Below are 139,693 nucleotides of genomic sequence, written 5' to 3' on the forward strand. Positions count from 1 at the left end.
TCCCGTTGTCTTATGTCTTTCCCTCCTCTGTGTTTATGTGTATCTGTTCAGAAAGCCGCCTTTTATCCAAAGCAGCTTTCACTGAAGGTAATGTACACATATTATGAGTATATGGGCTTCCTGGGAACAAGCGCCATGGCCTTGGTGTGGCACAATGCTCTTTGAGCTATGAGAACACACTCAGTGCTCTCAATAAATGGAATACTTACTCTGGGAGATCCTTTATAAAGCTGTGTGGTATTTTTTTTTTGTTTACATGAAACTGGTATTCATCTTGCAAAAGAATCCAAGCAATATATAGAGAACAGAAATATTATATTATATTATATTATATTATATTATATTTATATTATATTATATTATATTATATTTTATATTATATTATATTATATTATATTATTATATTATATTATATTATATTATTACATTACATTACATTACATTACATTACATTACATTATATTATATTATATATCCCTTCCTGAAGAGATTTGCACAGGAATCAAATATATATTTCTATATATCAAATCCTATATATAGAAACCTCGGTTGAGGTAAGCCTGATGCATAAAATAAACTAAGCCTTCAATGGATCAACTGACACAGAAATATATCAAGTTTCAAGTTTTGTCTGTCTAGTGGAATTTATTTACTTTTTTTCTAAGTACCCTCTTTTTCAGTCAGACTGGCAGGAAAAGAGGCCACTAGGCTGATGCAGGTGGCTGAGAGATTCATGCTGGCGTTCAAAACAAGACTTTCTGGCAGTTGGAATGAATTAATGTAATGTAGAAGTACCTATGATGAAATCTTCTGCCAAATATTATAAGGAAATTGACACTCCAACCTGGGACACTGTATTCTACACACTGATCAGTTTATGTCATCAATCCACACACTTAAACCCTAGAACCCTCTCTGGTAAAACTAGGTCAAAGGCAGTCTTCTGCTCTCTCTCTCTCTCTCTCTCAGTGTGTGTGTGTGTGTGTGTGTGTGTGTGTGTGTGTGTGTGTGTGTGTGTGCACGTGTGCATGTGCGTGTGTATGTGCGTGCGTGTGCGTGTGTGTTACCTTAAGGAATAAAATGACACTCACAGACACTCTTAAGTTCCCCAGAGGTAAGTAGAAAGACTAGTACCGACTGTTTAACACTTGCACACTCTCACAAAGTAACACACACACACACACACACACACACACATATGAGCGAGAGAGAGGCATCAAGTTGAAACACCTTGGATATCAAACCAGCAAATTTGACCGGACCATATCATAATGTCCCTCACGAGGCTGGAACGCAGGTGTTCTTGGAAACGCGCAAGATATTCCTCCAGGGCACTCTGGCTGGCGCACCTCTGACCAACGCAGTGTGATGCACGCATGGTAATAAGGGCAGCTCAGACATCTGGATTTTAATTTGGTGTTCGTTTGATATTTTGGGGGCTAGGGTCGTTTTTTCGCAGTCTGTGACAGAACTGTTTCCAAGAACGGCAGCGTCGACCTTCCTTAAGTCAGCAGTTATGACACCTTTGAATTACGTCCTCTGTTTTGGGAAAGTGTGAGGTAGCCCAGGCTACAAATTCGATTGTATTCAACCACTTTGTTCAGATAAACTGTACGCCACTTGGGAATTCTGAGCATGACCATAGTTCATAGTAAGCTATCACGAGAAGCTCGCTGTAGCCTAATTATTTAATAATTTCTTATAAACATCAATTACCGTTGTAAAAAAAAACAAACAATAGGGTGGTTTTGTGAATGGACATGACTCAGTGTGAAATAATCTTTGAAGTAGCCTACCAAAGTGTAAACCCTACACTGTATCAGAATTGTAAAACTGTGAAACAGATGGTGGTCCTCCTGCCGTTAAGTCGTTGATGAGGAGACGACACAGGGATAGCTTGTCAATATCTGTCCCAACACCAATATCTGTCTCCAAACTGCAGGTGTCTAACGAAAGTTTCTGCGGTTTCTAAGCGACACGACTGTTCAAGAGCAGCTAACCAGAACTTGAATATATTTGGCAGATACTGAAGCTTGAGTCTGTGTAGCGAGCGACACCGGCGTCGAGACGAAGACCTACGATGGGTGATGAATAGCTCATTCATAAATTTTGACATGTTTCGGTTGCCCATTATAACTTACCACTTATATGTACTATGATGGAACGTTTAGAAATGTTCAGCTTTGAAGTAAACATAGGAAAGTATAGGCTAGAAATTGTAATATTAATTTGTACAGAACTTGAAGCGTGGTGTGTCAAAAGACAATGACTCCGAGAACAGGGGACTGAACAAACGGACATTTTGAACATGGTATCTTGTCAAAACGTCATACAATCATCATCCTATTCATGTAAACCAGTGTAATAATGATTTTTAGACTTACCAATACGAAATACTGTCCCAGAGGAGTTCCTAAATAGCTCCCCACCAGTCCTGTCGCGTCCTTGCGTTGTCTCGTTCACGGTGTCTCGTGCTCTCTTCTCCTACAGACCCAATGAATTAACAATGCGATCCGGGTGTAGCGTCTTCCCAGCTAATTTTTGCGTATGGCACAGCACAATTGAACTGGACGCGGTTTAAAGCGGGCTGCTTTAAGTGTCTGAGTTATCCGCCTACAGAGCACCTCCTCCATCCAATCATGGATACTATTGTGTATCCAGAGCTATGGCGCAAGAGGACTTGATGCACGCACATCTCTCGAGCAGTTTACTTATCATGTCATGTTATACTTCTCAAGGGTTAATTCAGATTTGAAATCAAATTATTATAAGCCATATAGATAGCATGGATTCTAAATGAGTTGAGTTCAAATAACATGCTGTAGGTTACAAATATGCCGATCTGTTTTATGTGCCTATTTTGCCATCCACCAATGCTTTTAATAATAAAACAGTATATCCTTGCCGTTTAATTCACATTTTGTTGGCTATGGGGACAGATTGGGGGACTTGACCATTCCTGATTGGAGCGGAATCAGCTGCCACAAGCAGTGACCCGCTTAGAGGGAAACTGCCGCGAAGATGCCAAGCAGAGGCATGTTTTAGTTCGTGCAGTCAGTGCTTGCGCGCGTCAACGTTTCTGGGTCATGTAGAGCCGTATTCATGAGAAAGCCCTATAGTGGTGTCACACTACTGGAGGTGTAATGTCGCCTCTTCGGCGTCTCCTCTTCCTCTTCCTTGTATTTGTTGACTCCACTACCCCACTCTTACTAGTCCTAGCAACTAGTGGCAACACTAATGCCATGATATATTTCATTCAAGTTACAGACTGGTCAGAAATTATATAATGCCCTTGAATGAACTCGAACATGCAGCAGTCTATATCCAGACCTAGACTATACAAAAGATGAATTTGATGCATTATGTGAGTAACTGTTCCCAAATTGATTTTGTCACATATAGATCATGTCAGGGTGGTAAAACAGTATGGCGGTGCATAGCCTATGTCATGCTGTCCCTGCCTTTCACTTATGATGACCTATGCCAGAGCTGGTTGATGATGGAACCAAACTTCATTCTTAAATATGCTAAAGAGTCTTCAAATGAGTTCATATGAATGCAAATGGTTTGTAGCCTAGCCTACTAGATTCCTTACTGTTACACATTAAAAATCCATATGCAGCCCCTTATAGTTTCTGGAGACCATTACCCATTAATTAGGCCTAATGCAGGCAATGCTCATAATTGCCACTAGTTGCTAGGTATATAAGTATATAATATATATACTCTTTTGATCCCGTGAGGGAAATTTGGTCTCTGCATTTATCCCAATCCGTGAATTAGTGAAACACACTCAGCACACAGTGAAGTGAAGCACACACTAATCCCGGTGCAGTGAGCTGCCTGCTACAACAGCGGCGCTCGGGGTTAGGTGCCTTGCTCAAGGGCACTTCAGCCATTCCTACTGGTCGGGGTTCGAACCGGCAACCCTCCAGTTACAAGTCCTAAGCGCTAACCAGTAGGCCACAGCTGCCCCCTAATTAAACTTCACTACAAGAGACAAACCCACCAGTACTTTATTGTTATGTGTTATGGTTATGGCTACAGTTACCTTTCATGTTACAGATTTTTAGTCCAGTGTTACTTGTTTATGCTCACATAGCTTAAAAATGTGTATGAAAATGCAAGATATATCTTGCAGCCGTGGCCTACTGGTTAGTGCTTCGGACTTGTAACCTGAGGGTTGCTGGTTCGAACCCCGACCAGTAGGAAGCAGCTGAAGTGCCCTTGAACAAGGCACCTCACTGCTCCCCGAGCGCCGCTGTTGTAGGCAGCTCACTGCGTCGGGATTAGTGTGTGCTTCACCTCAGTGTGTGTTTCACTAATTCACGGATTGGGATAAATGCAGAGACCAAATTTCCCTCACGGGATCAAAAAAGTATATATACTTACACTAAAGGCCCCTCACTGAAAATCCAAATATTGAAAGTCTAATTTCATGTTTCCTCACACTCTCCCCTCCTTTTTTGCACTCCCTTCATGAAGTTGGTCATTGTTTGTTTTTCCTCTCTGGCTTTCTTATTCCCAGAAAAATTTCAACAATGAACAGCGATAATAAAACCCACTTTAGTCACAGAGGCGGTAATTTGCCTTATATAAGCCATACAATTTCCTTTGAAGCAGGTAGGGAGCGAGGGGACCAGCCAAGTCGGGAGCCTGGGGAATGAAGGTCAGCCCAAGCAGGGGGTGGGGGTGTATGGACATTTCTTTTGTCCCAAGCCCCAAGCCAGGCAGCAGCTGGTTTGAGAAAGCAAGAGTACGAGAGGGTATGAGAGGCCTAGGGAGAGAGGCATGTGGGGGAGAACCAGCACGACTTTGCCTTGAAAGGTCATCATAGGCACTTAAGAGTGTGGTGTATCCACCTCTAATGAGAGGCATTCTCACATCCTCGCTGCTCTTACCTATAGGATACAAGGATACAAGGAAGCTTATTGTCACATGCATATAGTTACTGGATGTAAGAAATGCAGTGAAATTATGTCTGGTGTCAGCCAGTGCATTTATGGGGGGATAGTAGAAGTGCAGTAGAAGAGGGGTTTAGTAGATTAAGTGGCAAGGGCTGCATAAGAAAGGTGGAGGAGGATGGGATTGGGGGGGCACCAACAAGGTGGATGTGGATGCACTTTAGAACCAGTTGAAGTCTGTTCGCTTTTCCTGAAGGTTTACCAGTGTTCATCAGTGCTGTCTTTCTCCGATTACCTTACAGTACAGTATTTATGGTATGTAGCTGAAGTAGTTTCAGAGGAGTCTAAAGTCTCATGTTGAAGGTGGATGCGGTCATGTTATGTTATTCCCCAGGGGGAGACTGGTGTTTGAAGCCACTGGCATTTCTCCTTCAAATGTCTCCAGCTGTTGAGGTTCACCAGTGTGTCTTCACAGCTGCGTCCTCACAGCGTAGGCACCAGTAAGGCATGTGGCGCACTGACTTGTGGGTAATAGCCTCCTTGGAATTAAATCTGACTAGGGACATCCTGCTTTGAACCTTTGGATATTGTAGATGTTAGGAAGACAGATAAAGGGAGTATCACTTTGTTCTGATAATGATTTCTACATGCACAGAACTTTAGAAAGAAATGTTGGAGACAATATTGACATTAATGAAATGGGATGGCTACAAAATCTGAGGTGCAGTAGTAAATAAATGTTTCTCCAGCATCAACTCAGAATGACTCTGAAGCACTAGAACATAAGAGAGCGAGGAGCAATGTGATGTTTAGTATAAATGACACAATTGCCACTAAGCCTTTTCCAGGTCTCCAGAGGACATACATACAACATTCAAAAAATGAACTACACATTTCCTACAGAACAAGAATGTCATGATCATGTACAGCACAGGACTGTTAGAGACCACCAAGGCAGTAATGAAGGCAGGCTGCATATTGGCTCAACTAATCAGCTCCTGTTTATGATAGAAAATTCCCTGCGAACGCCTCAGTGGTCAACCACAATGCCAGAGTGCTGCTGCTGACGTAACCAGCCCTGTGTGTGTGCATCCTTTCGATCGCTTTAAATCAAGCATGTTTTCTTTTCTCAAGTGCAGCATGTCAGTGCGTGGCCAATGGCCATCATAACAGACAGTGGACGGTTAAAGGTTGCACAGATGATTTGCATCCGTAGAGGCTTGTCATCAAAAACTAGTGAGCACAATCAGGAGCGCTCGCACACAAGTGGCAATTGTTTGTGACATGAATGGGTCGAATACTTCACGCTCAGGGGAAGACTGCACGACTCATGCGGGCCTGCTCAGAACTGGCATGGGCCGGTTCTCCAAAGGGGGCCAATGTACCACTAAAGAGTAGGGCTCTCCACACGCACTCTCTCTCTCTCTCTCTCTCTCTCTCCACTCACCTAAGAGAGTTGAGGGGCACGACAACGAGTGCATGTGGGACCTGCTGCATCTTCAGCCCTGGCTGTCAGCGTAATGAGAGGATGGAGCGGGGAGATTATTTCACAGATAATTGCGTCCATTGAAAACAATTTTTTTATGCCAAATTGTTGTGAGGAAGACCTATCAAACGGAATTACAGTCAATTTCAATCAGACTTGAGGCACTGCAAAGTGGGGGGTCGGAGTTGCTACTTGCTTGTTGACATTTACAAATTGTTAAAAATATATACTGTATATTTAGGGTTCAGGAATATTTTTGTGTAATTATTGTGTTGTATACTCGTGTACGTTAAATGTGAGTTTGGCATAAATAGTTCAAAGTGATAGTGGACACTGAATTGTTGTCCCACGGTGGGTCGCCAAAATGTTTATCTTGATGTGCGTCACATCTTACGTTCTTACCATAGCATTCATTTTACTGGTTTATTGTTGTGCGATGCTCTGAGTGTGTTGTCATTGAAAATAGCAGGAAAGTCCTGAGTTCCTTTCTAACTACATGTTGTGCAGAATGGACAGTGGCCACACTGTAAAAAACACTGCAAATTACCGGTTGCAAATAAGGCGCAACAGCACGTGACAATAGATACACATTTAAAATGTGTTTTTGTGCAAAGGTCTACTGCAGGCCAGTTAAATACTTTGAATGGGTGAGGAGATAACTATTTAATCTTCTTTTTACAAAAACGAAGAATTACATAATTGGCCACTTATTGGTCATAAGACCAATTCACTGTGATTCACTGTTGCTTGGTAGAACATGTAATACCAAAGAAGAAAAGGCCGTTGTATGAAAAGTGCGGCCTTTTCTTCTTTGGTATTACTTATACATTTGGCCAAGCACTCTCAAAAATAAATAAGAAACTGAGTGAAGCCTGCTCCTACCACACAATTCTGTGGTAGGACATGTCACATTTACCAAAGTTTAGTGATGTAGTAATGTTCTACCAATGTTAATCACAGTTTCACAGCTTTTCAATCGCAATTGAGAGGAACAGCAGAGCAACCTCAGTTATTTGACAGTGTATTCTGAGATGTCAGAATGTATTTGTCATATCTATGTGTGTGTTCAGTTGAACATGGGCGAGGCCTACAGGTTTGTTACCTGTGGATATCAGTGTTCTGAAAAGGAAGAGATGATGCCATCGCAGCTACGTGTGCTTGAGGGTGGTCCAGATTTAACAACCTCTCTCCAGTAAGTGTTTACGTCATGTTGAACAACTCAGTAAGCGTTTTATGGGGTGAATTAGCTCAATTAAACATCACAAAAGTAAACCAACAGCGTTGACACTCAGCATGCTATCCTAAAATGATGTGTTATGCTCTCTTGTTCACCAAATCTCATCCCAAAACCGTGGAGGCCTGTCACAGATAATGCAGTGATGGGTAAATAGTCTCGGAGTAGCTTACCTACGTCATTATTCTCAATAAGCAATGCTTTTATTTAGCGTCTGGGTGCCTGGGAAAAGCAACTTGCAGTTGCAGATTCTTTAATTACAAAGTTGCGTGATAGTTTCTCCAGCTTCAACCCACAGAGCGCCTCTGAGTCACAGAGAACAAAAGTGCGTGCGAGGGAGGGATGGAAGAAAGGAGGGATGGAGGGGGAGAAGGAGGGATGGAGGGGGAGAAGGAGGGATGGAGGGAGCGCAACACAGCTGCAGTGGAGCCACAGCTGAGGAAAGGAGCCCACCGGCCACCTCAGGGACAGACGATGGCTCCTACCGGTGGCGCCCTCTCTTGCTCTTCTGAGTTACCCGGCTTGAACACATTCCATCCAGCCAGGTGTCAAAATGCAAGACTCAGAAGAACCCCTTTGGTTCCCTTTTTAAAAGGAACGATGGTGCGTAGTAGCATGCTTGGAGAGGTAGTGTTATCTCATGTAAATAAATGATGGGGTTGAGTGTTCTTGTTGAGATCCACCAGTGTTTTTTTGTAAATGAATATGATATTTAAAGGGAAGCACCAGCAGACTGGAGAAAAACTGGGGACAGGCCTACTGCCAGCATTCTGGTGAACTGGGGCAAAAGTGAAACCTTTAGGTCCCGCTGACAGCAATAGCAGTAATAGTATACTCCAGAGAATCGGCCTTTCAAACTGCTCACTGGACACTGAATGGTCTTTGATTGGCCGAGTTAAAGAAAACTTCCTATTTTCAGTAGATGTTGTTACAATTCAGCATCTGCTTGTATTGAATGGTTTGCCAATATAATCAATAATCTATCAAAACAAACAAACAAACACACAAGCAAAAAAAGTCGTTCGGTGACCCATTTTTAGCAATCAGCAAAGCTGAGGAAAAGGCTGTGGTGTTCCAACAGAATCAACATTGGCCTTTGAACCGTTTATCAACACTAGACATCTGTCACTAGGAGTATGGTGTGTTTGTTGACTTTCTCCTCCAGAGTCCGTGAGCATCACAGGAATTCTCTGCCCAGAACAAGTTCAGAGGGCCTCCTGCTCTCCCTGCCTCTTTCCCTGTCCACCCCGTACTCACACTTAAACTCACTCTCAAGTGCCTTCATGTACTTCTGCTTGCAGACGTTCTGAGAAGCGCGGTGGTGCACAAACACTTTACGGGGGAACAAAGAACCCTGCATTGTTCCTTCACTGCGAGAGGTATTCCGGAAAAAGAGAGAGAGAGACAGACAACAAAACATAACCAGGTGCGTTGCTGTTGGAGTTCAGACACCAGGAGGAAAAGAGGCCCCAGAGGTTGAAAGCAGGATGGACTGAAATTTGAATGAAATGACAACAAGAACCAAAAAAGAATATGAGGAGGGACATGAAAGACCACGACATAAAAAGTAAATTTAGAAAATCTTCGAAGTGCCCCCCCCTTCAAAGTCTACATCAAATCAAAGGACCGGAAGTTGTGAATGAACAGGAAGTTGTAAATGTTTTTGTTTGCGTTGTATTCTAAGTAAAGCATCACCAATATTTTCATCCTGAGACATTGTTGTTATCACTCTTTGTGTTTTTGTTTTGCATTGTTTGTCACTGAACTGGAAGAGCAGTGAATGAATCCTGTAGGTTTCAAAAGCTATAACTTTCCTTCCAGGTCAACGTGGTCATGTTTTCATCTCCCCCCCAGTGAATTTACCTGCACTGAAGTCAAAGTACTGTGTGATCGTGAACATTGGTTGCTGCCTATCCATTAGTTCCAGGGATTTGTACCGAATGGGGTGAAAGGGGAAGGGAACTGTAGAGAAACCCAAACAATGGTCTACTCCAGGACCTCTGATCTCCCTGAACTCGATGAACGCATCTCCGAAAGGGTTCTCTTCGCTCTCCTACAGAGAGATTTTTTTCTGCGTGCAGCAGGATTTAGATGAGTGGAGTTTCTTTTTTTCTTCTTTTCTTTCTTCTTCTGTCTTTGCAAAGCTTCTCATTTCGTCTTGTGGCTGCCAACAACAACTGACAGGGGCAGAGCAAGGAATGGGTAAGCATGAGATTGAGCATAGTCCCCTACAGCAATGGAACCAATGACTGACTGATTTTCAACATGCTGAGATTCTGAAATGCTCTACCCTCCCCACCCCAACCCACCTCAATCTTACTTTCTCCAAAACCTATTCTTACCTTCATCCCTGTAGCTTACTCCACACAGTGCAAAAAAGAGTTGAAGGTTTTATAGTATTACTGGATTTACAGAGCCATTGCCACCCTTGTAGAAGCATGTGGGAAAAAATGTGCAATAAGCAGAGGGATGTCTTCCTGAACAATGAGGCTTTGTGGGATTGAGAAGGTAGACGTCCTGGTTTCTCTTGCATCCTGACCTGTGATCCTGACAGACGACTCTGGCCTGAGGCAAAGCGTGATAACTCCAAAAGTACAGTTTTCCAAATGAGATGTTACATAACTGCTCATTAATTGCACCTCTGCAGGTCCTGGATTTTTTCAACGAATCCTGCATGCTAATGATGCAGAATGAATAATTTTGCATGTTAGCTGTTGTGACATCGACAGCATGCTTTTCATCTCAATTAGAGTTGGAGCTTATGTATTACACACTCTAACACATTGGTTATGAACATGTTCCCAAATCCTATACAGAGTTGGCTGTCACGCCCCTCCAAGAAACTGCTAACGACTTATTTTGTGATTCACATATTATCTACAACCATGTTGTCCAGTGATATGTTTCACAGGAATCCGCCTCAAGTCCTCATCAATGAACAGATTGTACTTATGCTGATACCGTTTTTCATCGGATTTATCATCTGAAATGCATGTTAGGGGTTGTTTATTACAAACATAAGACCATTGTAATAATGAACACCACTAAATGTATAGTGTACACTTGCTATTACCACTGCCTGTATCAAATAAAACATATTATTTGAAACCATATAAATTAGTAATACATAATGCAGACATGCAATCCAGCCCAGAATGATGCCATGTCCACATATGAACATCAACACGGGCGGAGACAGAGTACAGGTACAAGGAATGGAACTGAGGAATAAGAAATATTTTCACTCACTTTGTCTCTTTACTCAAAATTTTCCCCATTTCAGCTAATACGAATCTCACTTAAATAACAAAACAAAAACAACATAGATAGTTTTCGCCTGTATGTGTTTTCCAAATTTCAGTTATCGCCTATGTGGTGTGTATAATGTTTCATGAAAGAAATCAGAATTAGGTCTTATTACTCCCCTTGTGCCATATTGCTGACAGAAAAATAAAAACTTTACCAAAAAGGCAATGCATATGGGTCATTCTACTCCTTATGTCACATTGTGGTCCCTCTCTACTCATAAAAACTGCCCTGTCACACATGTCCTGGCATCCACTGGACTGTTTACCTTCATGAATGTAGCCTTCACCAACACTGAAAACTGGTGTGCCTCTTTCTCCATACCAACCTCAACTAATATGTAACATTTCCATCAGCGTCAGTAAACACGCTCAGAGGGTGGATGGCTCGAATGTTTTAATACTTTGTAAGCCTCTAGATGTGTCTTCTTTTGTTTCTGAAGGCTGAGTCAGTGGTGTTGTTAGGCTTGGTGGAAGATTAGTTTTGCAGGGCCTCATGGAATCTCCATTCTGTTCATATGAGTACTGGTGCAAAGACTGTAAATGTGTGACTTGAGTTCATAAAAGAAAAAAAATATTTCATAAAATATTGTAAAGTTTCTTATGTCTTTTCATCGCACCATATACTCAAAGTGGTATTTCCTAAAGGCTTTGTTAAAAATCTATTGCTGTCATTGTTTGGGGTGAAAAGCATCAAATTTGTTTTTCTAGGGCACTTGCCAAAGAGGAACATGAATCTACAATGAATTAATTTCTGTTTAGTTTTTACATCATCTATCATGGGTTCAGTGTCATTTACGCATTTGGTATGGACGTGCTCTTGGAAAGACATTATTGGCTTACATTAATAATATACTATGTGAGACCGCTGCATAAATTTGCTTTGGTTGTTTATAAACTTAATTCAGACAGGCCAGTTGGAACAGGAACAACAAACAGTCTCCCACGAAGGTATTCACAGTGACATTAATGTCAATTAGACTAGAATTTCAATATAAATATAAACATGTGAAGAGCAGTGCAGTTGAAATACTTAAAGAAGCATATCACAAATTATATTTTACAGCAAATTATATTTTATGGTTGCCAGGCAATGGAGCTAGGAAGCATACAGTATAACGCTTAGATAGGAGATACTCTACTGAGCGACTGTGGCAGGATGCCCAGCACCACAAAACTCCAGCTCCAACCCAGCCATGTCTTTTAGCCACTTGAAAAAGAAAGAGAGATGGAGGGTGAGAGAGAGAGAGACAGAGGCAGAGGAACAAGAGAAAGAGGGAGAGAGGTGGGGGAAGAGAGAGACAAGGAGAAAGGGAGGAGAGAGAGAGAGAATGAAAGAGAGGAGTCAGGCAAGGACAAGTCTGCAGAGGTCAGCAGGGGACAGTCAGGATGTGGACATACACAGAGCTACTCCATCCCCATCAGGGCCAGATAGTTCAGCACATCGTGGTCAGACTTAGTAACAGATGCAGCACATTGCTGTGGTGCTAGGATGTGGGTTTGGATATCGTTTCACACGGCTTCAGACTGCATTAGATCAGACCTAATAGGAGGCTTAGTTTTGCACAGTACTGTTTTGAAAATGACACATTACTTTAAAATATAATCCATCCGTTTTTGGTTATTGGATCTTATGCCACATAATGAAAGGGATTCCTCCAGGAGAATTGCATTTCACCCCTAAGTCAGTTCCAAATACATCAACACTGTTTAAAATGCTTCCACTGAGTCATTAAGAGGTTTTCTTTGGCACCAGGTTTTTGATAGAACCATCCCTGCACCATCCACATAACAGCTCACTGTATAAGTGGTCTGGATCTGATCTGGCCCAGACGTGCTGCTGGATGTGTGTAGTATCAGGGCTAGATTGATTCCAGACTCACATGAAATCCAGTAACGTATGGACAGACTTGTCATATCAGAAAACTAATTTTTTGACTAAAAAAAATATTCTGTGTCCAGCACTCATCCAATAAATTTCCCCAAAAATGTGTGTGTGTGTGTGTGTGTGTGTGTGGTGTGTGTCATTTTGTCCCTATTTATAAACAAAGACACATGCATCCACAGACACGTTCAACTCTCCAGTTGGCTTGGAAGACATGAATATTCATCTGTTGCCATGTTTGTGGTCTATCCTAGTTCCCACCACTGGCCCTGAAGGCAGGTCCAGAGTGCCATGGCCTCAATCAGATCTGTGAGCGTGAAGATGCCGGAAACAGCAGATTAGACACGCAGCGCCACAGTTCACTTTAGCCATCAAAAGGAGCGGAAAAGGAAATTGCACTTTGGACTGCGGTGGGTGCTGGAGAGGAGAGAGTGACGGGGACTCGTGTGAACCCTGCCCTCCGCTGACCTTGAGGAAGCCATGGTAACCAGAAAAGAGTCTTCCGCAAGTGCAGAGTATAGCTTACACGGAAAGTTGAAGAAGAATGAACATGAAGACAGAATAAACAACAGAATACAAATTGTTATCAGTGACAGCCAGGAGAACAGTTTTTGCATTGTGACTTTACGAATTTACGACAATAGCTTTTCTGTGTGTCTGTGATATAGGACATTTTTTCACTGTAAATACAACTTTAGAGGTGCTGCTACTACAAGCCTCAAAAGCTCATGTGTAAGCCTACATAACTGTAAATTTGCATGTTGTTCAGCCACCACTGTGTGGTCATGAGTGACCAAGCCTCTCATGAAAGGCCTCTCATGTTCCAATGCATCGTTGGCCTCGTTACTGCTCCAATTAATGCACAATGGTAATGAATCCAGTGTTCATGCAAAAAAACATAAAGCCCCTTTCACAGGGGACTATGCCTATTATGTAACAGGTCACTGAGATTTATGCCGAACTCAACAACGTACCCCCCATCATCCTGCCATGTCAAGCCCTGTTGACTGTTGGCTCTGAAGGAATTTGCCATCATCCGCTTTAAGTGAAGAATCATTAATCAACACGAAGATAGAGAGAGAGAGAGAGAGAGAGAGAGAGAGAGACATCAAAGCCTGCCGACGATTGTTAATCTCAGGGAGCTTGAGCTGTCACTCTGTCTATCAGAGACACGTAGAAAAGGGACTGGAGAGAGCTTAGGCGGCGTGCCAAGCTTGTCACATGGCCGCTACAACCTGATGTGATGACTGCTGTGCAAAAAAAAAGGATTTGTGCTAGCACTGTTTTAATCCCTTACTTTCTCTCTCTCTCTCTCTCTCTCTCTCTCTCTCAATTTTTCAATTCAATTCAAAGGAGCTTTATTAGCATGACAGTGTTGCCAAAGCCAGTGTTACAGATAACACAGTAGAATAACAAAAGAAAGAAAATAGACATACAGCATATTATAGGTATAACACTCTCTCTCTCTCTCTCTCTCTCTCTCTCTCTCTCTCTCTCTCTCTCTCTCTCTCTCTCTCTCTCTCTCTCTCTCTCTCTCTCTCTCTCTCTCTCTCTCTCTCTGTCTTAAATAAATAAATAAATGAGCAGAATGTGCTGGGAGTGTTTGAGCTGCTGGCATGTCTCGGTAAAGCCACGAGAGTGTGGGGACATAATAGTGATGGCACGGACCTCCACCGCCTAACACTAATCCAGCACAGGTTCCTGCCACCACAGCCACAGCAGGAAGCCAGATCCAGGCCATGGATGCAGCAAGTGGGCAGAGAGAGGGGGTTGGGAGGGAGGGAGAGGTGAGGGATGAACGACAGAGTGTTTGTGTTTAATTTCATTTCTCTCTCATGGGTGAGGTAGGCTGAGGTAGAATAATATAGTAGCCTATTCTATAGATATTTTTTTTATGGATGGTGTTTTTTTCATTGTGTTCAGTAATCTTAATCTATACATAGTCATTATTGCACTTGCCATTGTCATTTTGTCTTTTACAAGAAACTACTGTATATCCTGACTGGGAACATGAGATTCATGATTAAATGATATTCAGCAAAATCTCCTAAATGGTCATTTTAACAAGATAACAAACTAAAGGTCTCTGGCCTTCGATGTGTGAATAACACCAATTAATTGTAGAATGGGCTTGAGGATAAGTGACTGAAAACCATCCCAGGTAAGGGGTAGATTAACATAATTACCAACGATTGCCAGACCCGTATGCAACAGAAGCCTAATTAATTTACATTTAGAGTGTAGGAGGTACTTTGAAACAGCATACATGGCTAGAATGTGAGATTCTGGCTGCTCACTGCTGAATCTGGAGCATGTTAAACATGCTGCTTTTTACTGAAATAAAGACCGAATGCTGCATCAACCAAAGGAAACTTGGTTGTGCTATTGACGCATAGGAATTTCATTGCATTGTGATTCACTTGCATTATGATGTTTTTACATATACATGCCTTCACATAATCAATACATTTGGTGTTTTTATTGAGTAATGAACAAGATTGAGAAACCAGTGTAACTCAAAATTATTTGAAATGTATGCTAAACATCCATGGTCCTATCCCATAAGCTCCCTAATACTGAATGGGAACTGACAGGGAAGCGACTATACATGAGAAACCAGTGTGGATCATAAAAAGATTCCAAAACGTATATAGGCCTACTAAACATTCATGGTTTTGCTGAGTGAAGTTCTTCCTATACTGCTGGGAGCTGACAGGTGAGCTCATTCCTGTGAGAGCTCAGTGCTGGTTGGGCTGTCCAGAGTGTGAGTTCAGCTTACAGCTGATATGCTGTTGCACGCTGGCTGGCTGCTAACCATGAGACAGATTTGCACACGGTACTGTGTTCACAAGGCAGCCTGTCACACTGACTTCACATGACAAACTCCAGGGAAGGGAACGCTCTCGCCGCATACATCTAGTCTCGTTGCCAGTGTTTCATAGCTATTCATGAAAATGTACTGTTTAGACATTATTGAATTTAGGCTTTTTTCTCCTTGATGACTGTTGCATAAAATATTTTGCCATCTTTTGATTAAGACATCGAGCACAAAGACAGTTGCATTTTTATGCATTTATTTTTGGTTTGGAAAGGTGTGCTGTAACAAGAGGTGAAAGTGTGTTTGCTCAGTGTATTTGTATTCTTTGGTTTAATACACATGATACAAATACTGTCCTCTAGTGGAGAATAGGAAGCCCTAAACTCAGTTGTATTTTTACTTTGGGCCATGCCCCAATACAAGTCCTCTGCAATCCAATTAAAGAAATCACATCATTTCTTTGCAAGCTATCCATATTAAACACCATTAATACAAATGTCTGGGTTGCTTCAGTGAGTCGCTGTTCAGAGTGAAATGCATACATCACAAACCACCATAGTATCTAAAAAAAATAGAAATGGTCAAGTGTTTACGGACCAAAATCACAAAAGCCCCCACACACTTGGGTAAATTCTATATTGTTTTGTTTACTGGCACCTCAGGTATCCACAGCCCGAACACACAAATTATACTGGAGAGACCAAACAGTCCCAGTGCTTTTTAGCACATCATAATCATAGGTGCTGCATGGGGTAAACATCCACCGTTGCACAACCATCTTCTGAGAGGAGCACTGTGTTCTATAAACAGACCACACTCAGGGAGACACAAAAGAAGGAAAATTAGAGGTTTAGAAAGTAAAGAAAGAAAGTAAACACACTGATATGTCGTGTGAACCACTGTGTCTGTGGGTGTGTGAGAAAACTTTAGGTCTTTCATATGAATGTGATTAGCTAAGATACAGTAGACTGACTCAAAATACACAGAGCCTCCAATTCATCCAATCAGGAGACCTGATGCATGATGCTTAAAACACTTCACTGTTAGGTCTGTGTGAATAAGTCAACTATATCATATCTATATGGAGATGTATACAGTTTGATGGGTCGAGTGGGGATGTTCAGACATAGACGGACACAGCCACCCGGCTGGACCCGGTGGGCACCAGCAGGGGCTGGGCGACCCCTTCCTCTGCCCCCGCGCCGCTGGAGGAGAAGAGGGATGTGGAGGTGGAAGTGTCGGTGAGAGATATGGGCACTGGCTCCTTCTTCCCGCTGACCCTCCACCACCACACACCGCGGCGCAGGTCCCAGGCACCGCCGCGCAGCACCACCTCCACCAGCCAGCGCCTCAACAGGTGGACGTTCCACAGCAGGAAGTGGAAGAGGGGCAGGCAGACCAGCGTGAAGCCCAGCACGGAGAGCGAGGCCGTGAGCGGACACGCGCCGAAGTCCAGCACCTTGTAGATGAACGGCTCGCCGGCCAGGTTGGTGAAGCCGGACAGCCAGTAGAGGACGGCAAAGGTGGCGTACGCGCAGCCGACCAGCAGCAGGTAGACGTAGTGGAAGAAGTGGATGGGCGTGGCCGAGAGGAAGAGGTCCAGCAACGACTGCAGGGAGTTGCCCACATGCATGTTGACGTTGAAGGCGGACAGCTTGTGGTCCTCCACGGGGAAGACGGCCAGCCAATAGAGGAAGGACACGGTAAGTGAGTAGGTGCTCACGAATGTGAGGAGGAACCACTGGAGACTCAGCGATTTGATGAGGGGGGAGGGGAGAGGGAATGGGCCCAAAGAGCCTATGGAGTTAGCTGGATTGACTAAATGTATGAACAATTCGAAAAAAGAAAGAAAGAATGGATGAGCAAATGAATGAATGAATGATTGAATGAGTGAATGATACTATACATAGGACATACCTTCGCTAACAGTTCTACACTGATCCCTGCAGTGCCGTCTGACCAGCACTACGGCTCCAGTGAGGTTAGCGGAGGCCAGCAGGTAGTAGACCCCCAGGAGGCAGTAGGTGAGGTGGCTGATGTAGATGAGCCATTTGGGGGTGGAGAAGAGCAGGCCAGAGTACATGCACCAGCCCAGCGTGTAGCCCAGCATGAAGAACCTGTAGAGCAGCCAGAGCCATGGCGATATGTCCCACTGTACACAATACACAAAGGGCTAGGGGTCAAACATAGGGGAATTGGAGCTATAAGGCCATTCCATTGGACTTTCATTGCTAATATATGAACAGGGTGACTATTATTACAAACCACCTAACAGCAAAACAAAACACTTCTAACAAACAAAACACTTCTAAATATATTATATGCTATTCTAACCATACCTAACAATACAAAATACAGATCATATCATTCCATATGAAGGCCCAGGATTTAAGTTGCAAAAATAATTCTGTGCATAAGACTGTTTGAGAGGAAACACTCTCCTCTACTAAAAATGAGATGTGTCTCCATACCTGTGGGTGCAGCAGCAACTCAGGTGTGTAGGGGTGAAAGGTCAACTTCCTCCTGCTGAACTCCTTCCTCCAGCACTGAGTCCAACTCCATGTCATCTTCTTCTTCACTGGCCGGAGACAGGGAGGAAGAGCAAGAGCCTGCACATGGGCTGAAACAACCTCTGAACTCCCACAACTCTGTGGATTAGACTCACGAAGAAAAGACACACAAGATTAACTGAGGTGATGTTCTAACGTTTTGTGCGAATTTAACTACATTTTCGGACGCTCATGACTTGGCCTGTTAAACTTAAGACAACACAGAGCATTGCACAGAGCACTCACAGAGCATTCCACACCACCTTGGCTATTTCTGCACTGTAATGAAGTAACTACATTATGCTAATTTTTCACCGTGACTAATGTTTATCTCTTCTCTCAAGGCACACAACAGAAGTATCTATGGAGAGAGGTATCTGTATGTTCTATGCTTCAGTATGAAAGCCACGGATAGTCAATACAAAGAAGAATGATGGCATTAGAGAATTGTGAACCTTTGTTGTCTAACTTCAGATAGATCAGTGTCAACAATAGGCAGGCTTGTTGACCTTCGACACAGTGTCCCTTTATGTGGAGGTCGTGCAAACAAACTCCCCTGTTCATGTCATTTGCCCAGCTGTGAGGGCTGAATCGGACATCTATACAGTTAGACATTACGAAATCAAAAACTCCTGACAAACTCCAAATGGACACTGGTGTGCCTTTTAGGCCTCACTGTACCAGCTAAATCTTTGCCAAAACACACACACACACACACACACACACACACACACTCACAAACACACCCATCAAGTCAATTCCTGATAAATAAACCAAGAGAAAAACAATTACCTTCTAAGGAATGATTTCCCAAGAATTCAGTCTTTGTTCAATGGATGCAAGCTGCAGGAAAGCTCTCTCTCTCAGGAATGGGTGGTGTGTCTATATCAGGAGGTCTTCAGACACCTTTTGGATTTTATGTCTAGAAGACTCATTAAGAATGTTGTGGTCACACCTCCTTGACCAGAATAGAACCTGACTGGTTTCAACGAAAAATGCTTTCATCATGCAAAGCATCAGACAAAGACACGATTCTGCAGCGGTTCTAAAGTCACATAGCAGCCGAAGCTTACAGATCTGGACCTGGCACAGATGTAGTAGATCTGTGACTTCCACCCTAGTCAGATGCACCATGAGTAGCCATTGCAAAACATCATTGGCTTAATACGAAAAGAACATGGAAAAAAAACAATCATATACATGAGATAGCAACACATGGAAATACACATAAAATATAGATCAACTAAAATGAACAGATCACATAATGGCAAATTTATGTTTGCCAGTTTGACACCATTAAACTATCCATACCATCATTGGCAGCAGTATTGTGCTAGAGCAGATTTAGCCTGCATGGGATTCAATCTTGTAACAAAAGCCTTGTAATATGTCAGTACTGTTGCATGGGGAATGTGCACCCATGCCAGAGAAAGGCTGTGTGTATATGTGATGGATACTCTGTACATATGACATCAGTTGTGTGTCAGACATTGCAGAAACCTGCCACAGCAGAGAGGTGTTTAATCAATCTCAGTGAAACGAGCGAGCATGACCTTTTGAGCAGCTTCCTGGTATGTGCCTGCCTGGAGCTGACTGGTCCATATGAGCGTGTTGAACGTGCACCTTTATTACACCTTAATGAGCCCTTTATTCCTTAATGAGACAAGACAAAGAGAGAGGGGGAGAGAGAGAGAGCGAGAGAGAGTGACAGACAGGCTGAGAGAGATGTGGGGAGAGATTGGGAGGAAAGATAGTGGGGAGGGAGGGTTGTTATTTGAAGCACACCAGGCTAGAACACCTATTCTCCTAATTAGGATCCCATAAACACACACACACACACACACACACACACACACACACACACACACACACACACACACACACACACACACACACACACACACAGTGTACCCTTTCATGCACACACATCACAGAGAGAATGCAATACCAACTAATATTTGAAAAGGGCACCTCTGGAATCCTCTCTCTCACACACACACACACACACACACACACACACACAAATGAATACATATACAAACCACTGCCCTTCTTTAACTCATTGTCCATTGTACATGGTCCTAAGAAATAAATATGATTAATCATCTTCACCTGTTCTATTCCCATTACACTGTTCTACAAGCTTTGTCTTTTAAGGTGTGAGTGTAAATGTGCCTGTGCTGCTGAACTGGGGGAGCCACTGAAGCACATCTTCAACTGGAGTCTACGTCTCGGACAAGTTCCAACACGCCATGGCCGACCAAAGAAGTTGAGTGCACATGCTCAGCGTCATATCCAGATGTTGTCTTTGGAAAATAGACATATGAGTACTGCCAGCATTGCTGCAGAGGTTGAAGGGGTGGGGGGTCAGCCTGTCAGTGCTCAGATGATACACCGCACACTGCAAGAAATTGGTCTGCATGGCTGTCATCCCAGAAGGAAGCCTCTTCTAAAGATGATGAACAAGAAAGCCCGCAAACAGTTGGACATGGATAACTGGAACCATGTGGTCTGATGAGACCAAGATAAACTTATTTGGTTCAGATGGTTTCAAGCGTGTGTGGCGGGAACCAGGTGAGGAGTACAAAGACAAGTGTGTCTTGCCTACAGTCAAGCATGGTGGTGGGAGTGTCATGGTCTAGGGCTGCATGAGTGCTGCACTGGGGAGCTACAGTTCATTGAAGGAACCATGAATGCCAACATGTACTGTGACATACACATATCACATAGTGAAGCAGAGCATTCGGAAACTGGGCCGCAGGGCAGTATTCCAAAATGATAACGATAACCCCAAACACACCTCCAAGACGACCACTGCCTTACTAAAGAAGCTGAGGGTAAAGGTGATGGACTGGCCAAGCATGTCTTCAGACCTAAACCCTATTGAGCATCTGTGGGGCATCCTCAAATGGAAGGTAGAGGAGTGCAAGGTCTCTAATATCCACCAGCTCCATGATGAGTGGAGGAGGATTCCAGTGGCAACCTGTGAAGCTCTGGTGAATTCCATGGCCAAGAGGGTTAAGGCACTGCTGGAAAATAATAGTGGCCACACAAAATATTAACACTTTGGGCACAATTTGGACATTTTCACTTAGGGGTGTACTCACTTTTGCTACCAGCGGTTTAAACATTAATGGCTGTGTGTTGAGTTATTTTGAGGGGACAGCAAATGTACACTGTTAAACAAGCTGTACTACTGTACACTCACTACTTTACATTGTAGCAAAGTGTAATTTCTTCAGTGTTGTCCCATGAAAAGATATAATAAAATATTGAATGTGTTTGTGAGAGAGTCAATGTGCATAAATGTCAACCTCTGACCCGGGACTTTTTAAACCTCCTCGACTCATTTAGTTTAAAACAAGCTGTCACCGGCCCAACTCATGAAAAGGGTCACATTTTAGATCTTGTGCTGTCCTATGGCATTTCTGTCTCTGCTATTGAAATCTGTGCCATGTCTTTTTCAGACCACTCCCCAATTCTGTTCACTGTGTCAGTTCCATGCCCAGATAATACCCACAGTGTCTCCAAACAGGTATCCCGCACGTTAAACCCCTCTACTGCCGGGCATTTTTCTACCATGTTCAATGACTCCCCCTTGTGTAGGCCGTCATTAGACTCTGAGTACACTGCTGATGAGCTTCACTCTATGCTCTCATCATCCTGCACTGGCATTCTGGACTCCATCGCCCCTTTCAAACCCAATCGCAAAAAAACACTGTCAACTCCATGGCTCAATGACGCAACACGCGACCTCAGACGCACCTGTAGGCGGGCGGAGCGAAAGTGGCAGAAGGACCGCCTTTACGTCTCCCTCCAAATCCTCCGTAACTGCTTGTCGGACTACCACCGAGCCGTTAAAACTGCTAAAACTCAGTACATTTCCACCCTGGTCTCCAGAAACAGTCACAGACCCCAGGTTCTGTATTCTGTTCAGGCACTGAATTCTCTCTTAAATCCCCGTAATGAATCCCTTGTTGTGCCATCACCCGCCCTCTGTGAAAGTTTTAAAAAATTCTTCATTGACAAGGTTGCTGCTCTAAGGCCTTCAGATACCCCTGCCATCCCACTCCCTGCCCCTCCACCCCCTGCCAGCTGTCCTCAAGCAGTTTGAGCCCATTTCCCTATCCTCCCTCTCTGACGCAGTCAGACATCTGCGGCCCTCAAACTGCCCCTCTGACTGCCTACTGTCTACTCAAGGATGCTACTGTCCTCGACACGGTTGCCCCCTTCCTCCTGCTGCTGATAAACACCATCCTCACCTTTGGTTGCGTCCCGGCTGCCTTCAAGCATGCTGTGGTTCAACCATTACTAAAAAAGCCCAACCTTGACCCCGCTATACTCTCAAACTTCAGGCCTATCTCCAAGCTACCGTTCCTATCCAAAGTCCTTGAGCGAGCGGTTTATGTCCAGCTGCAATCCTTCCTGTCCAACAGTAACATCTATGAGAAGTTCCAGTCTGGCTTTAGAACAGCCCACAGCACAGAAACTGCGCTCTGAGAGTCCTCAATGACCTGCTCCTAGCCGCTGACTCAGGTAGCCCTGTGATCCTGTTGCTCCTAGATCTAATAGCAGCCTTCGACACGGTGGATCACAGGATCCTGCTGGCTCGGCTCGAGCATCATGTGGGCATCAAAAACTCAGCCCTGGAGTTCTTCCGGTCCTACCTGGCCGATAGGAGCTTCTCTGTCCAGCTAGGAGACTCTATCTTCTCTCCTGCCCCCCTCACCTGCGGGGTCCCTCAAGGCTCTATTTTGGGTCCCATCCTCTTTTTACTGTACATTTTACCCCTAGGGGATATCCTGGCAAAACATAACGTGTATTTCTGCTAGTTGGAACTGTCATCTTAACTCTTGCCAGAACATCAACCAGCCAGATGATAACAGGAGCGAGGGAGTGCAGGGGAGTTGAGGGATGAGTTTTGTTAAATTTTAAACTGATTAAGGAAGTTTTGTTTTGCAATTGTTCAATAAAACCACTTGTTATGAATTTTTTATGGACTTGGAGTCCTTTTTACTCGCTGGGATAGATTCAGCACCCCTACAAACCCCTAGTTAGACATCTCAAAAGCTAATATTGGTAAAAAAAAAAAAATATTCATAATTTTCACCCAGTCCCTGGTCACCCCAAACTAGATGGGCTCTCCAGGTGTTTCCCCGAGGATTTGGCCGTGGATAAATTGGGAGGTGTTACTAGACACCTATAGGAACACATAGTAAAAAAAGCTATTGGTAAGATTTTTTTTTTGCAGATTGGCAAAAAAAAGCTTAACTTTCCCTAACTAGAAGATTCCATTCAGATCTAAAAGTAGTTATTAAAAGCAGCACAGAAACTCTGCATACACAAATGCATGCATCCTGTCTCACTTTCATCATGGAAAGCTTACTTAGTTCTCTGAAGCTATACAAAGGAAATATATAGATGAGATATATGGAGATAAACTAGAGATATAATAAAAGTTCCCACTAATGCAATGTTGTATAACCTGAACAAAATTGGAGTGCATCTAAGTTCGATTGTTCCGAGGTACAATTTAACTCTTGAATCACACAAAGAATAAAACGATATCTTCTGAGTAATAACATGGTCCATAATTATTTTTTCTGTACATTCATTAAAGCACATTAGCTATCACTGCCAGCTCTTTAGGGCTAATAAATAAGCATGACACACACCAGTTACACTTGATCAGCCCATCTGTATACTGTAGATTTCAATGAATAGAAGTATGAACTGCTGTCTGTATTCATTAGGCTTCTACTATTCTACATTAACTCCAAACAGAACAATTGACAAGCTAAAATTATTTTCAACTTCCTTTTAAGCATTTTTTTAATACAAATGTGATTTCAAATTCCATTGCATACACAAACCAAATTAAAAATGACAGACAATTACCACAAGCGAACAAAGCACTTTGGCATCTCTTCTGTGGCATGACATGCTCAACAACATAAAACACTCGTGGGGGCAGACATCCATATGCAATATACGAACCACAGTATGCAAATGGAGATCGTCTCAGGACAGTCAATTAAATTTAGCCTACTATTTGTAAAGCAATGCAGTAGGGAGGGATAGGGTGATCCTAGAGATGCTTCTGTTTGATATAACTCAAATTACAAAAACTGGCAGATTTATTAAATATGGTTTCATTGCATGATTACAGTATCATAGTTTGAAGTTCAAAATTGAGCAGTAACATCAACAAAGTTCACAGGATCCAAATAAGCTGGCATTTACAGTGAAGGTGCACAAAAGGGACATTCCATCTGACAATTTGTGGATAGGCTAGGCCTATTACTTTACAAAAAAGGGTAAACAACAACTTCCAGTCAGTATTAGTAGGAAAAATGTAATGCCACTAATTGACATATTAAAAACTGTTATTGATGGAAACACATTATGTGATGTGTGTGCGTGAGGTATGGTTAACAGACTTTCAAAAAACTGACGGAATATAGGAGGATTTCAGGCAGAGGTTCTGCGGTCTGGTCATCCTGGTTTAGGTCAATGTTTCACCCTTGGTGACCTGAAAAATATGGAACATTTCCAAAATGTCAACGTGCTGAAAAAAACAAACAAAAATTTCACAACACTGCCGAAAATTGTAACGTACTCTGGCCTCTATGTACTCAATCCTCCTTTCCAAAGCAGTGAGCTTTTCATTGAGTGTGGCCAAACGAGACCGACATGACATATCTGTGAAAAAAGAAAAAGAATACCTGTATCATGAAAATAGTCTCCAACGTTAAAAACACGGATGTTACGAAATTAGGGAGGCTAGCTAGGAATTCCGGTTAGCTTAGTGAGCCAACGTCAAAGAGCTTTCAACATACATACACATACATATTTATCGTTAACAGTGCAATATCCTTCTGCAATCACTAGCTTAGTTAAGGGGCTCCATTAAATGGGCAGCACAACAAATGTGTTCTCTTTGCTTAGCTGCTAGAGAATTGATGCTAGCTAGCTTGGCAGCTAACGAGAACCGGCTAGTTAGCATTTCACTAGGCATATCCGAAACCTTGTCATATAAATATGATTGGCTTCGATGTCTGTTATTCCTTACCAAATGAGTTAAGAAAATCCGCGATTTTCTTAATGCTGCTTGTAATAACTTCGATATATTCTCGATTTGCCCAGTCTTGGTGAATCTCTCTTTGAACAGGATCTTCCTGGCCTGCCATTTTTTCCAGCTGATATTTGCTCCACCCAAAGCGGAGGAAGGTATTAGAAATTCAGCCAGCGGAGGGCGCACACAACCACTTCTCGGCAGCTCTGCTTCTCGGACGAAAATAATAATAATAATTGCAATTATATATATGTTGTTGCAATTATGTAAGTACATAATGTAATTTGAAAACTGCTGCCCTGATTAAAAAAAAACAAAACATTGCAAATGCTCTCAACTGGTATTCTGTCTATATGGAGTGGAATGGAAATTTCTAAGTGTCTCCAAAACTTTTGACCGGTAGTGTAGCCTATATATGGGGAAAGTCGTACGAGTGTGCTGTTATTAAACAATATAATGTTATATTAAGTTAAACCTGGAGATAATTAATGTGAACCTTGAAAGAAGTTACCGTGAGCCAGCTACATTTTTATCACTAGGTGGCGGTATTATTCTACGTAGCCATAACCCCTGTCGCAGTTTTCTGTCATCTGTATACGTCATATTTCTGCGTCCAACCGTGTGGGAACAGCGATACTTTTGACGGATTCCGAGGTCTTCTTTCAACTGCGAATATGGTATGCAAACATTTATGGACTATTGTAATTATATGATACAAACACTATTTTCGTCTCCAAATGACTCGTTAGCTTTAGAAACTTGTTTTCAAAGTCATTTTGTACTTATATTTCCTCTCGCCAAATGGCTAGCAAACGTTGGCTAGCATATGAAGTTGCTTTTCAGAATGCTTCTCTAAGTGTCGATTTTGCTTGTGCAAAGTTTGTAATTATGCTATCAGGATTCTCATATTACCAAGCGATGTGAACTATTTTGATTTATTTACCATCCTCTGCTCTTGAAGGGAAACCCTTTTGGCATCCGTTCAGTACTGTTATTGTTACGATGTTGCATCGTCTCAAACTTGATTTGAGTAGAAAATGCCTAGATGTGCTAACGTTAAAGAGAATACGTGTCCAAAGGTGCTCACCAGAAAAAAGTATGCAGGAGTCGAGTCAACACCTTAGCTGTTCTCAGTTCAATGTTTTTTGAAGGGAAGTTCTGTCACAATGTTAGCTATACGATTTTATTTTCCATTTGGATGATTGAAATGTTCTTTATTTTTTTGATCAGGCTCGAAATGCAGAAAAGGCCATGTGAGTATCTGTCATTTTGACTGCTTAAAGTTGTATCCTCTAGTTACTAGTAATGCTATTTCCTCTGAGTTTGATGGTGACAGAGAATGTGTAACCAATTTTCATGACTTGTGTGTAACAGGACGGCCCTGGCTCGCTTTAGGCAAGCCCAACTAGAAGAAGGCAAAGTTAGGGTAAGAAAATTGTTATAGGACTGTAGTGGATTGAACGGTTTTGATTGAGAGGTATATTTATGAATATGTGGAGAAATTGTTTGATGTAGTGTCTAAACTCACTGTTTGAAATATTACAGGAAAGAAGACCATTTCTTGCATCAGAATGTAATGAGCTACCCAAAGCAGAGAAATGGAGACGACAGGTAGGAAAACAGAGCTTTCCCTCTCCAACAGTGAAACTCTTTCCAGGTTGTGTAAAATAGCCCGATTTTGACCACTGGAATGTGCTAAAGTACTTAGTGGATACATTAGGAAGAGGTATGCTCAATTATAAGTTACAATGCAATATTATGTGCATTGTAACCTCTACTTCTGCAAATGACAAGCTAAGAAGTTTTGTTTCTTTCTAACTTGCCAATTGTGAAAAATGGCAATTCAAATTCAGCTGAATAGTGTGCTTATCATGATTCCCCACATATATAAAGGTCTGTCAGAATAAGTATGTATCTCAACATTGAAGCTCTAGGATAGAATTCTGAAAACTGATTCTGTGTTTAATCCTTATTGTAGGGATGCACGGATTGTGAAGTTTGGGCCAATACTAATACCAATGTTTAAAATAACAAATTTGCCTATAACCAAAGTAACCAAACATTACTTTGTTTTTGTTGTTAATTATACCCTTCAGTGGCAGGGAAGCAGAAATATGAATGACTGAACCATTTTCAAGTCTTTCAGCCCTACATAGCACCATCTCTGAGTGTGGCAGTCCATGTATAACACAACATTTATCTAGTGTAGTACTGATGCAACGTAACAGATCAACATCAGCCACGACCATCGGTACATGTAATGTTTTTTGCCGATAGGCCAATACGAGGGAACAGGCCAAACGGCCAATATATCAGTGCATCGTTATAGTGTTAATTTCGTCAGACGAGACAAGAGGAAATATGTTCGTCAACGACCTTTTTTTTCATGACTAAGACGAGACGATGACGAGACGGCAGTAATGTCCTGAAACACTGACTAAGACTATCTTAAGATGCATTATTGTTGACGAAAAAAGACGAAACTAAAATGTTTTGCATGAAATAAAAACTAAGATAAAATCTCCCTTCATGTTCGTCTACAAAATGAGAAGACAGAATATCTAGCTGTTATGTTTTCAAAATATTCCGAATGAGTTAATAGCAACAGCTTTCCTGTAGGCTAGTCTACGTGCTGCTGCTGCAACCCTGTGGCTGCAACACGAAACTACATGGAACAAGAACACTGGAGATTTCTGCCAGAGTTAGCAAGCTAACTACCTAAGCTTTATGCCACAATGCTACATACCCAGAAGTTGAAGCTTCTCTCATACAAATTAACATCCCCAGAATGTCCATACGAAAATGTTCAGCATGTAATGTCAACTATTCATCTAGTTAGACTGATGATGCAAAGTTTGCAAACAAGTAAGCTAATATGGAAAGTTCGCTAGCAGGTTAGCTATGGCTAAGATGGAGAGTCTGTTTGGGGAATGTGTTGTGTTTACATATAAGCCATCTAGCTTGGTAGGAGTAAAACATTAATAGTTTGGCCTACAACAGTGTTTCTCAAACTTTTTCAGTTTCAGGACCACTTAACTAACCCTAAAAAAAAAAAAAAAAAGATTAGACCTACTTCAACAGTAGCCTATAATTAGTCTACACAATAGGCATACTCACTGAACCACCTTGCTTATTGACTTTGCACTTTGCTTATTGTGTCAGAGGATTCATACTGTATGATTTAAATTGGCATATCTTACATAGACAGTGTTGCAGAACTGTTTGGATTTACATACAAGTTATATTGCAAACAACTCATCTATATTATATTTTACCGTCTGCTTTCGCGGACCACTTGGGATAGCTTGCAGACCACCAGTGATCCCCCCGACCACACGGAGAAACACTGGTCTTGAATATGACAGTGGTCCAGTCAAATCTTTTACTGTCTATGGTCAAATCCCAGCCGACTATAACTGTAGCTTGACTTACCTGTGCATGTAAACATACTGACTGACAAAAAATCAGAATGAGTAATTATAACAGACAGAGTAGCCCTCGTTGAGATGTGTGAAACACTATTTGACTCAAATGGTAATCAGAAATAATTTGTTATAAAAAAGACTAAAATGTGTTGACTAAAACTGACTAAGACTAAGATACCTTTAGTTTTCTTTTGACTAAAACTACACTAAAATGACGAGACTTTTAGTCGACTAAAACTTGACTAACAAAAATGATATTTGAATGACTAAATATGACAAAGACTAAAAAGGACATTTCGTCACAAGACTAAGACTAAATTAACAATAGGTGATAAAATTAACACTACATCGTTACTTTATTGTCTTCTAGGCTTTTTATGATGTGTTGTCACCTCTTTGATGCAGCCCTTAGAATGGAATGAAGATCAAAAAAGTTGAAAGTTTAGTGACTGTAACAAATGTGTAATTACAAGAGAGAAAAATACTATTTCCTCCGCAACACATTTGTACATTGTGCTGCATTCCACTGATTCTGAAGTTGTGCTGTGTATGCATGCAGAAGGTTAATGAGAGGTTGTTTACAATTATGATAGAGAAAGCCATTTATTAAACCCTTTATTAGTTTGAAGTCTACTATATGAGCTCATGTACTACTGAATGAGCTGAGGTTACTAAACAAACTCTTTTGTAGATCATCAGTGAAATCTCCAAGAAAGTGGCACAGATTCAGAATGGTGAGTCACTGTCATGATTGTATCAAAGATTTACACCATTTGTAGCACATGCTAGGTCAGACATAACACTTTCTCCTCTCATACTTCAGCTGGTCTGGGTGAATTTAAGATCAGAGACCTCAATGACGAAATCAACAAGCTACTCAGAGAAAAGGGCCACTGGGAGGTTCGGATCAAAGAACTCGGAGGACCTGACTATGGGGTGAGTGCTCATGAAAGACACCTAACATCAGATGCAGGTTCAACTGATGATAGTTTGTGTCTGTGGTGGAGCAGTGGAAGCCCTCTCACAATATTTATATTATTGATCTTTTTTACAATATAGGACAATAACTTTTGCAGACCTCGATATCGCCTGACTGTTGTCTTTGGTCTGACATCATATTTGTGATCTTGTGCTCATGATGTTGTAGATGTCTGTTCGACTAACGACTAACCTAACCTAAAGGCCTGCCTTATGGTTATAAAGTTGTGCATATTGGTGTCTCCAAAGTATACTCCTTTTGCTGTTGCGGATATAATCATCCAATCATTGTGTTTGAGCTGAGAACAAAAAGTACCATCGCAGGGCCCCAGCCGTGGCGCAACTGGCTGGGCCACCTGCAACGTACGCCGGTGACCTGGGTTCGATTCCCGCCCCGTGGTCCTTTCCGGATCCCACCCCGACTTTCTCTCCCACACTTCCTGTCATTTTCTATTATCCTGTCAATTAAAGGCATAATAGGCCAAAAAAATATACTTAAAAAAAAGCCTTGTAGGTGCGTTGTTGTGCAGGTACAGTCAGTAACATTAGGCAATGATAATTATTGCTTATCACAGTATTTTCTGAGGCAGGATATCGTCCAAAAAAACGTTATTATGAGAGGCCAAAACAATAGCGTCTCTGTCTGACTATTGTAAAATCAGGTTTCTCGGCCAAAAGGAATTTGGTCTCTGCATTTGTCCCATCCATGAATTAGTGAACACACAGTGAGGTGAAGCACACACTAACCCGGAGCAGTGAGCTGCCTAGCTACCGTTCCTACTGGTCAGGGATCGAATCGGCAACCCTCTGGTTACAAGCCCAAAGCCCTAACCAGTAGGCCAGGACTGTTGCCTGCTTGGGAAGCCTGGGTTTGAATCCTGAACCCACCATTGAGTCTGTGTTGCTTTGGATAAAAGCGTCCGTTAAATAGTAGTCACTTTACTTTCCATAATGTATTTGTTATTGAGCTTTTTTTCTGATTGCTCCTGTTTGTTTATCGATCAACCTAATATGAGTTTTACTCTGATGAAAAGTCTAAAATGGTAGTTTTTAACCTACACCATTCTTGGTGTTTTTATTACAGAAAGTGGGACCAAAAATGCTTGACCATGAGGGCAAAGAGGTTCCAGGAAATCGAGGATATAAGTACTTTGGTGCTGCAAAAGACCTACCCGGTGTCCGAGAGCTGTTTGAGAAAGAGCGTAAGTAGATCTCGTATCATGATGTGTGAAAGCTGTGGCAGAGCACCTTGTTCTACCCTCTCTGAACACACTTGGGCCCTGTCCAACTGTATGACCACAGTCTGTTGAAAGAGTATGTTCTTCTGTACCCTTTGACCTAGTTGTGGTGTTGTGTGCCGGTTTTGTCATAAACCTACTGCTCTAAACTAAAACGGACCTTGGTCAGTCGGTTATGTTCAGTGTAAATCTTTCTAATTTTTGTCTTATATGCATCACCATCCAACATGCGTGAATTGATCACAAAACAGCAAAATCCCTGCCGTGTTCCCTCCCTTTCAGCTGCCCCTCCACCCCGAAAGACCCGTGCCGAGCTGATGAAGGACATTGACGCTGAGTACTATGGTTACAGAGACGAGGATGACGGCGTGCTGGTACCTTTGGAGCAGGAGTATGAGAAGGAGGGTAGGCTGTGCTCCACTTCCTCGCAAGTCTTGCAGTTCGATTTCTATACTTGTATCTATATATGGACAATTCCACGCAAAACTGTCACGTCCATAAAGCCAAAACAGTGCCATGGTATGATGTGAATTTGAGCAGTCACTCTTCTTTGTTGTAGAACTTACATGTAAACTTTTCACATAATCATTCACATCATACAAATACCATGGCATTTAGTTGCCATTATGGACATGACATATGGACATGTTTTGCGTGGAATTGCCCATATACAGAATTAGTGTAGCAGCATTCAGAGTTCACCTCCAAGTAGGGTTGGGTGTCATTACAATTTTATCGGTTCTGATTCTGCTTATCAATTCCAGTTTCTATCCATTCCTTATTTTGATTGCAAAATGTAATAAAAATATATATAAATATTCACAAGTATGGTTAAAATACTAAGGCTAGGGGTGTTAAAGTACACATATATGTACCAAACCGTTTAGGTACAGGATGGTAGGTTCAATACAGATGTGTACCGAATGTACCAAATGCAGTCTTTAACAGTAATCAACAGTAGGCTTTTTTGCTTGCGGACCATGTTTCAAATTTGAGTTCCTACATCTGTTTTGAGCAAGAATTACTTGACTTCCGGAACATCCTGTTTAAAGGAAAACCCTTCTTAAAATGAAATATCACTCTGAGAATAAACTGCATTTGTCATTACATGTATATAATATAGCTTATGTCCAGCATCTGGGTAGTTGATATAAATCATTAAATTATGTGACGCTATATGCTAAACGCTGACGCTAAAAATCCCAGGCATCTTGAGTATCTCGTGCCTCTGGAATAGTAAGGAGCCACCACGAGGCTCTCAAATTTAAACGTGACTTCATTTCCAGTCTTATATACACACACACACACATTTACGCACACACACTTACGCACACACACATTTACACACACTGTCCACTCTTCATTAGGGCACAATGGGGGTCTTTGTGTCCTCCTCGCTGTACAGCTTGTGTCTGTATGCTCCTGATGCTACTAGCAGGGGCATGTGTTTCCGATTTGTACAAATGTATTAGAGCTGCTGACAGCTAGCAGCATGGAAAGCCTGAGGTTGCTCATAAGAGGCAGGTCTGGGTGCCTCTGCCATTGGCCTTTTGGCCATTTCAAGGTCATGCGGTTTCTGGTCCACCATGTGACTGACATTGCTGTGCTTTTTAAAGTTTTGTACTGTTGCCAATTCTTAATGATTATTCTTCACAGACTTCCTGTAGTTGAACGGGTAATGCAAGGTTCTTACATAGTTGAATTGCAAGGGGCTATGCATAATTTATTCCTATAAAATAAATGCCATTTGAAAAGTATGCATGTATGTACCTTGTTGTTATAAAAATGTAATGTATATAATCTGCATCGATTTATCTGTTGTTGATGGTATGTGTTTGTTATGCTTATAAAATACAATATGTATTAAGTGGTCACGTGATCATCATTATTTTTGAAGATGTGCTGGGCCTTACTGTTTGTATACCATGTTGATACATGAATGTCTTGCCTTTTAAGTTAACACTGATGCGTCTGTTGTTTGCGTCTTAGCCATAGCGGAGGCTGTGGCGAAATGGAAAGCTGACAAGGAGGCGCGTCTTGCTGGAGGTGGTGGAGGAGAAAAAGAGGAAGAGGAGGAGGAGGAGCACCTCTACGCCGTCCAAGCCGAAGAGGTAAGTGGTACTTGGTTTAGTACCAGGGCTGAGAGTAATTTCCCAAATGGGGAACAGGTCTCAGGTCAGTGATGGTGACTCAAACTCATTTATGGCTGTGTTAGTGGTGACTCAAACTCAGTGATGGCTGTGTGCTGGACATGTTGACCATATATCAGCATTGACCTGATCAGATCAACAACAGCAAATGATTATGGAACACGTTTGGGGAAACTGTCAACTCATAAATGTTTTTCCTATCTTAAGTCATGTTATGCATGTGTATAGACAATGATATGACATATGACTTCAGAATTAATTGTAGAGATGTGTGTGTTGGTTAAAAAAACAGAGTGCAGCATATATTGTGTTAGCCATCAAAACTTTAATCCAGCGTGATTTTGTAAGCTTCACATTATGCAACCACTCCTTGTTTCTGTCTTTAAGCACTCGGATGAGGAGACGCGGGATCAGATGGAGGGAGAGGAGGGCATTCAGACCTTCATTGCTCACGTTCCAGTGCCCTCACAGAAAGAGGTGCGAGACATTAGCTTCTGCTATTTCTGTTTCATTTGTGTAATGAAAATATAATAATATAAATGTGTCATTTTACCACATTTAAAAATCATACTGAATTTTTTCAGAGTAGTCAATTTTTCATTCAACATTCTGAATAAGTAATTAGAGAGAATTGGAGGGTTTTGGACAAGTGTCCAAAGCACAGAGGACAAGTTTGCATGTTTCTGAGGACACCATTGCAGGTCTGTGGCCTTAGTAGTCATTCTTTGCTTCTCCAGATTGAGGAGGCCTTGGTGAGGAGGAAAAAGATGGAGCTGCTTCAGAAATACGCCAGTGAGAACTTGATGGCACAAAGCGAGGAGGCTAAAGCACTACTTGGGCTGTAGTCATCTACTCTCGTCTACAATCTGTCCTGTGTTGTGTGTGTGTGTGTGTGTGTGTGTGTGTGTGTGTGTGTGTGTTTTGTTGGAGAGAGAGAGGGGGCGAGTGAGCAAGCGTGTGAGAGTGAAAGGGTGTGAGAGATGATGGAGAGGGTATGAAAAAGTTCAAAATGATGTAATAGCCAGAGGAGAATGGTGGTGAAAGAGGACTGTTTTAATGTGAAACATCTTTGTTACCATCTTTCTCATCCAAGTGTTAATGGTGGAATATCTCACTGTAAATATCTGTTTTGTATACATTTCTTTTGCTGAGTAAACTATTTTCTATGAAATGTAAATGTGGATTAGGTTAATTTGTAAGATTCCCAGGCAATAATTGCAGTGGTTGATAAGCCTCTTTTACTCTCTGTGCTTTTTAAACTCTAATCTATTAATATGCTCCTCTGTGCCAGAGCTCAAAATACATCCATTCCAGATAGCACAAGTTACTAGACGCAGATTCAGTTATGGCCTTGAAATGCAAGGCTGCTTGCTGCATGTGACTGCTCAAGCCATTGGCGTTTGAAGAAACCAGGGTCACACACACACGATCAGGGCTAAATGAAATCAAATCATTGCATTTACAAAATCCACCAGCGTGGTCACGTACTTCACAGCTCCTTCTGAACACCTTTCATGGAATTTCCATCATGTGTGAAGAGCTCAAATCTTGGCGGTGGAGGTCGTCAGATGTGGATCTGGCCTTCTGTTAACTTAATGTCCAAACTCTGGACAATTATATGTGGGGAACATTTTCTGTTGCTGAATATTGCAACTTACCTATTTCCCCATGCAGAAATGATTTAGGACTAAAACTTAGACGACTTAAGAAGTGGAGAGGGAGTTAACAAAACAATGGTGCATGTAGAATGTGTGATTATAGTAACCACCACAACATGAAGCCTCAGATTTGGATTAAGGGCGTACTCCTACTGGGCACGGCTCACTTGTACCATGTCGGAGTACAGTTATCTCCAGTTGTTGGTCCACACTCGCACTGAATATCAAACTGCCCAGTCTACCTCCTCAAGCAGACCCGGGAACGGATAAGCGTGCCCGGGTAGGCTACGGTACGGAGCAATCACACTGGCCAAACGAACCGGACTTTGGGGGTCAATCGTATTCGGGTATAGTACGGATGGCACAGTAAAACGTTGTTTACCTGGCCTACATTCCTCTTATTCAGCAACAAAAAAGTCCAAACATCAGGCCCTTCATGCATAGGGCTACATAAATATAAGTTAACATTAACTCTTAACCCATTAAGTAATCTAAGTCTATGATTATATTGAACACAATTTAGCCCTATTGCCACTAGGATTTCAAATGACAGCCGGTATTTCACATATGACATCACTATCCGTCGCACAGCGGTGCTGGTGGCCTTTGTTTCCTTGTTGCGCGGGCGGTGTTGAGATGCTATTGTTTTTTTTATAAGCGCAAAAAGTGGAATTGAAATTGGTTAGGTTACCCGTGGACGACGTAAGGCGTTGAAACTGCATCTATGCCTTTGTTACATTGTTATGACCGAGATAACCTCGAGAGGATGATGTTCTTTCCTTCTTCCTCAACGTCGGACCACCTCCTCATGTCGTCACATCTCAAAGCTACAAAAGCTATATGGAGGAATTAGACGAGGCTGAAATCGGACAGGAACAACAGGCGGTGTCAGGGAGGTTGCAAACCGGCGAAATACAACCAAAATGAAGGCCTTAAATTCAGTTTATCGCACGGTGAACAGCTTATGCAGCCGGCGAGGCGAGAGAGTGGCCGCGCTGGCCCGATGCGGTTTGTGTGGCACTGCAACGTCAAACAGCAAGGTAAGCTAAGCCCTTGTTTATGTACATTCCAATGGCAGTGCTGTTGGTGTGCATCTATGCTATGAGATCACTGAAATGTTAGCAGCTATTGGTTTGTCTTACTTGTATGTATGTCGTATCAAGGGGCCATGCTATTTTTTTACCAGCTGAGCTGAGTGTGAAATTCTTGTCCTAGTCTAATTCGAGACTGGGTTGTTGAAGACCTACCGGCATATTCAGCACTTCTAAAACTCGCCTTGGAGCTAACCGTTCTTGTCTTTCAATGTATCCACATACCTTAACTAAAATAAAGTTAAAATATCTGATTTGGGGGTAGCGGCATGTGTTTTGTCGCAAAAGCCATTAACTGACACTACTATCTGTATCAACTAGCATCTGCATTTAATTGCCAGGTTTTTTACACGTCTTCCAGTAATGGAGGCGTTCTGAGGCAGACGTAGCCCTGAAAATGGGATTGTTTATCAGATTGCAATACGATGGAAAAATCCCACTTTCATATTTAAAACGTCGCAGAGTGGCCCTCTGAGTGTTTATTCAAAAGCAGGGGCTGTAATATTAACATTTCCCATCTATGTTCCCCGCGGGATTAGGGGGTCAGATAAGCTGAGTGAGGGTCTTCTTAGGCACAATAAAGCCTCGTTAGTACACGCGCATTATTGCACATGCAGACCATTCTTTACATTCGTCCACAGTTTTGCTTAATTGCTGTTTAGTTGGAGCATGGAATCCTATGCATCATGTTGGTTAGCCATATACCATGAACATGTGTTAATTGACGCATATATTGCTCCTAACAAGACAGAAGGGTATACTAATTCACAGGTTGTAGCATAGGTCAGATGCAAAAATCCCTTCTTCTCTCTGTGAATAGCCTGTATGACATTATTGGAACATAACTGCTGGTGAATTGCCTAATCAGTGTATGGTTTGGAATGCATTGGAAACAGCACAATTTGGAACACTGCAACCAAACCTGAAATGGGTCCTTCTCTTGTTTCCATTTGTGTTGTTTCTAGCCACACAAGACCGGGCCTGACTTTTGGGCCTGGGTTTGACCTTGTCCCTGAAATTGGACCTTTTTGGCCAGTGAGGCATACCTCAGACTCGTGTCAATGCCTCTTAGCCATTTGATGTGATTGCAGGACTCCTCTTGAGCCACTGACTGCACTGTGCACTCTTTGGTTTGGCCTTGGAATGGGAGGTAGACTTAGTTAGTGTATGTTTAGAGTTAGTGTATGTTTTTAAAAGCAAAAATTAAGGGGGAAAAAACGACAGTGTCATAATGGACTTAACGCGTGCTCTGTGTCATTTTTAACGGAAAAGGCCAGGTGGAAGGGGAGGCCCTCTGTCCATTTATAGCCCTCAGAGCCGAATCCCCAGCACGGAGGAGGGTTCCAGTTATACTGGCAGGACACAGCCTGTCCAATGGTTCCATACAACTAAACAAGTTTTCCCAGAGGGAGGGAATACACAGATGTTGACTCTTGGCGGGCTCTGGTCGCGGCGGACATCATAATCCTCCAGTGCGTGCGAGGAGAAGCGTGCGCCTACGACAATGCTTGCAAAACGAGGGCTCCGTGTCCGAGAGCTCTGACGGGACGGGCGGGGAGGGCAGCCGCAGTTCAGCAGAATACTCTTCTCTCTGCCACTTGTGTAATCAGATTCCTCGGACAGAGCTCCTCGGCTGTCTTTACTGTCCTTCTGTTTGGTGGCGGATTTGGAGAATCTGCTGTGTCATTTTGATGTCTTAAAGGCCATGATTTCAAGCTGTGAGCACTAATAGAGGTTATGTAAATGATTTCAGAGGAGCTGTGAATGACCAGTAGGCCTAATCGTACTGGTCTTTATTTAGTGGTAGGGCAATTCCACAGAAAATGGACTTTTTGTCACATCCATAACGCCAGTGAAATGTCTTGGCATTTGTATGATGTGAATGATAACATTCATTTTTTGTGCATTTTTTCTCATGTACATTCTTCAGCCAAAAATAGCAAATGTTCAAATTTCATGTAATTATTCACATCATACCATACCATCACATTTTATTGGCGTTATGGATGTTACAAAAAATGTAACGTAAATGTGGCGTTATGGATGTTACAAAATTTTTTCCATGGAATTGCCCAGTACAATATAGACTGTGTTATTGATTCTGCAAGGATTTAAGTCATGTTGTTGGTACAGGGATTAATGCACAATAAGACATCCTGATGACTTAATGTTCTGCATCATATTGATACTGTGTGTGTGTGTATGTGTGTGTGTGCACGAATCCGAAACAGTTCCAGCCGGACTTTGGCCTGCTGTTTGACATTGATGGAGTGCTCGTCCGGGGAAAGACCCCCATCCCTGCAGCGAAGAGGGCCTTTCAGAGACTGGTGGACTCCAGTGGCCAGTTTGTTGTCCCCGTCGTGTTTGTCACCAATGCTGGGAACTGCCTTCGCCAGAAGAAGGCCGACCAGTTGTCCCATATTTTGGGAGTGCCTGTAAGCTACTTTTAGTTTCCTTGCATGTCTCATACACTGTTTCACTTCTCTGTTCTGCCCTGTCTGCATTTAAGCAAAACAGGCTCTGCTTTGTCAGCGACGTATGAAGATGCCCTTATTTGAACTTGCGTAATATTATAATCTTGTCTGTTGACATGATAATGTTGCCATGCATATAGGCGGTGTTCCGTGAAGTATGTTGTATGGGCGTTTTATTCATTATGGACTTGTTTGCACATCTTTGTTACCTCCCTACAGATCTCCCAAGACCAAGTCATGATGTCCCATAGTCCTCTGAGAATGTTCAGGAAGTACCATGACAAATGCGTCCTCGTCTCTGGACAAGGCCCCGTCCTGGACATCGCCAAGCAGTATCCTTATCTGTTGTGAAAGAAAACGTACTAACCGCGTATCACATTTCAAACCAACAAAAAATAGTGCTTCCAAAAGGCCTCTTGTCTGAAATTGAAGAGCTGCTATTCAACCCAGAAAGCAAGCAATCATGAAAACAGCTCTCCGGGATGAAAAGGCTGTGAATATAAAAAAAATCACAGGTGTTACTGAAGCGCCATGTCACAGTATTCAATTCCAACAGACTATTGGAGCAACTATTTCCATCAGAAAGCAATGTCCCTCCCCCTGCCTTGTTAGAGAAGGGAGAGAGAAGTGAGCCTTGGTTCTGTGGCATGTGTGCGTGCTTTGTGACCTGTGCTGCCTGTGTTAAAGAGGGTACTCTGTCACCTGCAGCACAAACACAAACACACACACACACACACACACACACACACACACAAGGCCACATAACGCTGCATCTGTTTCGCATGCAAGAGGGGGGACACGATGGTTTGTTTTGTAACAGCCATTTGTCTGTGCTGCATAGATTAAAGTCAACCGCTGAGGTGGTCTGTGATTATGAGGAGGAGCAGTCATCCAGGCCTCAGCCTAATAAACAGTTATGCAATGCAGACCGACCCAAATCTGGGTTAGTCTTTGAGTAATGCTGTCGTCATCAAGATTGATTGTGAGACCCATGATTGCTTTTCTTTGAATAGTGGTTAGTCGGGGGGTAAGCCCAGATAATATCCACGTCAGAGGAATGTAAACACCATTAAGGGGGTCACATAAAAGAGAATGATAATGAATTTGGTTTTGTTTTGTGTTTAAACACAACTTGAAATACTCAAAATATTGTTCCACAGCAGTAGCAGCTTAACCTATTGGGACTCTGGCTAGCAACTGTTTCTGTGTGAAAAAAAAACAGTTGTCATCAGTTGAAGGAAAAGCTAATTAAAGGTGATAGTCTGTGTGTAATGGCTCACATAGTAAATGTCTTTAAACAGCCCAGTACACATTATAGTATGTCATTATGTGATCTTGTTTATGCAAACTAAAGTATTTTGCATCAGTATTATTATCTAGTTTTTGGTGATATACTGTAGTTTTTGGTTATAGGAATTACCCTGTCTCTCAAAATAACTTTCTGCTGTGAGAAGACATTTACAACCATTCAAACATTTTACCATTAAAAATTGCAAATTATTTCACTCACCATTACAGTTTCATCCACAAAGAAGTAACTGCTGTGGGTCATATCAAGTGTAAACTCCAACCAGTGCTCAACAGCAGAGATTGTGACTTTCACTTATCCTCTAAACATGTGAATGAGTACTGTAAGTGCCATCTTAGTGCTTCAGCCTCAGAGTTGAGTATGGATCCTTATATCGGAACTTGTAGCTTGGGCTTCATGAATGTGATCAGCATAGACATGCTGCGTGAAACCTTTCCCCTGCTGGACATGGTGGATCACAACAGACGCCCCCGGCTACCGGTCAGTTTAATAACCCCTGTCTTCTCAATCTAGAGATGTCTGGCCACACTATACACTGTCCTTATTGCAGTGCACTTATTTAAATAATATGTAGTTATCATGTAACTATAACTCATTATATGTTAGTAATCCTAATTGTAACCACAATAGCATAATGTACAAACATACAAGCATTATAGCCTATTTTCAGTAATATTTAAGTGCATACTGCCTAAGGATACTTAATATGAAGCGAGGCCAGATATCCATCTCCTCTTAATAACCTGATTCTTATTTTTATACCAAATTCTTAATCTGTGTAAATAGCTGTTAAAAATACATAAGTATTACTGTGGTTTTGTTATCTTAATGGGTCTTTGTATTTAACTCCCTAGTGCCTCAGTGTTTATTTTATGTGACTTCCTGTATTGGTGAATATAAGCTTTGAGCTTGTCCACTATTTAACCCAAGTCATGATTATTAAGTGGGAGCAGTCAAACCAGGGCAAGTCAAGAAAAACAAAGCATGATTTCCTCATTTTTGAGGAAAGACATTTAAGACTTAAGCCTGTTGTAGCTGGAGCTGAGAGTGCTGTAGAAGATGTTCCTGTGTCTTACAAACAGGCTGAACAAGGTTAAGGTGACTTTGCACCTTGACTAAGCACTTTGTTGGATAGAATGCACAGTTGTTCTGAACACACTCTGTTCTGACCTGTGAGATAGGAAACCAAAGTTGTTTTTGTTTCCATCACCTGGCTACGTCCCGCTCACCCCACACCACTTAGTCGCCTTGGGCTGCATTTATTGGAATATCTGATGATCATTGATTGCACTGTGCTTCTTAGCCACAAGTAGGCAAGCCAAACAAGTAGGCTTCACCTCACTGTGTATGTTCACTGTGTGCTGTTTGTGTTTCACTAATTCACCGATTGGGTTAAATGCAGAGACCAAATTTCCCTCACGGGTAATTCAAAAAAGTATATATACTTATAAACCAAGCGTCTCCAAGATGCTTAAAATATGTCCCTTCATTTTAGTGAGTCCCTCCCCCACATGATTGATCGGCAGGCCAGTGTTCATGTTGTTTGGGATTAAGGACACTATTATTGCCCCCACCCCACAATTATCTCCTCCTCCAGAGCTTCCCAAAGGAGTGTTTAGTACCATAGTATTTCAGGAATAAGAAGGTCTTTTGATTTGTCACACACTACATTGAAATATTTCAATTTAATTTAATTCAATTTAAGTCATTCGGATGATCTAAATGTACTCAGAGAGATTATATTTTATAACACTGTTTATGTTTTACGTTGCTGTTTGTGTTTTTCCTCTGCAGTCCTCTACCATTGTGAACCTCCCCAAAATTGAAGGTGAATTTTCTCTCTAGTCATTATCCCACCTGTTGCTTTTTATAATGGGGTGAGATGTGGTTCCCTAGTGTACAGTATTTACTTTACCATGCATTGACCACTGCTGTATGTAAACACGTTACTGATTTAACAAGCATTCTTGTTAATTATTATCGAGTTTATCGATCCAGGCTTGCATTTACTTACAGGGTCGAATGTTTGACCTAGCTCCATGGTAACAGGCTATTTTACTGCAGTCACTCGCCATGCTAATGGTAAAGCCATTGGCCATTAGCCATTAAATGTGTAACCTCTCACGGCTCAGTAATAGAGCTATTTTAAGCCATTGAAATATTATTACATAACCACATGAAATGGAATAGTATACTGAAACACATTGAATGAAGGGAATGAACACAGTCCTCTCTAAAGCAACAGGAAGGGGTTTTGGTCAAACACTACCATGTTAGCTAGTGAAAAGGCATGCAAAACTCTACAAAAGATGTACAAACACCAACAATAGCACAGTTTGCCTGGCTGGCATGCTCACTCATGTCTTTAGCAATGTAGTGGATGATGTGCTGTGGGCGCTTCTTTATTACATTTTTGTGGGGTGATTGTACCCAGAGCTGCATGCTGCATAGTCTAAGCAGCTAGTTGCAACGGCAGGTGTGTTTATCCCTCCCATGACCACATACCATTAAAATGACCACATACCTCTCAGACAAGAGCTTTCACAGAGTTAAGATAGATAAGCTGTTTGTTTTCTTGGAAAGAAAGTTGGACTACATCACTGAATGATGAATCAAGTATCGCTTGCCCTCAGGCCGAGGTGGACAATTCTGTCAAGTTGTTTTCCATTTAGTCATTGACGTGCCAGTTCCTGTTTCGATTGCACAAACAGTGCAATTAAGACATGTGGATTTGCAGGTGTTGACTGAAAACTGGATTTGGCCTATATTTTTGTGATTTTAGTTGACACTGACCAAGCAATTTCTGCTCTTGCTTTCACCAACTCTGTTTCTGTTCTGTCTCTGTCTATCCATTTATCCATCCATCCATCTATCTATCCATCCACTCCTGTCTCTGTGTATCCATCTATCCATCCATCCACACACTCTGGGCTGTTCCTTCCCTCCATTGTCCTGTAGCTGTTATCCTGTTTGGCGAGCCCATCCGATGGGAGACGAACCTGCAGCTAATAGTGGACGTGCTCCTGACCAATGGGAGCCTGGGCAACCCCTATGTGAACTCCTCGCCCAATCACCTCCCTCTGCTGGCCTGCAACATGGACCTCATGTGGATGGCCGAGGCGCCGTCTCCACGGTATTAACTCAGCACGGGGCATACAAGGCCACAGGATAGCCGAGCACTGGGAACTGTACATAACCTGTAAACAAACTGGTTGGAATCCTAGCTGGAATCCACCACTGCAGTTATTTCTGGAGAGATGAATGAGTACTATAAGGACTTAAATGGATTTGGTGACTTGAAATGTTAGGCAGTATGATATCTGAAGTGTAAAATTTGTTGACATTTTTAGCTTTGATGCCATATTTGATTGCACCGCACTGTAGCATGTCAAGACAAGCTGAACCTAGAATGGCCCCCAGACTATTGCCCGAGTTTCCTTTCCACATGTAGTTAAAACGAGCCCCTTCGTCTGTTGCCCAGGTTTGGTCACGGCACCTTCCTGGTGTGTTTGGAGAACATCTACAAGAAGGTTACAGGAAAGGACCTAAAGTACGAGGCCCTGATGGGGAAGCCCAGTGAGCTGACCTACCACTTTGCCGAGTACCTGATCCGGGAGCAGGCGGCAGAGCGAGGCTGGAGGACGCCCGTCAGATCGCTCTACGCCATCGGGTAAGCGCTTGGCATGATGGGCAAATACGAGTAGTAAGTGTGGTAGTGTGGTAGCACAGAGAGACTAAAAAAGGCCTTTGTCCCTCGTGCCATTAGGCTGTACAACTCCACCTGTGGGGGAAGGGGGAGGAGGGAGGAGGAGTGAGGAGCAAAGGCCTGAACATTCACACAGTGCAAGGACTGGACAGATTGACTAATTAGTACTATAGGGTAGCCTTGTAGTATTTATTGATTGATCTTGTGATTGCCCTCTCTCATAGTGCATCTTTGAAGTAATACTATTGTTATACTAGTAATAATATTTATGCATAAACAACACTATCCTACTGTATATTCCTCAATAACTATCTATCTTTTTACAGATTATATACATATATATGTATATAATCTGTAAAAAGATAGTTAGCTATATATAGATAGATAGATTTTTTTTGTTTTTTTTAACACATGTATCTTTTGATGTGCTTTCCTACTGTTATTTGTACCATTGTGGTGCTGAGCGACTGGAAGTTTGACTTTTTGGAGATTACTAAAGTATCTATCTATCTCTATATATCTATCTGTCTATCTATCTACCTATCTATCTATCTATCCCTGTGGAGGATTTTGCTGGAAAAGTGCTGGCAATTATCCAGTCAACATTTATGAACAGAAAATATTTTGACTTGCTATGTGAAACAAATTTCATAGAATGTTCGTAAATAATTTCAATTACTACAAAGCAGTAGTCTGTAGTCAAACCTGGCAAACATTGTACGTTTTCCCTTTACGCTATGCCTATAACCTACCACATAGTAAGCATGAATAAAGACATCTGAGTTCTGTCCAAAAATCGTTATATTGGAGGTGGCACAAATACCTCCTGCTCTTCTGAAAATAATGAGCCCCCCTTAGAGATTGTTCTTCCTCCTTCCGGAACTTTAATTAGTGTGGATATCGCTGAATTTGCTTCCTGCCCAAATGAACTGCTCCTGTTTCTTTTCTCTTCCTCCACTGTGCCATCAGGGACAACCTCATGACCGACATCTACGGTGCTAACCTCTACAACCGCTACCTCGAGGAACGGGCCAGTTGCAAGAGCGCCAAAACCATGGCCAAGGCAGTGGCGGGCGCGGGCCCCTCTTCCACAACCACCACCACTGCCACCAGAGCCACCTCACAGGAAGTGGACTGTGGCTGGGAGAGTGAGCTGGCGTCACCCTCGGCCACCTCATGCAAGTCCATCCTGGTGTGCACGGGCGTCTACAATCCGCACACGGAGGTGCCACCCGACGCTGGCCAGTCCATCAAAGAGACGGTGTTCCACGGCCACCGCGACTTCCGTTTTGACCCAGCGCTCGTGGAGCCGGGACACATCGTTCAGGACGTTGAGGCAGCCGTTGAGCTCATCTTCCAGCAGGAGAAGCTTGGAACCCCCGTCTAGAGTTTAGTCTACATAGGATGATATTTAAGAAAGACAGAGAATGAAAAAACGAAAGACTGGACTGGGCATTTGGTAGGAAATAGACATCATTCTAGTCAGATAAGTTTGCTGATCAACTGTTTCATTAGATCAGTTTTTATTCATCATATACTCAGCATCAGGGTCATGCTGTCCTGGTTAACCCTGAAAAGGTACATTTATAGTGAAGTGGAACCTTCCAGAAAGTTCCCTGTGCAGGCTGTCGCCCTCACCCCAGTTGCACACTTTTACTGATAGCCTTCAGAAGGTCTGATCTGATGGTGTTGTTGATGTTAGCGGCTCAGTCTGGGTGGATCTGGTCCTGATCTGGCCTGCATCTGGGCCCAATCCACTGAGCTGCTATGAGAGGAAAGAAATGGACACATGGAATGATGATGTCACCACTTTCAGCCCCCCAGTAACCTCTCTAGAACACGCAGATTGCTAACATCTGCATCGTCAGTCTCTGTTGTTGTTGTTGTTGTTGTTGTTGTTTCTTATTTGTTTGTTTTTTTTCTTTTTGCATGTTTTTTATCAAGGTGAGGCGCTGTGTAGGAAAACAGACTTGACAAATACCCTGCGATAGAACCACATGGACACAGCTAGTGCTCTATTTCTGTTCCAACTGCCATGGAGACTGGTTAACTGCCATGGAGACTGGTTTAAAGGCTTCACAATCATACTTAGGTCGTAAGAATGGCATCAGACACGCCAGTGGGTGCATTTACAGGTGTCTTTCAGGTGGTGACCGCAACTTTGCTAATATTATCACATACCCGTAGGTCAGTACAACATAGACATCAGTGTTTTTTTTTTTTTTGGCAGGTGTACTCACGAAGAGTCTTAGTCTTATTTAAACTGTAATTTAAGTTAACAAATGATGTTGTTCTTGTCTAAATAAGTGCAAAATAATGGTTAAATGTTACATGTTCAGGTGTTGAGAGTGCGTGAGTAATTGGGAATAGCTTTGACTGCACTGACCAAGAAACTATGAGATGCACACATTTTTTAAAGATATGGTTTTAGCTTTGTGTACTGTTTTTATTGCCCATAATCTGTTCATAATGAGTTATTCTTGCTTTACCTTTTGGTCATGAACTTTGATCTTATATTTCCCCCCGTCATGTGTGCATGTGGAAATGAAATGTGAATCCATGAATCCGTCTCTTAAAAAGAGACATGAAGCTGTGTACAAAGCTCGGCATCTGAAGCTCCGCTTAAGCCATGCGTTACTGGTGGAGACCAGGATCTCTTTCAGATAAACAGACAAACATCCTGCACAGAGTCAATGGCTTAAAAGCGGTTTCAGCCACCTTCCCTCACTTTTCCACAGCTCACATTAAAACAGCAGGAAAATGTTTGTCTTTATTTGAAATAGGCATCCCATTATGCAAAGGGGCTATGGGTCAACCTTGGCTTTATGCATATTTTTCTTTTGGGTATATGAAAATAGGATATTGGGCCCGGGAGAGACTAGTCATTCTTGTTTGTTGTGCAATATGGTGTTCTATGGTGGTGTTTTTTTCTATGTAGTAAAAAACATCAATCAAGACTAGCCCACAGGCACCCAAACAACAGTTTAAGTACAACCAGCTGGATGGTAAACATTTGGGGTAAGGAACACAAATAAGCATGCTAAGGTGTCAGGGAACTGCTATGTGTGTGTTTGTGGGGGAGGGTGGGAAAGCTACAGTGGCTTCAGCATCTGCAATCATGCACAGTTTGTGTTACTTGTGCCATTGTCTCCTATCCTAAATTGCACAAAATACATTAAGGTTTAAGGTCAACAGTATTAATGCCCAAATAATCGAAGGGCACAGAGGGATGAACTGTTAATGGTCTCACTTTCTTTTTGCAGTGCCTTACCTATGGGATAAGCAGGTAAAATATTTACTTCAGACATGTTTTTCTAGGGAAACATGTAACATTATATATTGCATACAAGTTTAGATATTTTAGTTCCCCACAATAACATATTTATAAAGAAAAACATTTGTAAAATTACAAATAAATTTTTCTTTAAAGATATTTACCTTCTTTTCGAATATATAAGGTAAAGAAAAGAAAGTGCTACCATTGAAACAAAGATGCATGTAGAAGGTATTTATTTTTATTAACAACTTTAGATTTATTCTTAAAAAAAATAAACATTTCCAGATGTTAATAAAAGAGTTTATCACTCAGATGTGCGTAGTTGTTATCTGTGTTATTGGTTAGTGTGTCCACCATTTCATTTTCTCACATAAAATGACAAACATATCTGATTATGACGCAATGTATTGTATTATTCATCAGTTATTAGTCCAGTAAAGTTCCAGAATTCAGGAATTCTCAAGCATTCCACAGCATGCCGAGTGTGGTCTCATTTGTCATTGGTAGAACAGTATCCTAGGACACACCAAGTTTACAAACATGGCAATTATTTATATTATGTTTTATTCAATATGAACAGATCATTCGGAGCATCAAATTACTCAAAACATAAAAGGATTACAAACAGAATTCAAAACAATAACTTGTGTCATAGTATTATCAGATAATGCATAGTAACATGTCTTATGGCTATTGCTATCAGTAATTGTTTTCTATTGATATCAAAATTATTTTAAGGCACTCAAAACCTCTAGAACCAACCTTCATATACATTTAACCAAGGTCACATCCTAGTACATAGCATCCAAGAAACAGATCTGTCCTGGGTAACAAGAAGGCATTTTCAATCAGACAGCTTTCTCTTCCAATTTAATAAAAGTGAATACAAATCTTTGAAGGTCAATATAAAAATCCATCATTCACAAAGGCCTTCTCACTTGGAATCACTGGAAACATTCAGAAGTTGTACTGAGTCCTGAATTACAGTACCTGAATATGTGCTTTTCAAATACCAATTAGCTAGAATAGTCAACTAAAATCCAGGCTCTGGTACCATAATTAACTAAATGTAATGATGCCATGTACCTAAATAAGGTTGGTTTTCACTAACGAGTGATGAATGTACTGTGTGTGGTAATATTTTCAAGGCTGGATATGGATCACTGCAGTTCAAGTTAACACTGGAAAAAAGTGCTTCAACAATGCCTCCCGACAGAAACGACACCATAAATGCCTCCCGACAGAAACGACACCATAAATGCCTCCCGACAGAAACGACACCAAGTATGATTGAAGAGAACCCCAGCAGAATGGCTGGTCTGCAGACTTATCAGATGAGTATAAGGGAAGTTTATAACAATACACATCTGCTTATGTATCCCTCACATAGCCTACCTTCTTAAAATCCTCTAAATAACTAAGATGACAAAATTCAATAGGCTATTTTACAATGCATAACGTTGCAATCTCAATTCATGAAGTTGTTTTGTACTTTCATTAAAAAAACAAAAACTACACACACTCACAGTATGCAGTCAAATATCATTGCCTTGGAAATGTGAAACAATATCTAGCATTTCGACATACATGAACTGAAACATTGGACTGTCCGTGGAAATAAAATGGACATCTGGTCACTACTCAAACCATGCTACAGATTATTAGGAGAAAATGAGGACTAGTCCAGTGGCTCTGATACACATAATATATCCTTGTCTGTGCACAGACAAACTTCCTTACACTTTCAGATTTCAGAATACACATGCTCAGTGGCTTTGAATACATCCATACCACTCAAATCACATGATCGCCTCCTCTGAACAAATTATAGCCAACTACACATCTAAGTAATATATCATTCCACCATCTCTCTATCTCTCCCTCTCTGTATATACAGTGTGTGTGTGTGTGTGTGTGTGTGTGTGTGTGTGTGTGTTAAGAAGTGGCAGTTGACATTTACATGCCAGTTATAAATATATATATATAAAAAAACTATTTAAAAGGCTTTTTCCTTCACACACTCCAAAAACAACACAGCCCAGTAAGGGAGCTTCACAGCATTGGTTCAGAAAGCAACACCACAGTAGTGTTGTCTGTGTGGATGTCTGGTCTCCAGCTGATCCAAACACACAGCCCTCTCTCCCTCTATACTCAGGGGGGGAGGGAGGGGGGAAGAGATACACAAATACCAAAGTGCAGAGGGCTCTCTGCTCTCCTCCAGCCAAGCGACATGTGGGGCCTTTATGACATCACATCCTGGCCACAGCAGCAGAAGCCAAAAGGCCACCAATCAGAAGGCCAAAGAATCAGAGACTCAACTGCCCCCACCCCTCCCCCAGGATTACCCTCAGAATGAGGCTCACCATCGGCAGACTTTTTTGTGGCACTGATCATAAACAATAAACAATAATGTTATGTTCTTTCCTGTTTCTGTTGTTCATTCTGTGAGATGTAAAAAAATCCAGTTGGTCAATATTTCCATTATTGGTCACGCCATACCAGAATCCCCACACACACACACACACACACACACACACACACACACACACACACACACACACACACACACACACACACACACACACACACACACACACACACACACACACACACACACACACACACAACAACCCACAAAAACCTAAATGATATGCGGTAAAATAACAAATGAGAGCAATGAAGAGAAACGCTGCCCGGTTTTGTTGGAGTGTGTCAGTAATATAGTGTGTGTAAGGGTTTACCTGCGTCAGTGTTTATGAGAGACTTTAAACAACCAGAATTGTTGTCAATAGCTCTGTAAATATGCACTCAGTCTGAGATGACTACTATCTTCTATTAGTACTCCTTGCTGTGGCAATTTTGTTTTTATGGAAACAAAATGAATGCAAGAAAACTAGTTGAAAATGTAACATTTGAAAATGTTTCATTACTTTAGGCAGCAGCAGTCGCTACACTTCAGCAACTCTAACTGCCAGTACTGTGAGGGCCACATTCAATAAATGAGACATGTGAATGCATTAGCCAGACTAGTCCATTACTGGACATGTGATTCAAACTTGCTTAAGAACATTCTGAAAGACCTTTTCGTTACATGCCAAACCGTCTGCACACACAGGTCAGGGTTTGTAAGCTGAAGATCCACTACTTTCTTTCTCCTGAGCTTTTCCTGGTGAAAGAATTCCCTCTGAGGGCCGACTGTGATCAATCTGCCTCTACAGTAAAAAGTATTTATTGCTAAATTAAAAAATAACACTACTGGTCCCTGGGAGAATAGAAAAAAAAATGTCCCTTACAGGAACTCGAATGGTGTGCCTTAAAATACTGGCAAAAGAAAACGTTCCAGTCGGATAATGAAAAAGATCAACCCGGTGTCTGTCTTCAGGCATCAACAGCTGCAGCCCCAGCCTTCTGCAGTCACATCCTTGCTGTTGAGCTTGAAGCTGTCAGTCACGTTCTCATTGAACATGGGACCCCCGTGTCTGAGAATTAGTTCAGCGGCCATTTTGTTGAAGGCCTCTTCCACATTAGTAGAATCCTTGGCTGAGGTCTCAATGGCGCTGATAAAGTCCAACTGGTGAGCCATGGACTGGGCCTCCTCGAATGGGACTTCACGCACATCGCTCAAATCAGATTTGTTACCTACACCATGCAGGACAGAGTTAATGGCATGCTTTAAAAACATTGACATAGGTTTGGATATGACCAAGATAATGAATGCATGTCCTAAAGTTTCAAAAGATACCAGTCTAAATCCTTAGAGCTTAGTGTCACTTTTCTGGACAGGCTAATTATGACCTCCTTCAGAGTGTGTTCTTTCCAATGAACACTTCCCTTTGCCTTAAGTGGCAGTGTTTCTCACACAATATTCTCACACAAATCTCTTCTGGAATTATTTGACAGAAATATTAGTGAAACTGAGGACTTTCAACATAGTGTGAAATGAATAGTAATTACACACTGTGTGGCACAAGTCTCAGAGTTAGATAATTAGGGCAGCACAGACGATCCATGAAGACCAAATTAAGGCACACACTGACTTTTTGGAAATGCTGGGTTGTCGCCTCCACAGTTCATATTTAGCCTACTTTAACCCTGCCCAGGGACACTCACCGACTAGCAGTGGGACGATATTGGAGCCGCCATATTTCTTCACGTCCTCCATCCACTTGGGGACGGACAGGAAGGAGGGCCTCTTGGTGATGTCATAGGTGATGATGGCACCGTTGGTGCTGCGGTAGTAGCTTTGCGTTATGGTGCGGAATCGCTCCTGCCCTGCTGTGTCCCAGATCTGCAACTGTTGCCACAATGTTGCCTCAACATTACTTTAGGCAGGGCACACTCACACTTATGGTTTTATATCATAAGGTATGTAGAGTTCAATTATGAGCAAAGGGTCATAATGTGTTAAGCAATGGCATTGAACGTATGTGTGTGTGTGTGTGTGTATGTGTGTGTGTGTGTGTGTATATGTGTGTGTGTGTGTGTACAATTTGTAGAGTTAAAGTATGAAAATAGCCTACACCATATCAACACCACATATAACCTACGTACCAAACTTATTCACACCAATTGAAATCTACCCTGTCCACAATATATGGTAAAGCACTAGCAAGGGCATGCTGGCAGCAGAGGTACCCAGCCTGTTAACCAAGGCTAGGCCCGGTTGAGAAAAAAAAGTGCTGACATTAGCTGACTCAGCTACAGGGCTCAACGTGAACACTCGACACAATTCAACCAAGAGTGGTACCCTGCTTATGAGAACCAAAACACCAAAAACACACAGGTGCATTCAAACAAACAGACATGGCTCCAAAATGGGGTCAGATGTTTGGTAAAGTGGCATAGCTGGGGCATAAACATGTAACAATGAGTTGACATATTTGGCCAACCTATGTCACGTTAACAACTCAGTACAATTATTAGATTGTTGGAACACAGGGGGAAAACATTTTCTAAAGTCCAGTAAAAAAAAAAAACATGACACGTCAAGTGACAAAGTCTGCATCTCAAGGGTCAGACAAATAGGTTATAGGCCTACAATCGAATGACAGCTGAACATTACATTTTGATATGTTTAATACGGTCACAAATAATAAGAGGGAATAGTGTTGTCTATTTCAAGTCATACGATAAGGTTCACAGTCCAATGTCAGTGTTCTGTCTTTACTTTGGACGAATAATAATAATATAAAAAAAAAAAAAAAGTTGCAGAGCCCTGTATGTAGCTCTGTGGATTTACAAATCTAACGCCCTGACATAATAACTGCATAATATATAATTGCTGTGTAGATACAAGCTTTAGATTTAGGCTGGGTATTTACATCGCATGTCCACATTCAATGTAGCCTACTGCAGTCTGCCCCATCTAGAGCTTCCTATGTGGCTAATCTTCACATTTCAATCTGGACAGAAAGTTCGAGCGTAACACGCTAATAATAAAGATTCTAAGAAACAAAGACACATTGTTTCCAGTCGTCTCAATCATTTCTCGATCTTGCTTAGCCTACAGGTAGCATTATATTCATTCGACAACATTTTGAGCTATCAGGGGGAAGAAATTATTACTGAGATCCACAAACCTTGACTCTTTTTCCTTGAATATCCACAGTCTTCATGGTAAAGTCCACTCCAATAGTGTTGCCCTGTCTTTCGATGAAGATCCCAGTCTTGAATCGTTGCACTACACAAGTTTTGCCGACGCCAACGTCTCCGACTAAAACAATTTTGAAGACGAAGTCATAGCTGTCATCAGAATCAAGCAATGACATGTTTGCAAAAGCTTGTAAATTTCTGACTAGACGTATGTCCGACGGCTATTGCATGTGTGCCGTCTCAGTGGTCGTTAGCTCTGTGTTTATAGTTCTAAAAGCAAAACTGACGTGGATCTAAATCAGCACCTGCGGAATTGCCAACGCGGAAGGGACGAATGACAGCACAGTTTGTTAGGTATCCCAGCGCCGTGCCTGTCTGTCCCTTTTCAAAATTTGAGGCTAAGATTTTTTTCTACTCATTTATCAGTGATTTTGTTTTGTCACGGCACGAGTTCCAATCAATTAAATCTATGTTTCAAGTAAGCTCTCATAGGCCTACCTTTATGACCGTTGCATCTCGTTATGTATATTTGCCTACGCGTCCTGATAAGAAAAATGTAGCCTACTGCACTAGAAATATTCGTGTTGCATAAGCTTAATAACAACAATCGCCTCACTACAAACTTGGAAATTATGTCTGTCATAGGGTCACTGGGCGATGGTACGTTTTTGGGGGGTGGAAGTCGTCTAATCCTAAACAATGCCATTTTAATTTCGAATACTGTGAAAAATGAAAAGTTAATGAACAAAAATAGTTTTAGGCTAAATGTTTTAAAGAGTGATGCAAATGGCCTAAATTGGGAAATCTGAATAATGTACGTCCGTAGCATATGTGGTCTTCAATTGGACCTAAATAGGCTACATTACCATCACTGAATATATAAGTAGCGATATGAGTAAATATTTGTTTTGCCCAGTACACATCTCCATCGTCACATCGTCCATCTCACTACCAAACGCTAGGGGTCAGCAGTAATCATTTCACAGTGGATGCCATACCATTGGATCATTACCATCGAAGAAGAAAATGGGAAGTGACGACAGAGGCGCCAAAAATCAAAATTATTTCTTCCAGCGGATCATCGGCTGCAGGTAATGAATTGTTGTTGTTGTGGAAGCGGTCAGTGATAAATTAATTATTGTCAATTAGATTTTAGGTCTTTGGACAATGGCAAATTGTGCTGAGACTGATGGTAAGCTAAAACGTTGGTGGCAAAGAATTTCAAATGTTTTGATTGAATGCTAATCATTAGCTGGCGCAAGCTAGCATAACCGACACAAATTCTTGTTGCTCTGCGAAGTTGTTACGATACTGTTGTTCCTGTTACTGTCAACATGACACGTGCAATATAGATAACGTTACATCTACCTTCAACGGTACAGTTAAAAGATAGCTCTGTCTCCTTTCTGTGCAGAGTCGTTTTATGAATGATTTTAGGCATTTGTTTACTTGGCACGAACAATGCAAATGACTTAACGTTAGCCAAGTTACAACAAGGATGAATGCTGTGCAGTATATTTGGTACCCCATTCCCTATAGTCTCAATCAGACAAATGATCGACAGAATTAGTTTTCTTTCTCTGCATGTTGGTAACGTTAACGTTCAGTTTACCCTCAGCTCCGTGGAGTGTGCTTACTGTCACTAAACGTAGAGTGGGTGTGTGGTCATATACTAGGATGTAGAGAGCTACCCGACACATTCTTTCATACAAGCTTACGTCACAGACCACTTGGAGGTGCAAACTGAAACAATGTCGGACTTTTGGTTGATTTGATCATCAGTTAACTTCGAAACAGGGACTTTACTTTGGATATACAATAGCAATACATCATAGGAGTGATTAACGTCAAAACTCTAGACTGGAGTAACTCAACATCTGACACCTCCAATATATTTAGTTCTAAAGACGTCAAATAGCCCATTATAGTCCCCAAATTGATAGCCAAGGAGCCAGAAGTGAACACACATGGATAGCTATAAAACTGGGCTTTCATTATACAACTAAACACAACAAAATACTTTTAGAACCCTTGAGGCAGCTCCTTATTTGACCTCAATGGCGATGCAGCGTTTGTTTGCACCAGAGAATGTCTTCAAAACAGCATGGCGTACGTTGTTACCGCCTCAAAACGCCCACAAACTCCCGTATGTTTGTGTAAAAGAATAGGTTCATCAAATTAATAGATAAAAAAAAGGTCATAAACTAAAGTGTAGAGTACTCGAGAATACCAGGGGTTAACAGTGCACAAAAATCAGGTTCGGTCCGTTTCGGTTTATTTTCGGTATGGTAAGCCTGTAGGTACTGCAAGCCTAAAATTCACTGACAATATTGCTGATGCACAACGGGAATAGAATTTTGAAAAGGTTTCAAATGTTTTTTGACATTAATTGACTAACCTGACATAGGGTCCTTCACTTGATGTTTGTGTGGCAACTCGCTGTTGAAGCATACTGTTCAAGACCTCTTGGTACACATCTGTATCGAACCTAATGCCCTGTACCTAAGCGATTCAGTACGAATATGTGTACCTTTACACCCCTAGAGAATACTTGTTTGTCTTCTTTGCCTTTTTCTTTGCCTTCAGTACCTTCTTCGTTTGTCTTTGCCTATCATCTTTCATCTAAACACTATACTTTTAACCAAGCTATTACTAACTTATAATCCTACTCATCCTACTCTTCTCTGAACTGATGTGGCCTTCTTTTAAATGCGTTTCCTCACAGAGGCAATGTGTGACAGCGCAAACACGTTCCCGGTTTACAAGGCGGACGCACTAGTCCAGTTCTTTCGTGCAGAGGTACTTATTGGTCAAGAGGCCAAACATTTTGCTAAAAGTGATATCACACCAACACCCAAGGTAAGTAAAATGTTCAAACCTTCAAATACGTCTCATGGCAACAATTTGTCTCCTTTAACCAGCTTAGACTTCCCAACCTTTTTTGATGTTTGCCATCTCATTTGCATTTTTTGCTTCTCTAATTGGACTGTGATGATTTCCCCTTGTGGCTTTATTTATGATTTCTTTTGGTCAGGTAAGTAGTATAATTGTGATTATGGGTTAAACTGTCTTTGCAGCCAGATGTCATACAGCGGCTATACATGAGGGTGCTGCAACTGGTATTTCGCATCAAGCCGGAATCCCTATATCTGGTGAGTGTCTTTTAGTGGACTATGCCCGCATGACTATTTGCCTAAATGAGTTAATATAATGCCTAAATGAGTAAATAATAATGTCAAAGTTCTTGATTAAATGATTAGTGTGGATGCAAAAGAGTGAGGTGTGACACTGTCATCTTTTTGTGTTTCTTTCAAACAGGCACCTTTGTCTGAAAACATCCAGCATCCTTCACTATATGAAGGGGCTGCCCCAATCATGAATCTCTTCTTGCGCATGTGAGATATTTCTCTGATTATGTGCCTTTGTGTGTAAACACTAGGCAACACAACTGTTAATTTAGACATTCTGTTCTTTTTCTAAATTAAATTTATTTAGTTTTGGGTGACTGTTTTCATCCAGTGTTTAGCTTTATAATTTCTTTTGTCATATTGGTGCATCATTTCTCTAGTGTGTAAAAAGTTGTTTCTTTGTGTTTCAGGCGCCAGTTCTTGCCAATGTGCCATGTGTATGATTTCTCACTCAGTGACCTGCTTACTCCCAGTAAGTCGTTTAATTGTTTCACATATATCTTTATCTGTGTCGACCATTTGCATTTATTCATTTAGCAAACATTGTTGTCCAAAGTCACTTATGTCAACTATATTACAAGGGATTACATTGTCCACGGAGCAACTTGGGGTAAGGAGCTTTACACAAAAGCACGGCGGTGGAAGCTGGGACAACTTTTAGGCTACTGCACGCTATCCCAGCTCCTTAACCACTACACTACCACCACCCCAATGAATTGGTTATTTTCATTAATTACCCTGTGATTAATGTATTTCACATGTTTGCATTGCAGGGGCCAAGCAGACCATCACTGTTATGAGTGGCATCATGAATTTCCTCCACTTCCGGAAACAGAGGATGGAAGTGACTGCAGCACACCAGCAGAGCTTTGTAAGTCCTTTCTCAGTGCTTCAGTCTGCTGCACAGTGCTGCTTTATTAGGGAGCAATATATATATATATATATTGACTGACATACAGCTGACAGATGACTAAATCATCTGATCTCCATGTTTTGTCACTGTTTTAGCGGGAGAACATGGATAGGCAGAAAGCCTGCACACAGGGGATCAAGGATGCAGAGAGAAGAATAAAGGAATTGACGTAATTTTTTATTAATTAATATATTTATTTGTTTACCTATTTATCTGTTTATTTGTTTTGTTTGTTTATTATATTGTGCTATTGACAAAAAAATACCTAAATATTACTGGAGACAGCAACTATATCTATAAATAGTCACATTATATGAACATCATTATTACTGATTAGTTCATTAATTTAATGTCTTAGTACTAGCACTGTTCCTTGTATTTATTGTTGTGCACAATTAGAAATGGTGTTCTTTTTTTTATATTTTGCTGTTGTGCACAATTAGAAATGGTGTTCTTTTTTTTTTTTATATTTTGCTGTTGTGCACAATTAGAAATGGTGTTCTTTTTTAATATTTTGCTTCTCTTGACAAAGGACCATCCCTCCTGAACAGCAGGCCGAAGCTAAAGAACTGGACAAAGCTCTAGCTGAGCTACATGAGAACACAGCACAGGCGTATCAGGAAGTGGTGAGTAGGGAACTTGTATGTATGCATGCACGCATGTGTGCCATTTTTAGGTTCTATATGTAGTCTGTTCACACACCGTGCCACCATTGTCCTGCACCCTCAGACCCTGGCATAACTCTGCCAAACTGCACATGTAATACTGGCTGGAGAGTTCTCATCTACACCTCAATGTGTCAGAGACTGTCTGTATGTATTTTCCAAAAAGGGCAAACACCAATACAGACCCCAGCACTCTGGTGTGGGAGGTTAAGCTTGAGGTTGTGCAAGAATTTAAATACGGAGTGACCTTTGACTCACATCTCAGCTTCAAGCAGCAGGCAAAAAACAAAAACAAGGAACAGAAAGTTTAACCTGTCCAATTTTTTAGACATAGAAGAAACAAATTAACATTTAAAGCAGCTAGATTATATTTTATTGCAATGATCATGTCACTTATGATCTATTGCATAATGAGCTGAGTGTCGGTTTGTAAGACAAGCCAAGTTTTAGATAGAAAGCTCAAAAGATTCCACCACTGTCAGATTTTGAAAGAACTGTCAGATTTAAAACTTTTCATTGTCTGGCCCAGTGTTTCTCAAATTGTGGTCCGGGGACCACTGGTGGTCTGCAAGCTATCCCAAGTGGTCTGCGAGCAGACGTGGTGAAATATAATATAGATCAGTTGTTTGCAATATTGAACCCACTTGTATGTAAATCCAAACAGTTCTGAAACACTGTTTATTTAAGCTACGCCAGTAAATCATATGAATCCCCTGACAGCTGACACAATAAGCACGGTTGAAAGACAAGCAAGGTTGTTTAGTGAATAGGCCTATTGTGTAATATATACTTGTGCTGTCCCTTTTTTTAAATAACTAAATTACAAAAATTACAAATTTATATGTGTGGCTTGGTAAGTACTCACTCACACACATCGTACGTTCTGTTGAAAGACCAGTTGTAAATGCCTAACATCTTTCCTCTCTCTCCCCACACAAACAGAATAACCTAAAAGCTGAAGTCAGCGATGGAAAGAATGAAAATAATGAGCGGATGCAGAAACTGGTTTGTCTTTAAATACATACTGTACATACCTCTTGACGTATCAGCTGACCCTAGGTCATATCAAATGTGGATGTGGACCAGGGGCCTCTTTACAGAACAATATCCTAACCGCTTGTCTTATCTTAACTAAAGTTTCAGAATAGTTAGGGAACATGTTTCTGTAATAACAAAAAAAAAAAATCCTAAATGCTATCCTAGACTATGATGAGATGTGAATTCAGAGTTAGGACATTTCTGTAATGAGACCCCAGGTCTTTTCTCAGTTCTATCTGTACATGAGCCAGTTATCTCAATCTTAGTCCTGTACTTCACTCTACTGCACACCAATAAAAAAGGCATTGTGGTGTTGCTGTTCTCACTTGTGCCATTTTGTCATCTGTGGACAGAGTCAACTGAAGACCGATGTCAGTGCCCTCAAAGAGGCCATCAGCAAGCTCAAGTCCCAGATTGTGGAGTCGCCTGAGGACCTCAAGAACGAGATGATGAAGATGAAGGAAAACATCAAAACCATCAAAAATTCTAAAGTACGTAACTGGGACTTTTGGTGATCAGTGAACCCATTTACTCCTCAAATATCTGCTAAAAACGCCTATAGAATCCTATGGCATTCTAAACTAAATAACCTTATTTCCTGAGGGTTTTCTGAAAACATACTAAAAATTGTCAACGTCTACCAAAATTTAATATCTAGGCCTCTAGCACCTAGAAACATGAAATAAAAAGCATGCTACGCAGCATCCAGCGGGAGATTCAATGTTGCGCTATGCAGCATCAGGCGGGAGATAGAATGTTGCGTCATGCAGCATCCAGCGCGAACGGGTTAATTTGTTGTGTAAAGTGTTTGTGAGTCAAAATGTGCATATACTGTATTTACCGTATGACTGAGATTTTTTACTGTATGCACTGTTGAAATTTTCTTCAAAATATCTTTGATCTTGATGTTAGTGATTTTTAGAATGCAATTTCTCACATAAAAATTTACTGACAACTTCAAAATGTTCAGGAACTTGGTCATGTGACTTTCTTTTGCCTATTGAATATATACCGTCAGTGAAATAATGTTTCCATTACATTATTGTGTGTGTGTGTGTGTGTGTGTGTGTGTGTGTGTGTGTGTGTGTGTGTGTGTGTGTGTGTGTGTAGGAGCTGGCAGATGAGAAGCTGGTGGAGTGGCAGATCAGTGTGCAGGCGGTGGAACAGAGCAAAGTGGAGATCCAGCTGCTGTACAAACTGCTGCAGGACCTCCAGACCAGCATGACCAAGGCGCACCACCAGCAAGAGGAGGTGAGGGGGAGACCGTCTGTCTGTGGTGAATGCAGGGAGGCCTGACGTATCAACGGGGTGAATGAGTGCATACATGCACTGTGTGTACAATATAATTGCATGCTGCTAGTGTGAATAACTGATTTTGTGACTAATGCTCTCCTTACACTGAAAGACTTTGCAAAGATTAGGAAAATAATTTTGAAAGACTACAGCCTCATGCCCCTCACATCTAAAGACAAGTCATAGAGTTTTTTAGTCACAGACTGATTTTGCAACGACTAGGGATCTTGCAGGGTCACTGATTACAAGACTGCAACTAGATTCCTTTAAATTATTTCCCATCGTGCACTAGATATCAACAGGAACTCAAACGATAGCCTACTCATATCAAAGTTGTGTTTCAGCAGCACTGTTTCATGTGACATCCCTAACAGTTGTTCTGTTCTGTGGAATAGCCAACTAATAATATATAAGAAACTAAATAACAAATAATCATATAGGCTACAGCTGTCGCCTACTTTTCCCCTTCCTGTTTGGTGTTGGAGAGAGTTCACTATTGTTTTTTTATATTGTTCTTGTCACCATTTTCATGAGCCACAACTAAAAGACTTGCGATAATATCTAATGTTTGATATTGTCATAACGGCAAAACTAGCAAAAGACTGACTTCAACTGACTTAAAACCGTTAAGATTGGCACCTTACACTAAATGATCTAGTTGAAGGGAGCGCACCGCGGCTCCAGTACAACTTCCATGATTTCTGTCTGTTTAGTTGCCGACTGAAATCGCACGAAAATCGTACACAACTTGTCAACCAAATTGACTTCAAGCTGCTTTAGTGCATTGGCTTGAATCCTTTGTTGACAAGGTCGACTACCTTGTCGGAAGGTCGGCTACCTGTATTTGCCAGGGCAAACAAGAGGACATGAGACTGTGGTGCAGCAGGCTGCGTTGCCCATGGTGCCTTTGGGATCTATAATATATATTTTAGTGTGTGTGTGTGTGTGTGTGTGTGTGCGTACGTGTACAGATCCAACAGTTGGCTTCTGAGTACGAGCAGCATCTGAAAGAACTGAAGGCCGTGGGCGTGGAGGAGGCCCAGCTGAAGAGGGCGCACGCCATGAAACAAGACAAGGAGTCTAAGCAGCAAATCCGCCGGCAGAAAAAGAAAGAGATGAAGGACCACCACCTGCGCAACATCATGGGGTAAGTACTGTTGTCCTGGAAACACATACTCCATCAGCGGAGCAGAAACAACCCAGGGGCAGCAGGTATTCTTTTCCTGCACTTAGGAGGCAACTGAACAGCAAGAAGGCAGAGCCTCAAAATACAATGACTTCTGGTCCACACAGATAGGCCAGTCATACAACACAAAGTGTGTGTGTGTTCCTGCCCGCTCCCTCTGTGCTGCAGGGAGTATGACCGGGTCCATCAGAAGCGAGAGGAGGTGGTGGAGGAGATCCAGGAGCTGAGAAGAGAGACCCAGAAGCTCAAGGCCAATATGCAGAACATGAAGGACACCTGCAACAAGGAGATCCAGAAGGCACAGGTACCACGCACTACCTCCACATCTCCACTAGGTATGCAGTGTCTATTATGAGATGCCACCAAGACCCATTGACTGCTGCCAGATATAAAGATATAAATCTTTATATCTTTATATAAAGACATAAATCTTTATATCTTTATAGATAAAAGATATAAATAAAATAAAAAAAACTGATGTGATTTCGACAGTACCCTGTTAACATAATAGATTAATAAGGTTCTGACTCATGAAATTATGTTTATTATAAATGAAATTAATTATGAAATTATAAAAAAATGAAATTATGATGAGATTCAAGAAAAAAATATTTTAGTTTAATTGTTTGGAAAAGACCTAGATATGGATACGAGTGGTTTGTTTTGCAGCAAGTTGAAATGTCTCTGTCTCTCCCCTCTTTTTTTTTTTTTTTTTTTTTTCTCTTTCTCTTTAAGACCCTCTACGACCATCTGTTAAGCAACCTGGATCAGTTCCACAAGCGCATTGAAAATCACATCGTCGAAGGCAGCGCAGATATTCACAAAATAAAGTCAAATTTCTAGCTGTATTTTTCTGTTACCCTTCCTTACCGTCTTGTTATATATTCTGTCCTGTTTGTTATGTTTATGTAAGTTATCATTGATAAATGTTGTTATTAAAGACATTGAAACTGTCCTCATGATTTTGTTGCTTATTTCATAAGTTTACGTTAATACTTATGGAAGCACTGGCATATTCAATTACAAGATATTACACAGGTCTCTGGAAAACCTTGCTGATATCTAGACTTCAAGTAGCCTACTGAAGATATTTATTGTTTTTACCAATCAGTTGACGTTTAATGCTTGTTTTGATTTTGGTGTGAAACACCTGTGGTGTAACTGATTTGAGTTTTCAGAATTATACTTTAGTTCTTTTGCAAAAAAATATTTTCAAGATGCAAGTGGCTTTAAAATACTATTAGTTAAATGCGCTCAACTTGAGAGTGGATACCTGCTGATGGTGCTTGCAGAGCGGTAGACTCAAGCTTTCATTTTCGATTCTTCAAAGTCATAGCGTTTACAAACAGGTCACATGTTCACTGAATAGGTCACCATTTAGCCTACCCACAGAAGTGGTTGTCTTATTAGCCACCACTCTTTCTTTGCAATCTTTCTGTTGTTTTACAGTCAGAAACATTACAGGTTTTGGATAACTATTGAGTCGACACATGGATGAGGTGGATGAAGTACCGGTAAGTTGTGGATGGCAGAAACACGAGAAATGTCATGTAGCGATAGCGATTTCTAGAGTGAGACACGTATGCTATTTCGAAAACGCTTCATTTAGCTTAGAGAGTTATAACTAGCAGTTATGAATAAAGGTTTTGAATGTAACGCGTGTCCTCGTTCTTTAGTAACTATTATGTTTTTTTTTTTTTTCAGGATCTGTATTTGTCAGAGGATGAACTGGGAGCCGCTTCACCAACTGCGCCTCCTGACATTGGTTCGCTATATGTTAAACTCCACTGGCCTGAGGTGGACCTACCAAAAAGGTGGGCGCCTATGCTTCAGAAAGCTCTTCAGTCGTGGTTTAATACAGCACTAGTAGATGAAATGCACATCAGCTGCAATATTCATAGACTAGAGCCTTTGGAAACCCCAGGTTGTGCAATGGCAAAGATAACACCCTTCTCAGGTAAGGATGGACAGGTTTTTTCTTGTAACCTAGATAGCGTAGCCTATATTTTAATTAACTGTCAGGCCTAACACTTAAAGCCGACAGAATTATTAAATGCGATAGTAAAGTAATCAAAGACAACTAAGTATTTTTTTCATTAACTTAAAGTTAATTTGCAACTTTGTCTTAACAAGTTCCTCACATGTGCGCAGCTCTTGATGTTCTACTGAGCAAGAAATCATCCAGTCTGACTTTTAAAGACTTGAAACAGACAGCTGTTGTGCACTTTTACAGTAGTGTTCAGATGATCAACGCAGCTAAAATTTCTACACAAAACAACCCCACATATTCCTCTGGTGAGGGGTCCCTTTTTCAGGTGATGAAATATAGCAAACAATATGTTGGTTTTCATCCATGACATAATTACTCTACTTCAATTGAACTTCATCTGTTTTTTTCACTCTCTTATCTAGATCCCAATTAAGGTGAACGCAGTGGTGGATGTGCAGAAATGTAGCTCCCAGATACAGGCTGAAATAATGGAGAAGTTTGAAAAGCACAGCTCAGGGACACATTGTCTATCTATGCAGGGGACCCTTGAGGAGGTCAACATGTTCTATGCAGAACTCTGTCAAACAGTCATGCAAAAGGAACAGGGTGAGAATGATGAGTCACTTAGTGCAGCTCCTATTGAGACACAAGCCTCTGAAGAGGAAGGGTCTCAGGAAGTGAGCTGCCGTGTCCCCCTCTCCCTGTACCGGGCGGCCTGTCAAACATATAGAAAGGAGATGGACTTCATAGAGAGAGAAAACAGTGTGAGGATTCAAGCAGAAATTATTCTGAACTTCAGAAACAGAGGAACTGGCAGGGATATGAGATTGCAAGCCTGTAAGGACATGACCAGACTTCTTCAGAACTGTGTGGAGCCTCCTCGCTCTCAATTAGACCTTCCTGTAGGCACAACTATGACCAATTCAGAATTTCTTGTTCCAAAAAAAGATGCAAGCTCTCACTCGAGGGGTCTTGATTGTCCTGATAAAACTGAGCACATTTCTGAGGTAGTATGCAGAGTAAAGGGGCAAACTGAGGGAGATGTAAAGAACCACGAGAGTGGCCAGCCAGTAGGAGTAGACATGTCAACGGGGGTTTTGGAGACAGGAAAAATGAAAGAGTGCACGAGATCAGGAATGCAACAAGGAAAGAAGGCAGACTTGACTGCAGTTGGCAAGCCTGGTGTTGTAGACAAAAGAGCCACCTATCCTACAGGGAGTCTTGGAGATCAACCGAACGGCAACATGTTCATCCGCAAAGAGAACGAGAGTCTGCCAGGCTTTCTAGGTCATGACACCCTTGTGATCGATTATGATATCCCAAGTGCTGCTCAGACTGTAAGTTGACTACTGTATTTCTGTCTTTTTTCTTTATTCAGCCATGTTGGCATTCATTCTGGTATATTAAGACATGCAATGACTTATTGGAAGCGTTTAATCACAGGAATTTCACATTCAGTAAACATGGCTTTTCCACCCTCAATGCCTTTTTGCTTAGAATGATCATCCCAACCCAGGAAAGCCGTTTGATGGTCTCCAAGTGAGTGCTTACCTACCAAACAGCCCTGAGGGACGACAGGTGCTTGAACTCCTGAAAAAGGCCTTTTCACAGAGGCTTGTGTTTACTGTGGGGGTATCCAATAACACTGGAAAAGATGGATGTGTCAACTGGAATGGCATTTCTCACAAGACAAGCAAATATGGAGGACATTTGAGGTAGATGAAACCTAAATGTTCCAAATATGTAACTGATGTTTTAATTGCTTTAAAGGTAACATTGTCTAAACTTTGGCTTGAGCTCCTTTTCTGTATGTTGTGGTTGGATTTCTTACAATTCCTAATTGAGTGATATTCAGTATACATTTCCAAGGACTCCAATCTTCATTCAACAACATTTTGATCATTATGAGGTGGAAATTCAACATATTTTTTCATTTTCTCCACAGTAATGGCTACCCAGACCCAGACTACATAAAGCAGGTTAAGCGGGAGCTGAAAGCAAAGGGAATTGAATGAATGAATGAATGAATAAAGCAGCAGTGGTATGGATGGTGGACTTGTACATAGGCATGTTCATCATGTACATACATCCTGTGAGCCATGCATGACCCTCACTGTTATCTGTATATGAGATAAACTTATATGTCTATTATGTATCAATAAATTATATCAAGATATATAAAATAATGTTTTAATAAATTACAACAATTGTGCCATCAAAGTTTAGTATTGTTCAAGTGAAATTGTAGAGATGGTTGTGAAAGCAGATGTATGTTTATGATAATTAATTGGCCTAACCCAAGGAGAACATTTTTACAATGATTTCCATTATGGATTTCCATTATGGTATGTATAAGTATATATACTTTTTTGATCCCGTCAGGGAAATTTGGTCTCTGCATTTATCCCAATCCGTGAATTAGTGAAACACACTCAGCACACAGTGAACACACAGTGAGGTGAAGCACACACTAATCCCGGCGCAGTGAGCTGCCTGCAACAGCGGCGCTCGGGGAGCAGTGAGGGGTTAGGTGCCTTGCTTAAGGACACTTCAGCCGTGCCTACTGGTCGGGGTTCGAACCGGCAACCAGTTACAAGTCCGAAGCGCTAACTGGTAGGCCACGGCTGCCCCAAGAATTTTTTTCATTAGAATTTTAATTAGAATTTTATTTTTGTTTCTGTGATATTATCTTTGTCCCTGGGGTAATCATTGGTGCAAGTGACTGTTTATGATAGTCAGTGACTGTTAGTCAAGGCAGTCAGTATTCCTTTTTAGTTTCCCCAATAACAAATTTGAGTGCAGGAATAACCAAAGTGTGCTACACTCTAAAATCTTTGGGAATAACTTTCTCCACTTTGGCTGGCGAACCTACAGTCCTCTTGAACAAAATAAAGATAACTGTTTCCTAATGGCAATTGCAACTTCATAAGGAGTGACTGAGGAAGCAACTCAAGATAAAAGTCCTGAACCTATTTTGCTCTGAAACTGAAGTACTTCCTTCCAAGCCAGAAATTCCAGGGGCGAGTTGTTCAAAAGTGATCTGATCAGGTTTCAGCTATTTTGAAAATGGTTGTGCATAGAAGGGAAAGAATTCAGAACAGATCACATAATCCAATCTTGTTTTCAATCTGGATCGATTTTTTAGTATGCTTTGTTAAAAATGTTTTGGAAGGATTGGGATTCATTTGATTTATTTTTTATTTTTGGATTATCCTGATCCCATCAGAAGGATGAACAGGGTGTGTTACAGGCGCAACATGTAATAAAACATTAAAATTGGTCAAATAATATAACATTTTTGTTATGTATTTGCTTTTGATGTTGCAGTAATAAATAGGAAAAGTGTAATTGTATTTATTTATTTTTATTGTCAATTAGATGGTTGATTCTGACTGTTTAAAAAAAGAACTGGCAATGAAAGGGAATATTTGTATTGTTTTATTGTTTTCTTTCTTATTAGATAAAACAGTTAAAGCAACCCCATGCATACATAGCCACTAGTTATGTTTTGATGGAGTCCCATAGAGGCACTGGTAATCTGGATTTAATCCTGAAAATTTGTATCTGGATTAGGGTAATCTAATCCAAAATAGCAATATAAGTAAAGTGGACTACCTGATCTTGGATAAAATGTGAGTTTTCATCAACTGGGCCCTCACATAATTATTCTGCACCTGCATGTCATTTACTGTCACCAGATTGGGAAACACTGCACCAAGGATGTCAATGGGCAGTTAGCAGTACAGTGTTGGCTTATGCCTTTAGTCCTGCACTTCATAACCCACTGTGTGACTGAACACACAGCATATGTTTGTGGTGAACTTCTTGACAGTTTCACTTTCATTCAGTTTCATTTTCAAGGAATAAGAAAGGTGTACTTCCTCAGCTGGAATCAGAAGAGCTTGAAATGGAACCGTGTGGGTCAGAAGTGTAAGTAAGTCTTTTCTGATAACATAATTTCTGAGTCTTTGAGGTTTTTTTGTTGTGTAGGCTACAAATCTTTAATTTTACAGTAATATACTTGATAACTGATTATTAAAATGTAGGAGTTTGCTTCAATTCAGACAGAGGCACAATTAATGCCATATTGTGTTGGATTTATCAACCCTTTCCTTTCATCCAACAACACAACTCTCAGTTTGCTCTTTACCTCAATTTACACTTCTCAGCACTTGTGTAAGAATATCACATGAAATATAACTTTCAAATTCAAAGTAGCACTTCTGTAATGAAGATACTTAATTCAGTCATTGAAATGATCCTGCAGAAAACGGAGCAAGTACTAGGAAAATAATAATCAGAAGTAATCCCATCTTGCTTTGTGTCTATTGGTCACTGAAATCATGACCACATATTTATTTTATTTTCATAGGTCTCATCATAAAAGGTAAGGATGGATCAATTGTTGGAGCCAATGGAGATGGATCAGGCACTGGGAAGCATGAGTGGCCTTGTTTTTAAAGGCCATCATAATAATCTTGATATTTTTAGTTTTGGATTTCTGGTGAAAATGTAGAACTCAGGGACCAGTATGTACTACAGTAAGTGGGAGATTAACCATTCCCCTTGTCTTCTTAACTAATCCATGAATCATGTGCACACGAAATCTCAAGCATGGATGCCAAATGAATAAAATAAACCCACCAATTACTTGGGCCACTAGGCTGTGCTATAATAAGCTCTTTTGTACTTACAAATAGAACCTAAAAAAGGCTGTTTCTTTTGATTCCTTGAGAGGTGCTGAACCTTCATCGGGGCAGTGATCAGAGTGTTAAAGTGGGGACAGTCAGTGTATTGTTGCTACTAATCTTGCTTGTTCAGTTTTGTCTTCTCTGACACGGGTTTAGGCAGAAGTTTATACAGCCTGTCCGAAGTTCAAATATTTAGAACTCAACCATATAACAAGCAGAAGTTACAAAGTTATCAAAGTCACAGAACCTGTTTTACTGACACTTGCTGCACACTCAGTTCCCCAGAAAGAGCCGTGTTGCACATAATGACTTTATTTTTGGCTTCTCCTACTGTCTCATGCTGATCAGGATGTGGAGATGAATGAGGATGAAGGCACAACCAGTAATGCTCGCAAAGGTGAACAGGTTGGTCCACATTTTTTAAAACACATATGTTAATATCTGCTCTGATGTGAAGAGGCATACAATACACAACTCACTTTGACTTCAACTGAAATGTGAAATGCTGCCAGGAAATGAATTGCTTGAATGTAGATCTAATAAATTCAACATTCAGAATCATTCCTTCTTATCATTCAAGTTCACGTTCCCAAGGGTAAAAGCTGTTTATAGGATTTGATCCCTTTTTGATAAGTGTTTTGGTTTCTTAAGGAGCTTGCACACTGCTCCAACAAACTCCAAAATTCTAAAGTTTTACCCAATCCAACATGGGAAACAGTTTGTAAGGGTGCTGCACTCCTACAGTAAGTTTACACGAGAATGGTCATATTGTAAATGCTTTTTAGAAAAAATGGAACCACAGTACTGTAATCGCAGAAATCAGAAGAACATTCAATGATAAAATTCCTCAAGATGTCAGATAACATTTCAACTCAGTTGTTGGTTGTTGATTGAACTGCATGATATTAACCTTATTCACGGCAATGCTAATTTCGCTATTGCAGCCTCTCAGATTGACGTCATTCAGAAATGCAAATTCAGCATAAACATATCATCGGTACTGGATGGAGCCATACGTGGCTTTAAACGGCCATCTTACAACCCAAATTATAGCATCAGTGTCAGTTTTTCAGATGACATGGGGAATGAAGAAGGGTTACATGGAGTTTTCTGTGATATTTCAGAGGCTTTTTATTTTGCAAAAAAAACACACACACACACCTTGCACACATAGAACAATCCTCAATCACATAACATTTAAAGAAAAGTTGTGCTAGACTATAAAATATAGGCCTACAGTAGGCTAGTTGGTAGGGTAGGCCTACATGTAACCTTTTTTGTGTTGCAATGTAAAAATATAGTATGTTCAATGTAAAGTGTCATATAGCCTACAGTGCATTTTCCATATGGTTTAGGTGTAAGCTTTTTTCATTTGCATGTGCAAGAAAAATACAAAAAACAGTGTGCATGAGCTTTTCGTGCATTGCAGGGAAAAGTAGGCCTAGATAGTATCACGTGCCAGCTTTTTATTTGTAAGTGCGATTTTCTTGATGTAGGCTATACAGGACTCATAAAATGGTTGCGTTAGTCTTCAGGTAGCCGCATAGAGCGGTAGTACAACGTCATGTCGTCACACGGTCAGTCTTGTGTTGGTCGCAACCGCTTCCACTTTCGTTTTTGTTGTCTTACATTTTCGCGACGAAAGGCTGGCAAATTAGGTGAACATGCGTATGTCTCTTGGAAAAATCCAAATGGAGAAAATGAAAGAACCATGTTAAATCGTGATTGTCGAGTATTTGGTGTTTTAGTGGTAGCCTCTTTCACCTGCGTCACAGGTAAGGAAGACGAATTAAGTATCGTTGAAGGCTGTCAAGTGTAGGCTTACTATGGCCTATTGTGGAGATAAGCTGTATGTCACAGATGGTTGATATGCGGTTTTTTTTTTATCTTAATAGTATTTTACACTATTACTTATTTCCAAATACTTTCACATTCCCTTGGGATTGTGGGAATAGTGAGTTCAGTATGACGAGAGATGATTATGCGAGTTCCTAACACATCTCTTCTCTACCATGACTGTCAAATGTCTTTGACCCCCGCCGATCATCATTTTCAAAGATTGTGTGGAGTCTCAGGCTTTCCTGAGGACACAGTAATGAACCCAGAACAACACATGGGTGCATCAGGCTCAGAGGATGGTGTATGTATTTGATGTGGTCATTTTCCTAAGTTGTCAGTGTGTCGTTTTGTCTTGTAGTGGTAACACACAACTATTATGTATACAGTATACATTACTATTTTATATACAGTATGATTTATCTATGACATCACCTATGAACACAAACATCTTTGCATTTATTTATTCCAAGCCTTTTACAGAATTTATACAAAGTAACCTATTTGTCATCCATGACTAAGTTGTATTATACAGAATACTCACCGTATCACCTTTTGTGCAGGAGCTGTACTTGTCAGAGAATGACCTGACAGGCAAAGTACCCTCAGCCCCTCCTCTGGCTCTGGGCACAGCTGTGTTACACGCCAGGGTGAAATGGCCAGAAGGGCATATACCAAGGAAGGACTTTGCTCTAAGGAAAGCTCTTCAGACATGGCTAAGAAAGGACTTGGGCTCTGCAGTGGAAATAGAAGGCTTGCAGCTTGAGGATACTACGGAGTGGGCTACGGTTGAAATATATCCATCAACAGGTTAGGTTTGACATATCTTTTTAGGTGTCCACCAAAATGTTGTGTTCTATAACATGTTGTTAGCCTGGCCATCAGTGTTGGGAAGTAACGGCATACATATAACAGGATTACATATTTAAAATACAAAATGAGTAACTGTATTTAAATACGTATACATGTGGTGTATTTAGAATACAGTTACACTGATCATTTTAAATCATTCTAACATATAGGCCGAGGCTTTTCAAACTTAAATTCAATTTTTTTTTTTACCACTAACTATGTTGCATATATCTATCTCTCCGGTGGCTCCTGTCTCTTTCCCTCTGTGTTTATATTCATAGCTGAAATGAAAAACCTCGGGGAATGTAGAATGTGAAATTAGTTTTGTTGTAGGTCAGGGTCTATATCTAGCCAGCATATTTTAGGCCGTGTTATAATGTGACTAGTGTTTGTATTAATGTGAACTATATATGGGCAGCGTAATTATTAATGCATAAATGTATAAATACATTTTAAATTTAAACTGAAGTCAGTAAATCACTTCCACGACAAAATTTAACATAAAGACATTATTTGACAATGTTCTTGTTTTAGCTCTTGACATAGTTCTGGACCAGCAGTTTGCACAGTTAAAGTTAAAAGACTCCCGAGTCATCACTGTACAGTTTCACAGAGATAATTCACAATCAGTGACTTCAATAAAAGACCCAGAGCAGCATGCAGTAACTGAGACAGCCACCTCTACATCAGAGGAGGTAAGATGTCACAAATCACCCAGTTTGTGCAGTATGTCTCCTATGTTGCAGGCTCAATGCTTTTATCACTGCAAATAGTATAATCCCATCCATTTAGGCTAATAGAAATTATATATACTATCAATAAGATCCTTAATTTTATCATATTGTTTCAAACTTTGAACAGACATACAGGAGACGCAAAACAGGAGATGTTTCATTTGTCTGATGTATTCTTTCCCAGATCACTCTCCCAGTGGCCCTGACCATGGCAATTGATGTGCAGAAGTTGGCGCCTGACATTCAGGAACATTTAGTTGAAAAATTCAGCAAATTCAACTCAGGTGCCAACACTTTCACAATGTCAGGAAGTTTACCAGACGTGGATGAATTCTTTACAGAATTCTGCAGCACTATAAACCCCAAGACAAATGGAAGGGGCAGTGCTTTACAGAGCACACTATCCAAGGCGAACAGTCACATGACAGTCCCCCTTGCTCATTATTGGTACCTGAATCAAGTGCACAGAAATGAGATGGAAAGGCTACAGCAAAAATATAGAGTCAGAATCCACAGTGACGTCTCTATGCATGTTGAAGCTGACAAGGGTGCCACCAGTGACTCACTAGCAAATGCTTGTCAGGAATTTGCTGAACTTTTCCAAAGGTGCTCTGATAATCTTGAGACAATTTCCCTACCAAGTGTGCACCAAGATCCTACAGTCATGATTGATTTCATGAAGGACATTTTGAGAGAGGAGAGAAAGTTAATGCTCAATGTGTCCGCTCAGAACTGGAGCCTCTTTGGGCCAGAAGAAAACATTTCCACAGTACAGAAAATAATGGATGTAAAAGCCAACATGGATGATCTCAGAGTGAAGACCAAAGGAGGCAATCCCAAAAGTACAGCCTCAAAGGAGCTACACAAAGAATCTGAGAGGAATAAACAAAGAGAAGTCCAAATGCCTCATGCATCTGTCCAGAACGTCGAAGAGCGTGTAAAGGTCAGTTATCCTACTGCAGAGAAGCCCCCCAAGAAAGTGTTGCTTAAAGAAGTTAAATCGGATGCTCTCATTGACCCTCTTTTGACCGATGGGATTCTCATGAATGACATCCACTGGGAGATAATGACGAATACTTTCAAGATGCAAATAGAAAGCATTAAGACTAGATTTGGAGTGGCTCTGATGGAGAACAGGTTAAAGGACAGTGTTACAGTCAGAGCTGTAGGGAATCGTGCGAGTCTGGAGGTGAATGCTCTCAGGGCATTGATGTCTCTTTATCAAAAGGTTGTCACGAGAGCTATGTGCTGCCCTTTGCAAAATGTATCCCTCCTTCAAACAGAGAAGGTAAAAATGCATCTAAGTGACGTCCATGAACAGAACCCATCTCTTGCTGTCAAGGAAGGCTCTGGTAGCAATGGAGTCTGGATGCTGATTGGCCTTCCAGATCATCTATGTTTCGCAGTAAGAGAAATCGAGAAGAAGCTTGGTGGACCTGTCTTTGACGAAAAACACAAGGACATGATTGGATTTGACCGACATACTGAATTCCTGAGACCGTTTTCTGATTTACCAGCATGGAATGGATCAGAGGGTTATGAAGAAGTGCAGTGGGGAAAGGGAGCAGCCTCTGGGGAGGCAATTTATGAAGATGTTGAAGAGCCAAGGGGAGCAGATAGAGGCGTTTTAGAAGGGGTAGGGAGTCCATTTCTGGGAAAAGAAATATTGAAAGGAGGAAATGGATCAAAGTGGGACAAAGAAGATGTGTGTAAAAAGGTGTTTCAAAAAGTTGAAAGAGACCAGCCAGATGGAACAATGACACACTTAATCAAGAAATCCACACTTCCTGGGTTTAAAAGATGTGACACCATCGTAATTACCTATCATATTCCCAGCGGCATTCAGTCGGTAAGATTTTTAAGAAGTGTCTTATGCACTGTGGCATAGATTTGCTTGTATCTTACAAAGTAACCTTGAGAGATCTTGGGAGATTCTTTTAGATACAGAAACAAAAACCCTAAGGGCAGCTAATTAATTGCAGTCATCTGGCACAGTATAAAAAGTCATACCGTTTAAAATAGTGTCACTTGACAAAGTGGTTTCATTGTAAAGGGCTTGGGTGTTTATGCCTATTTAATTTTATCACTTATTAATTCTTGAAATATCACTTCAATTGAGAAATAATTTCAATGGTGTGATAAATGGTGTTATATGAATGATTTACATTACATTACAATAACATTCCCTTATTTGTATTTAGAGAAATCATCCCAACCCAGGCAGACGTTTCAAAGGGGCTCACCTAACAGCATACTTACCTGCCATTAGAGAAGGACGGGAAGTGCTTGAACTGCTAAGGAAGGCCTTCAAACAGAAATTGGTCTTTACTGTTGGGACCTCACAAACAGGAGGGGGTGATTATGTGATCTGGAATGGCATCCATCACAAGATCAACACTCATGGTGGACCAGAAAGGTAGGTGATCATTAAAGAGCATGTTGATACTTCATTCATTTTTTCTTGGCAGGATTTCAGTGAAAGCAAACCCAGGGAAAGTTAGGCTTTTTTTCCACCAATCTGCAAAAACATTTCTTACCAATAGCTTTTTTAACATGTGTCTGTAGACTACCTTCTGTAGACTACCTTCTGAAGTTTGTCAGCTGCAACTGTGCAGGCGTCTGTGACACTCTCAGGTGCTGCTGTAAAAAGCAAGGAGTCAAGTGTATTTCTGCTTGTTGGAACTGTCATGGTAACTCTTGCCAGAACATCAACCAGCCAGAAGATAACAGGCGTGAGGAAGTGCAGGGGAGTTGAGGGATGAGGTTTGTTAAATTTTAAACTGATTAAGAAAGTTTTGTTTTGTAATTGTTCAGTAAAACCACTTGTTATGGATTTTTTATGGACTTGGAGTCATTTTTACTCAAAACTAATGGCTGGGATAGATTCAGCACCCCTAAAAACCCCTAGTTAGACATCTCAAAAGCTAATATTGGTCAACAAAATGTTTTCATTATTTTCGCCCAGTCCCTCTGGGCACCCCAAACTTGATGGGCTCTCCAGGTTAGTGTTAATTTCGTCAGACGAGACGAGAGGAAATATGTTCGTCAACAACCTTTTTTTTCCATGACTAAGACGAGACGACGACGAGACGGCACTAATGTCCTGAAACACTAACTAAGATTATCTTAAGATGCATTATTGTTGACGAAAAAAGGACGAGACTAAAATGTTTTGCATTAAATAAAAACTAAGATAAAATCTCTCTTCATTTTCGTCTACAAAATGAGAAGACAGAATATCTAGCTGTTACGTTTTCAAAATATTCCGAATGAGTTCATGCTCCTGTAGGCTATTCTACGCTGTTGCTGCAACCCTGTGGCTGCAACACGAAACTACATGGAACAAGAACACTGGAGATTTCTGCCAGAGTTAAGCTAACTACCTAGTTTTATGACACAATGCTACATACCCAGAAGTTGAAGCTTCTCTCATACAAACTAACATCCCCCAGAATGTCCATACGAAAATGTTTAGCATGTAATGTCAACTATTTGACTAGTTACACTGATGATGCAAAGTTTGCTAGCAAGTAAGCTAATATGGAAAGTTCACTAGCAAATTAGCTATGGATAAGATGGAGAGTTTGTTTGAGGAATGTGTTGCCTTTGGGCGCATATCGCCATCTAGCGTGGCGGAGTAAAACATTAATACTTGGGTCTACGACAGTGTTTCTCAAACTGTTTCAGACGAAGGACCACTTAACTAACCCTAGCAAAAAAAAAAGAAAGATTAGACCTACTTCACCAGTATATTAGTCTACCCAATAGGCCTACTCTCTGAACCACCTTGCTTATTGTCTTTGCACTTTGCTTATTGTGTCAGAGGATTCATATGATTTAAACTGGCATATCTTACATAGACAGTGTTGCAGAACTGTTTGGATTTACATACAAGTTGGTTCAATATTGCAAACAACTCATCTATATTATATTTTGCCACGTCTGCTCGCGGACCACTTGGGATAGCTTGCGGACCACCACACTTTGAGAAACACTGGTCTACGAATATCATGACAGTGGTCCTTACCTGTGCATGTAAACATACTGACTGACAAAAAATCAGAATGAGTAATTATAACAGACGAGTAGCTCTATGGACACACAATATTGTTGGAAAATTGAAATGTGTGAAACACTATTTGACTCAAATGGTAATCAGAAATAATTTGTTATAAAAAAAAAGACTAAACTGTTTTGACTAAAACTGACTAAGACTAAGATACCTTTAGTTTTCATTTGACTAAAACTATACTAAAATGACGAGACTTTTAGTCGACTAAAACTTGACTTGACTTGACAAAAATCATATTTGAATGACTAAATATGACAGACTAAAAAGGACATTTCGTCACAAGACTAAGACTAAATTAAAAATAGGTGACAAAATGAACACTACTCCAGGTGTTTCCCCGAGGATTTGGCCGTGGATAAATTGGGAGGTGTTACTAGACACCTATAGGAACACATGGTAAAAAAAGCTATTGGTAAGAAATTTTTTTGCAGATTGGCGAAAAAAGCCTAACTTTCCCTAACTAATATAATCTGATAATGACTAATTAGCCTAAAACCAAAAGGAAAAATGTAAACGGATGAATCCTAACCCAAACCCTGAAAATAATTACTATTACAGACATCAGTGTGATTGTTAATTTGATCCTGAATCCTTCATTTTTTTCTTTCCTAGTGGCGGCTACCCAGATGATAACTACTTAATAAGAGTAAGGGAAGAACTCCGAGCGAAAGGCATTGAGTGAAGAATCCCACGGCTCAACTCATAACCCAGAAGAATTCATTCAAATGCATACTTTTTCATGTAATGTACCAGAATCTGTAATGTGGAATTTAAGCTAAAATTTTGGCAGGACTCATCTAGACAGTCTAGAGGACGCATGTCATTCTTCACAGAGATGTGACCTCTAGACTGTCACCTCCACAACACTAGGTTAAATCATAATAGTAATATAATCAGATTCAGAGTATATTTTGTTAATATTAGGGCTGTCAAAATAACTGATTAATTTCGATTAATTAATTTGAGAAAAAATAACTGATTAAAAAAAATAATGCGGATTAATCGATTCCGTATGACCTTTGACCCCGAGCCGTTCTAGTCAGTAACCATTAGACTGTAAAATGAAGGAGAGAGAAGAAAATGTGCTGCCTAGATCATTGATTGGAACATTTACTTTTACAAAATGGCCTGATGGTGTTAAAAATATAAAGTGTTGATTAAAATAAAGTCCTCTGCAATGTCTGCAGCAAGGAATTTGCATATCACTGGAGTTCAATGCAAAGAAATAGTGTTGACATTGAGGGGAGTGTTAATTTATTTTCATTGTGTCCCCAGGTTATATCTGTGGCCTGAAATGCCTTGTAGTGAAAAAAAAAAACTTCTTCCCGAAGCACTTTTGAATTTATTTTCTCAGCATATTAGGTCATATTACAGATTATTATGGCCAAAATAATAATAAAAGAGTTTTTGAACTTTAATGTCACTAATGCTGATTATTCAATGATTCGATTTGAATTTAAATATTTCAAATACTGTCACAGGAAAAATTATATATGCGATTAATTAATCACAGAGTGTGTAATTAATTCGATTACATTTTTTAATCGATTGACAGCCCTAGTTAATATATGTTAATTATTTGATCTGACTTTGATATTGTATCAATTTTACTCTCAGTCAATAATTACCTTCATAAGCATCAATGTTAATTATAGACAGACTTTGAGCACTCCATGGGGCAACACAGGGTTAGTGTCAGCCGCACATGTAACACACAATAAGGGTTTATCACACACATCAACACGGGGATAAACACATGAGGTAGGCTACAACCAAAGAGACTAACACGCTAACAAATGGTAAACGCAAATACAACTACTATAACCGACATTACATAGCATTCACTCGCACTGCATTCTGGGAGACACTCATTCAACATCAGACATATGTACATCCACCAACGCTACAATGTTTGCTTAAATTGAAAATCTATGTTTATTCTTTGTTAAGGGATGTGTTAGTTGTTATAGGCTACTGTCATTGCAATAAAAAAAAAATGAAAGGAGAAAAAAACTCACCTCCACACTTATTCCATACTAATATCTTGTCTACCACTTGTTCACATATGGTTAGCCTAACCTATACACTATACTTTTTTCTATGGTAGCACATAGGCTACTGTAGGCCTAATCAGTGTGCAGATCTGCCATTTGTCTCTGCTAGCACTACTCCACTGGGATGTCAAAACAGAGCCTATACTTATAATTAATTCATAAGAATATTCCACCACTCCAGATTTCATATCAATTATAGTAAATATAGATAGATAGATACTTTATTGATCCCTAGGGGAAATTCAAGGTCACAGTAGCATACAGACAACATACACACACACATTCACTAACAGCAGAAAAAGTAATTAAAAGTATATAATATAAAAAACACAACTAAGCAATAAGGACTGTAGAAGATAAAGAATATACTAAAATAAAAATTATACTAAATAAAACTTAATCTAAATCAATTCTAAAAAACAGTATAGTGGGTGATTAATCAATCAGGTGCGCTTGCAATGACTGAAGCAGGGACTGAGCCTGTGGTCCTCTGTGCATAAGGTAAGGTAAGGTGCTCTTTGTGAATGAGTGTCATGGTGATGGTGCAAATGAGTAAGTCAAACAGTGCAAGAATAAAGTCTATATCTATATATAAATAACTATATTAAGAAAGGTATAAGTGTGGTCACAGTTCGGCTGTGGCATGGAGGGAGGGGTTGTGCATATGTAAGGGATAACGGCCGCCGTCTAGACCCTTTCATCAATAAAAACAAAAACAATGCTTGAACGTTCTATTTAGGCCCCAATCTACTTCCTCTGCATTAAGATAACATATGGAATGTTAAAAAGGAAGTCTTGTGGGGCCAACTATGATGCTGATAATGGAACTCTCTTGAAAGGGTCCATACGGAATTAATGGACGAGGGCGAGGGGCAAAAGGGGAGTTGCCTCCGCCCAAGTCCATTAATTCCGTATAACTGGACACACATCGAAGGCCGTTATCCCGCTTGCCACTGTAAAGTAAAGGAAACACGCGGTTCCGTTTAAAAAGAAGACTAGTTCAGCTTGTTGTACAACTTTCGTTGGCCCAGTTAGCTTGTTTACAGTTGATACTTTGCATGAATCTGGCGAAAGGTTGTGTTGAGCTCAACAGCCAATCGAAGTGCACCTCTAATGCGAGTGGCCTTTCGGTTTCGTTTTCATTGAACAAACAAGGTGCAACCAGAGCCCGTCTACGGATATTATTAGACATTCTCTGGTGCAACTAAAGACCACTGTGTGTAACTAGCCTACCCCAAACAAGAGCCCGAAACGGACAACCTGGAGAAACGTAAGGAGCCAGTGATGGATAAACAAATAGCGTGCGTGCGACAGAGGAAAAGTGCTTTGGTGTTGCTTTAAGAGTTTCTGAAAAGTTAATAGCCTAGCCTCGCAGTTGACAGTGACCAGGACCATGCGACTCTGCACATTATGACGAACGACGGAATAATTTGCTTAACTTGTGATTTTAGACAGTTGCCATTTCCAAAACTCGGGCCATGCCTTTTTTATCAGACGGTTGAGTTTTGGCAGTAGCAGTCAACAGCTTTCATTTTAGCTGATGTTTTCAGGATGTTAAAAGTCATAGCGTGTAGGCTGCCAAAATAAACACATTAAAGGAATGTATTTATCTAGATTTTTGTAATTTGCTTAACATCGGTGCTTGATGAAACGAGCCCGTTTACGGAAAATCTCTGATGGGCTAAACCGAAACGAAAGTGTTAGGTATACGCAGCAATTCGTGAGCGCTTGTTTAAGAAAAATCAACAGTTTTAATAGTGTGTGCAGACTATTTGCAACCATGTTGTGCTGTTTGTTTAGGCCTAAGCCTACTAGTTTACTATCTTTGCTTACTTTGGCGAAAGTAAACATTCAAATTCAAAATCCATTTTGAAAAGACTTTGGACGGTCATGTGTTCCAGGAAGCAGCCTATGTCTGATGGGTCGGAATATGTCATAAATGGACGTTCTTTTTGTCTGATATCTTAGACTTCTGTGCACTGATATCCAGGACATATTAAAACAATCTCTCAATAGGTTGGAAAAACATCTGGTGAAAATGGCTATGAACGGTCGTGATTCACAAGGAGATCATAGGTCTATGGAATGTGATGTACCAGGAAGCAATGTAAGTAATGTTTGGACATTTACATCAGAAAATATTCAGTAGAATCATTAAGGGTCACATCCTGAAATTTGATTGACTTGTTAGGCTAACTTGGATCCAAAACAATCCAGTTTATGATAATGTTTAAAATGTCAACATTTGTCAACAAGCTGTATAAAAGGATTCTACAGTCCAGTCTCAGAGGAGGTATTATGATAATTGGTACAATCGCAGCAGCAAGTCAGAGGTAGGCTGGTAGGATTATGCAAATGTACACTTATACACTTGGGATGTATTCATTGGTGTACTCTTTACTAGGGTCTCTGTCTCACTCATTACAGGGATTGTGGCCATCTTATACTTAATTATAAACAGCTCAGGTTCTTGAAAAGTGTAGTTCTTGGTCACACCAAGTGTATTGTGTGTATCAGTTAAATCACCATCAGCCACATGCAAAGGATCCACATAAATATCTGCATTGTTTATGAATAAAAATATGTCTTTCTTCTTTACAGATGGAAATACCATCACTGATCTTGCTAATTCAACATTCATTATCTTAAAAGCCTCCCACAGGTCCACCTAAGTCAGGTGCAGTAGGGCCTCCAAACCAGGGCACTTACATTCACCATGAGCAACAATCACAAATGCAACAAGACATGTCTTCCCAAGCTGATGGAGAAGCAGCGCCACACAGAGAGGTAGATATATTGACACATTGGTGATATTGTTAGTTGCTGTATTTTGATTTAAAGTTTCTGTAAAATGACATTATGTTTATACAGAATATGTATACTTTATCGGCCTATGTATATGCTTCAGCTAGCCCTCGTAAAAAGATTCTGCTCTTAATGAGAACATTGTTTGGAGAATATGCAAGGCACTGTTCCAAGCACCTAAAATTATATATTGTTGAACTTTTTCCCATTTTGGATCCTGCCATCTCTGCAAAATGCTAAACATGTTGTATGTGTATCACACTTTTAAAATGTTGGATTACAGAAGTGACAAAGTCACCAAATTATCAGAATCCTTGAACCTGTTCAAATGACATTTGCCACACTATCCTCCAGCAGGCTATCCTCCACTGCAAAATATAAATAATTACATTTAGTCAAAAAAATGTTATTGATATCTATCTATCTAAATGATTTTTCATTTATTTTGTTCTGTAGCTGTTCCCCACTACAGGATCTTCATCTGGTGTTGTAGACCCAGCAGGAACACAGGCACACAATCACAGTGATACTCCCCAAAGTTCTACGAAATCTGAGGTATAATAATAATAGATTTTTGTGTAGAGTTTCACCAGAGGTGCTATGGCCAAGGACGATGATGGACGATGATGACCAAGCGGCAACATTCTAATTTGAACAATGAAGCCTACCCAGAAGTGCGAAAAATTGTAATACATCAAAAATCCGCTAGTCTATGAACATGACACACCGAAGCGGTTATTAGCTATGTACAGACGCATTTGATAGACATTCGTAGCGCCCAATAAACGGCTCTGGGCATTTGTAAACCACGTTTCAAATACGCGAAAATGTACATGTAGTTCCCAGACCCCATCTCAATGAGATGAGGTTTGGCCTTAGCCAGGCTAACGTAGTATGGAAAACCTGGAAAAGTATGGAATTTGATTTTTAGTAATTTTCCAGGTCTGGATAAGTATGGGGAAAGAAAACAAGGGTATGGAGAAATATTTGTGTTTCCAGACTATTGCATCTACAGTACTAATCGCTTCACTCAGGTCATAATGAACCATCCCTACTGTTGTGTAGCTTAACTGCCAGTCCACATCGTCAATATACAATTATATGGTGGTCCTCAGAAAAATGTCCGACAAGGGGACCCTGGCACGAAAACTAAATTGAGAACCCCTGGTCTATGCAAGTGCCCTACACCATTGTGCACTGGTATGTTTGCGTAGCTCTGCTATTTTTGGCTAAAACACTGGTAGACTTTTTCATTTAGATTTTGCAAAAGTTACCAAGATATGGATACTTAATTATCAGATAAATCATTATTGCAAACAAAAAATACTGTCTAAGGGTATTTCTGAGGCCTCTGCCAGCAACTAGTCTCTATCATATGTAGGTTATGCTGTAGCTACGGAGAACTAAAAATGTGAGTGCACCTTTCAACACAGCGCTTCCTCAATGAAAATTATCCAACAATCGTCTTTTCTGAGGGCTAATAAGTTGTAATAATAATAAATAGTAAAGCCTGGTTAGCTATAGATCTAAAATGGCAAAATGTGTACAGCTCTAGGTCTTATTGCGCCCATGTCTTGTCACAGTCTTATGCAACATAGTAGCATATTATATTATATTATCATATCTTTAAAATCATTTATTTAAATAATAAACATTGACTTTGCACTTTCTCCATTGCTGAAATTAGGGCTCTCATTCAATGAGCAACGTGTCTCATGCATTAACTACTGTAAAGCTTTTGTGTGGCATGTGGGAGCGTTCAACTGATCTACTGATTGTTCGTGCTTAAGAGGATCTTTGTCATAGTAGAATTAAATCAAAATCAGAATCAGATAGATTTTGCCTCAATAAAAAAAAATAGCTTTTTGTAGACTTTAGACTTTTTCCATAATTTACCTTTCATTTGAGACCAGGATTATGCTTTTACACAAAGGGGTTCATGTGCAGTAAACATTTGATTGTCAGTATATAGAATGAAATATGAGTACTTTAGACCTTTATTTGCCAAGGTATGCTCATGTGTTTTGTAAAATGCCCGATGGAAACTCCCCATAGGACTTTTGGTTACCCAAAATGCATACTGACAATAAAAGGCTTACTGTGTGGCAACCTCTTGGTGTAGAAGCATAATCCTGGTCTCAAATGAAAGGTAACACTTTGAGGTTTCTTGTAGACTATTTGGAATGTATATCAGGGGTTCTGATATAGAATGACTACACAAAATATGGAATGATTACACAAAGTCTCTATTTTTGCATTTTCGTTGTTGCTTCAATGGGTGTGTATAAGATGGACTATACATCTGCACAACTAATATTGGATAAAACAACATGAATGTTCAATTTCTAGGGATTCCTGTGAATACTTCAATACCCAATAAGCTGCATCTACTTATTGCTAAGGGATATACACTGCAGCTAGAAAGTAGGGAGGCACCAGGCATTTTTGATCAAATTTAATTGAGACATAGTAAGATTAATCTCACAATCTAAAACACTATACAGATTGTACATGAACGATGTTGTCATATATGGATTCCCAAGAGTCCAAGCTTTTAAATGCTGTATAATATTACTATGCTAAATAGCAATATGGTGCATACAATTGATTTAGAATGTTGGGGGGAGGTGGGGACACTGCAATAGTCTATGAGCTCCGCTTGGTGAAAACAAAACCTTGTGGTTGTATTTATTCATTGAAAACTATGATGCGCTAGATAGAATGGCAAAATTATTTGTTCAGTTATAGCTGAGGTTTAGAGGGAGCCATTTCTGCTCTGAGTTTAGTCATTAGAATACGGCAATGTGATTAGTGTGCCATGACTCTTCTTGAATTGCATTGACACCTGAAAGCAACAACTGTTAACTTGCTATGCCTCCATGCTTTCCTCTCAGGATGTTCCCAAACATTTAGCTGCTATAACTAAGCAGCCTTCAAAAACCCCATCATCACCCTATACATCACATCAACACTTTGGACAATCCAGTAGAGATAGCCCGGTAAGTACAATGATATTGTTTGAGAAGTAGTACAACAGCACTGTGATGTACAACAGGACAGTATCTGAAGAACACTCTAGGATAGTAGTTTTCAGCCTATGCTTTTTACTGGTGACAAAGAAATTGGTCAAATAGATATTATGTAGAAAGCTGAAGAGTAAAATATCCATCTGCAGAAAAGGTAATGGTTGTGTAGATTTATTTATATTTCATAATTACCAGTAGTTTTAATCTTGAAATATATCCATACTTTCCAGCAACAGGCCCCCTTGACCCAAGGAAATTCCAGTCATCCTTCCACATATAGAGAAACAACAAGTTCAGTCCCAAAGAAATTCACTGAGGTAGGTTGACTCAACTTATCAACACTTCTGCTATCTTCAGAATCACTGACAGCAGAGATTCCAAGACTCCTTTCTACCCACAGCAAGCTCCAAGGCTAGTGATGTTTTGTTAAATCACCAGCAGAAAATATTTACTTGAATGAGTTAAAGGGAAACTTGGCAGGATTTCCCCCTCTGCTTCCCTTCTCACTTCTCTTTCCGGGACAGTAGTCTCAATGTTGCAAGGTTGGTTTTCCGCCTGGGGACACTAGGCGCAGCGGGGAAAGTTACCATTTTCACCGGAACAGGTCATTTAATCATCCAAATGATTTCTAAACGGGTTTATTACATTGAAATAGTTGCCAAGTTCCCCTTTAAATTTTAAGGTACAGTAATATCAACAAGCCAAAATAAGTTCATGCATAGTGTATTTTGCACTATGTATTATCATGCATTAACCCCAAACGTTCATCAATTTTAATGGTCTCTTCCACTTTTAGATGCACTTAAGGCCCCTGCATCCAAAAAGCACCTCTTACCATTTGATGCAGAGATGGCTGTTTCCAAACAGTACAGAAAGTGCTAGAGATGTATATTAAGGTCTATTCATGAATTTTGTGCTTTAAAAAAATGTAAATAATGGTCAGATGCAAATTCAACTTTATCCCAGCCTCCAGGAATGACAACAAATACCCTGGAACAAATACCAAGAGCACAAGAACAGTATGGCCAGATGTCACAACAGAGTCCCTTTGGCCAAGGTTCCCAAGATCAGGATGAAATGGTTAGCGAAAACTCCTGCTTTTCTGTACTTCGGTCAAATCAGCGCTGCGCAGATCTGGCTTAACGTAAGGTTTGGTTGTATTGAAAGATTCAGCCACATCTGTGCAGCACTGCATGATCGAACACACCCGCTGCTTTTATTTTTAAAGGGACACCAGGCAAGCCTGATGCTTTTTCTCTATGAAACTCCCCCTCGCACGGTGGGTACAATACAATGAACTTGCAAGCGGGATATTCTTCCTACATGCGGTAGGGATGGGCGAGAGAGTCTGATGTGGTAAAACACTGATACTGAACTGATATTTTTAATTGCGACAAACAGCGATACTGATTAAAATAGACGATAGATCCAAGTACGGTGACATCTCATTTGTACTCTGCTCCACTATTTGCTAGACATCCAGAGCTTGATTCAAACCCAAAATCGCTGCGCAAAGTTTTCAGGAAATAGGCCTACTTGTATTACACGCGAGAAACATAAAGGGTGTGGGTAATATGACAAAAAGAAAGTAAACCTGCTCAAATATGTTCATCCAGTAATTACTGAAAGGTGCATAATTTGAGGTGCTTGCCATCCAGTGGCAAATTAGATGGGTAATTTTTTTCATAAACTTTTGTTTATACTCAAAGATTTTTACATTTACAGTAGGACTTCATCTCTGACCACTTTCAAGCCATGGCCTTTTGAAATTTTGATATAAAAATTCAATGGTGTTGCTTTCTTAACCCTGACGTCTACAGTAGTTTGCCAGGTTTAAAAAAGTTATGAGAGGAAAATATTTTTATTTGGTGTAAAAGACACACATATGCCTACCTGTTTTTATGCTTTTTTGTTTGTTTTTCCATGGTTTAGTTTTGTTAACCATACCAGATAAAACCTTAGCCTACCGGCTATATACCGATTAATATATCTATTAATCTAACGACAGATTGAAAATATGCCAGGGTACAATAGACAAGCTTGACCATTTGGTAGGCTACTCTGATATCATTAAATGCAATAATGATGGTAGCCTACCTAGGAAATATGGTCACACTTGGATGGTCTTGGATTTTAGACTATCAACAGATGCTCAAATCTGTTGACATTCTGTTAATGATAATTACAAACCTTAACGATAAATTAAGTAATTGTTGTTTCCTTTTAGTTTCCCTGTATTGTCCAGGTAATTATGACCACTGCACTAGCGAAACGGCGGTCATATAGGTTTAGGCAGTTTTTTTTTCAGTAAATTTTCATCAACGATTTCTGAGAGACCGGGCTGCATGAAACATAGTGGGCACTTTTTTAGCGCACGTGGAACACTTAATTATAAAAAAAAATTACATGCACATGTTGAATGAAATTTGACTTGTGCTGCAATTAGTAAATCAATACAATTAAGACAATAAAGAGACCAAAACAAAACCTATACAACAGAAAACGTTCGTCTTAACACAAGAGACCTAACAAAACCTATACAACAGAAAACATTCGTCTTAACACATAGATTTGCAATTGCAAACTCTACCGAAATTATTTGTAGCCTATGTGGTCGTCCTCACGTTATCTGTCATTGACTTGGGCTACAGCGTAAAACTTTATCAGGTGACCAGTCGGCTAAAAATGCTTAGTTGTTTGATGCTGTATGAGACATTTTACAGCACAACAAAATGATTACACGTTGGGCTTAGAGGGCAAACTGTACAATTTTACTTGATCTGTAAGACAATAAAGAGACCAAACAGTACGAGAAGGAGTTATAGTGGGCTACTGAACTGTTAAAATCTGGATGATTTGATTAATTAGAATTTCACGTTTAGGGCGATTTATTTGAATGAAAATGGGTTTTCTCTTTAACTTCCACCACCGACACGCTCCCCTTGTGCTCCCATAGTTCAGGGTGGGCTCACCGCTTCCCAGCTCCTACACACAAACAGCATGGCAGCAAACAGGGAAGAGCTCGTTCCCAGGAGGGGCACAGTTTCATCAGTTGTTTGAAATTTGGTTCAGTTGATCAGGCTTCCGAGGGGGGTTTAGTACGAATTTTAGAGTTATTATGTTTATGACTAGGTCCCATTAAGTGGCTCACGCACAGAGACGTTTGGCCTCAGAGGTTGTAAATAAAAGTTGGCGCAAGCATTTGTTTCATTGTGTCTGCAGAATCACCACTACCAAACACTAGCTCTCTAACACAGAAATACCCTTGTCCCATATACTGTAAATGGGAATCAGAACACAAAAGAATAAGATTATAGCAAAGTGTATGATGTAGATAGGATAAATATTGATTGCAGAATAGAAAGAGGTACAGTAAACTAACTTAAATTACATACACATAAGAACACAACATTGTAAAAAGAGCTAAAGGAAATGGACAGAGGCGGACAGAGTACACAGCTTCATTACTTGAGTAAAAGTACAGATACCCTTTGCTAAATTTTACTAGACAAGTAAAAGTACAACAGTCAGATGTCTACTTAAGTAAAAGTACTGAAGTACTTGTTTTTGAGTACTTGACTTTGAAGTACTTGAGTATCAAGAGTACAAGAGTAGCCTACATTTTCTAAATATTGCATTACTACTGCCACAGTGCTTACATTTATGTACAGAAACGTCCTACATGGATGGATGGATTAATACCTTGGAGAATGTAAAAAGAATTGGAAGTAAAATCAAGTCATTTTCATCTTTTTACCATGTTGCCAGGGACGGGCAGTATTTCTAATACATGTATTTAAAATAGGCTACGTATTTCAAATACAAAATACTATTTTGTAATTGAAACACTTGAAGCACACTTAACTTGTTCAGAAAATTGAAATAGTCTGGCAAAGTGGGGCCACAGGTTGGCACATTCTCGGGATGGACCTGCTGCGTCTTCATCCATTGTTTCGTCTTATCTAAATCTGACCATGGAGTTGACTTTGGCGGAAAGCTGAAGGTGATTGCTGATAGGCTGTCCCAATCAGTGGCGCCTGCACAATCCAATCACGTTTGAGAGGGAAACAACAAATTGAGGGTTTCCGAGATTTTTCTTTTTTCCTTTTTTTTTAGAAAACGGGTACTCACAGTTATGGATAGAAATGTAGTGGAGTAAAGATTACAATATTTGCCCCTCAAATGTACTTGAGTAAAGTCATGAGTACTCCCCAAAAATGATACTCGAGTAAAGTACAGATCCCTCAAAATTGTACTCAAGTACTGTACTCAAGTAAATGTACTCTGTTGCTGTCCGGCTCTGGAAATGGAGGGATAGAAAAGTTCACGATGTCACGATGTACGATCTTGCGAGGATCTATGGCTTCTCCCGGACCCAGAGTTTTGGCAAGGCCACTCTTGTGCTGGTGCGCTGAGCCCCTTCTGCGGACGGCGCTTGCAGGTAGCCCGACGAGGATGAGATGAGGCAAAACAGAAGAGTAAGGAAAAGTACGAAAAGAGTTGGGAACATGTTGTAGGGGGATAGATGGTATGATGGAAAAGTAGAGAATTGAAAGTGAAGTAAATATGAAGTAGAAGAAGTCAAAGCCTCGAACTACAGGAAAAGTTGCCTTTTAAAGGATGAAAACTCCTACCCCTAACAAATCACTGGCTAGTTAAAATCCATAAGTTATAGACATCTCTATAAAAAGGGTGCCTCCCCCCATAGTGTTCAGAGTCAAGTCATCCTTTAATCATTCGGTTCAAAGATAAAATGCAGTACAGCATAGCATTATGATTATTATGGCTCTTTGCATAGAACTGTAGACTTTTACAGCACACAAGGCCCGACAGGTCCACATGTTTGCGCCTCACACGACTCTCCTATTGCAGTCAGTTGAACATTGTGTGTATTCAGCAACCAACACTGTTACAATCTGTGGATATATTTGTAGATATGTCTTAAAGGGATTTTTTGATTAAATAAACTGTATTTGTTCGTTTTAAATATATAGCATAGTTGCAGGTTCTGTTGCATGTTTGATAACATGTATGCTTAATTGTTTTCAAACAGAAACCATCAGAGGATCTGATGCAGCAGTCTCCCCCCCAAGATGTTGCAGCGGTCCTTGTGCAAATAAAATGCAAACTAAAAGAACGGCCACAAAAATGGCAAATGAGTTTACAGAAGGCCCTCCAGACATTTTGCAGTAAACTTCCTGGGAATGTTGAGATTTGCCGCCTACACATTTTGGACACCATTTCAGACCCATTGTCAGCAAAGATTATCGTAAATTCTTCATCAGGTAAGAAAAGATGCTCTACTACAATGGACCCCAAACTTTTTCTTTCGAGGGCCAGCTCACTATGACTGGCTCTAAGAGAGGGCCAGAGACTCGGAGTATATCAGCTTTGTGCTGTGAACAACAGCAGTCTACCTCAGTTGAATATTCCATTACATTTAATCATAGGCTACTGCAATTTAATACCATTGTTAGCTGTGTTTATGTTGCTATCATGCCATATCATTGTAAAATGTAGTTCAAATGAAATAATACTAATAAAAATACTTTGGCATTCCCAAAAGTATTAGCAGGGAGTCCCAAAAGTATTTTATTCAAAATGTGTGAACTCTGAACTCTGTGTCTTTGCAGACACAGCTCAAGTTTTGAACAACCAATATCCTACAAATAATTTAAAGTTCTCAAACAATGTGAGTTGTATGAAGTGCTGGCAAAAACATCTGAAATGACCACCATTCTAACTTTCACTCACCTGATGAGAACTTTGTGAACTCTATATGAACATTTGAACGAGTGAATAAAAAAATAGAAATAATTATCCCAGAAAGTCCCAGAAATATGACTTGAATAGAAGTTAAGTTAGTTATTAACAATTAATTGATAAACTTTTAGAATACTTTGAGCACTGATGCAGTCAGCATAGGTCTCTTACATTGTTTGCAGGTAAGCCTACATTTCATTCCGTTTTCGATGGCAAATGTGAAACAGCGCCAAAACAACTACCTGTGGACAAAAAGAGTATTACATGTGTACTGTTAAGACTTGCCATAGAGAATGAATGGGGGAAATTGCGGAGGTTATAGTTTGACGATGTCGTACTCCCATGCGGGCCAGATGCTATATGCCACGGACATGTTTTGGGGGGCCACCCAAAATGAGGTGGCGGGCCGTAGTTTGGTGACCACTGCTCTAGTACGATGGTATTATAGTTTGTATGTCATTGGTCCAGAGTCTTGAAATTATGTCTAATCTCAATTTAATAATTAATTCTAGCCTGTGAAATGCTGTTAACCGAAAAGACAGTAACACTAAAGCTAAAGGACATAAATGAAGAAGCTACGGTGAACTTCAAAACTGAAGTACCAGTAGATGAGCCAATAGATGAGCCTTCTCCAGTGCCAGCCTTCCGCACAAAATATGCAAAGTCTGGGGAAAAAGCACGAGAGGCATGTATAACAGTTACTGTTATTGCAATTAATGATTATCATTGCATTTTCTCTTTTTTGAAAATAGTATTTTGACAGTGACCAAACTGGTAATTCTTTCCTTTTTATAGATCCCAATAACAGTGAGTGCGGTTGTGGATGTCAAGAAGTATGACCCTCATCTTGCTAATAAACTCCTGAGGAAATTCAAACAACACATTACACAGGATAGTATTCTCACTGTGAGCGGGACCTTTGAAAAGGTGGAAGAATTTTACAAGGAATTCCGTCAAGTTGTTGGACAGCCAATAACAAGTAATACCCACACTGTGTCTGAACACACCAACCCCGACCAGATGGAGACCAGTAGAGAGATTAGTAGCGAGACTTTGAGGGTGCCACTGTATCAGTATTGGTACTTGAATCACATGCACAGGAAGGAAATAGAAAGTATTGAAGAGAAACATGGAGTGACGATCAAAGCTGATGTGTGTGTTTCAGTTGAAGAGACTACTGGAGCCAACAGCAAGTCAGTCACAAATGCCTCTCAGGAATTTCAAGAAATGTTCCTGAAATGCGCTGCTGATATTGTTAGTGTCCCAGTACCAAGTGTGGTTGCTTTGGTAAAGGAGATTCAGAGCTTGGATGACAAACTCATGCTTAATACCTCTGCCCAGAACGGGAAACTAGTAGGGCCACGTAATCATGTAGCCATAGCACAGAGAGAGTTGAATCTGATAGATTACAAGGATGATCCAAGATCAAAGAGATCTGAGAGTGCATGGCAGGACACAGCTCAAAACATGAATCTCCGTGAGAGATGGGATGCACCCAAAGTAATTGAGATGAACATCAAGGACCCTCTATTATCCAAAGGGCTGCACATTACGAATGGCTGTTTGGAGCTCATGAAGAAAGCTTTCAAGAAGCAAATTAAAGATCTTGAGAATAAATTTGGTGTTGACTTCCAGGAAAAGAAGACCGATGAAGATGTAACTATCACAGCTCAGACCAGGGGGAATCAAATAGTCAATCTGGAAATGAATGCCCTCAGGGCACTGATGTCTCTTTATCAAAAAGCTCTCACGACAACTATGTACTGTCCTTTGCAAAACGCATCTCACAACCAAACAGAGATGGTAAAGAAGCATCTCAGCGACATCCGGGAACAAAATTCATCTCTTGTTGTTGCAGATGGATTTGAGAGTGGAGTCTGGATGATGATTGGCCTTCCAGATCATCTACGTTTTGCAGTAAGTGAAATCGAGAAGAGGCTACCTGGACCTATCTTTGATGAAAAACACAAGGACATAATTGGATATGAGCGAGGTATCGAGTTTTTGAGACCGTATGTTGATGGCTTAGCATGGGAAGCTGTGAAAGAGAATGAAGAAATGGAGTGGGAACATGGAGCAGCAGGTGGGGAAGGAGTTTATGAGAAAATGGGAGAGCAAGGAGGAGCAGGATGGAAAGCAAATAGGGGATTTGAGGGTGGTGCAGAAGGATATGGATCATCAGTGTATGGAGCCACCAGTACTGGTCTATATGGAGAAGAGGAACGAAAACTAGGATCACCTGGGCGGAAGGCAGCAAATGGATATGAAGGACAAGAACAGAGGGAGACAGGTTCAAGAGAAGGACCAAATGGTAATCACAAAGGACTATCTGGAGGAAAAGATGGAAGTGGACCCTCAGAGGACGAGACCTGCCCTATCTGTATGGACGAGTTTACCGACAAAGAGAAGCTGTCGTGTGGCCATGCTTTCTGTAAGGACTGCCTAAGACAGTCAGTGGAAAGCATGGGTGCCAGCTGCCCGGTGTGTAAGAAGGTGTTTGGAAAGATTGTGGGAGACCAGCCAAATGGAACGATGACACACTATACACAGAGTCTATCCCTTCCTGGGTTTAAACGATGTGGCAGCATAGTAATTAACTATCAAATTCCCAGTGGCATTCAGTCGGTAAGGGAGTGGGGGGTATTTTTTTAAATCTTTTTTGTCTGTATGTAATTTTCCTAATAACCAGGTAGCATACCAGAAAAGTAACAGGTTAATATTCTGCAGTAGAGGTTTAATACCGTAATAATATATAACAACTATATTGAAATGCTATTTTCTCTCAATTATTTTTGGCAGAACAAACATCCCAAGCCAGGTAAACCATTCCTAGGTACACATAGAACAGCTTACTTGCCAGACAACAGGGAAGGGAGGGAGGTACTGGCACTCCTGAAGAAGGCCTTTGACCAGAGGTTGATATTTACAGTGGGCACCTCACGCACCAGTGGCACGGATGACTGTGTGACCTGGAACGACGTCCATCATAAAACCAACATCCATGGAGGAGCACAAAGGTAGGCGGCTAATAAAATAGATGCTACTCAGCAATGCTGTTTAGCACATAAAAACAATGCATCAGATATGTTGCAGGATGTATTAAAAAAGGGAAATTAGCTTACAAACACAAATGGAATTGACTGTGTTGAATTTAAATACATAAAGGCTAAATGGGGATCTGGGTTGAAGTTGGCTATATCCCATTTATCCAGTGTGAAAGTATTAATATATCTGAGGTGTTATGTAGTTAGATAGTTTATTTATTTCTTTTTATATTCATGTTCAGAAAAATGTAGCCTAAAAGGTTGTCATTAATCTTACTTTTGCTTCCTTTGCCAGTTTTGGCTACCCGGATGATGACTACCTGAAGAGAGTGCGAGATGAACTCAAAGCCAAAGGCATCGAGTGAAGAAGCTGCCATATTAAAGGCTTAGATTCAGACAGCAAGGGTGGATGTCTGTGATAGTATCCAAGTATTTAGTCTTCTGACCTTTCTGTTCTTAAGATTACTTACATATTTGATTAATATCGGGCTGTTTGAATTGTGTGTGATCATAGCAATGTTGGGAACTAGCAGGGAAATCTCAAAAGTTTATTCTACTGAAAATGTCTTGGTTTTTCTCGCTGGTTTTTCCCCCTAATATCTTGTGATGGAGTATTATATATATTGGGGTCTTCAAATCAACTAAAATTATTTTTTTTTTAAAACCATTGTATGGAACTTACATTAATTTGTTTAAAACATTTTTAATGCCTCAGAGGAGGGAAAATATAGTTGAAAATGTTTGTTGCCATTATGAATAATAAAAATACAACTGCCAGTTTGGAATATCTTGGGTGTTTAAGTGTCATTGTAACCTCATTGTCATTGCAAACCTGGAGTGAACAAAGTATAAAGTATAATAGTGCCCTTTTCATGTATGCGCCTATTCATCCGGTGGCCATTGTAAGCCAGAATGAGGCTACTGGGTGCTCTTGCCATCGCACCTCTGCAGCAGATGGCAGTAATTGCAACTTTTGCACTTTTCTGGTGCACTCCAGCTCTTCCTGTTCACACTGTGCCTTCTCGGGGGTTTCAGACCGTACTGCTTTGGATTATGGGCTAGTTGCTCTATGCATTTTCATCATCATTCATTATCAGGTTCAAATAATTATCGTAACCCATTGGTGTGGTAGTTTGTTTCAAAATATTTTTAATTTCAGAATGAATTGTGGAGTTATTGATTTGAGTTTGTTTAGAAGGCTGGAAGGTGACTCTGCACGTTACAGCTTCCACACACAGTTGTGTTCCGTCAACGCATGCCAGTGGGTGTTCCCGACGGTAGCTATGCAAATGACTTAAGGTATAACCGTAATTTGATTGGCTGGTGCTGTCTGTTGTTCGCTTGTTCGTAATTTGATTGGCTCGCGCCGTCCGTCGGTGCAGCAAAAGTTGAACTTCTCAACGCGAGCGACCCAGTAGGAGTTAAAGGAGAATTCCGGTGTGTTATTGACCTAAAGTGTGTTGAAACATGATACCGAGTGTGAACGTATGTCTCTTTGCTCATCTCGGCTTGTCCCCTGCACTCAGAAAGCTGGCGCTAGTTAGCCGATGCTACCAACAGTTTTTCGATGGGGGTGTGTTACGACCCTGTGGGTCTTGTTTATTATTTGTGTTTGTTACTTTTGTTGTGTGTTCTTCTAGGCAGATTGGCGCAGCTGAGGGGTGGTGTGAAACCCTATGACGTCAGGGTAGCCCGGCCCTTTAAAAGGGGGCTGACGTCATTGAGCTCTCTCGCTGACTAGCTGTGGGGATCGCCACCGTCGCTGCCGCACATCGCTGCCACTAGGGCCAGCCTCGGGCCTTGCCCGAGCAACTTGCCGTCATCTCTCTCACTCCCTGGGGTGAGAGACCAGGAGTGAGCGCCTGGCCGCCGAGGCCTACTTTGTAGGCCGTGTTTTTCTTAATTTAGACATTTTTCCATACTGTTTTTTTTTGTATTAATAAATACACCATTTTCTTAAGTTTTGTGTCTGCCCGTTTTTTGTTATATCCCACAAGCCCTAGACCGGGATGTAACAAATGGGGGCTCTATCCGTTTTTTTTTGTTCCCAATTTAGCAACTTGGGCCTAAATTCCCCCCCCCTCCAGTTTTTGTATCGCTTTAGTCGTGCCGTCGTATTGTTTTGGATGTGGTAACAGTTTTTTTTTAGGAAGCGCGCTTGCGACCAAGAGGCTCTGGTGAGTTAGTGTTTTGATTATGTTTTTGATTTGGTGGTGGTTTTGTGAAGCAATCCCGGGGGGAGGTTCATTGCGAACCTCCAATTGGTAAGCTTCGAAGATAATTAGGTTTATTTTAGTTTAAGGGTATTAGGGTCCAGAGCTTCGCCCAGTCTGGGTTATTGGTTAGAACGATGCTTTAGCGCAATTGGGCAGACTAACATTATATTTTTGTTTTTTGCTAAAGTTCGTTTTTTTCGCTTGTGTGCGTCTGGTGGCGACTTCTTAGTCAAGTGCCTTTGTTTAACTACAAAGCCTGTGTGTTTTTTTTCGTGGCATTAAGTGGCAAATGTTTGATCGTGGCTTTTGAGGTTTTTTTTTCCTCTGCTCGGTGGCTGTTGGTCCGAGCATTCGTTTTTGGGTTAGAGGGGGTAGCCTAGAAATTAGATAAGCCTTTTTTGTGAACGACGGAAATTGGTCGTTATTTGTTAAATTTGACTACCGCAGACTGAGTTAATTCGGCTATATTTTTCGTCAGTGTTTGTCCCAATGTCTGCGGTTGAAGAATTTATTAAAAGTCCTTCCGAGGATCTTTTGTCGGCTTGCACTAAGGACCAATTAGAAAAAATTGCAGAGCATTTTTCAATCACACTTACTTCGGAGGACAAGAAGCGTAAGGAATTGCTCCTTAAAGCTGTGGGTTTAGGTTTAGTCGTTAAAAATATTCTGCCTGCTAGAGAAGGTGTAGTTTCTCCTGTGTTGTCATCTGCGAGCAATGCTTCTGATCGGGAACTGAAAATTAGAGAGTACTCCTTTGAAGAGCGCAAATTACAGTTAGAAGCGCACGCATAATGCGCTGAAAGGGAAAATCGGGTGGTTAAAGAGAAGGAATTGGATAAAGAACTTGAAATTAAGAAATTAGAGATTCAGCACGAGCTTGATTTAAAAAGGTTAGAGTCTGGCGGCTGAGAATGAGCGTCAGCGAACGCCGATGAGCTTAACTTTCTTCTAAAAAACTTGAGATGGAATTGGAGGATAAGAGACTTACCATCGCTCAGCCAGTTCCTTCAGTTCCCTCTTGAGATTTAAGTCACTCTCCTGTTCATTCTCCTGTTCGTCCTTCTGCTTTAGGCCTAGACCTATTGTCGGCTCATGTGGGATCGGGTTCTGCTGCTCCGATGGGCGAGATTGACACCGCGCCTTTACTCTCGGCTCCTCTGAATATGTCAGATCGCCTGATGTACATGCTCCTGCACCGGCTCCTATAAGACATCCCGATTATGTCCTTCCATTTGCTCCTGGTTTTCCTTTGCCATTGCCTCCAGCTCAACCTTTTGATGTGAGTCGCAACACTCGAATGATTCCGCCTTTTAATGAACGTGAAGTGGAGAAATGTTTCACGCATTTTGAAAGGGTTGCTATTACATTGAAATGGCCGGCTGAAGTCTGGACGTTGTTGTTGCAAACGGTCTTGACTGGCAAGGCACAGTCTGTGTATTCTGCCCTTACAGTGCAACAAAGTTCGAGTTATGATACTGTGAAAGCGGCAATTTTAAATGCGTATGAGTTAGTCCCTGAAGCCTATCGTCAGAGATTTTCGTGGCCTTCGCAAGTCCGACAGGCTTACGTTTGTGGAATTTGGAAATTTCTTGAGAATGCATTTGATAGGTGGTGCACTTCACAACGTGCACACACCAGAGAACATCTTCGCCAAGTAATCTTGCTAGAAGAATTTAAAAGCTGCATTCCAGACTCCGTGAAATGATGTATATAAATGACCAAAAGGTAACAACATTGGCGCAAGCTGCTGTCTGTGCAGACGAATTTGTTCTCACGCACAAAACCTCTTTCAATTCCTCCTCTTCTCGGCGTGACACAGCTCAGCCTCCCAGTTCGCAGCAGAGCTGGAGAAATTCCAAGTCTGACAGTCCACCGCAGAAGATTGAGTCGCGGGAATGTTTTTATTGCCACGAACTTGGTCATCGTATTGCAGTATGTCCTGTTTTGAGAATGAAGAATTCGAAACCCCCTCCGAAGCAAAAATATTCGAAAGGTTCCGGTTTTGTCCGTCCTTTAGTTCAGTCAAATTCGAAAATCGATCCCGTTTATGAGCCGTTTGTTTCTGTAGGCATGGTCTCATTAACGGGGTGTGAGCAAGATAATATTCCTGTTCAAATGCTAAGAGATACAGGCTCCGCTCAGAGTTTCATACTGGCTTCTACGTTATCATTTTCTGATGAAAGTTATTGCGGTTATGACGTACTAGTGCAGGGAATTGACATGGGAATTTTGAAGGTTCCATTACACACTGTCTATATTAAAAGTGAGTTAATTTCTGGTTTTGTCAAAGTAGCTGTTTGTTCCCAGTTGCCCATGGATAGCATCCATCTCCTGATCGGAAACGAACTTGCACATGAAAAAGTAATTCCTCTTCCTGAAGTCGTTTCGAACCCGTCTGAGCACACTGATGTAGATCCTAGCCTATCTGAAGTCTTTCCAGTGTGTGTAGTGACTCGTGTTCAGGCACGTAAGTCCAGCTCTGCCGATTTATCGGATTCATTTATGTCATTTGACAATCCAGTTGTGTCTTCTCCCGAATCTTCGGATTCGGCACGTCGGTCGCTGTCCACGTCAGAGGGTGCTGAAATTCCAAAATCACCTCGTTCCCTGTCCACTTCCGGAGGTGCTGAAATTTCGAAATCTTTTCTGTTTCTGCCTGTTGACAGGGAGCTGCTCTGTCGTGAACAAAGAAAAGATCCGTCTTTAGCTAAGTGCCGTGCTACAGCTGCAGAAAAGAAAAAAATAGCGAAGAAATCAGTGGCATATTATTGGGAAGATGGCTTGCTAATGAGAAAGTGGATTCCCTCTCAGAGTGAGGATTTGGGTTGGAATACTGCTTATCAGGTGGTTGTTCCTGCTAAATTTCGGCTGCACGTGTTAACACTGGGGCATGACCATGATCTTGCAGGTCATTTAGGGATCAAGAAAAGTTACCATCATTATCCTCGCGTTATTTTTTTTGGCCTGGCCTAAAGTCTGACGTAGTGAGACACTGTCGTTAGATGCCACCGCTGCCAAATAGCAGGGAAACCAAATCAGGCTATTCCACCCGGTCCACTTCACCCGATTCCAGTCATTAGTGAGCCATTTGAACGTATCATTTTAGATTGTGTAGGACCCTTGCCTAAGTCAAAATCTGGGCATCGGTTCCTGTTGACCATTATGTGTGCCGCTACTGCTTACCCAGAGGCTATTCCGTTAAGCGCCGCTTAAAAGGCGGCCAGTTGTGAAAGCACTTATTCGTTTTTTCTCGACCTTTGGGCTGCCAAAAGTTGTTCAAACAGATCAGGGATCCAATTTTCTGTCTCGCTTGTTCAAGCAGGTGTTACAGGAGTTGTCCATCAAGCATGTGATATCCAGTGCATACCATCCAGAGTCACAAGGGGCTCTGGAGCGGTTCCATCAAACCCTGAAGTCTATGTTGCGCACATACTGTTACAATTCTGCAAAACAGTGGGATGACGGCCTCCCATTGTTGTTGTTTACTGTGCGTGAAACGACTCGGGAGTCACTAGGTTTTAGTCCCGCTGACCTGATCTTTGGACACACTGTTCGAGGTCCGTTAAAATTGTTGCGTGAACAGCTGGGGTGTGAGACCACTGCTCACAAACAAACTAACATCCTGGAGTACGCCAGCTCTTTTTCGAGGCGTTTACATAGTGCTTGTGCATGTGCTCAAAAGCTTTGTCTTCGCTCAGTCAAAGATGAAGACTCGTTATGACCGTAAGTCTGTGCACCGGTCCTTCCAGGCTGGCGACAAAGTTTTACTATTTCTGCCAGTGGCTGGCTCCGCTCTACAGGCTAAGTTCTCAGGGCCTTACAAAGTAGAGTCCAAACTTAGTGAGACTGATTATGTTATTTGCACGCCTGAGAGAAGGCGAAAAACTCGTGTATGCCACATTAATATGTTGAAGCCGTACATTGCTAGAGAGTCTGAGACAGAGGTGGACGAGTGTCCTGTGTCTGTGGGTTTTGTGGTTCCTGTGGTCTCCTCCTATTCCCAGAGGAGGATGGCATAACTTTTAAGTGATGTCCCTGTGTCTTCTCCTAGGCTTCAGAATTCTGAGATTTTAAAAGATTTGAATGACTTTCTCGCTCATTTGTCAGATACACGCGCTAAGGATATTCAGCTGCTGATACAATCAGTTCCAGGTTTATTCTCAGATATCCCTTCGCAGACTAATGTCCTTAGTCATGACATTGATGTGGGTGACCATTCCCCTATCAAGCAACACGCATATCGCATGAATCCGACAAAGAGAGCCATTATGACTTCTCAAGTCCAATATCTCGTTGATCATGGGTTTGCTGAACCTAGCTCGAGCTCTTGGAGTTCCCCGTGTATCTTAATTCCAAAACCCGATGGAACATTTCGTTTCTGTACTGATTACAGAAAAGTGAATGCAGTGACCAAGCCAGACTCCTTTCCTCTGCCACGCATGGAAGACTGTGTGGATAGAGTCGGCTCAGCACGCTTTGTCACCAAGCTTGACCTGCTAAAGGGATATTGGCAGGTTCCCTTGACATCTCGTGCTGCAGAAATCTCTGCATTTGTTACCCCAGACTGCTTTATGCAGTATTCAGTCATGGCATTTGGACTCCGCAATGCGCCTGCTAGTTTCCAACGCCTGATGGGTATCGTCTTAGCGGGCGTACAGAATTGTGAGGTGTACTTGGATGATATAGTGCTACATTCGTTCTCTTGGCCCAGTCACCTTGAGCTTATCCACACTGTGTTTCATCGTCTGCAGGATGCCTCTCTGACCTTGAACTTGGCCAAGTGCGAGTTTGGTAAGGCTACTGTGACCTACTTGGGCAAACAAGTAGGCCAAGGTCAGGTACGTCCTGTAGAGGCCAAGATTCAGGCCATTGTTGAGTTTCCGATTCCCAAGACTAAGCGTGAGGTGCGCTGGTTTTTAGGGATGGCTGGCTATTACCGTAGCTTTTGTAGAAATTTTTCTGATGTTGTGTTGCCTCTTACAAACTTACTTCGTACCACTGCTGAGTTTGTATGGTCTGCGGATTGTCAAGCTGCCTTTCAAAATGCTAAGACTTTGCTGTGCAGCTCTCCGGTGCTTGCAGCTCCACAATTTGAATTGCCGTTTAAGCTTGAAGTTGATGCTAGTGGAACAGGAGCGGGTGCTGTGCTCCTTCAAGAGGGATCAGATGGACTTGATCACCCTATCTGCTACTTCTCTAAAAAGTTCTTAAAACACCAACTGAACTATAATACCATCGAGAAGGAGGCACTAGCCCTGTTGTTGGCACTTCAACACTTCGAGGTATACATCGGCTGTACCGCAGCACCTGTAGTTGTACATACAGATCATAATCCCTTGATTTTTCTCTCCAGGATGAAAAACACCAACCAGCGCATTATGCGTTGGTCACTCTACTTGCAGGGCTTCAACCTGGAGATAAGGTATAAGAAGGGGTGTGATAACATTTTGGCTGACACATTGTCACACACTTATCAGTGAGTCCACATTAGCTTAGATTTAATCCATATTAGATATGGATTTTTGGTGGTGGGGGTGTTACGACCCTGTGGGTCTTGTTTATTATTTGTGTTTGTTACTTTTGTTGTGTGTTCTTCTAGGCAGATTGGCGCAGCTGAGGGGTGGTGTGAAACCCTATGACGTCAGGGTAGCCCGGCACTTTAAAAGGGGGCTGACGTCATTGAGCTCTCTCGCTGACTAGCTGTGGGGATCGTTCGTTGCCACCGTCGCTGCCGCACATCGCTGCCACTAGGGCCAGCCTCGGGCCTTGCCCGAGCAACTTGCCGTCATCTCTCTCACTCCCTGGGGTGAGAGACCAGAGTGAGCGCCTGGCCGCCGAGGCGTTTTTCTTAATTTAGACATTTTTCCATACTGTTTTTTTTTGTATTAATAAATACACCATTTTCTTAAGTTTTGTGTCTGCCCGTTTTTTGTTATATCCCACAAGCCCTAGACCGGGATGTAACAGGTGCCTCGGGCATCGTGACTGTGACTCTTGTGATAGCTGCACCGAGAGATTGGGTATGAAGTCCCTTACTTCGTTACCACCACGTCTACATTTACTTTTCTTAAATGTCCTAGTTGTTCGTAGATAAATGTGATTTCATATAAACAGCACTCGCCACATTCATAGTTTACTGTCAATCCATCAAAACTTTGCTGAAATTTTGTGGTCTGATGCTTTCGTTCTTATCCAGAGAATGTGGTTATTTTGCTCCTGTGCGACGCTTTCACCCGCTCTGGTTGCATGCTCATTACGTAAATTACGTCACATTAGCATTGAAGTTTATTACTCAGCCGGTAAGTCAGTTACGAGTTTATGACGCCAATCACACAATGTTGTATTACTCCGAAAATAGAAAGAAATAGAAAATAGATTCAAATGCTTCAACTGTAACGTTATTTGATGTCAACGTGGCGCCAAATTGAATGGGGTTCAATGGAATGGCTAGGTGGAACTGGTCTACTATTTAGCCTCAGATCCGCCATAATGTCTACGCTCTCCGAACGTTCGCCTGCCCCCTTGAGGACTCCCCGATCTGCAAAGTGGCGCATGCGCGACTCTCATCGGGGAATGACACCGGTCTCGTCTCTAAATGACTTAACTCCTACTGGAGAGTTGATGAAAGGGCAACATAGACACTCATCAAAGGACTGCAGAAGGCGACTGCTTCCATTTCATTGGGCATTCACCTTTAGATACTAGCGTCCACCTGGTTTTCCAGCGTCCAGCTTCCTGCATTTCCTCTATGGGCACATAGTTCGCTAACCTCACTGCATTATCCAGACCTTCATATGCCTGTCCCTGCCTGGTTGGAGGTTGAGGGCATTCAGCCATTGCTCCAGGGTATGAGTCCCAAGATGACCCAGTGGGACTCCCACCACTGATGCCAATATCATGCCCAGCAGTTTCTGAAAGTAGACCAGCTCTAAACATTTGCCCAGGCTAGCGAAAGGTGCATCTGACCGCCAGAATTCTTGCCCCTCTATCAGGGGTAAGAGTTGCCCTCACTGTGAGTTCAGGTAAAGCCCCAGAAAGACTGCTCCTCTTCAAGTCCACCTTGAAGCCAAGGGACTGAAAGTGGGGCAAGACTGTGTCTTCATGAGATGGAGTGCAGACCCGTTGTCAAGGTATGGCATGATCTATAAGTCTGCCCTATCATTACAGGTGCGGTCACTTCATGTGATGCTCACTCTTGTGCATAATGTCTACATCCTAGCAGTATTTGTAGTTGCTAGATTTGGAGAATAGGTTTGATACATATTCATCCCTATTGTCATGATTTTTGCATCACAATTCTGTTCAAACTTTTTGTAGAGCAAACATCCAAAACCGGGATCCTTTCGAGGTGCACAGAGAACAGCTTACTTGACAACAAGGAATGGAGGGAGGTACTGGCACTCCTGAATTGGCATTTGACCAAAAGCTGATATGTAAGGGATACAGTAATGTATTGTCTGTCAGAAAATAAATCCTGACGGTGAACAGGATCCCAACGCAAAAGCAGAGGACCACTGGGTGGTCTCAGTTTAAAGTGGCTGAACCCTAAGACATTGAAATGTGGAGTCGAAAAGTTAACCTGTTGTCTTGGGCTTTTGATTTCATCCTTACATGTACATTATGTTTCAGATAATGCATGGAAAGAGTTTGGTACTAATTAATAACAATCTTAAAACAATCTAAAATTCTCTATTTTTAGGCTATAGTCCAGTAAAGCATTTAAGCAGGTAACATATTTGGGTAGAATTTGAGGTGGTGCAGTGTTTGCTCTGTTGCACAGCAATGATGGCCAGGACAGCCATTCGTGGCATGAATTGTATGTGTACTGCAATAACACTGTAGGGAAGCTCAGACTACTGTACAATGAAGAAATGTAAATTTTATCTGGTGAAATCTCGAGGATATCCCCTCTGTTGATGATGGTTTTCTGTTGATGGATTATTAAATATTGGTGTACAAATCAAATTGTACATATTCAGAAAATATATAAATGAAAAGGAAATGCATTCCATGTTGAAGTAACATTAATTATAAACATGTATAATAAATGTAATTGTGTTATGTCTGAGCGGTATCAGGAGAAAATATAGCTGAAAAGGTTCGGAGACATAATAAAAGTGCAGGCTAGGCATATCTCACTAAATTATATAGTAGAAGTATATATACTCTTTTGATCCCGTGAGGGAAATTTGGTCTCGGCATTTATCCCAATCCGTGAATTAGTGAAACAGACACAGTGTACACACAGTGAGGTGAAGCACACACTAATCCCGGCGCAGTGAGCTGCCTGCATCAACAGCGGCGCTCGGGGAGCAGTGTTAATGTAGTGTTAATGGTAGCCTAATATAATGGAATAACAGAAATAACTTGTGCTGTGTTTGCAAATTACCAAAACGCATTTGCTTTCGATTTCGTTTCATTCTAGAAATAGCCAGCCAAACACGTTAGGACTGCAGTCCCACAGGAAAGAGCGTCGCGTAGGCTGTTACCTGTTTCCAAAGTGGGAACGGTTTTTGGGTAAGAGGGTCTTGCTTACTTTTTATGTTGAACTTATCTACTTATTCATTTTTAAAGAAGAGTTGCTGTCCTTGCTAAATGGTTCGTGCATTTTTGTGTTCATTAGGGCTATTCTATCTCGGGTAGTGAAATGGAAAAAAAAAGTGGCCTACCCTATATGACTTTTTGAAATTCCCACTTACTAAATGATAATTATGTCGTATTTTGACCTAATTTCATGGATTAAAAAGGCAATGTTGACTGAATGAATGAATTATGTGAAATAGCCTAAATGCAATAAAGAAAGGAAATGTCATAACAGCGTTTGGACAGTAGGGTCAGTCAACTGGAAATACAAATGAGTCAGGTTTTCGCTAATTCTTTGATGGGGTGGTGGTATATGTGGCCATCCGAAATAATATGGCATCTCTTGAGGCATATACAGACATACATAATCTGTGATGTGTTGGGAAGAAATGCGACACGTGCCGAAATTTCCACCTCCTCGAAATTTCACAGCACCTCACAGACATCGGCGTAGGACGTGAATGCGTGAATCCGTTGTGATGTTCACCAACTCAAGCGAGGAGCCTACTGTATCTGATGGGCAGTTGGAACTTGACGTTTCGTCAGCAATGGCAGAGGCCTAAGCTAGTATGGAATTCTTAAAATAAAATAAATGAATGAACTAAAATAAAATAATGAATGAACGCAAAAGTACACGGACCCTGAACCATGCAGTCAAGGCATTCACGCGATGTTTTTGTGTCTGTGCATATGAAGAAAAAAAACAAGGTCAATCCATCGGCCAATAGCGGACAGGTGGTACGCAACGGAATTTAATTGGTGTTAAGATCAAGTGTTTGTAGCAGTCTGCATTCTTTGACGTCGTTTGGTTTGACTACATACTGCTTTCCAATTCCATCATAGCCGAGGTCAAGGCCCCTTGCAAAATTTCTAACGAGGTCCATATCGGTCAATCCAGAATGTAGGCCTATGCTTCGTCATTTTATCCTAAAGAAAATTTTAAAAAGAGCAAAAGGGAAAATGTTACCCTATATTTCAATCTCACTTAGCCTCCTAACTCAGGTAAAATAGTGAATTGACCTACCTGAATAAGTTATCATGGCAATTGGAATAGAAAATGTCCAGAATGACCAAATGACCAGAAACATTACTTGTTCGAACCAACTCAGTTCACATCTTGAAATAAAACTAAGGTGTTCATATACAATCCTGGCTTTTTTTTAAACATGGTGCAAATATTGTGGCTTGGACTGATCTGAATTTAAACCAATCAACTGGTTGTTTGTACTTGATAGACTGCAATGCATGCCAGGATTGTAATTTTTGAATGGAGTCTGTGTGACTGGGTGTGTCTTGTGACATTGGATAATTCAATGCAATATGCAGAGTGATTACTAGCGGTAAAAAGATTTGAGTGGGGATGTTCTGTCAAATCGCCACTATTGATGACTCATGGAATGCCTCTCGTCCAATCAGAAATTAATTTTAAAAAAAAGTTTGACCGGATAACTGTTTTATAAATGTTGATGTGTTTCATTAGAGACTATTGTTGTTGTTGATGAACATGAATGCATGATGCAGCTTCAGCTGGAACTGGAAATAGAAGGTACAAATTCTTCCTGGATTATCCAGTGAACATTATAAAAATCAGATATGAAAAGTTGCAAAATTGAAGCATTTTATGCAGTATTTAACACATTTAAAATAGTAATTGTTCCGGATTTGTGGCATGTTTACGGTTCTTTTCTTTGTCAGACATAAGATGTAAACAGAGAAGATGACACACACATTTCATACTTTTTTCATTTTCTCTAGCTTTGTCACCACAGACACAAGTGGGGGAGGTAGCTTATGAGAACACAATGGGAGAGCAGCGAGGAGCAGCATGGAAAGCGAACAGGGGACGTGAGGGTGGTGCAGCAGGGAAAGGGACATATGGAACCAGTGCTGGGCCATACGGAGGACATAGATGGGTATTGAAAGAAGGATCTTGGAGGCAGGCAACAAATGGATATGAAGGACAAGAAAAGAGGGAGGCAGGTTCAAGAGAAGGACCAAATGGCCATCACAAAGGACTATCTGGAGGAAAAGATAAAAGTGGACCCTCAGAGGAAGAGATTTGTCCTATCTGTATGGACGAGTTTACCGACAAAGAGAAACTGTCGTGTGGCCATGCTTTCTGTAAGGACTGCTTAAGACAGTCAGTGGAAAGCATGGGTGCTAGCTGCCCGGTGTGTAAGAAGGTGTTTGGAAAGATTGTGGGAGACCAGCCAGATGGAATGATGACACACTATACACAGAATACATGCCTTCCTGGGTTTAAACGATGTGGCAGCATAGTCATTAACTATCACATTCCCAGTGGCATTCAGTCGGTAAGGGTGTGTGTGTGTGTGATTTTACCAATAACAAGGTAGCATACCAGAAAAGTAGTAGGTTAATATTCCGCAGTAGAGGTTCAATAATATAATAATATGCAATTATACAGAAATGCTATTTTCTCTCAATTATTTTTGGTAGAGCAAACATCCTAAGCCAGGGCGGCCATTCCAAGGTGCACGTAGAACAGCTTACTTGCCAGACAACAAGGAAGGGAGAGAGGTACTGGCACTCCTGAAGAAGGCCTTTGACCAGAGGTTGATATTTACAGTGGGCACCTCACGCACCAGTGGCATGGAGGACTGTGTGACCTGGAATGACGTCCATCATAAAACCAGCACCCATGGAGGAGCACAAAGGTATGTGGTGTATAAAGTAGATGTCCTTCACAAAGATTGTTAAGTAAAACCAAATACATTAGAGATACTGTATATTGCAGGATTTTCCAAACATTACATTTGCTAGCTAACACAAATGTGGTTACCTGAGTTTCAAATGTCTATAGATCATATATGAAGAGAGTGGAATAATAATTTATTTCATTTTATGTTGTGTCTGAAAATGTAACTTAAAAGTTTGTTATTAATGTTACTTTTGTTTCCTTTTGCAGTTTTGGCTACCCAGATGATGACTATCTGAAGAGAGTGCGAGATGAACTCAAAGCCAAAGGCATCGAGTGAAGAAGCTGCCATAATAACAGCTTAGATGCAGACAACAAGGGTGGATGTCTGTGATAGTATCCAAGTATTTAGTCCTCTAACCAATCTTTTTTTTAAGATGACTTACTGTACATATTTGATTAAAGGCGCCTCAATACATCCTTAGTAAATTAATGTGGATCCTTGTTTTAGTATCTTTAGTATCTTTTACTGTTCATTGTCATGTGGATTTGTTATTTTATCATCCTGTTTATGTTGTAGTGTATGTTATGTGTGGTGTCTTAAGCTACTGGGACCTTGAATTTCCCCTTGGGGATCAATAAAGTATATATCTATCTATCTCTATCTATCTAAAGGGACAGTCAGTGATTTTGCAGGAAGTCGCATTTGTTTGTGTTTATGTTTCAATTTATTTAAACGCGTTTGTGCAAAAAACATTATATTTTAACCAAGGACCAAACGAAACACAGCAGAGTAGCTCACCCCTACCATCAGTATTCCCAGAGATATTCCACGCAGGGTGTCGTTTTCTTTGGAGGGACACAGGCTGCCTCCACTTTGTTTGTTGAGCGTTTTCTTTTTTACAGTGTATTCACGGAATGGGTAGCTAGCGGTCGTGAGGAGATTATTTCTGAATGGGAAAAACAACTTTAATATCGGACTGTTTGCATTGTGTGTGATCATAGCAATGTAGGGAACTAGCAGGAAAATGTCAGAAGTTTATTCTACTGAAAATGTCTAGGTTTTTCTTGCTGTTGACAGTTTTCTTCTAATTTCTCATGATGGATTATTACATATATTGGTGTCTACAAATCAACTATAAATATAAGGTTGTGTATATAAGTATTGAACTGATATTAATTTGTATAAAACATATCTAATGTCTCAGACGTATGTGGGGAAAAATATAGTTGAAAATGTTAGATGCCATTATGGAAAATACAACTGCCAGGGGGGCGCTGTGGCTACAACTGGCCACATCATCCATACCATGTTTGGATCCGAGTGCCCTCGGGGCCCAGGGTCGAGTTCGACCTGAGTTAATTTCCCGATCCCACCCCATCTCTCTCTCCCTGCTTGCTTCCTGTCATACTTCTTTGTCCTATCTGAATAAAGGCAAAAAGCCCCAAAACTATAATAATTGCCAGTTTGGAGTATCTTGAGTGTTTAAGTGTAATACAAAGTGTACAGTATAATACAGTGCCCTCTTCATTTATTGGCACCCCAGGTAAAGGTAGCCTATTCATGTTTATATTCATGTTTTATATTCATGTTTATGTTAAGTACAGACACATTTGTCCAAAGTGACAACAATAATTGTTTTTAGCCCTATAGGCTACTAGCATTAGTATCAGTATCAAAATAATTTAGGCAGGTGTCATATTGTCACAATGTTGTTAATTTGCTTTCAGAGGTGCAGTAGATAAAAAATGTTTTTGCTCAGAGTCAGATATACTTGTAGATGTGTGTAAGTGATGATTATTTTTACATTTTTAAATGTTTACGGGTGTGTGGTTTGGCATGCTTGATAATTTGGCCCAGACTATTTGGGAACCCCTGATGTAGGGCATGTATGGTAGCCTAATATAATGGATAACCGAAATAACGTGCTGTGTTTGCTGATAACGCATTTGCTTCCGATTTCGTTTCATAGCCAGTCCCACCCTGTTTTACCGTACAAGTAAAACAAGTAAAAAGGTCCCACCTAAGACAGCGTTGCGGAATACCTGTTGCCTGTTTCCAAAGACAGAAAGTGCTAAAGGACCGATTTTTTGGGTAAGAGAGTCTAGCCTAGGCTACTTTTTATGTGGGACTTACATACCCATTCATGTTTAAACTTTAAAAAAGAGTTGCTGTCCTCGCTAAATGAGGCGAATGTGTTTTATTCTCGGGTGCATATGAAAAAACAATAAAAAGTCAATCCATGTTTTAATATGAAACGATGGGCTCATAGCTGACATGGGGTACGGAATTGAACTGGTTTTAAGATCCATGTTGAAGTGTTTCTGCATATAGCAGTGTAGGTGTACCCGGAACACCCAATCGTCGGCCTGGCAGTGGCACACCTAAAATATGTTCCACCTAATATAGGTTAGGTCTACTTTCACTCTTAGCCTACCATTAGGATACTTCGTCGTCCGTTCTTATCATTGTAACATGCCAAACCAACCATAATAGCTTATCTTAGCAAGCTATGATGAAATTGTTTCCAAGTTTAAATTCAAGCTCCTCAGTCTTGCACATGAGGTGAAGTTAGTTTGATGTTGGATGCTCGACAGATATAGCCTGGCTCATTGCGGCAGGTTTCACCAGCCTACTAGGGGCCGTCAGAAGTACCTTCTGAATTACCTTCATAGTTTTTCTAGTCTTTCATAGTCCTTTTGTCAATAACATCATCATGTGACCTACTGACACCAAAACAATACAGAATGGTTTTCCTATATGGGACTAATGATCAGACACACCTCTTTTGTATAGGCCTTAAATGCACATTCTATATAGATGAATATTTTAGAAAATCCCTTATTTCCTAAGGAACAATCTCCTTTTTCTCAATACCTCCCAATCCATGTGACCCAGCGACTCCAAACCAGTGCAGAATAGTTCTCCTATGTGGGCTGATCAGACACACCTCTAGACCAGTGTTTCTCAAAGTGTGGTCTGGGGACTACTCGTGGTCCGCAAGCAAAGTGTGGTCTGGGGACTACTTGTGGTCCGCAAGCAAAATATGTCAATTCAACATATTAACATTGTGTTTGAAAGAAAAACATGAGTTTGTTTAATTGCCTGGTTGATGGTTTAGTAAATGTGCAAACTCTCTTTTCCTTTTTTTCACAGGCCTATATACAGTACGCGTATCTTGTGTGATTCAGTTAAAAAATGGATTGCTTGATTGTAATGACTATTTGAACACAATAAGGTTGTGTTTTGTTCAAAACTAATTGTTATGTGTGTGATAGCCCTGACTCCTTCCTTACAGTGTAGCCTGTATTTTTGTGTTGTAACACTAAACTGCTGTATTTTAAAACAAATAACAAATTCATCATAGCCAAGGCCAAGTTCCACATCAAAATTTCGAGCAAGGTGTATATCGGTCATCCAAAATCATGTACAATAACTGCTAATGTAATTATGATACGTCATGTGAACCTTCAGAGAAAATAGGAAAGAGAAAAAAAGAGGAAAAAGAAATAAAGAAAAAATAAATGTTATGAATATACATTATTTTTCAATCTCACTTAGATACACAATTCTATTAAGTAACCAGGCCTATGCAGTTGTCAGTTTTTTAGCCTACTAACTCAGGTAAAATATTGTAATTAGTCTACTTTAATATAACAAAGTTATCATCCCAATTGGAATACCATAGAAAATGTCTTGTCAAATCATTGTCAAAATGTCTGACCAGAAAAATGACTTGCTCGAACTGTACTGGTCCATTCCAACTCACATCTTGGGTCTTAACTTTCCTATTGCTTATGTGTTATTATCACAATGCCAACATACAGCCCACTACCCACTGTGTAGCATTCTAAAGGGATCTCAATTTGAGAAGAGACTGTAAATTCTACTCCACTATCCATTTTGTATTTGCAGGCCTGCTGAAATGGCTGAAGCAGGACTAAGCGATCAGGATCCATGTCAGTGTCCGGTGTGCCTGGATCGGTTGAAAGAACCAGTCACTATAGCTTGTGGACACAGTTATTGTAAGAGCTGCATTAATGGTTGCTGGAATCAGGAGGACCAGAAAGGTGTATATAGCTGTCCACAGTGCAGAGAGACGTTCAGCCCAAGACCTGTTCTGAAGAAAAACACGGTGTTGGCTGTGCTGGTGGACAAACTGAAGATTGCGGAGACACAGGAAGCTTCCTCTGGGCCCTGCCTTGCTGGACCAGGAGACGTGGAGTGTGACTTCTGCACAGAGAGAAAGCTCAAGGCGGTCAAATCTTGCCTGGTGTGTCTGGCGTCTTTCTGTGAAACCCATGTCCAGCCTCACTATAAATCTGCTGCCTTTAAGAAGCACAAGCTGGTCAAGGCGTCTGCACACCTTCAAGAGAAGATCTGCTCTCAGCACGACCGACTTCTTGAAGTGTTCTGCCGCACTGATCAGAAATGTATCTGCATGTTGTGCTCCATGGATAAACATAGAAGCCATGACACAGTCTCAGCAGCAGCAGAAAGGAATGAGAAACAGGTGACTCCTAAACTCCCATTGATCACAGAGACCAAATTGTTTTAAATTAATGCTATTTTCATAGATAGGTTCATAGATAGAATGAGCAACCATGTCTACCATGTAGGTATATAAAAAAATAATAGTGGACAATGTTGGAGTATAGAACCATTTGAGGTGTTATAACGTTATTTACCACCCGGAGAGAAGAACTATTCCTTTCTGATAGGTTGGGATGGCTATTCAGGTGGCTGGGTGGGATGGCTGAATAACAGGGCACCTATGAAGTAGATCTGGTAAAAAAGCTCACTGTTCAATATCAATGCTTATGAATGCAACTATAGCAACCAGCTGCAGTACGATGACGGTTAAGCCTGGAAGCAGACTTTGCAACAATGGAATCAACTGTAAACAAGCTAACTGTCCACTAACAGCTACTGTATCACTGTTAGGGCCAAAGAAAGTTGTACAACAAATTGAACAAGTCGACTTCTTTTTAAACGTAACCGCTTGTTTCCGCTGTACACCAAGTGTCACAGTATTTACTTATTTAAAATTATTTCAATTTCAGAATACGTCTTTTCTGATAATATTGCTTAAGTCACAATATAGTTTAAGACCTTGTAATAACATTGTATTATGGCCCAGATATTATAATAGTATGTATTGATACCTCTGTTGCAATTGCCACTTCTTTGTACAATACAAACACAAATGGATCCTACTGAATGTTAATGCATTTCAACAGATGCCACTGCAGGAGGCGAGGAAGAAATCCCAGCAGCAAATCCAGAAGACAGAGAAGGAACTGCAGGAGCTGAAAAAGGCTGTGGTGTCTCATAAGGTGAGATGCAGAGTACATATGGCAGACCAGGGTAACCTCTCTAGTCAGGGAAAAAGAGAAAACATTGCAAGTTGATGCAACCGTTAGAGACTAAGAAAGGCTAGTTTAAAACTAGCAAACAAGTGATTACCTAAAAAGCTTATAAAAACCTTGCAAACACCACCAAAACGCAGGTACTGATAGAACCTTGCTAGAATAGTAAATGGTGGTCAATTTTGTGACATTTTCATGTAGTGGTTCTATTCTCATTTGCCTCACTAACAGTATAGATAGTTTCATGTACAGTAGATTCCCTATCTCTTGTCTCTGTGTCTGTTTACAGAACTGCGCTAAGGAGGCTGTGAAACGCACTGAGATGATCTTCAGGGAGCTGCTCCAGTCCATTGAAAGGTGCCGTTCTGAGGTGATTCAGCTGATCAGAGATCAGGAGAAGGCAGCGGTGAGCCAGGCTGATAAAGTCATAAAGGACCTGGAGCAGGAAATTGCTGAGATAAGAAGAGAACAGGCAGAGCTGGATCAGCTCTCACATGAGGAGGATCATGTCCAATTTCTCCAGGTAGCCTCATTATTCGCAATTAACTTGATTATTTTGATGAATTTGATTACACTCTCTGTGTTCTGTGGGGAGTCCCACACCACTTTAAACATGGTGCACCTTTCAGGGTATTATTCTTCATTCTTCATCCTCCAGACATAAGGTCAGGAGACCCAAAAAGTTTTGTTCCGTTGCTCTATAGAATTAACTGCCAAACCTATTGTCACTCATGTATATGGTTTTGGTTCAGCATTCTGTTTTGTTCATGCTTAAAGAACAGTAGTATGTTTAGATGAGGAAGAATGACGAATACCCTGAAAGGTACACCATGTTTAAAGTGAAGCATGGTCATGGCCAAGTGATGCTCTAGGCCTATTTTGCTTCCTCTGGCACTGATAATCAGTTGCATATAAAGGGGTAGGTACAGTCATTGAAATGTTTGGAAATCCTTGTCAGTTTGACAGTATTCACTTCCCACAGCGTTTCGGTGATATTTTGTGTTGAATTTGGATAAACGAATTGTTGTTTCAGTTGTCAGTTATTGATCGAGTTATAGTTGTTAGCTATTGAAATGGTCCTGGGCCCACTTCCCCGAAAGCATCTTAAGCCTAAGAGCGTCGTAAAGTCCCTCTTACGAACGTCTTAAGATTTGGCAACTGTATCCCGAAACCATCGTAGCTTAAGAGCATCGTGAAAACACTCGTAGATCTACGAGTGCTCCAGAGTACTCGTTACCGACTAAGAGCGTCTTAACAGTACTTCTCACTGAGGTCACCAACAGGACATACAGAGGAATTACAACTTACAATAGATAATCCAATTTACGTTCCCATTCTTTATTGTGTTTACCTGTGATGAATCAGATTTTAGCGTGCAAAATAGCCTACACGGTCAGTGACCGAAGTATAATTCATGTTCACGATTCATATTCAACAATGGGAAAACCCATTTTCGGGGTGTTTCGTTATTTCATTGTTCAAATACGTGAAATGAAATTGAGAGCACGGACTCGTCACCTTATGCTATTCTCAACTTTGAAAATGAAAGTTGAACAAGGATGTATATCATTGTCCAAATAGGCGAACGCACGGAACCGTCACCTTATACCATTCTCAACTTGGAAAATGAAAATTGAAACAAGGAAGTTGGGAGACAGGGGGGAAAGTGTCAAAATAAAAGTTGCGTACGTCGTTATGTCTGTCCGGTGCCAGACCGACGGGGATGCCGATGGACGCCTAATCACGCCAGGTAGACTGATGGTTGTAAACCTCTTTAGGATTAGTGCTAGGGGATTTAATAAGGACTTTAAAAAGGATAATTAAAAAGGCATAATTTCGGACGTAGGCTACGATCGTCAAGTTAGTGAATGGCAGCCAATACCGACTCATAGCCTATTAGCTGCAACACGATTTGCATTCTGTGATTATTAGCAGTCTGTGTGTGCAACACATAACTCCGCACTGCAGTTCAACGCGAGTTTAACATGTGTATGTGTGCGTATTATACATAATAATGAAAACTGATTTATTTTCACTGTTTCCAGCACGCCGGCGAAAGAAGTTGTTCCAGCAGTAGCCTACCCGAGAAGCTCAGCAGTGCCATTCATAGAATCGCTCATCTAGCAATACCAAGAAAGGTCAGTAGGTGGCCTCGGCAGTCCATTTATCAAGACAGTCCCGTCTATATCATGATAATCTATTCCACACGTCATAATGTTTCATAATGTTAAGTCACTACTAAACATGGACATTAAGGGGACAAAGCTTCTTTAGGGTGGTTCAGGGGTTATTTCTGAAGAGTAATAGGTGTATTACAATTACAATGACACAAGTAACACACACTCCAGTCGAGGGAGTAGGGTATGGCTGCAGCCTGTAGGCCATCCACATCCAAGTGTTGTCACATGACACTATCACTCCTGTCCACTCCTGTCACTCTGGTGATTGGCTTTAAATCCCTAACAACCTAATCTCTACACCTAGCTCTGGGGGCCATGGACCCCCTGTTACCTCTGCTGTATGGTATACTGTATCATGAAAGCTAAAAGGGCATATGGGTTAACCCTTTATAATGTTCTCTGTGTAATGACATGTTTGTGGTATATCAGCTGTGATCCTGAAACTCTCAAAGTAATGCTGCTATTGTACTGTTGCTCTTATCTTATTTCAGTACTTAAAACCGAGCTGAAGATGGCAAGCCCAAGTTGGTAAACCCAAATACCCCAGCAGGGTGTCAGAAGTCCACACTGATGTCCACCAAGGAGGCCCGCATCTATATCTACCGGGAGAAGAGGATCACATTACCAACACCTCAAAAGGAGCTGATTAACCCGGACAATGCCTTAGCCCACGTGGAAAAGTTCAGAGCAGAGTGTGTCCCGGCGCCATCACGCCAGCTGTGCCTGGGCTAACTGGCTCTGACCTTTGGCCAGACATGAACGCACCATTCTGCTGGCCTGTGGAAAGCTGTGGTGGCTACATAAAGTTGTAAGTATTTCACATTCAATATCATTGTGGGCTATTCATTTTACATTGCTGATAAACAGCCTCACATCAATCCCTTCTCCTGTGCCCATCACACCCGCTGTATTCCAGCTGGGTGCACACGTTAATGTTTTGGTTGAGAGAAACCCAGGAACTGTCCAGAGTACATCATCCCTCTGCCAGTCGTTTTCAGTGTTCTGGTCTCTCAAGTATTCTTTAACCCGGCCCTTTTAATACCCAATGTTGTGGCCCCGTCTTTTGACCATACCACATCACTAAATGACAAGCTGCTTTCTATGCTCTGTACCTTCATGGCACCTTTTGTTCCCTTCACTGTGGCCCCTTTTTGCCTCTACTTGACACATAGCTTTCCATGTTCAGGTCTTACAAGCTAACTTCAACCTGGCAGTTTAAATGATGTGGTTCTCTGTTATGTTATCAGTGTTCTGCTCTTACCAGTGCTCTATAACACAGCACTTATGGTTTCCTTGTGTTGTGATGCTGTGTATTGTTGTCCAATTTCATACACTTTTAAATATGTTCTATGTATATAGTCTTATAGCTGCTTTGTCTCTGTGGCACATTTTTTTGTTCTCTTCTTTTCACTGTGGTCACTTGCTGCACTCTCAATAAAGTGGTCAGTGCTACAATGATGTATTATGGAGTGTCTTATATATGGGCCTATAATTTAACAAATCCTTTAGAAGGCCCTTAAAGAGACATAAGAACCATAATAATGAATGGCTTTCAGGAAGAATAGATACATTATCAGGCAAACATGGACTTTTAATCAAAACTCATATTAACAATCACACTGGGAGGAGTAACACAACTATACGGTCCATTCTTGAGTCCAAGTGATGTGATTTAGTTTAGTGTGTGTTCAGTTTGAAAGTCCAATGTCAGTAAAAGTGTCAGTCTATGTTATGTAGTATGTGTGTGTTCAGTTGAAAGTGCAAGTCAGTCAAATAAGTTATGTGATTTATGTAGGCTTGTGTGTGTTCAGTAAGTATTATGTCAGGAAAAGTTTCAATCCATTTATGTGGTTTTGTGTGTGTTCAGGATATGGATGGGTTGAGGAAAGAAACTCTTCAAACTCTCTCTTCTGGTTTTGATGCAGCAGAGACGTCTGCCTCAAGGGTTAAAATAGTCCATGGTCAGGGTGAGAAGAGTAGTAAGCCTACAACATTCATATAAGAACACTACAATTCACTTAACATTGTCGTCAATAACTGCTAAAACGGCACGCAATACACATGCACACATAGAAAGTGTTATACTAAAATACAAGCATACATTTCATTTTCATTGATAGCCTATTATGTGCATTCACAAACCCCAAACTGTAATTTAATTTCAATGTCATAATGTTAGCTGAATTCACAAACCCCAACTCGTCATTTCATTTAAATGTCACAATGTTAACTGAACAACATTTAGTATTGTAGTGGTCACTGATTGAATATAATTAATTTGTATATATTTTATTCGATTGGTATTCATTTCTGTTTCATATCTGTAACCATCAAATTACCAAACATTTGTAATGAACTCAATGAATGCTGTTGTTGGTGGAATTACATTTTTTGAAATACACAAACATTTGAAGCCCGATTTGGTGTTGAGAATGAGGAGAAGGCTAGCCTGACGAGCCAGACCCACATTAAAATGTAGGGTCTGGATACTCACCGTTCGCAGTGTTCAGTCCGAGGGGCGGGATAATCGGTTGTCTTTCAAATTCCCTCTGCACGCAATAGGATAACGCTACAACTCACGAGTCCCATGCTTTTTCCCACCAGCGGAGCTAGTTGGCTAGTTCAAACTTTTGCCAACTTAAAAAAATCTTAACTCGTGTCACCGTGTTCGCCAACAGCAACATCCATCTTCTTTGTTTTCAAGTAGCAGGGAATTCACGTCGAACTGTTTCAACTCTGCCGTCAATCATTATGCTAAGCCCGCCTAACGACTCTATACACGATGTGATTGGCCTGATCGAAGTGTAATTTTTCCAGCCCGCAAGATTAGCTAAACTAGCCCGGACAGCAAATTAAATTTGCTGCCGCTATGGTGCCTCTAGATTTCTAGGAGAAGGCGGCTCTCAACTGAAAATCGTGTTGCTTTTGTTGCCATCTTGGATGGTATACTTGTACTCTTGCCATTGAGATGAATAGGAAATAGTTACTTGTTAGCCTATTTGTGTCTCAAAATCAAACAAATAACAAGCCTACTCCCTCGACTGGAGTGTGTGTTACTTGTGTCATTGTAATTGTAATACACCTATTACTCTTCAGAAATAACCCCTGAACCACCCTAAAGAAGCTTTGTCCCCTTAATGTCCATGTTTAGTAGTGACTTAACATTATGAAACATTATGACGTGTGGAATAGATTATCATGGTATAGACGGGACTGTCTTGATAAATGGACTGCCGAGGCCACCTACTGACCTTTCTTGGTATTGCTAGATGAGCGATTCTATGAATGGCACTGCTGAGCTTCTCGGGTAGGCTACTGCTGGAACAACTTCTTTCGCCGGCGTGCTGGAAACAGTGAAAATAAATTAGTTTTCATTATTATGTATAATACGCACACATACACATGTTAAACTCGCGTTGAACTGCAGTGCGGAGTTATGTGTTGCACACACAGACTGCTAATAATCACAGAATGCAAATCGTGTTGCAGCTAATAGGCTATGAGTCGGTATTGGCTGCCATTCACTAACTTGACGATCGTAGCCTACGTCCGAAATTATGCCTTTTTAATTATCCTTTTTAAAGTCCTTATTAAATCCCCTAGCACTAATCCTAAAGAGGTTTACAACCATCAGTCTACCTGGCGTGATTAGGCGTCCATCGGCATCCCCGTCGGTCTGGCACCGGACAGACATAACGACGTACGCAACTTTTATTTTGACACTTTCCCCCCTGTCTCCCAACTTCCTTGTTTCAATTTTCATTTTCCAAGTTGAGAATGGTATAAGGTGACGGTTCCGTGCGTTCGCCTATTTGGACAATGATATACATCCTTGTTCAACTTTCATTTTCAAAGTTGAGAATAGCATAAGGTGACGAGTCCGTGCTCTCAATTTCATTTCACGTATTTGAACAATGAAATAACGAAACACCCCGAAAATGGGTTTTCCCATTGTTGAATATGAATCGTGAACATGAATTATACTTCGGTCACTGACCCTACACTGTAACAAGATTCTGTGATTTTCACAGCATCACTGCTGTTTTTGAGAAAAATGTGTACTGTATTTGTGAATACAGTATGTTGCTGTAGTTTCGCTATGAATTATGGTCAAAAATGGTCAAACTACAGTAATCAAAATTTGCTGCGAATCATAACACAGTAATAAATCTGACTCCTCCCTCACTTGTCAGCTTTTTGAAAATTTTGAAAAAACATGGCGGAAAATCAGTTGGGGTTTTCTGTTTTCTTTTTGCACATAAATACAAAGTTAAGCTCCCAGATAGCAAGGTGACATTGATATTATGTTGATGTTCCATCCAAATCATCATTTTGAAAAGATATTGAAAAGTCATGGATTTATGGTTTACTGGGAAATTTTGACGTGGTGATTGAAACGTGCACCGCGTGATGACGTTTGAACTGTCCGGCGGCGGCAGATCATTTTTGAGCAACAGTTCAGTCAGTCAGACCAACGGTGTTCACAGCTCCATCTTAATGGTAAGCAAGCATTTATTTATGTAACGTTAATGTTTCATTAATACTACATTAAATTCGGGCATGTGTACAGTCTATGTACGTTGTACTGTCTAACTTACAAACTCATCCATGCTTGTTGGATCAACTAAGTAAGTAACGTTAGGCTAGCTATCATAGCTTCTAGTTGCTGTTGCTGTGAAGGTGGCATTAACGTTAATGTTTTATGTTACGTTAACGCTTTGGCAGTCTCATTTTATATTAGGCCTACCTTAGTTCTCAGTAAGTTACAGTTTATTATATTCATATAATTTATATAAAACATTCGCTAGTAGTGCTAGGCCTAGTATGTTGCTGTCACAATGTTAGGCTGAAGATGATGTGCTGCTGGTTAACGTTAACGTGGAGGTTTAGCTGCTAGCACTACCAGCTAACTTATGTAACGTTAACTCATCGTAATCAGTACATATATCTATGTGTTGCTGCAAGCAAACATCATCAATGAGCTCACCCAGCTGGCTAACGTTAGCAGCTAAATATACCTTGCGAAACTGAGTTATGCTAACACCATCTTCAGCCTCGTGATTTTGACAGTAAACTCAAAAACATACAGTATATATATAAATGATTATTCTAAAGTTTCACTTGTAAGTAGCCTTCAGTTTCAGTTGAAAATTGTTATCTAACACTGTTTATCTTTTTTTCTTCTATTTCTGCTAGGTGCTGCTTCACTCTGCTACTGGTGGTGGATCCGGCTGACTGCAACCGTTGGTCTAACGCTGCAGCACAATTTTAGAATTTCTAAACGGAAAAAGTGAATAAATGTACTTGCTTTTCAAACTGATAACAAGTTGTCAATTGTTATTTATGCAAGTTTGTGTAGCCTAAACCATACCTAGGCCTAGTCAAATTTATCCTGGCTGTAGATAAAGCAGGATATGAATTTCCCAAAATTACTGTATATAATATTACAGCACTGGTATTACTACTGTACTAAGTTACAGTATGATCCATAAGTACTGTGATTAAAAAATACGGTAGACAATTCAATACTGTATACATTACAGCACTGGTAGTACTACTGTAGTTTGCATTTACAGTATCAGGCATAGGTACTGTGATTTCATATACAGTAGGTGTACTGTAGAGTGAAATACAGCAACTTGCTGGTTATTTGCTGCCAGCAAGTTGCTGTAAATTTTACGTTAAACTTTTTACAGTGTACATTTAATGGTCATAATAATGTGATGAAAAGCGGACAAAAATGCAATCAAGTTATGAAACGAGACGTTGCCAGAATAGTTTGACATTATCTTTGCTAAGTGAAGGCTATATTTTATTAGGCCTATGAGGTAAAAAGCAGAGAAAGCAACATGTGGTTTAGTCTGTAGCCTACTGCATCAAAGCCTACACATTTCCTATCTTTCTTACTCGACTTCTTTCTTATCTTCAAACGTGTTCTTGACACCGCGAAAAATGATTGCATGGTGCAACAATCTAATCTTAAAATAATTACAATTATTTATGTCTCTGTGTGGTATATAACCTACTTGGGATGCTTACTTGCAGATGTCAAAGTGTTTCTATTTTCGTATTGATGTGAATTAATGTGTAGATCCGAAGTTTAAATGGTAGGCCTATAGCTGTGACGTGCAGTCACCTGACATCACCATCAAATCAGAGAATATTTCAGAACTATTAACGTGCACAGCTCCTCTTCAGAGCATCTTCAGTGAACGCGCGTTCACGCTACGAGCATGTTCGGGAAACAGTCGGAAAAACCAAACGAACGATCGTAAGATGAATAGTAGAAAACCCTCTTAAGAGCGTGTCTCCGTCGTTACCGGGAAACTGGGCCCTGGTCCTAATCCAAAAGTGTGTCTATTTTACTTAAAAACCAAATTTCAAAAAGGGTGACAAGACTTTTGTCAGTGACTGTATATAATGCGCAATAATGTATTCATACAGTATATTTGAGTTGGGCATTTACCATGTCTATTCATGGTCTATTTCCTTGTGGAAAGGCCTAAAGAATAAGTTTAAAGGTTTTGTTTTGGTAATCTTTACTGTCTTTCAGTTACCAGACCCTCCGCCCGGCTGCTGTATGTAAACATTTACCCAGTGTCACTTTCAGTCCAAATCTGTCATTTGAAGACCCAGGGCTTGCTCTCTCTGCTCTGAAGCAGAACGTAGAACACATTTTGCAACTTCAAATGGCAAAGATGACCAGACAAGGTAAGAAAAATGAAAAAACATCATTCCTTACATGAACTCTCTGACTTACTGAAACAAATGACTTGCTGAATTCAATTCAATATTAATCCATATCTGTTTTTTAGAATATGTGGATGCTGTGGTGCAAGTGGATGCAGCGTCCATACCACTTTTGGGTCCAAGTGCCCAAGGACCCAGGTCTCAGTCTGACCCATGGCCATTTCCTGATCCCACCCAGGGATGGAGTGGTAAAATAAGAGGTGGGTACACTATGAATTCTATGATCAGATAGTGGAGGTTATTGTCCAATGTTTATAACAATATCAATGGTATTAAATGGTTCCTAGAGTGCAATTGGTGAATAAACTCTTTTGACAGGTGGATCAACTCTAATAAGAGGTGGATAAACTCTATTTCTGAAATTTCAGAGGTGGACAAACTGTGTTTACTTGCGTTTAGCCTCCACTACATCTTGCTTTTCGGTCTTAGGCAGAGCAGTTGCCATACCAAACTGGGGCACAGTTGGTGAGGATGCTCTCTATGGTGCAGTGGTAGAAGTTCACCAGGATCTGTGGAGACAGGTGGATCGTCTTTAGTCTCCTCAGAAACAAGAGACGCTGGTGAGCTTCCTTGATCAGGGTAGAGGTGTTGAGGGTCCAAGAGAGGTCCTCAGAGATTTATATTTTAAAAGAAACTTGAAGCTGGTGACACGCTCCACCTCAGTCCAGTTGATGATGTGCTAGCTTTAGACTTCCTGAAGTCCACAATGAGCTCTTTGGTCTTCTTGGTGTTGAGAGCCAGGTTGTTGTCAGTGCACCACGATGTTAGGACCTCCTCCCTGTAGGCCGTCTCATCGTTATTGCTGATGAGCCCAATCACCGTAGTGTCATCTGCAAATTTGACAATGGTGTTAGAGCCATGTACAGGTGTGCAGTCGTAGGTGAAGAGCGAGTAAAGGAGAGGGCTCAGCACACATCTTTGTGGTATGCCAATGTTCAGGGTGATAGTTGAGGAGGTGTGATGATCTAACCTAACAGACTGAGGTCTGTTGGTTAGGAAGTCCATAATCCAGTTACAGAGGGAGGTATTGATGCCCAGTTCACTGAGTTTGGTGATCAGTTTGGAGGGGATGATGGTGTTGAATGCTGAACTAGTCAATGAACAGCATTCTCACATAGGTGTTGCTATTGTCAAGGTGGGACAGGGCAGAGTGAAGTGCCGTAGAGATGGCATCCTCTGTGCTCCTGTTCTGATGGTAGGCGAATTGGAAGGGGTCCAGTGAGGGTGGTAAGCAGGTCTTGAGATGGGCCAGGCCCAGCACTTCATGATGGACGGAAGTAATTAAGGCTTGTTGCAGTGGAGTGTTTTGGTACTGGCACGATGGAGGTGGTTTTAAAGCATGCGGGAACAGCTGCCTGGGCTAGTGACAGATTAAATATGTCAGTCTAAACTTCAGTCAGCTGCACAGCACAGGCCCGGAGTACGCATCCGGGGATACCATCAGGACCAGCAGCCTTACGTGCATTAGTCCTGCTCAGTGCCGCACACACATCGGTAGTGGAGAGTGTGAGGGGCTGGTGATCTGCAGAGACCACAGCCTTGATGACCACCTCCTTGTTGTCCCTATCAAAGCGGCCATAGAAGTGGTTCAGCTCATCAGGCAAGGAGGTGTCGGTGACAGGGGGGATGGAGTTAGTGACAGGGGAGATGGCCTGGATGCCTTGCCACATGCGTCGGGGGTCAGAGTTGTTTTTGAAGTGAACCTCAATCCTTAGCTTGTGGTTGTGCTTGGCCTTTTTGATGCCCCTTTTCAGGTTAGCCCTGGATGAGCTATAGGCTTGAGCATCACCTGATCTGAATGCAATGTCAGCAGGAGTCTGACCTCACTGTTTATCCACGGCTTCTGATTAGGGAAAGTGGAAATCTGTTTGAGGGTGGTGACACTGTTGATGTTTGAGTTGATACAGTACAGATATGAATCAGTGTCCGTGTGGGAGTCATGGGTGGCCTGAGTTGTGAACACTCTCCAGTCAGTGTTTTCCCAAACGCTGCTGAGTGCTGATCAAGTCAGACAACATGGATGTGCCTTAAATACTTAAAAAGAAGTGTGTGTGTGTGTGGGGGGGATTACTGTTTGTGTGTGTGTGTGTGTGTGTGTGTGTAATAATATGTGTGTTTAGGACGACTATGTGTTTACATGTTGACGTATTTAATCAAAGATGATTGTTTTCTTTTACATGGATGAACATAAATGCATGATACAACTTCAGTTGGAGCTGGAAGGAGGAGGTAAAAAATCCTGGATTGTCCAGTAAACATCATAGAATCAGAAAATGCATTCCATTGAAATTATGAATCGTAAAAATGGAAAAATTTTCTGCAGTATTTACAGCATCTAAAATAGTAATTGTTTCAGATTTGTCGTATGGTATGTCCACTGTACTTTTCTTTGTCTGATATTTAACAGGCAAGACACATCTGAACACACCAACCCTCAGACACTCAGACACACTCAGAGCTTGGATGACAAACTCATGCTTAATACCTCTGCCCAGAACTGGAAACTAGTAGGGCCACGTAATTATGTAGCCGCAGTACAGAGAGAGCTGTATCTGCCGGATTTAAAGGATGATCCAAGATCAGAGAGATCTGAGATCAGAGAGATCTGAGAGGGGACGGCAGGACACAGCTCAAAACATGAATCTCCGTGAGAGATGGGATGCACCCAAAAGTATTCAGATGAACATCAAGGACCCTCTCTTATCCAATGGGCTGCACATAAATTATGTCTGTTTGGAGCTCATGAAGAAAGTTTTCAGGAGGCAAATTAACAATTTCAAGAATAAATTTGGTGTTGACTTCCAGGAAAAGAAGACCGATGAAGATGTAACTATCACAGCTCAGACCAGGGGGAATCAAATAGTCAATCTGGAAATGAATGCCCTCAGGGCACTGATGTCTCTTTATCAAAAAGCTCTCACGACAATCATGAACTGTCCTTCGCAAAATGCATCTCACAACCAAACAGAGATGGTAAATAAGCTTCTCGGCGACATCCGGGAACAAAATGAATCTCTTGTTGTTGCAGATGGATTTGAGAGTGGAGTCTGGATGATGATTGGCCTTCCAGATCATCTACGTTTTGCAGTAAGAAAAATCGAGGAGAGGCTAACTGCACCTGTCTTTGATGAAAAACACAAGGACATGATTGGATATGAGCGAGGTAGTGAGTTCTTGAGACCGTATGTTGATGGCCTAGCATGGCAAGCTGCGAAAGGGAATGAAGAAATTGAGTGGGAACATGGAGCAGCAGGTGGGGAAGGAGTTTATGTGAACATGGAAGAGCAAGGAGGAGCAGGATGGAAAGCAAATAGATAGATAGATAGATAGATAGATAGATAGATACTTTTATTGATCCCCAGGGGAAATTCAAGAACAAGAATAGGGGATTTGAGGGTGGTGCAAAAGGATATGGATCGTCAGTGGATGGAGCCACCAGTCCTGATCCTATATGGAGAAGAGGAACGAAAACTAGGATCACCTGGGAGGAAGGCACGGTAAAAAAGCATCGGTAAAAACGCATCTCAGCGACATCCGGGAACAGAACTCATCTCTTGTTGTTGCAGATGGATTTGAGAGTGGAGTCTGGATGATGTTTGGCCTTCCATTTGCTGTAAGTGGAATCGAGAAGAGGTTTGGTGGACCTGTCTTTGATGAAAAATACAAGGACATGATTGGGTATGAGGAAAATGCTGGGCTCTTGAGACCATCACAGGCAGATATGGACTCTGAAATAAGAGCCAGGAGGGCAAAGAGCATACGGTATTTTAGTGGATGGAGCCCATTATGATGCTTTATATTGATGCATCAAGGGCAGCTATAGAATCTGAGGTGTGTTTCAAGTGATACAGAGTGGACTTGATTAATGTTTGTTTGTATTGTGTGTAATTATAACACTGTAGGGGAACTCAGACAACAACAAAGAAATGTCCTGTGTTTATTCTGCTGAAATCTCTAGATCCCTGCTGCTGACTATAGTTTTATTTCTGGTGATGGATTATTATACTGGTGTCTATTATCAATTATAAATATTTATAATCTACAAATTAATCAATTATATATTATACATTATATAAGAATGAATTAAAATGTGTAAGGGGTATACGGGGAAAATATATTGAAATGTTTTGTGTCATTATAAATAATAAAAATACAACTATGCTAGATTGAAACATGTAGCCTACTGTTTAAGTGCCATGCTAACAGTGTAAGTGCAAACTTGGAGTGAATGAATTGTGTGTGCAGTAGGAAATATGATCACACAGACATATGCCTTACAATTATTCTAACGCCAGCCTTTTGGAAAAGGACCATACTTGCTGCCTAACCCAGAGTTAAATAAGAGGATGCATTCCCTTCTGGTATCTGTATGTGCAATTTGCCTTATTCACCCGGCGGCCATTGTAAGCCAGAACGAGGCTACAGGGTACACTTGCCATCACACCTCAGTCCAGCAGATGGCGGTAATGCGCTCCATTTATAAACTGCCAAAAAAAAGCTCACAGAAAAAAAGGGTTTGCTGGCCTGCCACTGCCTACCAGAGTAACCTGGCAGTTTGCAAACGGAGTGCATTACCACCATCTGTTGGACTGAGGTGTGATGGCAAGTGTACCCTATAGCCTCGTTCTGGCCGCCAGGTGAGTAAGGTGAATAACCCTGTCCTACACCTCCCAAACATTAATTAGCATCACAGTGAGAGTGAAAGGGGATTCTCATTGAAGTTGAAGAGTAGGTTAGTCTACAGTATACCATAGTGTCAGTTGTGTTTCCATGCTTTAATTCCACATTCCAGTACAGTCCTGGGCTCTCAGCTGGACCCAGTGGAGGTGGTTGGAGAGAGGAATAAGGTGGCGAAGCAGCCATCCACTGAGCAGCTATTTCAGTGACAGGCTGATCATCGCTTTGTGCTGTCAAAGTGTCTTGCATTGGGTGTGACTTATTTCCCAGCATGGCTGGAGAGGAAGGAAGGACCTGCTATGTCTCTCCTGTGAAGGAACGATATCGCAGGTCCTTCCTTCCTGCTGCTGTTAGACTGTACGATCAGCACCGCCCCAGCAGACCACACAATACAATAGAACTAATCAAAGTGCAATTTTAAGGCATCTTTGTATTTATTAGTACTTTAGATGTTAAATCATCTTTTGAGTATTTCCCATTTGTCCTTTAATATGTGCAATACCTGTGGGCAGTAGAAGGCTCACTAGTGTCTCTTCTTCCTGAGGAGACTAAAGAAGGTCCACCTGTCTCCTCAGTTCATGGTGAATTTCTACTGCTGCACCATCGAGAGCATCTTCACCAACTGTGTCACAGTATGGTATGGCTGCTGCTCTGCCTCCGACTTGAAAGCACTGCAGAGAGGGTGGTAAAAATTGCCCAATGCATCACTGGTTCCTCACTCCTCTCCATCAAGGCCATCCAGGGCAAGGGAAGGCATACAGTAAGGCGCGCAGCATCATGAAAGACTGTTCTCACCCCAACCACAGACTGTTCATCCCACTGCCCTCCGGGAGGCGTTACAGATCTCTCCGTACCTGAACCAGCTGGGTTCAGAGGAAGCCCTGACAGGGACAAGGAGACGGACGTTCTGCCCCTCAAGAAGGTTTTGTTCAGGTTATGTTCAATTATGTTCGGTTATTTCAGTGCATGTTCAATCAGGCCGCTATTTTTACACTTGTCACACAATGGCGTTTCATTTTGACGAAGGTCCGATTGACAAAGAAGCACAAAATAATGTAATTTTCATCCGTGCAATTCACCGTTACAGGGCGATAAGACCACGACATCACATGATAGCCTATCCATTCTTTTCCAAACGAGTTTTTCAAGAGCGCTAGAGTTTTTCAGCTGAATCCTAATATAGGCTACTTGAAAAGCATTCTCCATCCCTACATTACGCATGGTGGATTAGAATAGAATAAAATAAATCTTTAATGTAGGCTAGCTAGCCTACACCATAGTGGACATTTGTGTTTGGCTCACCAGACAGATGGACAAACAACATCTCAGACACATTGAAGATATAATTAAAACAAGTACAGTACAAAAAAGGGGAAACATAGCCTATAGAAAATGAATAAATAAGTTTAAATATAGCTGTACAGCTCAGTCGGGTATGCATGTTGTCACTAAGTTTGGTTAAGAATGCTGATGGCATTTGTGATAAAATATTTTTTTAATAGGCTACACACGCTCTCCGACTGGGAATTTTTGTAGTGTTGGAGACGCAGAGCATATCGGCAAGCTGCCGGTCGGTGCGTAAAGTTTGCCTTGCGCTAAAGCAGTTCCTGGACACAAACCCAGGATCATTAAAGTGTAGTTTCACCAACTGGCAGGTCAGCATCACTTATTACATTTTCCAAATGTGCACCGAAATGTGTCCAATACCATGCCTTCCGACATTCACCCTTCCGATGATGGAGCGCAAAAGTTTAACTTGGCCCACAGCTGCAGGACCCGCGTTAAAATAGAAAATTACACTTGGGATTCTCAAAGAATTCTATGGCCCACTCAATCTGTTACAACTAGGCTAGTTTAAGAAAGCATCGTTCAAAGCAGTCAATACAATACGTGATGTCCAGTGAATTATTTAATTGTTCTTTTGACATTAAATAGGCTATCTTAAACATGCGCATTTACACGGTCAGTTAGGCTATTCTCTGCCAAGCAAGGTCTCGGACGCAGGCGCTTAAGTATTGCTCTTTTTTTGTTATTACAGTTCTCTCCTCCTCGTAAGCCTCGACTACTCCGCCTCTGAAAAATACGGTGCTCTTCAGTTTCACTCATGGTTTCGACTCTCAATAGATGATGCCTTTATAAGTTCGCCGTGAACGCGCAAAACTCTAGGTTATCTAACACAGGGTTGATTTAACTAACTGGTAACCCGTGTTTTGGAACCGACAGCTCGGGTTTAGTCGCCACAGGTTCAGACAACCCAGAGGTTAAGTTTTATCTCAGTGTTTGTTAAACCTCCTTTCTGGAATACCCCTCTGGTCAATTCTATACTTGCTGTCACTTTTGCTGCTGAAACAATTCAGATTTCTCCATGGTGAAACAATTGAAGGATTATCTTATCTGATTTTATCTTAGTTACTTCTATCCAAGATCAGTGAAAACACACACTGAGTCTCTGAGGATTTTTAAAGTTTTATTTATAACAATATCTGTTATTTAGTTTGTAAAGTACTCCAGCAAAAAATTAAAACATTATTCTCTTTCCAGAAGAAAGTTTGAGCCTCCATGCATTCTGTACTATAAAAGCTATGTGTACTTTTCATTAAAACTGAACAAAAATCTGATCAAAACCTTAAAGAAAATGCATGTACAATTTTGCACATATCTTAAAGTAACATGATTGTACTCATTTTTTTCTGAATTGATAACAAAACAAAAACAGAAGCCAGAGCTGAACTGAAGAAGCATCCTTGCTTGACTGCAGACAAGTAGGTTAAAAAGATTTGTTAATCTACATACAGTATGTTTGCTTATTTGTTTGTTTGTATTGAACATGCATTAAAATATGGCTGATCACCTTCCAACAGAAGCAGCATCTCAGACCAGCAGCTGAGCTAAAGCAGGAATCAAAAAATGAGTGAATAACGGCATTAGCTCGTAGGCGAAGAGCGACAACAACAACAATAAAAGGGGAAAAAATAAAGGCTACTTGAACCATCTACATGATGGAAAATGTGCAGTTTACTCTGACCTGTTGTAGAAAACACTGCTAGCGCAGAGAACAAACAAATCTGTTACTGTAAAAAGAGACATTGTACAGCTCATGTTTAAGTGGAGAACACGCATGTATCATCACTGGATTTTACAGAGAAACCAAAGCAGAGCCGAACGCAGCACGGACACACATTGAACTTGAAGAAATAAAACAAAACGACGAAACCGCCTCTCCTCCCCTGGACCCCTCTGCTATGGTCCACACTCTGAAGTTGCACTAATGCGCATAACTGAGCGAGCACACATCCACACCCTCGCCACTGTGTGGCGCCGTCCCTTCCGCCAAAGCAGCTGGCCTCGGGAGACACCAGCTGGACACAGAAGGGGGTTTTATTTACTGCACCGCAGTTTGCCCTCTCGACGTTCCACATACGAACACGTTCCTTCGCCCATTCACTCGTAATCCCATTTGCTTCGACACAACTCCTGACTACATTATGATCATGTCACTGTAAGCCTCTAGGACATTCAAGCTATGAAATGTGTATACTTTCCTGCTTACATCTATTTTTACGGCATATAACCTACACCGAAAAGAAAAAAAAACAACAAAATAAAACAAAGTCTGTGCAAGGAGGAGAACACAATCATATACTTCTATGAAATTAAAAGGGAACTATTCAATCCCGTATCAGGGACTGACATTTATTATGTGCTGTACATGAACTCACCACGGTTGGCCCTAACGACAGGTGGAAGATAAAATACTGTTTTCAAGACAAGATTGCTCCTGACTGCGAGCTAAAGACAGAGTGTGTCCTCTCCTAATAACTCACACAGAAAACAGAGTTGGCACTATTGAAATGGAACGGTGTAATTTCTTTTGTCTATACACTTCATACAAAAATAAAAAATTAAAATTGTTCAGATGTAATTTTTTTTCTAATTTTTCAGTTCCATTTTGCACAGAGGTAGTGGCTATTAAGGTGTAAGGTAGGGGACCAAAATAAAGAAAAAGAAATCTCATAGAAAATGTTTTTTCCTTGTTCGTTTCACGTTGAAGAATTGTAAAAGAACAAAATATAATACTGCAATCACATACAAAAGTAGTCCTTCATTTTGTACATTTTATACAGTGTTCACAATTTTTTTCTGTTGATTTTCTTCCTCTCGTATTCTCTTCTTTCTTTAAAAGGCAATAGGGGGGTGTTTCTCTGAATGGTACGGCCTGGTCCAATGGACAGTCTATGTCAGTGGGTCCACCAGGGGCTCCTCATCCCCTCGCGACAGAAGCTCCTTCTTCTCATCTGTGCTGGCCAGCGAGTTTCTGCTGTTATGCGCACCCATGTACAGGGTGGCGTACACAGGGTTGGTGAAGTTAGTGGGCTGGAGAGAGAGAGAGAGAGAGAGAGAGAAAAAAGCAGAGGCTTTACTCAAAATCAAAATTTACAGGAATGGGTCATGACCTAAAATAATGTTGGAATTTTAAAGTAGGCAATAACTGAAATGTTATCCGAGAATACCAAAAGCACACAGTTTGTTATATTTAGTGAACCAGTGACATGGCTGACTCTGCCTCTCTCTGGGATGCTCATTTTTATACCCAATCTAGGTGCCGTTTAGGGATGTAACGATTATCACTATAATGGTAAACCGCGATAAAAATGTTGACGATAACAATTACCGTTTTCATTTCAAATATCATGATAATCACAGATGATTACCATGGAGTGGAAACCGTGTGTTTAATCCTTCCCAGCTTCATCCAAGCCTGCTTTTGACATACAGTAGGCCTGGTACAATGGAACAAAACTGGTATCCTATTGATTCCGTTATCTACTTGATGGATTTAATTGTGGCACAAAGCCAATTAAACATGACCAAGGAAAAAGTGAACGGGACAACACACAATGCCACGGTAACGTTATGCTATGAATTAAAGGAATTATCCGGAGTAAAATGCACTTTAGATCAATTTACGGATGATTGGGAGTACATACGTTGAGTTGACATCAAAATCATGTAATTCGGATGTGTTTTGAGAAAGTTTGATTTTACAGTTTTTTAGTCAAAACTTCGTTAGCGGTTAGTGACCAGGGCATGTCATTTCGCCGCTACAAAACGCTATTTTTATACCTCTTCTACAGTTCCAAACAACATTACACTTACGTGGTAGTGAGTAGAGGGTCCCTAAAGCCAAATCGAAGTATCCCGAGGTCTTTATGTGGTTGGATAGAGAGTCCAGAATGAATTTCATCAAGCCAGTACCTTTCCGGAAATGTTGCTGCTGCAGCTCCCATCTTTAGGGGAAAGTCTGTAGGAGACCTCGGGATACTTCGATTTGGCTTTAGGGACCCTCTACTCACTACCACGTAAGTGTAATGTTGTTTGGAACTGTAGAAGAGGTATAAAAATAGCGTTTTGTAGCGGCGAAATGACATGCCCTGGTCACTAACCGCTAACGAAGTTTTGACTAAAAAACTGTAAAAAACTCAAACTTTCAAAACACATCCGAATGACATGATTTTGATGTCAACTCAACGTATGTACTCCCAATCATCCGTAAATTGATCTAAAGTGCATTTTACTCCGGATAATTCCTTTAAGAATGCTCAGCTCAGCCAGGTTTGTTTGTTCAGTCAGGATGTAGGCCTATGAATGTGAATGAAAATATCTCCAGTAGCAATAGGCCACATCTACTCAGTAACAATTTTTTTTACCCTCCCTCTATGTGCACTCCCAGATGAAAATGAGTTCCAGCGTCCCTGTTTAAATGTTGCACTTTTGATAAGGTTTTTGCCTATATTTTGTAATATAGTAAATGCTGTCACACTTTTTGAAACTTTTGAAGCTTTCTGAACATATTGAACACACTTTTAAAAATATTGCGATAATACCGAAAACCGTGATAATTTAACCTCACGGTTATAGTGACCAAAATTTTCATACCGTTACATCCCTAGTGCCGTTTATCCTAATTAGCTGTAAAGTGTTCCTCTTGTTCTTTAGTATTACACAACTTTTACAGCTGTTTGTTGCCCCCGTCAAAAACTTTTTTGAAACATGCTGCTGGCACCAAACTGAAATGAGCTGATATTTTCTATATGGGTTTACCAGATTTGCAGGTTATCAAATTCTGTTTTTATTTACATATTACATGGCAACCCAAGTTTTTTGGAAACATGGTTGTATATGTGAAAGGAAGACAGTCACCTTGTCTGGGTCTAATGTGAAGTCAGAGTCCAGCAGCTCTCCGACATCGTCGTCTGGCTCTCCCTCGTAGATCTTGTACGCCGGGTTCCCAATCTCAACGTTCATGGCTCCGTTGGTCATCCTCTGGTGCTGGAAGCCTTTAGCCCTGCAGACACAGAGGTGAAAGTGCAAAGGTCATGACCCAGTCCACTCATATAAACATATATAAGCCCTCTTCCTGAACCTTGGTCGTACTGGTACTGTCACTAGCACCACAGCAGTGCACGGCCACAGGGACACAGCCACAACACAAGAGGGCGCCACCAAAACTCACGCTCACCAAAATGAAGCCTGCAACTGAAGCCACACGTCACAGGCACCAAAGCAAACCCAGTGTTCACTAACAAAATGCCCTACCAAGAGGCCTATGAAAGCTCTACTTACTTAAAACAAACATTATAAATACTGCATAGATTATATATACGTTACTCTTCTACTTTTTTCACTTACTGTCTTTAATGTAAAATGTATAACTTGCGTGTCAGTTTATATATATGTAAGGAGGTGGTATGACTTTATAAGATTTGTTATCTTTCTATTTCTATGTGTTGTTGTTATGATGCTATATTCTATGTCTTATTCAGGAAAGGTTACCAAGACTACTGAACTGTTCAGCAGTTTAAGTTGGCGGCATTACAGACACTACAGGCCGCTTGGTAGACTGGGCAGTTTGATGAACACCGGGTTCTAAAACACGGGGCACTTTCCAAGTGGACAAGCTTGGAAGAATGCTCTAACAGTAGCACACGTCCTACCAAGGCTCACACAACAGCGACCACAACAACACGATAAGAATACAACTGGACCCTACAGCCTGAATGGAGTCGGATCTATTTCAATCACGCTGTCAATAGATCACCTCACTCTACTAGTGCGTCAGGAAAGGGGGGGTCAAGGGAATGATGGGAATGTCCAAACTGAAAGGTTTGCTTGGAAGTTTAAACAGTCAACGCAGTGAATAACGTAGAACAACACCACAGGGAGGGGATGGATGAGATGATTGAGTGTGTGTTAACCCTAGCAACAGTTACCGCGCTTGTCTGGAACAGGATTTGGATTGCCTGCTAGACCTGAGGGGTAAAGGAGATGCAGTTAGGCACAGCAGAGAGAGAGAGAGAGAGAGAGAGAGAGAGAGAGAGAGAGAGAGAGAAATGCAATAAGATGAAAAAGAGCAAGAGATGATTTGGAAACAGAGTGAACTAGAAAATTAATTAAAGAGAATGTGACAAGAGCTTGAGCCATACAGTATCAGAGGACTATTTTTTACAGCGAGAGGTACTGTAGAAAGGCTTAAGCGGCAGAGTTAGTGTGGGGAGCCATCAACACTGTGTGTGTGTGTGTGTGTGTGTGTGTGTGTGTGTGTGTGTGTGTGTGTGTGTGTGTGTGTGTGTGCTGTTGTGTTGTACTCACCCACTCATTCTCTTCTTGTACCAGAATACCGCTCCACCCGCGACCAACAACAGCAGCAACAATAATATCACTGGAATCACTATAGAGGCTGTGCCTGTATGGACACACACACACACAATAATATAAACCATAGCCTAAGGAACAACTGACACAGCTTTAAAGTGAAGTATCCACGAAGGTGTGTGTGTGTGTGTGTGTGTGTGTTAGTGTGTGTGTGTGTGTGTGTGTGTGTGTGAGATGTGAGAGAGAGAGAGAGAGAGAGAGAGAGAGAGAGAGAGAGAGAGAGAGAGAGAGAGAGAGAGAGAGAGAGAGAGAGAGAGAGAGAGAGAGTGTGAGTGAGTGAGTGAGTGAGTGAGTGAGTGAGTGAGTGAGTGAGTGAGAGAGAGAGAGAGAGAGAGAGAGAGAGAGAGAGAGAGAGAAAGAGAGAGGACCAGCAGACTTACGGCCTCCAGTCTCAGCATTCACATTAGAAGTGGGCGTCTCACAGCGATGACCCTCCCAACCAGACGAGCACCTGCAAACACACAGTGGGTGCATGGGTCAACAAGGCAACGTGTGTTTGCCTGCGTGTATGTGTGTGTGTGTATATTGACTGGATGATGCACACTCATTAAAGGAGGCTCTGTGTAGAAATTGAGTTTTCCGAGGCTGAATGCACTATTATTTCGATCTTCCGATTCCGATTATATCGAGAGCACACTCAGAAGCATAGACAAAGTAAGGCCAGCATTACAGTGGATATCTGGGCAACACAGAGAATAGGCGTTTTTATATCATATCCAATTGTTTCTACACCATTCTGTTGCTATTTCTAGGTCATTTGGAATGTTATATACACTAAATGTTTTTGTAGGTGTGTGTGTCAGGTGATATGTTACTTACTTGCATTCTGGCAGCTGTGTATGGGGGTTAAAGGTGCATTGGCCATTAGCACAGTATTCATCACAAGTATAGCAGCTGGGCTGAATCCTTCCATTGGTGCAACTGTAGACACACACACACACAATGTATATCATTAGCAAATAATTTTATTTTTAGTATATTACTGCACAGATAAAACATATACATTTTTACATTTTTTCAGCGTCTGTTATTCCTGTAAATCAAGCCCTGTGGATGAACAAAGACCTGAAATTACAGTGCTGCACATAAAGCTCAGCTTGTGATATCAGGGGTGAACTGTGAATACACCTATAGTAGGGATCCACAGCTCACTTGCCCATCCTTACTGCAGATTAACATACTGTAATTACACACTTCAGAACAGGGAAGCATACAGACACAGCAATCTGAAGACTGCAATGAAAGATATTAAGTGTGTGTGTATGATTGTGTGTATATGTGTGTGTGTGTGTGTGTGTGTGTGTGTGTACCTGCATGTGACGTCTCCGTGGGGCTGGTAGGAGTTGATGGGGATACACTTCCCATCGCGGCAGTAGTGGCATTTGTCGACCTCACAGATATTGCCCAGGTAACGCGGAGGGCAGCGACAATGGCGAGAGGTGTCCTGTGACTCCAGACACACACCATCATGATCGCAAAAGCCATCGCACTGACCTAAAACAAACACACACACACACACACACACACAGTGAGAGAAGTTTTAGTGTCTGAGTTGTGACATGGTTCATCTATTACTGTTAAAAGATTTGCATAACTAGATTACAAAAGCTTTAGCACCCTGAGCAATTTAACCAAACATATACTATACTGTGAATACATCAATAACATGTAAAAGGACAGATCAACCGTCTTTGTTTTCTCAACAGGAGGTTGTCCTCCGCACCAGCTGGTGGCACTGTGACACTCACGGTACTGGCATTGGTCTCCCAGGAAGTCACTGGGGCATCGGCACACAGGCTGGTTGCCGCGGTTAACAGTGCAGTTGCCGCTGTTTTGGCAGTAATTCTGGCAGGTGCGCAGGTTGCAGCTGGGGCCGGTGAAGCCTGTGAGACACCGACAGGTGGGGGAACCTGAGAGAGAGAGAGAGAGAGAGAGAGAGAGAGAGAGAGAGAGAGAGAGAGAGAGAGAGAGAGAAAGGAAGAGGATGAAATGCATAGAGAGAAAGTGAGAGAATGAACGTGTCTGTGAGTGGGAGTGTGTCGGTGTGTGTAGGTAATGTTGTATAGGAGTGTTTGTATATCTCTGTAGGCATTTAGAGACCTGTTTGCGGTTTGTGCACCTGTAAGTGAAACAATGCAGGCATGTGTGTCTGTCTGTGTGTGTGTGTGTGTGTGTGTGTGTGTGTATGTGTGTGTGTGTGTGTGTGTGTGTTCACCTGTTGTTGCAGCAGTGCAGGTGTGTTAGCATGTCAAAGTGTGTGTTTACCTGTGGGTGAAGCAGCTCAGTTACACAGTTACTGTTTGTGCGTGGGTAGGTGAGGCAGTCCAGGTATGTGTGTGTGTGTGTGTGTGATTGTGATTGTGTGTGTGTACCTGTGGGTGAGGCGGTGCATGTGCCGCCGTTCTGGCAGTAGTCTCTGCACTGGTCGATCTCACAGCGCTCTCCTCCGTAGTTGGGCTGGCAGCGGCACTTGGGCTGCTTGCGGGCATTCAGGAAGCAGCTACCTCCGTTCTGACACTGCACATTGCATGGTCCACTGGGAGGAGCTGGAGGAGAGGGAGAGAGAGGGGAGAGAGAGAGAGAGAGATTATTTTTTACATTCAATTCCTTTTCATTTACATTTAGCCCCATCAATGATTAGCCCTGTTTAACAGAACCCTCGTTCTGGGAAAACGTTTCTATGCTGAAATCCACGTTTAACAACTATCACGCCACTCAACTGTTTGTGTATTTGCGTGTAAATATATATTTAGTTTAGTGTATAATAGATAGGAAAGATCTAGGACTGTGTGTGTGTGTGTGTGTGTCTGAGTGAGTTTGTGTGTGAGAGTGTGAGTGTGTGTGTGTGTGTGTACCATATGTGTAAACTCACCAATAGGAGATAGTGTGGGTGTGGGCATCTCCACGCAGGTGGAATTGTGCAGCACGCGTCCGTTGGGGCAGGTGCACACCGGACCGCTGGGGCTCAGCAGGCACAGCCACTCACACTTCTTCCTGTCACATGGGTTCGTCACTGAGAGGAGAGAGGGAGAGACAGGGAGAGAGGGAGAGAGAAAGAGTCTTAAAGAGGCTATGGAGTTTCCTTTCCACTTATCAATACATTTAAACTACCATTTGCATGATACCTATACCATAGTTCATGTTAGAGTTGAAGTTGTGTGGTGTGTATGTATATGTGTGTGTGTGTGTGTGTTAATATGTGAACAATAACTGTCATGGGGCAATTCCATGGAAAATCTCATGTACATTCTTCATCCAAAAATAGCAAATGCTCAAATTTCATGTAATCATTCACATCATCCCATACCATCACATTTTATTGGCGTTATGGATGTTACAAAAAATGTAATTTTCCATGGAATTGCCCCAAAAGTCAATAACTGTCAATTGTCCTTAGCACCATACAGCATTATCAGAGTAAACCTCTGTGATGTGGTCAAATACAGTATGATTGGGGGAATGTCTCTTTGCGTGTGTGTGTTTGGTGTACTCACTCTCCGGCTGCTTGTAGCGATGGTACAGTGCGATGTCGGTGGCGTGGTTCATGCTGGTGGTCAGGTGCTCTACAGGGCCTTTGCCAAACTTGTTGACGCGGAAGACGAGGTTATTGATGTAGGTCACACCGTAGATGTAGTCCTCAAAGACATCAATGCTGAACGGATGGTGGAGCACTAAAATGAGAGAAACACACACACACACACACACATTGAGGGACAGGGTGAAGAAAAACATAATAATACCATACACTCCTACTGCCACTGATTGAAATGCCTTTCATACTTGTCTGATTAGGCTGACACAATAAAACATGCAGTATTATTTCGCTGGAACAGTTTGACTGCAAGCGCGACGTAAGAGAGGAGAAAAACGTTTTAAGTCTTTTTTTTCTGTCAGTTTCACCTTAGTTACACTCCCTCTTGATGCCTGTACTAATGCCTAGCAACAGCTACTGCTGGTCTCAGAGCACGCAAGTCTTGCTGTATGGGAGTACTGTGTGCTAGCATGCAGACTCTCATACACTGTTTCTTTTGAAACACACACACACACACACACACACACACACACATGCACACACACACTACAGGTACTCAACTATTCTTGATGCTGGAGACGGCAATGACCGGGTCGCTGCCATTGAGCCGCACACTGCCAATCACTGACAGCTTGGCATCCGCCCAGTACAGTCGCTCATTAAAGTAGTCCACGGCAAGACCTGAGAGAGAGAGAGACAGAGAGAGTGTGTTAAAGTAATCAACAGCCAGAGAATGGTGGTACTTAGAAGTGTGTGTGTGTGTGTGTGTGTGTGTGTGTGTGTGTGTGTGTGTGTGTGTGATATTCACCCGTGGGCCACTGGATGTTCTCGTGCACGAGTGTCTCCCTCATGGTGCCGTCCATGGCTGCTGTCTCAATCTTGGGGTGGTTGCCCCGGTCAGCCCAGTACATTTTACTGTGAAGGGAAGGGCAACAGAAAGCCGCTCACAAACACACTCATCTCTACAATGTCTCCACAACGTCCTTACAACATTCCCACAATGTCCCCACAACATTCCAACAACATCGCCACAACGTCCCCACAACATCTCCACAACATCTCCACAATGTTAGCCTGAGCTCTCTCACTAGTCTCCACGTCTCCATTAAGTTAGCCTAAGCTCTCTCGAACATCTCCACAACATATCAGCCTGAGTTTTCTCCCTCTGAAAATCCAAAGTCGCTCGCTCACCCTCTTGGGGGGTCAACCACGATGGCATAGGGCTCGTCGATCATGCCCGAGATGAGGGTCTTGCGGTGGCGCCCGTTCAGCTGGGCCACCTCGATGACGTCCCGGCCCGAGTCGGTCCAGTAGATGTTCCCGGCCACCCAGTCCACGGCGATGCCTCTGGGCATCTTGAGCCCAGTGATCTGACAGAGAAGGAGGAGAGAGAGCGTGGGGAGTTTTAAAGCTGTTCCCTTCAGCACACCAGCACTGACCTGCCTTCATCTGTCTGTCTCTCTCTCTCTCTCTCTCTCTCTCTCTCTCACACACAAACACTCCATCTTCTACCTGTACAAGCACACACAAATACACAAACACACAAACACACACACACACGCTAGCTCCCGGTCTTTGTCACACACACACACGCACACACACACACACACACACACACACACACACACACACACACACACACACACACACACTCCCTACCCCATTTCCCTGCTCACCTCCAGGTGTGTGAGTCGGGGCTCGGCCTGCCTCTTGCTGCGGCTGGCGCTGGTGGTGCTGGGCTGCTGCGGCAGCTCGTAGGAGGAGATGCGGCCCGTGTGCCAGTTGGTCCAGTAGATGTGGTTGCTCTTGACGTGCAGGTCCATGGCGTCGATGCGCACCGAGGCGTCGCCCTGGAACGTCTGGGCGTACACCAGCCACGGCGAGCCCAGGTTCAGGCTGCGGATCTCGTTGTCGTCGGCGATGTAGAGGGCTTTGCCCACGCTCGAGATGGCTGGTCGAGTGTGTGTGTGGTGTGGTGTGGTGTGGTGGGGGGAAGAGAGAGAGAGTCGATGAGAGAGATGATGTTGAGACACAGTGCAAATGCAAGGAATACATACAGGAATAAATATTCACATCACATCATTTAGCATGCAATGAAACCTACTGCATAAATGTACTGAAATACTTTTGAGATGCATCACATGTGTTGGTAAACTGATTCAGAATGAGTTGAAGGTGCATGACATTTTCATATGCCATTTACAAAGGAAATTGACACATTTAAGGCCCTGGTTTTGAATGTCTATTGTTTTATTACGGATGACTCACTGTCAGCTTTGCAGGTGTCATTGACGCGCGTGAAGTGCTTGTGGCAACTGCACTTGAAGGAGCCCTTGGTGTTGTTGCACATGTGGGAGCAGATGCCGAACTGGCTGCACTCGTTTTTATCTGCAGCATAGAAGGGGAACATACAACTGATACACAAGAACTCATTTCTACATTCAACATACAGAACATACAGTGTGTATGTATTTATATCGGTGTGTCTTTGTGTGTGCCTATGTGTTTTTGAGGGCAGGAGCTTAGCACAGGGAAAGGCATTAAGTCATTGACTGCAGGTGCCTGGATATGAAATAAAGTGTAAAGAAAGTAAAGTAAAGTAAGGTTGCCTTGCCTGCGGAAGCAAGGAGTGTGTGTGTACATGTGTATGAGGCTATATGTATTTGTGTGTGTGTGTGTGTGTGTGTGTGTGTGTGTGTGTGTGTGTATATGGTACCTTCGCAGGAGTAGTGTCCTATCCTGCGGAAGCCTGATTTGCAGGAGCAGAAGGACTCTGTGCCGTTGACCACACAGTGAGTCTCATCACTGCCACTGCACTCATGACCACACTTAGAGGACACATCTGTGGGGAGGCAGAGAGAGTTACAGGACTATCACACACACACACACACACACACACACACACACACACACACACACATGCAGAAACAGACACACAAGAACACACACACACACACACACACACACACAGAGAGAAACAGACACACAAGAACACACACACACACACACACACAGAAACAGACACACAAGAACACACACACACACACAGACACACACACACACACACACACACACACAGAAACAGACACACAAGAACACACACACACACACACACACAGAAACAGACACACAAGAACACACACACACACACACACACACACACACACACAGAAACAGACACACAAGAACACACACACACACACACACACACACACACACACACACACCTTTCTTGTCACAGTTGGTTTCGTCTGAGCCGTAGTCCTCGCAATCGTTAAAGGAGTTGCAGACAAGGGTAGGGCTGAGACAGCGACCATTACTGCACCTGAACTCATCCTTCTCACACACCGGTGGAGGCGGAGGATCTGCAGCAAATATCACATATTGACACATATACTGTACATACACAGCCATAAAAAAACACACCCGCACACACACACACACACAAGACAGATGAGAAATTCATAGCTTCTGTCATGTTCATATATGATGAACAAAGTGGCAAAAAAAGCACTTGACTTTCAAATGGATCACACTGAAAGCGCTTTCAGCAAAAGCAAATGGTTTGAAAAGAAATTCTTTTCACACTTTGACTGAGGAGCAAGTCCAACAATGAGCCTCTTGGTATTGGACACTTTTACCCAGTTACCCAAGTTGACAAGGGGGGGGCTAGGGGTGAGCAACACTTACGGCAGTTAACCTCATCACTGTTGTCCCCGCAATTGTCCACGCCGTCGCACTGCTTGGCAACGGGCAGGCACACACGGTTGTTATGACAACGGAACTGTCTGGTTGGAGGACACTGGAACCTCCCTGAGCGATGTAGAGGGAGAAAGAGAAATAAGAAAGAGAAGACAACAAATGTGTGTGTGTGTGTGTGTGTGTGTGTGTGTGTGTGTGTGTGTGTGTGTGTGTGTGTGTGTGTGCGCACATTTTGGCATTACAGAGGGCCATTACAGCAAGGGATAGGTGTTGTAAGATGTCAGACGTGTGAAAAGATAGAATGTGATGAAAGGTCAAGAGAGAGAAAGAGAGACAATGCAGAGTGAAACAGAGTGGAATGAAAAAAAAGGGGGAGACAGAGGCAGAGGACAATTGAGAGAGAGAGAGAGAAGGAGAATGGGACAGGAAAACAGAGAGCAAGTGAAAGACAAAAAAACATATAAGAAAGAATAGAGAGAGTGATGAAGAGAGGTCGTAGAGGAAGAGGAAGAGAGAGAGACTCACTGCACTCGTCTGGGTTCTCGTCTGAGTTGTCTCCACAGTCGTCCTCTCCATCACAGTGCCAGCCCAGGGGCTTACACAGGGTGTTATTACACTGGAACTCATCCAGGGGGCAGTGTCGACCCACTGACACAAACACACACACACACACACACACACACACACACACACACAGACAAAGACAGAATAAGGGTTATGGTCATACTGTGCACTACTATATAACTCCTTTACACAAACATCACCTTATTGGTCTACTTTTTGGTTTACACAGAGTTTTCCTGTGTGACAGCTGTGTGTGTATTTAGTTAAGTATGTAAGAGAGTGTGTGTGTGTGTGTGTGCGCTTGACAGTAGGAGTGTATGGTATTATTATGTTTTTCTTCGCTCTGTCCACTCTGTATGTGTGTGTGTGTGTGTGTGTGTGTGTGTGTGTGTGTGTGTGTGTGTGTACTGTACACATTCTCACCTCCACTGTCACAACTTTCC

General features: G+C 41.4%; 13 protein-coding genes and 3 long non-coding RNA genes across 38 annotated transcripts in view; 10 read left to right on the plus strand and 6 right to left on the minus strand.

Annotated features, from left to right (window-relative positions):
- LOC125301962 (sodium-coupled neutral amino acid transporter 3-like) overlaps positions 1-2,668 on the minus strand; it is a 51,673-nt gene extending 49,005 nt beyond the window's left edge. For 2 of the 4 annotated variants that reach the window (XM_048254860.1, XM_048254858.1), the window contains exon 1: positions 2,385-2,668. The gene's annotated coding sequence lies outside the window, so the exon portion shown is untranslated. The remainder of the gene's footprint in view (positions 1-2,384) is intronic. The other 2 variants (XM_048254862.1, XM_048254861.1) reach the window with 1 other exon arrangement.
- Positions 2,669-15,902: 13,234 nt separating this feature from the next.
- On the minus strand, positions 15,903-19,365 carry LOC125302289. Its single transcript, XM_048255414.1, has 4 exons — positions 18,974-19,365; positions 18,104-18,280; positions 17,550-17,784; positions 15,903-17,450 (listed from the first exon to the last, which is right to left on the minus strand). The coding sequence occupies exons 2-4, from the start codon at positions 18,197-18,199 to the stop codon at positions 16,753-16,755; spliced, it is 1,029 nt and encodes a 342-aa protein (XP_048111371.1). The 5' UTR covers positions 18,200-18,280; positions 18,974-19,365; the 3' UTR covers positions 15,903-16,752.
- A 4,619-nt stretch (positions 19,366-23,984) lies between these two features.
- brk1 (BRICK1 subunit of SCAR/WAVE actin nucleating complex) lies at positions 23,985-25,422 on the minus strand. The gene is made up of 3 exons (XM_048255798.1): positions 25,254-25,422; positions 24,801-24,883; positions 23,985-24,713 (listed from the first exon to the last, which is right to left on the minus strand). Exons 1-3 carry the CDS (start codon positions 25,369-25,371, stop codon positions 24,687-24,689), a joined length of 228 nt encoding a protein of 75 aa, XP_048111755.1. The 5' UTR covers positions 25,372-25,422; the 3' UTR covers positions 23,985-24,686.
- A 414-nt stretch (positions 25,423-25,836) lies between these two features.
- isy1 (ISY1 splicing factor homolog) lies at positions 25,837-34,224 on the plus strand. Its single transcript, XM_048255797.1, has 11 exons — positions 25,837-25,933; positions 26,487-26,509; positions 26,631-26,682; positions 26,802-26,867; positions 29,373-29,415; positions 29,505-29,617; positions 30,744-30,861; positions 31,180-31,302; positions 32,887-33,008; positions 33,435-33,524; positions 33,785-34,224. Exons 1-11 carry the CDS (start codon positions 25,931-25,933, stop codon positions 33,890-33,892), a joined length of 861 nt encoding a protein of 286 aa, XP_048111754.1. The 5' UTR covers positions 25,837-25,930; the 3' UTR covers positions 33,893-34,224.
- Positions 34,225-35,179: 955 nt separating this feature from the next.
- On the plus strand, positions 35,180-46,718 carry zgc:77375 (uncharacterized protein LOC402927 homolog). Its single transcript, XM_048254223.1, has 8 exons — positions 35,180-35,745; positions 38,028-38,231; positions 38,490-38,602; positions 39,966-40,059; positions 41,374-41,407; positions 42,538-42,712; positions 43,061-43,249; positions 44,255-46,718. Exons 1-8 carry the CDS (start codon positions 35,629-35,631, stop codon positions 44,670-44,672), a joined length of 1,344 nt encoding a protein of 447 aa, XP_048110180.1. The 5' UTR covers positions 35,180-35,628; the 3' UTR covers positions 44,673-46,718.
- Positions 46,719-49,130: 2,412 nt separating this feature from the next.
- On the minus strand, positions 49,131-52,689 carry rab43 (RAB43, member RAS oncogene family). Its single transcript, XM_048254224.1, has 3 exons — positions 52,142-52,689; positions 50,673-50,856; positions 49,131-50,201 (listed from the first exon to the last, which is right to left on the minus strand). The coding sequence occupies exons 1-3, from the start codon at positions 52,328-52,330 to the stop codon at positions 49,948-49,950; spliced, it is 627 nt and encodes a 208-aa protein (XP_048110181.1). The 5' UTR covers positions 52,331-52,689; the 3' UTR covers positions 49,131-49,947.
- An 82-nt stretch (positions 52,690-52,771) lies between these two features.
- Positions 52,772-61,391, plus strand: nuf2 (UF2 component of NDC80 kinetochore complex). Of its 3 annotated transcripts, XM_048254220.1 has the most exons (15): positions 52,772-52,814; positions 53,117-53,245; positions 54,880-55,013; positions 55,232-55,306; positions 55,473-55,549; positions 55,753-55,814; positions 56,116-56,213; positions 56,351-56,424; positions 56,788-56,881; positions 57,863-57,925; positions 58,312-58,449; positions 59,069-59,209; positions 60,223-60,398; positions 60,606-60,741; positions 61,173-61,391. In XM_048254220.1, exons 1-15 carry the CDS (start codon positions 52,787-52,789, stop codon positions 61,278-61,280), a joined length of 1,533 nt encoding a protein of 510 aa, XP_048110177.1. In that variant the 5' UTR covers positions 52,772-52,786; the 3' UTR covers positions 61,281-61,391. The 3 variants fall into 3 exon arrangements, with proteins under 3 accessions (XP_048110177.1, XP_048110178.1, XP_048110179.1); XM_048254221.1 differs by lacking the exons at positions 52,772-52,814; positions 53,117-53,245 and adding an exon at positions 53,261-53,346; XM_048254222.1 differs by lacking the exons at positions 52,772-52,814; positions 53,117-53,245 and adding an exon at positions 53,453-53,530.
- Positions 61,392-61,805: 414 nt separating this feature from the next.
- Positions 61,806-64,837, plus strand: LOC125301674. The gene is made up of 6 exons (XM_048254347.1): positions 61,806-61,951; positions 62,142-62,394; positions 62,589-62,752; positions 62,850-63,764; positions 63,925-64,142; positions 64,373-64,837. Exons 1-6 carry the CDS (start codon positions 61,928-61,930, stop codon positions 64,440-64,442), a joined length of 1,644 nt encoding a protein of 547 aa, XP_048110304.1. The 5' UTR covers positions 61,806-61,927; the 3' UTR covers positions 64,443-64,837.
- A 1,480-nt stretch (positions 64,838-66,317) lies between these two features.
- LOC125301673 (E3 ubiquitin-protein ligase DTX3L-like) lies at positions 66,318-75,603 on the plus strand. 7 transcript variants are annotated; one of them, XM_048254340.1, is made up of 8 exons: positions 66,800-66,814; positions 67,467-67,523; positions 69,177-69,258; positions 69,518-69,764; positions 70,341-70,501; positions 70,725-72,389; positions 72,742-72,956; positions 75,225-75,603. In XM_048254340.1, exons 2-8 carry the CDS (start codon positions 67,480-67,482, stop codon positions 75,292-75,294), a joined length of 2,484 nt encoding a protein of 827 aa, XP_048110297.1. In that variant the 5' UTR covers positions 66,800-66,814; positions 67,467-67,479; the 3' UTR covers positions 75,295-75,603. The 7 variants fall into 7 exon arrangements, with proteins under 7 accessions (XP_048110301.1, XP_048110297.1, XP_048110300.1 ...); XM_048254343.1 differs by lacking the exon at positions 66,800-66,814 and adding an exon at positions 66,954-66,968; XM_048254344.1 differs by lacking the exon at positions 69,177-69,258 and adding an exon at positions 66,318-66,357 and having other exon boundaries at positions 66,800-67,523.
- Positions 75,604-77,655: 2,052 nt separating this feature from the next.
- Positions 77,656-92,091, plus strand: LOC125301675 (protein deltex-like). Of its 5 annotated transcripts, none has more exons than XM_048254352.1 (12): positions 77,656-77,967; positions 78,683-78,773; positions 79,319-79,453; positions 79,928-80,026; positions 82,366-82,470; positions 82,728-82,814; positions 83,464-83,577; positions 87,551-87,782; positions 88,773-88,945; positions 89,056-89,067; positions 91,060-91,277; positions 91,600-92,091. In XM_048254352.1, the coding sequence occupies exons 1-12, from the start codon at positions 77,951-77,953 to the stop codon at positions 91,667-91,669; spliced, it is 1,353 nt and encodes a 450-aa protein (XP_048110309.1). In that variant the 5' UTR covers positions 77,656-77,950; the 3' UTR covers positions 91,670-92,091. The 5 variants fall into 5 exon arrangements, with proteins under 5 accessions (XP_048110309.1, XP_048110305.1, XP_048110308.1 ...); XM_048254348.1 differs by having other exon boundaries at positions 77,659-77,967; positions 89,056-90,885; XM_048254351.1 differs by having other exon boundaries at positions 77,659-77,936; positions 79,268-79,453; positions 89,056-90,885.
- A 9,714-nt stretch (positions 92,092-101,805) lies between these two features.
- LOC125301677 (E3 ubiquitin-protein ligase DTX3L-like) lies at positions 101,806-105,314 on the plus strand. Of its 2 annotated transcripts, XM_048254353.1 has the most exons (4): positions 101,806-102,037; positions 103,859-104,418; positions 104,564-104,781; positions 105,033-105,314. In XM_048254353.1, the coding sequence occupies exons 2-4, from the start codon at positions 103,906-103,908 to the stop codon at positions 105,100-105,102; spliced, it is 801 nt and encodes a 266-aa protein (XP_048110310.1). In that variant the 5' UTR covers positions 101,806-102,037; positions 103,859-103,905; the 3' UTR covers positions 105,103-105,314. The 2 variants fall into 2 exon arrangements, with proteins under 2 accessions (XP_048110310.1, XP_048110311.1); XM_048254354.1 differs by lacking the exon at positions 101,806-102,037 and having other exon boundaries at positions 103,821-104,418.
- Positions 105,315-106,788: 1,474 nt separating this feature from the next.
- Positions 106,789-110,098, plus strand: LOC125302167 (E3 ubiquitin/ISG15 ligase TRIM25-like). Its single transcript, XM_048255213.1, is given in 4 exon segments — positions 106,789-106,857; positions 108,679-109,276; positions 110,004-110,048; positions 110,051-110,098. Coding segments are annotated over 3 exon segments (681 nt in total). The 5' UTR covers positions 106,789-106,857; positions 108,679-108,688.
- Positions 110,099-111,547: 1,449 nt separating this feature from the next.
- LOC125302094 lies at positions 111,548-114,272 on the plus strand. Of its 2 annotated transcripts, XR_007194838.1 has the most exons (4): positions 111,548-111,882; positions 112,178-112,270; positions 112,804-113,120; positions 114,180-114,272. It is a non-coding gene; the product is annotated as an uncharacterized LOC125302094 (long non-coding RNA). The 2 variants fall into 2 exon arrangements; XR_007194837.1 differs by lacking the exon at positions 114,180-114,272 and having other exon boundaries at positions 112,804-113,767.
- Positions 114,223-116,293, minus strand: LOC125302095. Its single transcript, XR_007194839.1, has 3 exons — positions 115,952-116,293; positions 115,564-115,656; positions 114,223-114,297 (listed from the first exon to the last, which is right to left on the minus strand). It is a non-coding gene; the product is annotated as an uncharacterized LOC125302095 (long non-coding RNA).
- A 2,576-nt stretch (positions 116,294-118,869) lies between these two features.
- Positions 118,870-121,611, plus strand: LOC125302097. Its single transcript, XR_007194840.1, has 4 exons — positions 118,870-119,023; positions 119,128-119,262; positions 121,273-121,291; positions 121,470-121,611. It is a non-coding gene; the product is annotated as an uncharacterized LOC125302097 (long non-coding RNA).
- A 4,581-nt stretch (positions 121,612-126,192) lies between these two features.
- LOC125302452 (low-density lipoprotein receptor-related protein 1-like) overlaps positions 126,193-139,693 on the minus strand; it is a 159,986-nt gene continuing 146,485 nt past the window's right edge. For 4 of the 6 annotated variants that reach the window (XM_048255625.1, XM_048255624.1, XM_048255622.1 and 1 more), the window contains 21 exons: positions 139,674-139,693; positions 139,212-139,334; positions 138,675-138,797; positions 138,212-138,349; positions 137,701-137,826; positions 137,253-137,372; positions 136,661-136,935; positions 136,176-136,354; positions 135,793-135,899; positions 135,546-135,665; positions 134,947-135,123; positions 134,325-134,465; positions 133,825-133,998; positions 133,201-133,362; positions 132,763-132,946; positions 132,272-132,373; positions 131,833-131,903; positions 131,390-131,483; positions 131,011-131,049; positions 129,941-130,085; positions 126,193-128,113 (listed from right to left, as the gene is read on the minus strand). The exon at positions 139,674-139,693 is cut by the window's right edge and continues 113 nt beyond it. In XM_048255625.1, coding sequence (XP_048111582.1) covers positions 127,973-128,113; positions 129,941-130,085; positions 131,011-131,049; positions 131,390-131,483; positions 131,833-131,903; positions 132,272-132,373; positions 132,763-132,946; positions 133,201-133,362; positions 133,825-133,998; positions 134,325-134,465; positions 134,947-135,123; positions 135,546-135,665; positions 135,793-135,899; positions 136,176-136,354; positions 136,661-136,935; positions 137,253-137,372; positions 137,701-137,826; positions 138,212-138,349; positions 138,675-138,797; positions 139,212-139,334; positions 139,674-139,693 — 2,761 coding nt within the window. In that variant the 3' untranslated portion in view covers positions 126,193-127,972. The remainder of the gene's footprint in view (positions 128,114-129,940; positions 130,086-131,010; positions 131,050-131,389; positions 131,484-131,832; positions 131,904-132,271; positions 132,374-132,762; positions 132,947-133,200; positions 133,363-133,824; positions 133,999-134,324; positions 134,466-134,946; positions 135,124-135,545; positions 135,666-135,792; positions 135,900-136,175; positions 136,355-136,660; positions 136,936-137,252; positions 137,373-137,700; positions 137,827-138,211; positions 138,350-138,674; positions 138,798-139,211; positions 139,335-139,673) is intronic. The other 2 variants (XM_048255626.1, XM_048255623.1) reach the window with 1 other exon arrangement.

The sequence above is a fragment of the Alosa alosa genome, chromosome 10 (genome assembly GCF_017589495.1).
Source record: "Alosa alosa isolate M-15738 ecotype Scorff River chromosome 10, AALO_Geno_1.1, whole genome shotgun sequence".
Lineage (NCBI taxonomy): Eukaryota > Metazoa > Chordata > Actinopteri > Clupeiformes > Clupeidae > Alosa > Alosa alosa.

Bases quoted from the DNA above. Each gene is read 5' to 3' on its own strand.
- LOC125301675 (XM_048254348.1), top strand. The intron at 80,027-82,365 runs GTATAATAATAA...CTTTCCTCTCAG, and splicing joins AAAGTTCTACGAAATCTGAG to GATGTTCCCAAACATTTAGC. The intron at 90,886-91,059 runs GTAAGGGAGTGG...TATTTTTGGCAG, and splicing joins TTCCCAGTGGCATTCAGTCG to AACAAACATCCCAAGCCAGG.
- brk1 (XM_048255798.1), bottom strand. From the start codon at position 25,371: ATGGCAGGCCAGGAAGATCCTGTTCAAAGAGAGATTCACCAAGACTGG. The intron at 24,884-25,253 runs GTAAGGAATAAC...CTTTTTTCACAG, and splicing joins GGATTTTCTTAACTCATTTG to ATATGTCATGTCGGTCTCGT. The intron at 24,714-24,800 runs GTACGTTACAAT...CATATTTTTCAG, and splicing joins TTGAGTACATAGAGGCCAGA to GTCACCAAGGGTGAAACATT.
- rab43 (XM_048254224.1), bottom strand. From the start codon at position 52,330: ATGTCATTGCTTGATTCTGATGACAGCTATGACTTCGTCTTCAAAATT. The intron at 50,857-52,141 runs GTTTGTGGATCT...TTGTGGCAACAG, and splicing joins TTCAAGGAAAAAGAGTCAAG to TTGCAGATCTGGGACACAGC. The intron at 50,202-50,672 runs GTGAGTGTCCCT...TGCATGGTGTAG, and splicing joins TATCGTCCCACTGCTAGTCG to GTAACAAATCTGATTTGAGC.
- LOC125301677 (XM_048254353.1), top strand. From the start codon at position 103,906: ATGGGAGAGCAGCGAGGAGCAGCATGGAAAGCGAACAGGGGACGTGAG. The intron at 104,419-104,563 runs GTAAGGGTGTGT...TATTTTTGGTAG, and splicing joins TTCCCAGTGGCATTCAGTCG to AGCAAACATCCTAAGCCAGG. The intron at 104,782-105,032 runs GTATGTGGTGTA...TTCCTTTTGCAG, and splicing joins ACCCATGGAGGAGCACAAAG to TTTTGGCTACCCAGATGATG.
- zgc:77375 (XM_048254223.1), top strand. From the start codon at position 35,629: ATGAAGGCCTTAAATTCAGTTTATCGCACGGTGAACAGCTTATGCAGC. The intron at 35,746-38,027 runs GTAAGCTAAGCC...AATCCGAAACAG, and splicing joins CTGCAACGTCAAACAGCAAG to TTCCAGCCGGACTTTGGCCT. The intron at 38,232-38,489 runs GTAAGCTACTTT...ACCTCCCTACAG, and splicing joins CCCATATTTTGGGAGTGCCT to ATCTCCCAAGACCAAGTCAT.
- LOC125302289 (XM_048255414.1), bottom strand. From the start codon at position 18,199: ATGACATGGAGTTGGACTCAGTGCTGGAGGAAGGAGTTCAGCAGGAGG. The intron at 17,785-18,103 runs GTATGGAGACAC...TATTGTGTACAG, and splicing joins AGTTGCTGCTGCACCCACAG to TGGGACATATCGCCATGGCT. The intron at 17,451-17,549 runs GTATGTCCTATG...TCATACATTTAG, and splicing joins GTGTAGAACTGTTAGCGAAG to TCAATCCAGCTAACTCCATA.
- isy1 (XM_048255797.1), top strand. The intron at 26,510-26,630 runs GTGAGTATCTGT...TGTGTGTAACAG, and splicing joins CGAAATGCAGAAAAGGCCAT to GACGGCCCTGGCTCGCTTTA. The intron at 26,868-29,372 runs GTAGGAAAACAG...ACTCTTTTGTAG, and splicing joins CAGAGAAATGGAGACGACAG to ATCATCAGTGAAATCTCCAA.
- nuf2 (XM_048254220.1), top strand. From the start codon at position 52,787: ATGTCTGTCATAGGGTCACTGGGCGATG. The intron at 55,307-55,472 runs GTGAGTGTCTTT...TCTTTCAAACAG, and splicing joins AGCCGGAATCCCTATATCTG to GCACCTTTGTCTGAAAACAT. The intron at 56,214-56,350 runs GTAAGTCCTTTC...TCACTGTTTTAG, and splicing joins CAGCACACCAGCAGAGCTTT to CGGGAGAACATGGATAGGCA.
- LOC125301674 (XM_048254347.1), top strand. From the start codon at position 61,928: ATGGATGAGGTGGATGAAGTACCG. The intron at 61,952-62,141 runs GTAAGTTGTGGA...TTTTTTTTTCAG, and splicing joins ATGAGGTGGATGAAGTACCG to GATCTGTATTTGTCAGAGGA. The intron at 63,765-63,924 runs GTAAGTTGACTA...CTTTTTGCTTAG, and splicing joins TCCCAAGTGCTGCTCAGACT to AATGATCATCCCAACCCAGG.
- LOC125301673 (XM_048254339.1), top strand. From the start codon at position 69,094: ATGATTATGCGAGTTCCTAACACATCTCTTCTCTACCATGACTGTCAA. The intron at 69,259-69,517 runs GTATGTATTTGA...CCTTTTGTGCAG, and splicing joins CATCAGGCTCAGAGGATGGT to GAGCTGTACTTGTCAGAGAA. The intron at 72,957-75,224 runs GTAGGTGATCAT...TTTCTTTCCTAG, and splicing joins ACTCATGGTGGACCAGAAAG to TGGCGGCTACCCAGATGATA.